At 40.7% G+C, this 128,823-nt stretch overlaps 3 protein-coding genes across 7 annotated transcripts; 1 reads left to right on the top strand and 2 right to left on the bottom strand.

Moving 5' to 3' along the window:
- Positions 1-10,538: 10,538 nt before the first annotated feature.
- Positions 10,539-71,373, bottom strand: LOC307043795 (polycomb group RING finger protein 6-like). 4 transcript variants are annotated; one of them, XM_079688623.1, is made up of 12 exons: positions 71,284-71,354; positions 66,639-66,681; positions 65,362-65,439; positions 65,151-65,250; positions 45,948-46,044; positions 45,697-45,752; positions 45,561-45,620; positions 45,193-45,310; positions 33,186-33,213; positions 32,970-33,068; positions 11,317-11,403; positions 10,539-11,210 (listed from the first exon to the last, which is right to left on the bottom strand). In XM_079688623.1, exons 3-12 carry the CDS (start codon positions 65,416-65,418, stop codon positions 11,160-11,162), a joined length of 753 nt encoding a protein of 250 aa, XP_079544749.1. In that variant the 5' UTR covers positions 65,419-65,439; positions 66,639-66,681; positions 71,284-71,354; the 3' UTR covers positions 10,539-11,159. The 4 variants fall into 4 exon arrangements, with proteins under 4 accessions (XP_079544749.1, XP_079544748.1, XP_079544750.1 ...); XM_079688622.1 differs by lacking the exon at positions 66,639-66,681 and having other exon boundaries at positions 71,284-71,373; XM_079688624.1 differs by lacking the exon at positions 66,639-66,681 and having other exon boundaries at positions 45,193-45,292; positions 71,284-71,373.
- Positions 46,053-58,184, bottom strand: LOC307043794 (general transcription factor II-I repeat domain-containing protein 2-like). Of its 2 annotated transcripts, XM_079688619.1 has the most exons (3): positions 54,851-58,184; positions 49,673-54,659; positions 46,053-49,471 (listed from the first exon to the last, which is right to left on the bottom strand). In XM_079688619.1, the coding sequence occupies exon 2, from the start codon at positions 51,111-51,113 to the stop codon at positions 49,677-49,679; it is 1,437 nt and encodes a 478-aa protein (XP_079544745.1). In that variant the 5' UTR covers positions 51,114-54,659; positions 54,851-58,184; the 3' UTR covers positions 46,053-49,471; positions 49,673-49,676. The 2 variants fall into 2 exon arrangements, with proteins under 2 accessions (XP_079544745.1, XP_079544746.1); XM_079688620.1 differs by lacking the exon at positions 54,851-58,184 and having other exon boundaries at positions 49,673-54,805.
- Positions 71,374-94,444: 23,071 nt separating the features above from the next.
- Positions 94,445-96,601, top strand: LOC307044633 (uncharacterized protein; the record flags this gene model as incomplete). The annotated part of the gene is made up of 8 exons (XM_079689944.1): positions 94,445-94,647; positions 94,806-94,899; positions 94,995-95,088; positions 95,437-95,486; positions 95,639-95,753; positions 95,867-95,929; positions 96,228-96,282; positions 96,507-96,601. Exons 3-8 carry the CDS (start codon positions 94,999-95,001, stop codon positions 96,599-96,601), a joined length of 468 nt encoding a protein of 155 aa, XP_079546070.1. The 5' UTR covers positions 94,445-94,647; positions 94,806-94,899; positions 94,995-94,998.
- Positions 96,602-128,823: the final 32,222 nt, after the last annotated feature.

Below are 128,823 nucleotides of genomic sequence, written 5' to 3'. Positions count from 1 at the left end.
TAAAACCAGCAGGCTTCTGCAGGGAGCCCTGCTGTCTACTTAATCAACAGATTAGTGGCAGCCGGCTTAATTACCGGCTCCGCTTCCTCGGAGGCTCTCGTGGAGCCGACCAGGAGCGGGGGAGTCTCACTCCCATTTGACTCGCCGCCGGGAGACCCTGTCTCTGGGGTGGCGGGGGAGCGGAGACGTGGGACGGAGCCCCTGCAGCCGCCGGGGCGGTTGCTGTGGGCGTCTCTCCGCTTGCGGCCTCCTGTGGCCGGCGTGGATGCCGCGGCTGCTGCGGGCGTTGGTGCCGCTGTGGCAGCTCAGCCGACTGGAGCCAGCTGTACATGCTGGCGAATGCCGTCCACCTGTTGCGCGGCCGTCTTCATGGACTCCACCATGGCGTGGAACTGGGGTCCGAACAGCCCGTCCGGGCTGATTGGAGCGTCCAGTAGCATTTTTCTGGCCGTCTCCGTAACAGACGCCGCCGCGCTGTGGTGACGGAGAGGGGGAAAGCATGCTCGGCCGCCAAGCTGGCACCCTGCTCCGACTCTGTCTCCCCCGTCCGGGGGAGAGGAGGGAGGGGAGCCGAACGGTGAACCGTGGAGGGAGGCGGGGCAGGAGTTGCTTCGGACTCCTGCCCGGCACTCTGCCCCAGGGACACGAGGCCCCGTCCGCGGGCTCGTAAGCCTGGACGGGCCAATCGTCCTCCTCGGCCACAGCAGCAAGAGCGTCCGCTCTCCGCTTCCTGTCGCCCGAGGGGAGACGAGCGCAGTGCATGCTACCTGCTGGTTTAGAGCCGCGTACGCGTGCTCTGACCCCCGGCAGGATTCGCATACTGCTTTTATCTCTGCAGGTCATAACTCATTATGAACCCAGAGCCACATGAGGGACAACCACGGACGCAGTTGTTGCTCATGATGATTCTCAATTGCTGTGCTTCAGTAACTGTGCTGGTTTGCTGAAAAAAAGAGGGAGCAGATTGCCGGGCCACCTTCCTATTTATACCGGAAGGAGGCCCGAGGGTGGGGCCCACCTTGCGGGTGGGCGTGGACTACAAGTGTTTCAGTGCTGCGCGGGGGCGCAGGGGGATTACCCAATAGCCATATACGAAATAGAACAGTCGTGAGTAAATCTGATTTGGTCAGAAATTGGGGGAAATGCGGGAGTGTCCCGCGAAAATCGGGAGTGTTGGCAAGTATCACACACACACACACACACACACACACACACACACACACACACACACACACACACACACACACACACACACACACACACACACACACACACACACACACACACACACACACACACACACACACACACACACACAGTGTTCGTATTTAGTCTCCTGATTTTAAATGTCGTAGTATGTTTTTGTCACCATTTCCATAGCCCCACCAAAAATATTTTCCACCAGCCGCCACTGATTACAATACAATATGTATGATTCATTATCGAATATTAGAGTTAATAATCATGTTATTTTGAATGCAGAGCCTGCAACACTCTGATGATACACAGAGACTTCATCAGAATAGTTTTGAAAACATTTCTCCCAGCAAAGTGATCAGAGGCTGAAAACACTCTCTGAATTATGGATTTAATTTACCGATCCTTATAACAGTCACTACACAGGGCACATGATTGAATTAATAGAAAGCTATTTTAAGCATTTTTTTTTTTAAGTATGACATTCAAAATCCAAATCTCTGATTTTAGCTTCTCATTTGTAAATATGTTAAGGTTTATTTTGGTCTTTTGTGACATTGAAAGTAAAATAATTGTGGGTGGAGGTGCCTTATAGTCAGAAAATAAGACATTTAAGTATAACTCACAACTTTTGGAAAAACAGTAACTAACATATTTCACCTCTTTTAAACATTGTGTGAAAACAGTACAGTACAATACTTGACTTCCTATGATGTGTACAATGATGATCCTTTTCTTTACATTTCTGTAATCTCTCACAGCCAAGAGTTAGTTTTTCAACACGTTTGTTTTTTAAGTACTCACTCACTTAGGGCACCGCTGTCTCAGGTGACTACCTTCCTCTCGCGGATGCAGCTCTCTCAGATGCAGCGCTCTCGGATGATGAGTCAGCTCTCTCAGATGCAGCTCTCTCGGATGATGACTCAGCTCTCTCGGATGCAGCTTTCTCGGATGCAGCTCTCTCAGATGCAGCGCTCTCAGATGCAGCGTTCTCGGATGCAGCTCTCAGATGCAGCGCTCTCGGATGATGACTCAGCTCTCTCGGATGCAGCTTTCTCAGATGCAGCTCTCTCAGATGCAGCGCTCTCGGATGCAGCTCTCAGATGCAGCGCTCTCGGATGCAGCTCTCAGATGCAGCTCTCAGATGCAGCGCTCTCGGATGATGACTCAGCTCTCTCGGATGCAGCTTTCTCGGATGCAGCTCTCTCAGATGCAGCTCTCTCAGATGCAGCGCTCTCGGATGCAGCTCTCAGATGCAGCGCTCTCAGATGATGACTCAGCTCTCTCAGATGCAGCGCTCTCGGATGATGAGTCAGCTCTCTCAGATGCAGCTCTCTCGGATGATGACTCAGCTCTCTCGGATGCAGCTTTCTCGGATGCAGCTCTCTCAGATGCAGCGCTCTCGGATGCAGCTCTCTCAGATGCAGCGCTCTCAGATGCAGCGCTCTCGGATGATGACTCAGCTCTCTCAGATGCAGCGCTCTCGGATGATGACTCAGCTCTCTCAGAGGAACAAGAATCTCTCTCAGATGACAGTGACTCAGACTCTAGAGTGGGTAATCCATTTGGGATGTTAAGAAAAGATTCTGATATGGACTCCAAGCTAACTGCAAAAGGTACTACAACCAGGGCTGAAGCACTAATCATGATTATGAGCCATGCTGCTTGACATAATATTACAGATTCTCAGCTCAGTGATTTGCTCAAACTCATTAATCAGCTGTTATGAAAAGATGTTGTCCCCAGATCTAAACATTCTTTTAACAAGATCTTTAAGAATAATTCAGAGATGGTAGCATTTCATTTTTATTGCGACAAATGTAAAGCAAACATTGGCACAAAGGAAGAAATACAAGATAACAATATAACAATGTGTGCAGAGTGCCTAGCCCCAGTTGTGGTCAGTACCCTTAACAGTGCAAGGTTTTTCATCAATGTACCAGTTGCTCCTCAAATACAGCACCTGCTTGAAAATCCAGAGGTAAACAATGAGTTGAGCTATAGGTTTGATCGCCCATGCAATGGAGACAGAGTCATTTCAGACATTTATGATGGTGAATCCTACAAAAAATTGTCAGCAGCTGGTGAGATTTTATCGGATGTTAATAATTTCTCGTATAATTTTAACTCTGATGGTTCACCTGTGTTCAAGTCTTCAAAGTTTTCGATTTGGCCCATTCAGCTTCACCTGAATGAACTTCCACCAAAAATGCGATTCAAACACATTATTCTGGCTGGTTTATGGTTTGGTTCAAGTGAGCCTTGCATGCATGTTTTTCTTAAACCTTTTGTTGATCAGTCAAAGTTACTTGTATCCAAAGGAGTGTCTTGGAAAAAAAATGGAATGCAGGTCAATAGCAAAGTTATAGGTGTCTGTTGTTGTGTTGACTCAAAGGCAAGGCCCACCATGCAGAACACAAAACAATTCAATGGTTACTTTGGCTGTGGCTTTTGCCTCCACCCTGGTAACCTTGTGGAACGTCAAGTAAAGTACACAATGTGTGAAAATCCAAACAGTGACAGAGATGCAGAAGGAATGTTGGCTGATATGGAGTTGGCATTAATTGAACAAAAAAGTGTCCGGGGTGTCAAAGGCCCATCTCCCTTGATCAACATGCCACAATTTGATATTGTGTGGGGGTTTGTGCCTGATTATATGCATGTTGTGTTGTTAGGTGTTGTCAGACAAGTGACAGAACTCATGCTAGAGGGCACCAGTCAGCCATATTACATTGGCAGACCTGCAACATTGAGGGTTATTGAAAACCGAATCAGATGCATTCAGCCACCACATCTGATCACTCGGTTACCTAGACCAGGGGTTTTCAAAGTGTGGGTAGGTGAGCCTCCCCTCAGAGAACATAAGAACAGCCGCGCCCCCTCTCCCAATTATTATTGCTGTTATTATTATTATTATTATTATTATTATTATTATTATTATTGTTGTTGTTGCTATAATGCAGGGTTATTCAATTGCATTTCAAAGAGGTCCAGTAAGAGAAAATGTAATTAAATGCTCTGTTTTCGCTGTCTACCTTCCGCCATTTGAAATTACTCCGACTGTTTCTCTCCTCTTGTCTCGTCTCTGTGTGTGTGTTTGAATCTATCGTGCTGACTACACCGATTTGATTGGCTGAGTAGCGTCACCTCCTTAAAACATTAAACAATAACTTTTTTAAACCTTTTTATTTTTATGTTTTAAACATATTGTATAAAACTCCCCCACTACTTGGACTATTCCTTGCACCCCTCTAGAATAAGCCCGAATGGTCTCAACCATATTGCATCAGTAACGTGCACTTGTTATTATAACAAGATCGCAAGGACGCTGGCAGTCATCGGAAAATTCAATGTTGTTCAGTTTGTGTGTGGAACATGCGTGTCCGTGCATGAAAATATACCACACACCCAATTACAATTGCATGTTCAATTCACTACCCTGGAAGTTAATACAGTTGTTAAAGTTGGAACAGCCTGTGGACAGCCGTTCTTCCTTGCATGTCAGTTGCCTACACCTTCTTACAGAGGACAGGCACATCTAGCTGCAGCACGACCCGTATATTTCCGCACGCCGTGTTCTCAAGACATTTTTTTTTTAACATTTTCAACATGGTGGATAAATCCTTATATGCTCACGGCAACACACTGAACGTCAACTTTGCCTCCTTATTACACTCACCCCTACTTTAGTGGGAACAATGAGTCTGCGTCTTTGATGCACACAGGAATAAACGCAGATCATCCTCTGGCTGCAGCCTTGAACGGTACTTGCTTTTGATCAAAGTCAATGCGGAATACCTGCACTCACACAGGTAGGTGGAGGGGAAGGGAATGAGCACTTTTACAGCCTTTTTGGCGAGGTGGGGCAACTCACTGTCCACAGACAGCCACAAGTGGGAAAGTGTCACTTTACTCGTCTTTTTCTCGTTCTTTTGTGTCTCACGCTGCGCCTCCCCTGAAGCTCTCTGGCGCTCCCCAGGGGAGGCGCGCCTCACACTTTGAAAACCGCTGACCTAGACCATTGAGTGAGCGGAAATTCTGGAAAGCCTCTGAATGGCGGGCGTGGCTATTGTTTTATTGCTTGCCCTGCCTTGAAGGTGTACTAGATGGTCGCTACACCAAACACCTTTGCCTGCTAGTTACTGCGGTTTTTCTCCTTTTGAAGTACAAGATTCACTTTGATGACGTGAACAAAGCAGATGTAATGCTCCTTGAGTTTGTTGTGAAGTGTCAGTCTTTGTATTGGGAGAGTGCAATGACATTCAATATGCATCTCCTGACTCATTTGGCTAAGTCTGTGAAACTGTGGGGTCCATTGTGGGCACACTCCGCTTTTGTGTTTGAGAATGGAAATGGAAATCTCCTTAAAATGGTGCATGGAACCAAATGTGTTGCTCTTCAAGTGGTCAACAAGTTCTTGCTGCACAGAGCTGTACCACATTTCTCAAAGCAGTATGCAGTCAGTGACCGTGTCCTTGCATTTTGTCAGGAGATCAATAGCTATTCAAAAGTACAGAAATGTATACGCTACCAGGACACAACAGTTTTGGATGATGGAAAGATCAAACATCTCACACAACACGAAAGGAATGCCTTCCTCACAGCATTGATAGAACCAATTGATTACAATTCTTCTTCACAACAGAATGACACACAAGGGTTTGGTCTACACAAGTAAAAACTATACCCGCGCCAAAAGACGCAATGATTATTATGTAAGTCTGACAGATGGACGCTCTGGGAAGATCGAGCAGATAATATCATTCAACTCAGAAGCAGGAGCAGAAATTACCATGTTCTTCAAACCTTTTGACACACAGGCTAGGTCCTTCCCCCTTCCACAGGGTTATGGTTTTGTGCCTCATAACTTTAGGGTAAATGAAGGTACATCCTTGATCCGCTTGGTTCGAGTTGATGATCTTGAACAAAAATGTCTCCTTGTGAAGTCCGCTGATGGAATATACATATGCAACTTCCCAAACCTGTATGAGAGGGATTAAAATCATATCATTGTGTATGTAATGTCTATGCCTCTGGAAATTTGAATTGGTATTTTCTTACTGTTGTGTACAAATAACAGTTAAGCTATTCAGCATCGTAAAAGCAATCAACAGATTAATTGATAACATATGAATGTATAACAATAATTTAGGTTATAAACTATACTTAGTTAATGAGCCAGGGGGTTGGTTGTGCCAATGTAGATGGACCATGTCTCATAGTGTCTTTTTATAGGTCTATAGTTTGGAAAAATGCATTATAGCATTGCAAGAATATAAGCTTTCTATATGCTATTACTCCTTATTTCAACCCTATATCATTGCAATTCTTTCAAAGAAATTCTACATTTATCAGAATTTTAACTCTTTAAATGTTTGTTTACGTAATGCCATTGCTTGTGGGGTATTTTTTCTTTATGGAATAGATCAATGATTCGCAAAAACAAAATGAATTTGTATTTGTAAAGACAAACATGAGAAATTGCTATATATGGTCGAAAATAGTAAAAAGCTACATTTTGAAGTCAATGTCATAATTATTTTATGCTGCAAGATAGATCTAATATTGTGTTTTTTAACAGGGTAATCTTTTGTGTTTGAGTGAATAAATGTATTTAATATAGAGATTCTATGAATTTGCAGTTATTTATGTTCTGTAAATGTATATAAACTGAAATATTGTTATGTTTTTGTATTTCATGCCATCTTAATAATAATAATAATAGATTTTTTTTTTTCATTCCATGCTGGTATAACGGTTTTTGCCGGCAGACCAGCATAATGACCAGCTTCACCAGCATAACGACCAGCATGGACCAGCTTGAAGTCCATGCTGGTCCATGCTGGTTTTTTCAGCAGGGGTATGAGCAACAGGAGACTATTGATGTGTGTAGTGAGTTTGGTAGCACTCCACTGTATAATAGTGAAGATATTGAAGATTATACCATATTTATTGAAGATTTTACTTTAGAAATATTCCCCAAAATTATTCAAAAGCACATTCTTCCGAACTCTCTGCTGTAGTATGACCAACAGGAGACTATTGATGTGTGTAGTGAGTTTGGTAGAAATATACTGTATAAATGTGAAGTGATTGAATATTATTGTATTCTCTTTTTTCGGAGTTGCACTTTGCAGACGGTCCCTGAACACTCGTTTCTTCTCCGGTTGCGGATAGAGACCAATGTAATGTGTCCAGTTTGGAGGACAGCACATGTTGGCTTTTTTTTTTAATCAAAATGTGACTGTAGTTCATTGTCAACCTTACCACGGTACTTAGGAGACGTACTTTGTGTCTGAACAACATTTTGTTCATGAGTTATTGATCCGCGAAATCTGAATCTGCCAATATTGTTCCAACTTTATTCAACTCGGTGAGGAGCTGTCAAACTCAACCCTAACGTCGCTTACAGCCGGCCAACTAAAAGTTGTTTTCCGTTCACGTTGTCATTTTTAGACTCCTTTGCTTCTTTGCTTGTGAATCCAAAAGCTGCGAGGCATGGCTGTTTTCGTTTTGCCATATTTTTTATCACAAAGCCAGAGTTAAAAAAATATCAATAGGAACATTTCAAATACCGCACAGGCATCGCCACCGTAACCATAGCAACGTAAGCAGCGTAAAGAATGCAGCGCCACCACGTACAGATGGCAACACCGAGAAATATTCACAAATATAAAACAAATATTCCGAAACTGTAATGAATAATAACTATTATTTATTTCAAGAACTTTTATTTACAGAAACTCAACATTTCTAATCTGTTTGACACAAATATGCACGATTGTTTTGGGCTCCCCCTTTTTATCTCAAAGTCGGCCTTCAGGGGAGCTCCCTCACTCTTCGGGGGAGCCAAGCTCCCCCTGGCTCCCCCCCATTTCGAACAGTGGCGAGGCCACTCCAGGACCTTGAAATGCTTCTTATACGAAGCCACTCCTTCGTTGCCCAGGCGGTGTGTTTGGGATCATTGTCATGCTGAAAGACCCAGCCACGTTTCATCTTCAATGCCCTTGCTGATGGAAGGAGGTTGTCACTCAAAATCTCACGATACATGGCCCCATTCATTCTTTCCTTTACACGGATCAGTCGTCCTGGTCCCTTTGCAGAAAAACAACCCCAAAGCATGATGTTTCCACCCCCATGTTTCACAGTAGGTATGGTGTTCTTTGGATGCAACTTAGCCTACTTTCTCCTCCAAACACGTCTTGTTGAGTTTTTACCAAAAAGTTATATTTTGGTTTCATCTGACCATATGACATTCTCCCAATCCTCTTCTGGATCATTTAAATCAGGCATGAGCAAACTAAGGCCCGCGGGCCCGTTGGGCTTTTGAATCCGGCCCGCCGAATATTGGTACAAAATTGTCCAAATTATAGTTAAGACCGCATTAATTTTGCCTTTTTCCTGCAATACCCGGCATTTCAGTTGATCCCACTAGATGGCGCACTCTAGACACAATTGACCTTTGCTGGACTCTGGTCTGTTCTCTCAGCTGGCCCTACTCGGCAGCCCGGCAAGGTCGGCGAATACAAGTTGTAACAAGCAGTGCTGAGCAAAGTGACTAGAACAGGATCACACACTAATAAAAAACACTTATTTAAAGTCAGGCAACACTATCCAGGCTTAGTGTGATTCTGTTTATTTTACCTTACTTTAATAACCATCCGTTCACTGTTATTGACCATTGGGAAGAGGCAGACATTTTCCTTTTGTTTTGTATTATTGCAACTATCGGATGGAATCAATAGCCTACATGGGCTACATGTGGTCATCACAAGTAAAATCATAACGAAAACTACGCCGGTAAAATATGCGTGTAGAAAACGGCTTATGCCACAATATGATAGCAACAAGTAGTCAAGATAGTCTGATTAGCTAACATCACCTGTAGAATGCCAGATAAACTTTCATAACAGAGTTGTGATGCCAAACAGCTTTCAGACTAAAACACATTCACTTATGAGGATGGGGGATATTTATCAGCTGCTTGTGTGACAGTCAGACAATGAAAACTTTACAGCGGCCGCTGCCGCGAGTTAACGGGAGAATAAACTCCGGTAGACGAGCAGCACTGCAGCTGGCAGTAATGCAGCTTAACCACATTAATAATCAATACACCACGGCACTCTGGAGAAAGGTACAAGGATGGAGAAGTAGTTCTTTAATTTAATCTGGCTTCGTATAGTTAAAAACTACCCAACGCAGTCCTCTATTGATGTTGTTGTGAGCGGTGTTGCGGAGAAAATCAGCGACGTAAAACGCTGTGTTGGTCATAAGAAGGCACGTAAACGGTTACATCATGACGCAAACGATGACGCAATAATTCACCGTTGAACCTAATTCACCTTTAAACCTGCATCTGTAACAATGAGTGGACCAAAAAAAAGAAAAGTCAACATTGAGTGCCGAGTGTATAATGAGGAGTGGACAGCTAAATATTTTTTACCGATCTGCTACTGGCCCGGCCCCTCAAATTTAAAACTCAAAGTGGCCCCCGAGCCAAAAAGTTTGCCCACCCCAGATCTAAATGCTCTCTAGCCAACTTCAGACGGGCCTGGACATACTGGCTTAAGCAGGGGGACACGTCTGGCACTGCAGGATTTGAGTCCCTGGCGGCGTAGTGTGTTACTGATGGTAGCCTTTGTTACTTTGGTCCCAGCTCTCTGCAGGTCATTGACTAGGTCCCCCCGTGTGGTTCTGGGATTTTTGCTCACCGTTCTTGATCATTTTGACCCCACGGGGTGAGATCTTGCGTGGAGCCCCAGATCGAGGGAGATTATCAGTGGTCTTGTATGTCTTCCATTTTCTAATAATTGCTCCCACAGTTGATTTCTTCACACCAAGCTGCTTACCTATTGCAGATTCAGTCTTCCCAGCCTGGTGCAGGTCTACAGTTTTGTTTCTGGTGTCCTTTGACAGCTCTTTGGTCTTGGCCATACTGGAGTGTGACTGTTTGAGGTTGTGGACAGGTGTCTTTTCTACTGATAACGAGTTCAAACAGGAGCCATTAATACAGTTAACAAGTGGAGGACAGAGGAAGCTCTTAAAGAAGTTACAGGTCTGTGAGAGCCAGAAATCTTGTTTGTTTGTAGGTGACCAAATACTTATTTTCCACCATAATTTGCAAATAAATTCTTTAAAAATCAGACAATGCGATTTTCTCTTCTCATTTTGTCTCTCATAGTTGAGGTATACCTAGGATGAAAATTACAGGCCTCTCTCATCTTTTTAAGTGGGAGAATTTGCACAATTGGTGGCTGACTAAATACTTTTTTGCCCCACTGTACACCTTAGGAGGAAATTAAGCTCAAACCAGGAAACGTGGATGAATCGAGAAACATACCTCAGTTGAGCAGTCATTTATTAATTCATTCTGAGAAAACAGAGTAGGAAAGGCTTTTTGAACAAACCCCATCAGTAGAATATACAAATGCCATTGAATTAAATATGTCAATCAACACAAAGCAAGCTGTAAATAAAATAAACAGTATATAAAGCTCCACACAAAAACTGTTGGTAGTTGAGGTCCTTTTGTTTCAAGCCCTTAAATCACAACAATCAATATGAAACTCCGCTCAGCCCTTGAGATGATAAATAAAGAAAATAAGATATAGTTCCTGGTTTCCAAAAAACATAAGTAATCAAAACGCACACACACACGTTTTAGCGACAGCAGCAGATACAACGTTGTGCTGTGGAAAGAAGCACCTGGAACGATGCCTTCAAAGACATCTTGGCAGTAAGCCAAGGACTCGGGTTTAATTCAATTTGCATTATGGCAGTTCTGTTAATCAAATGTCTGTGTGCAACAAACAGAAACCAGGGCTGTCCTGAATGCCCAGTGATAATATTATTAAAACAATTGAACGTTACCGTTTTAAATGTTTAGATCTTTTCATTTCAGATTGTTAATGAATAAAGGAAATCCAGGTGATGAGTTCATGGACTACATCCACCTCTCGTGCTCATGGCTGGGAGGGCAGGAGCAGGCCAAAATGCAGCACCAACAGACCGTCCTGTAGCAAAATGGAACCACAGAAAGAATCACTTAAAGGTATTTCTGGCCTTCTTCATAATGTAACGTCTTAAAATGTCTTCCTCTTGTGTGTTTGTAGGGCTCACCTGCAGTGCCCCTTCACCCACTGATCTCTGAATGTCCTTGAGGGACTGGAAGTGATCGAGGAGGTGATTTTCACAAACTACTTCCACCTGCAGGACACACAGACACATTTAGAGCACAGCTGTAGATATTGGATCAGACACTGTATGCCTCAAGACATTTCTGTGTGTGTATGTGTTCAAATAACTTTGCAGAAAGGTTTCAGGGTATTCAGTGCTATATTAAATTCTGACTTCAGAAATGTGTAGGTTTTGACCAAACTAAACCATCTACCGTAATTTTCGGACTATAAGCCGCGCCTTTTTCCCCATTTTTCGACGCTGCGGCTTATATAACGGTGCGGCTAATCTATGGATTTTTAAAGCTAACGGCCACTAGGGGACCTCCTAAATCTATGGATTTTACAGGTTACAGTCCACCACCTTTAACTCTATGGGCTCTATGGCCGTTCCGCGCCCCCCACCTTTAAGCGGCGGGCTCCAGCAGGAAAAGCTGGAGGCCGGAAAAGAGTGAGACAGGTAGCGCGCAAAATTAAAAGTGGAACCGAGAGTGGTACGAGAGACAGAACGAGAGCAAGACAGACAGACATTACGAGAGCGAGACAGTTTGTCCCCGTACCACTGGTTGAAAACCACTGCTGTAGATCACTGCCGTTACGTGCGCTGGGAGCGCACCGTTTAAGTTTGAAAGTTGAAAAGTTTGTGTGTCTGAAACGCTATGTGATACAGTACAGTTTACACAGCACAGTACATGTTTTGTAGCTACTATTGCACTAAATGGAAACACTTGAATACGTTATGCAAATATGCAACTTGTTTGTTGAAATGTTAATAAATGGGAGCTTCCTCAAACAGCCATCTCTTTCCCGACAATCCCCTCTGTGCACGAACCCTTACATATGGTAATTAAACATTAAAACACCTGCGGCTTATAGTCCAGTGCGGCTTATATATGTACACATCATTCAATTTAGCTGCTGCGGCTTATATTCAGGTGCACCTTATAGTCCGAAAATTACGGTAATTCTGGGCTTAAACACCAACTCTTAAAGTAAGTTCTCACAACTTTTAGGTTATGTCCAGCTAAAAGATGCTTAGTTACACTTTTTGTTTCTATGTTTGAAGATCATCTGATTCTTTGTCAGTTGAATTCATAGGAATTGAAGGTAAGCTGCTGTGCCCTTTGCTAAAATAGACAGCATACAATCACCGGCAAGTCTTTCTCTGTCCACTCTCGCTTTGTCCAGACATGCCAGGGTGCAGCATTGAGGACAGGAAATCAATGTAAACTGCTAATCCTCTTCCAAGTGTTACTAAATACTTGATTCACCTACACCTGAACCTGTCTAACCGAGTAAACTAACATTTCTGTTTCTTTGCATTTGGAGGAAAGGGGAAAATGTCTGATTTAATACCTGGACCTACTTTTACAGCATGTGATTATAATCAGATTGAGCTTGTTCTTCAGGAGTTATTGTTGCACTTTCGATGTAGGCACCCTGCTGGGTTTTGACCTGAGCAGTATACCAGTCGCTGTAGCTGTATCCCTGAAGGTTGTATTACAAATGCACAACCACATCCCTCCTCCTACTGTTTAACATGGTAACTATGCTGACAAGATGCATGTCTTTCAATAACTAAATGACAAGGTAGACCTCCCAGTGCATGACATTAAGGATTTTGGCAGATGGACCTGTAAGCCATCTAAGCTAATTTACAGATGGCCCTGAGCCCAATAGAGATTGCCCTGAAAAATGCGTGCGGACGAAATGACGCACGAATGGTTTGGGGGGCCTCCCCCTAGAAAATGTGGATCTTTGCAGGTCTTAGATGCTGTCTGGTGCATTCTCTAGACTGAATTGTAAGATGAACCACCACAATATTATATTGTACAATTTCAATTTTATTCTTCATTTCACTTGTTTGTTTGTTCTTGTTTGTGTTTGCTCGCTTGCATGCCCTGCATAGCTATATGAAATACTTAAGTTGTTGGTCAAGACGCTTTCCATCTGATGAAGGCAAATGCCTTCCCAGATGTAAAAAAGTAGAAAACATTACATTCAGTTATAACTGCCAAGACAAACATTATTTACACTATTATGGCCCCTGTTAAAAATGTTTTTAATGTTATCTACTGTAAGTTGGTCGAACGAATGCCTCCTCATCCGGAAGCTGACCGAGCAGACCCGAGCAGCAGTCGAGAGGAGCCGAGCGCATCCGCGAAGCACACAAAATGGCGACGTCAGAGTTCCCGTTAGCCGGCAAATCTAAATCTCTTCGGTCAAAATGTCTGGTCAAAATAATTTCCCTTTAGCACAATACCGCTTCAGTTGCGCCACTTATGTGACAGACAAGAAGAGTATGTGACAGACAAGAATAGTCAATTCTAATGTCTAATACTTAAAGTGGAGGAAGAGATGTCCTGTATGGGTTGATTGTGCGTTGATCTGTTGGTAATGCCTCTGGGTTCCGGTGGGAATGTAAACAAATGCATAATGCTGTGCTATACTTTGTGGCCTCACCCAGTTTCATAGCGACACTTATTGTTTAGGCGTCTTTTAATAAGCAGGTAGTCATATCATTAGCTAGAACTAGCTAGATCTGATCGATATGGACATAAACGCGAGTGAAGTCTAATCTGACGGGAGAGAGAGATCAGCTGCTGCTAACGAGTCGACACGCAGCTCTGCATGATCACATGCATCGGTGAGCGGACAAAACACACATTTCAGGTTAGAAAATCACACCTAGCTATTTTAATTACCTCTCAAACTACCGAAACTAGTTATAGATATGTTTAGATTTACTGTCGGGTCACTCATTACTGGATCCGCGAGCTGCATGATACTGGCATAATAGATTGCGTGATCGGGCAACCAGCAGGTGAGGCTTCATTGCCCGAGCTAAATACTAGAGGGCCCCGGGCCATCGGGCAGTCGTTAATGTCTAGCCCTGCCTCCACTATGTGCCATGCTGCTATTCCAGGGGAAAAATAGCCCCATTAAATATATCACAGAAATGATCTGGAGAGACCCTGTTCAGTTGTTTTGGCTAGCCTGAATTCATCAGTTTAGTATCTACAACATGTTGGATGTCAGTTAGACATGTGACCAACAAATAACTGTCTTCCATGGAATGATGTAAAATGGTTACAATCATCTTTTCAAATACCTTTTAGAATGTGTGCACATAACTTTTTTGCCCTGGTTCTCAAAGGAGCACCTTGGGATGTTGCTTGGTGCTCATCCTTAAAATGAAATCAACCGTAACTTTTGAGGGGGTCTTCATTTGCCAGACACACGGCACTGAACACACAGAGGTGAACACAGAACACACATGCAGAGGTGAACACAAGACAACATTAGCACGACCAGTAAGCTGTCATCACTACCCTCCTGACTAGAGATGGATATCGAGAACCGGTAATAAGTCAATACCGGTTCCTGATTGGACGGTATCGATATACCGTTAAGCCGCTGGACAAACGGTGCTGCTATCGGTATTATGTGTTACGTCTACTTCCTTAGTTTAACTTTAAACCATTCTTGTTGGTTGGGAACCCTCATCCTGTGTGATGTATCCGGTTTGAGACCCCTCTGATTGGCCACTGTAAATGCCACTCGTCATCTCTCTCAAGAGCGCTCTTATTATTGTTGTGAGACTCCCGCAGGCATGAGGGACAGAGCGAAGCGATCGAAGGTCTGGGTGCACTTTTAAAAATGTAGTGGCGATAGTGCAAGGTGCAATCGATGTACTCAATTAGTTGCTTGTAAAGGGGGTAACACAAGCAACTTAATGAAGCATTTGCCAACGAGACACTCATTGAATCTAAAACGGTGCAGCGTATTTGACAGCCTAAACCAGTGGTCACCAACCTTTTTAAGCCCAAGATCACCGACCTCGGCCTAGGTGAAAGGCGAGATCTACCTATTGCAGAATTGAGTGACAAAGACGGCCCAGACAATGCTTCCAATTTGAGGCCTTTTATATAGGCTAATTGCATCTGAATTACTGTTACAATGAAGGCTCCATAATCAGCTCACGGCATATAGGCAGGGGTAAAGTGCTATTGGGGGGCGGACCTCACCTCCTCTAGGGGGGTCCTCACCTCCTTCCCGGGGGAAGATTTTTTTTAAATATTGAAGTTGAAAGCATCAATCTGGTGCACTTTGAGAGCAACATGAAGAGATCTATTGATACCTAAAACAGATAAACAGATTTTCTTTTTCTTTATGGATATTTTACAAATCACTCCCCTTTTAAACTGTATTCTTGTTTTACTGCCATATACAGATGTAGCGATTCATTTCAGACAGTTTGAAACGCGAGGGCCGTGATTGGTACGTGATCTGCCCTCGCTCAAGGGAAAACCTCCAGTTTGACTTGAGACCGCCCCCATGATAGATAAATTATCGTGAATAATTGGACAGCCTTCTGGGGAAAACCTGGTCTGATTAAGAGAGACGGCATTCATCCTACTTTGGAAGGTGCAAATCTCATTTCGGCAAACATTTCAGGGCTCTGTGGACTTAATCCATGACAAACTGGAGTTGAGACCAGGAGGCAGAGTCGCAGTCTTACACGCTTCTCTGCGCTCTCTCCTAGGCAGTCATCCATAGGAATCCCGACCCCAATAAAATACCCAATATTAACGGTGTGTGTGTCTGCCCAAGGACAATTTAAGGTAAAACCTAATAGAGGTGTCATACATAATAACCTAATAAAAGTAAATGTAACAACTACTACAGTGCAACAAAACAGGAAGATTAAATGTGGTCTCTTAAACATAAGATCTCTAGCATCTAAAGCAATACTGGTAAATGATTTAATATCAGATTATAATATTGATATATGCTGTCTCACTGAAACTTGGTTGAGACATGAAGAATATGTCAGCATAAATGAGGCCACTCCACCCAGCCATATCAATACTCATATTGCCCGAGGCACGGGCCGAGGAGGTGGAGTTGCAGCAATCTTTGACTCAAGTTTACTTATCAATACTAAACAAAAATTAAATTATACCTCCTTTGAATGCCTCATTTTCAGTCTTACGCATCCGACCTGGTAAACTTTGCAGCCAATCTTATTTGTTACAGTGTACCGTGCACCAGGTCCTTATTCAGAATTCTTATCAGAATTCTCTGAGTTTTTATCAGCTTTGGTACTTAAAACAGATAAAGTAATTATCGTAGGTGACTTTAATATTCATGTTGACGATGATAAAAATAGCCTTACTGTTGCATTTAACTCTATATTAGATTCTGTTGGTTTCTGTCAGAGTGTAAATAAACCAACCCACTGCTATAATCACACTCTTGACCTTGTTCTGACTTATGGTATTGAAATTGAGCAACTATTAGTCGAACCGCATAATCCTGCTTTATCCGACCATTTCTTAGTAACTTTTGAAGTACTGTTACTAGAGTACAAAGCATTAGCCAAAAGCTCCTGCAGCAGAAACCTATCTGTTAGTGCTATAGCCAAATTTAAGGAAGAGATTCCACCAATACTTAACTCGATAGCATGTCTGCATGTAGGGGAGGAAACTTATACAAAATGTACACCACCCCAAATTGATCATGTTGTTGATAGTGCTACAGATGCGCTGCGAATAAAATTAGACTCTGTTGCTCCTTTGAAAAAGAAGAAAATAAAACAACATAGATTAGCTCCATGGCATAATGCCGAAACCCGCAAAATAAAGCAAAAGTCGAGACAACTTGAAAGGATATGGCGTTCCACTAAACTTGAAGAATCTCGTTTAATTTGGCATATTACTCTCAATGAATATAAGAAAGCACTGCGTAAAGCGAGAGCAGCATACTACTCTTCATTAATAGATGAGAATAAGAATAATGCAAGATTTCTTTTCAGCACTGTAGCCAGGCTGACAGAGAGCCACAGCTCGACTGAGCCTTCTATTCCCATAGCACTCAGTAATGATTTTATGTGCTTTTTTAACGATAAAATTGTTACTCTTAGAAACAAAATCAATGACCTCTTGCCTTTGACCAGTATAGTGTTATCAACAGCTCCCGGAAACGTAAATTCTAATAATATTACACTAGATAGTAAACTAGAATGCTTTTCAGCCATAAACCTTGAACAATTAAATTCAATGATTCTCTCTTCTAAACCATCAACGTGTATCTTAGACCCGATTCCAACTAAGCTGTTAAAAGAAGTTTTTCCATTAATTAGCACTTCTTTATTAAATATTATGAATATGTCTTTATTATCAGGCTATGTTCCAAAATCATTCAAAGTAGCAGTGATAAAACCGCTTCTTAAAAAGCACAACCTCGATCCAGAGGTTTTAGCCAACTATAGACCTATTTCTAATCTTCCGTTCCTCTCAAAAATTCTTGAGAAAGCAGTCGCAAAACAGCTGTGTGATTACTTAAGAAACTATGATTTATTTGAAGATTTTCAGTCTGGCTTTAGAACACAACATAGCACAGAGACAGCTCTGGTTAAAGTCACAAATGACATTCTAATAGCCTCTGACAAGGGACGTGTCTCTATTCTTGTCTTACTCGATCTTAGTGCTGCATTTGATACTATCGACCATGATATCCTATTGCAAAGACTAGAGCACTTAGTTGGCATACAGGGAACTGCTTTAGGCTGGTTTAGGTCTTATCTATCTGAACGCTCTCAGTTTGTTCGTGTCAACGATGAATCTTCCATGCAAACCAAAGTTAGCCATGGAGTGCCACAGGGCTCAGTGCTTGGACCTATTTTGTTCACCCTATATATGCTTCCGTTAGGCAATATTATAAGGAATCATTCTGTAAACTTTCATTGTTATGCGGATGATACTCAACTATATTTATCAATCAAGCCTGATGAAATTAATCATCTAAATAAAATTCAAGACTGCCTCAAGGATTTAAAAACGTGGATGACCTTAAATTTTTTGATGTTAAACACGACCAAAACTGAAGTTATTGTACTTGGCCCGAAGAATCTACGAAACAAATTATCTAAAGATATATTAACTATGGATGGCATTAATTTGGCCTCCAGTGAGACTGTAAGGAATCTTGGTGTTATATTTGATCAGGATTTATCCTTTAACGCCCACATAAAATCAATTTCAAGGACCGCCTACTTCCATCTACGTAACATTGCAAAAATCAGGCATATCTTGCCTCAAAACGATGCAGAGAAACTAGTCCATGTATTTGTTACTTCAAGGCTGGATTATTGTAACTCCTTATTATCAGGGTGTACCAAGAAGTCAGTCAAGTCGCTTCAGCTGATTCAAAATGCTGCAGCTCGTGTACTAACCAGAGTTAGGAAAAGGGACCACATTACTCCTGTTCTGGCTGCCTTACACTGGCTCCCTATAGAACACAGGATAGAATTTAAAATTCTTCTTCTCGCCTACAAAGCCCTTAATGGGCAGGCGCCATCTTACCTTAAAGAACTCATTGTACCCTATTGTCCTACTAGGGCATTGCGTTCCAAGAATGCAGGGTTGTTGGTTGTTCCTAGAGTCTCTAAAAGTACAATGGGAGCCAGAGCCTTTTCTTATCAAGCTCCACTTTTGTGGAATCAGCTTCCAGTTTGTGTTCGGACGGCAGACACCCTATCCGTTTTTAAGAGTGCGCTTAAGACCTTCCTTTTTGATAAAGCTTATAGTTAGGGCTGATTAGATTCAGCCCCTAGTTTTGCTGATATAGGCTTAGTTTGTCGGGGGACATCTTACTTCTTCCTTCTCTCTGTCTATACCTGTGTACTCTCATGTTCCGATTAACCCAGCTTCCCCAAATTTCTTTCTTTTTGGTGTCTATATACGCCGGGATCCGGAGTCATGGATGATCCTGCGGTCCTGTGTCATGGATTGCGAGTCCTGGATCTTGAGTCGTGGCTGCGGTCCTGGATCATAAGTCCTGGATGGATATCCTCGTGGATTCATCTTCTTATTATACACACATGCATTTCAAAACATTTGGACTACCTATGTTGCAAATGTATTATCTTTTCAATTTACACACGGCATCTATTGCACGTCTGTCCGTCCTGGGAGAGGGATCCCTCCTCTGTTGCTCTCCCTGAGGTTTCTCCCATTTTTCCCTTTAAACTGTGGGGTTTTCTCTGGAAGTTTTTCCTTGTACGATGTGAGGGTCTAAGGACAGAGGGTGTCGTATTGTCATACTGATATTCTGTACAAACTGTGAAGTCCACTGAGACAAATGTAACATTTGTGATATTGGGCTATATAAATAAACATTGATTGATTGATTGAAATGTAATTATAATGAAGCCAGCTGCAATGGATCATTGATCCACCAGGGGGTGCAGTGGGGTTCTACACTGGAGCTCATGTGAAATAAAGTCAGATACAGTACGCTGGATGTACAGCGGAACTTTGTGAAGATCCATATGTCACGGATATCATACTCTGTGCTAAATAAGAGACATGTGATCATTTACAAAACATCCCCATGTTGTTATTTAACAAAATAATGTTGTTTAGTCGAAAAAAATGAACAGGAGGAAATGCAGCCCGGCTCTCGATTTTTAATCCTAATTTAATCATCATCTTCACCACGATCATTTATGTTTATGTTCGCCGAATTGACATGAAATCACTGACACATATGAATATACTGTATTCAACTTCATTAAAACGTTATTAACGTGCCTAAACTCAGTAATTCACTAAAAATATTTATATTTTAATGGAGCCTCGTCGGCAGATCAGGATCCCAAAGCGTGGCGGAGGGATCCTGATCTGCATGACGGGTACTATTTTCCCCATAAGGAACAAGTCGCTGCAAATTATCCCGCTTATTACACGGCCACATTCTCAACAAAGTAACGACATGACTCCCGGTATTAATTTAAATGCTTTTATGGATTTAGAAAATGTTTTTATTGATTTAAAAAATAGTTGTATGTATTGATTTAAATTGACATGCATCCGCTAAGAAAAATAGTCCGTTGTTACCGTTTTTTAAACAGTCTGAATGAAACGGCAGCTCTCAGCTGTGTATTTACACAACTAATGGCCCATCAACCACAGCTCTCTCCCCCCCCCCTCCCCCCCTGATCTTTCTTCTCCAGCAGCTAAATTAACTGGTGTGAGTGACCATAGATTGTATGTGACAAGCTTACAGTTAGTGACGTAACAACACCATAAAAGCTGGTGGTTTGAAAGCAATACGGGAGGTAAAAATAACTAGAATAATTGTGATTCATTTATTGTGTCTTTTATGTTTTTAGGTATAAAATGTTATGTAATTCAGGCTTATAGTTCACCCTTCTCTAAAAGCCTTCAACAATGACAATATTCATAGTAATTTAATAAATCCTTCCAGCACACATTGTAAAAAATTGCCTACTGTAAGTTAAGAAATCATTCCAATATGTACATCTTCTGATGTAACAACAATAACATTATAAATAGTAACATAGCTGAACATGGTATTGCACATTTAGCTTTGAGTGTTACTGACCTGAGATGTTTTTATTACATGAATTAAGGTGACTGAGGCTTTTTAACATACAGGGATGCAAACTCATCAGGTATGAAAAAGGTGACAAGGATCCGAGCCCCCGGCTCCCCCACCCCACGGAATGACAGAGGATTTTAGCAGTCAGAACAACTAAAGCAGCAGTGTTAATAATAACAGAAACGCCAAAGAGTCACATCTAATAGAAATATATAAAAGCATTTATTTTAAATTGTGGAGCAGTCAGTTTATAATTTTGGCAGCACTGTTGAGCATTTTGAAAATGTATTTTCATGCCTCTGTGCAAGGCTTAAGTCTTTCTATCTTTATAGCCACATGGTGTAAAGTAACTAAGTTCATAAACTCAACAAGTACTATACTTGGGCACAATTTTGAGATACTTGTACTTTATTTAAGTATTTCAATGTTTTGCTACTTTGTACTTCTACTCCACTACAGTTCAGAGGTACATGCTGTACTTTTCCTCCACTCCATGTATGTAATACCTTTAGTTACTTTTCAGATGTGGATGAATGATGTGAAATATAATCAAGTGTTAATTCCGACTTTAGTTCCACCTGGAGTAAATCCACAAGCTACCCTGCAGTATACAAAGTCATTCAAACTAGCTGCACCTTTACCAGCTTTGAGAACACTTTCATGATCAATCATTATAAAACATATCATATCTATTATTCTGAAATGGACCAATCTGCACAATGACTACTTTTACTGTCGCTACTTTCACTATATTTTGATGATAATACTTTTCTACTTTTACTTGAGGAACATTTGGAATGCAGGACTTTTACTGTAACAGAGTATTCCTACACTCTGGGACTATTACTTTTACTCAAGTACAAGATCTGAGTACTTCTACTTTTAGTCAAGTACAAGACCTGAGTACTTCTACTTTTACTCTAGTACAAGATCTGTGTGCTTCTACTTTTACTCAAGTACAAGACCTGAGTGCTTCTACTTTTACTGAAGTACAAGATTTGAGTAGGCTACTTCTACTTTTACTCTAGTACAAGATCTGTGTGCTTCTACTTTTACTCAAGTACAAGATCTGAGTACTTCTACTTTTACTCAAGTACAAGACCTGAGTACTTCTACTTTTACTCAAGTACAATATCTGAGTACTTCTACTTTTACTCAAGTACAATATATATATACTTATACCACCTCTGTTTATAGCCTATGAAAAAAACTATTAGAAATAGAAGGCTAAAGCTAACGTTAGCAGATAGTGACAATGTATGCTAGCTAGCTAGCTCAACGATTCCTTAAATAATATTGCCACAGAAAAACTTTTCAGTTCACATCACGCTCTGCCGCTCCGACAGGGAGCTCTGCTCTGAACACCTGGACGGCCCGTTCTAACAGCTGTTCACCAGCGGTCCAGTCTGTGCCACAGTGACTCCGGACGCACAGTTATTATTAACGAACGCACCCGTAGGCAAGAAGACTCGAGCACACAGCTCGTACTTCATTATAATATATTAAAAAAGAACACCATGCGTGTCATGATGGCACATAACAGCTCACGGCCGCAGATTACTCCGGGTCCCAGACTCCCCCATACCCCAAAAATATTTTAATTGCAGATCTACATGAATCACACAAACGACTCATTTTGGATTCAAAACGGCGAATTTCGCCGAAAGGTGACAAGTTTGCATCACTGAACATAGACAGAGCACAACTGAAACATAACATCTGAGATGTAACAACATAATACACTTTTTGGGGATGCTTGGGATGTGAGTGAGGGACACGGCTTAGAACGGGCGTGTCGCCTGGCAGGACAGGAGAGTGTGTGCACCAGTCTGCCTTGATCTATGAATTCATGTCCGTGACACTCACTGCTGCCCACAGCTGTTTTATAGAAGGAAATTCCTTCACTTCATGAAAGTGTTTTAACCACACACACCTCTACACACACATGACGGGTGTTATTTTCCCCATAAGGAACAAGTCGCTGCAAATTATCCCGCTTATTACACGGCCACATTCTCAACAAAGTAACGAAATGACTCCCAATATTAATTGAAATGCTTTTATGGATTTAGAAAATGTTTTTATTGATTTAAAAAATAGTTGTATGTATTGAGTTAAAAAATTGTTGTATGTATTGATTTAAATTGACATGCATCCGCGAAGAAAAATAGTCCGTTGTTACAGTTTTTTAAACAGTCTGCAGTCGGCAGTTCTCAGCTGTGTATTTACACAACTAATGGCCCATCAACCACAGCTCTCTCCCCCCCTCCCCCCTTGATCTTTCTTCTCCAGCAGCTAAATTAATTGTAGGTTACTCTGAGTGACAAGCTTACACTTAGACACAACACTGTCATTGCAAGTGACCCTCAGTTAGTTGACTTTTATGTTCAACTGCTAAATTTGTTACTGATAAAAAAGGGCTTCTACTGTACCTAATTACCTTAACACTAGAACCGCCAGAGGTTTTTGTATAGGCCTACCTAAACCCGTCAAATCCCGCTATTAGAATGCAATTTTTAACAACATAGGGTGCTACATAACACACTTTCAGGAAAAGTCACGGACTAGGAGACTTTAATATTTTATTTAAAAAAAAGTTACATTGCACACACACAACACACATCACACAAATTGACCCGATTGGCGGTTCTAGTGTTAAATAAACTCACTAATTAATGAAACCAGTTCAATACGCATTATTATATTCTTATCATTCTTTATGAGCGCAGAAATAGTCTTAAAATCAGATCTGTTTTTTAAATGAAATCTGACGGCAGGCAGTTAGCTCTGATCACCTATGATAAATGCGCCGCACCTAACCGCTGGCCATTCAGCCACAGACACTGTTCGAAATGGGGGGGAGCTAGGAGGAGCTTGGCTCCCCCGAAGAGGGAGAAAGCTCCCCTGAAGGCTGACTTTTAGATAAATAGGGGGAGCCCTAAACAATCGTGCATATTTGTGTCACACAGATTAGAAATGTTGAGTTTCTGTAAATAACAGTTCTTGAAATAAATAATAGTTATTGTTCATTACAGTTTCTGAATATTTGTTTTATATTTGTGAATATGTCTGGGTGTTGCCATCTGTACGTGGCGGCGCTGCATTCTTACTTACGTTGCTATGGTTATGGCGGTGATGCCAGCGCGGTATTTGAAATGTTCATATTGATTTTTTTTTAACTCTGGCTTTGTAATAAAAAATATGGCAAAATGAAAAGAGCCAAGCGTCACAGCTTTTGGATTCACAAGCAAAGAAGCGAAGGAGTCTAAAAATGACAACGTGAACGGAAAATAACTTTTAGTTGGCTGGCTGTAAGCGGCGTTAGGGTCGAGCTTGACAGCTCCACACCGAGGGAGAGTCCTGCCGATGCGGAGCCTGAAGAGGCTTCAACAACGGCCACATCCGCCGGCATAGTGACACCGTCTGTATTAGTAGAAGAGTGTTTTTATAGCAATTGATCGCATCCGCGCTGCTGCGCCAGTCAACAGAGCGTGCGTGTGACATATTTAGTAGCAGGATGTGCTCTGAAAAATAGGGCTCCCCGAAAGCAAATGGGTAATTCGAAAACTGACAGAGCTCCCTCTATACAAATCAAACTTTAGGCGGTGTGAAAGCACCTATTGTTTTAAATAATGGTCGGAATGTGACCTGTGAGCCTTCTGAATTACCGTGGGACAGCACATTCTAAACTAAAATGTGCAATCAATAAAGTAACATCTTATCTTATCTTAATAATATCTTCATATTAATAATAATAATAAATCATACAGTATGTGTCCGAAAGGGAGCAGGAGGAAGCAAAAACAAAAATATACAAAAAATATACTGCATATTAAAGCAAACGATTGTAAAGGTAAAAGTATGAGCATAACAAATAAAGAAGTGTAATGTAAACATTTACATTATAATTATGATTATTTAATATATAAAGACTATATATTATTGAATTACAAGATTAGATATACTTTAGTTGATCTAAAATATTGATGTGTTCAAATGCTCTTCAAAACACAACTGAAAGTCCGTGAAACTTGTCTTTCTGTATTTGTGAATGAAGCGCCATCTCCTGGTTAAAACCTGAAATGGAAAATCTGGCAACGCCCTCTTGGAAAATAGTGGGAGGGCTTAACATTCCTCTATACTGGTCTTTGGCAGGTCGTAGGCAGGAAGCTGTAAGCTGGAGTCTGAAATTCAGTGCTCCATCTGTTGTAGGCTATTTCATACCTGTTTTTCATTTATTCTCTTATTGTTTGTATAACTATAATGATCATATGAAGGTGTGCCGCGGAAATAATCTTTTGAATAATTTGTGACAAAACCGTTCTAAACACTCAGAGTCCTTTAGCTCACCTGAGCCCCTCAGTCTGACAGAAGAGGACTCTCCTCCAGCTTGTTGTGGAATCAGCTCCTTATTTCCGTTAGTGCAGCTAGCTAACCAGATGCTAACATCACGGTACCTGCTAGCACCGGTCCCTCTCTCTCCCTCTCTCCCTCTCTCCATCACACTAAATGCGCTATTGCCACACACACACAGAGCCGAGCTTGAATGACACAAGCACACATGTATTTCCATGCAACTCTCTGATTGGTCTGGTGTCTTGCCTGTGTTGCGTTCACTGAACACGGGAAATTACAGTCCTGCCATCGTCTCTTGTGTCATGATGAGGTTCACGTAAAACACGGTTAATGTATTATATTATTGAAGTGTCTCAAATATACGTCAATCAAGTGGCAACTGCTAACGGGGTGGTGGATGATAGGTTTACATCTAAAAACGTATTTTTCAAACATTAGTATTTTAATTTTCTTTTTCTTTCTTTTGTTACTTTTTTTTTTTAACGGTCCGCGATCTACCCGCACCACACTCGCGATCGACCGGTCGATCACGATCGACTGGTTGGCGACCACTGGCCTAAACAATGTGGCTGCTAGCGATACTGCTAGTGCTAATAGTGCTAGCAGTAGCACGCTAACAACGTCCTCCTCAGTGCAACCTGATACGATTTGCGGGACAAATGTAACGGCATTTTAAAAATACTAAACTGTTGGCAACTATAGATGCCGTTTTCGTGGGCTTCAGCCGTGCAGTGTGTAAATGTGACCTGAGCGAAGGCTCGCAGGCAGGTTTGCTGCTGCACACGGGTAATGTTTTGTTTACCTGAGTTCAGTCTTGCAGGCACATCGCCTTGTCTTTTTTTTGTTTATTAACACTGACAGTATATTAATGTGAGCTCCTACACCTATAATAATTCGGCCTTTCATTGAATGCTTTATAAACCAGTTAAACTTACGGATGTCATTGTGAATTGGAAAACTGCATTTAAATGTTGTTAAAGGTCAAGGTTTCAATGGATGGTTCAGTTGGTCATTTACTCGGAATTGACATACAGTTGCAGGAAAAAGTATGTGAACCCTTTTGAACTACCTGGATTTCTGCATAAATTGGTCATAAAATGTGTTCTGATCTTCATCTAAGTCACAACAATAGACAAACACAGTCTGCTTAGGCTAAAACCACACAAACAATTATATGTTTTTATGTTTTTATTGAACACACCATGTAAACATTCACAGTGCAGGGTGGAAAAAGTATGTGAACCTTTGGATTTAATAACTGGTTGACCCTCCTTTGGCAGTAATAACCTCAACCAAATGTTTCCTATAGTTGCATATCAGACCTGCACAACGGTCAGGAGGAATTTTGGACCATTCCTCTTTACAAAACTGTTTCAGTTCAGCAATATTCTTGGGAGGTCTGGTGTGAATCGCTCTCTTGAGGTCATGCCACAGCATCTCAATTGGGTTGAGGTCAGGACTCTGACTGGGCCACTCCAGAAGGCCTATTTTCTTCTGTTGAAGCCATTCTGTTGTTGATTTACTTCTGTGCTTTGGGTCGTTGTCCTGTTGCATCACCCATCTTCTGTTGAGCTTCAATTGGTGGACAGATGGCCTTAAGTTCTCCAGCAAAATGTCTTGATAAACTTGAGAATTCATTTTTCCGTCGATGATGGCAATCTGTCCAGGCCCTGAGGCAGCAAAGCAGCCCCAAACCATGATGCTCCCTCCACCATACTTCACAGTTGGGATGAGGTTTTGATGTTGGTGTGCTGTGCCTTTTTTTCTCCACACATAGCGTTGTGTGTTCCTTCCAAACAACTCAACTTTGGTTTCATCTGTCCACAGAATATTTTGGAACATCCAGGTGCTCTTTTTGCAAACTTCAAACATGCAACAATGTTTTTTCTGGACAGCAGTGGCTTCCTCCATGTTATGACCAACTTATGCAGAAATCCAGGTAATTCCAAAGGGTTCACATACTTTTTCTTGCAACTGTATTTGAAGCTCAAATACTTTGTTCTATGTTTAAACCTTCAGACACATTTTGACGTGTTTCAGTTCAGCACATCATTTATTTTGTGATGATTTAAAAGTACAATCCAGAATAATATACGTACTCGCCTTTATCTTTTTGCCATCTTAGCCTTTTTACCAATTTCTTCATATCACAGTTTTGCATGATGTCACTGTAGGACAATGTTTTAAGGATCTCTTGTCGAGCTAGGTTGTCAGTTTGAAATGTCTGGATGAAGATGTAACTGATTTACAAATGTTTAAAATGTTTTTAAAATACGCCTCTTTTCATCCTCTGTCTGAGGGAAAACCCCAAAAAGCATGATAGGGCGAGCCAGGCCCATTTAAGTTATTTTATTTATTTTTGTCTGCTTCTGAGAAGCTAATGTAAATTATAAAGTTATTTCTGCAAGAAAATTACAATAAAATGACCGTTTAATCTTCACATCTTGTATTCATGTCTATAATTTTGGGCAACAAATTATTGAAAAGTATCGATAAGAGTATCGAAAAATACCGATACCGATAAGCTGTACCGATAAAAGTATATATAAAATCCTAACGATACCCATCCCTACTCCTGACTGTACTCCTCACTGTCTTCCTCTCTGTCAGACATGGTAGCTGAGGATGTAGGCCTACTACTTCCTCTCTGGTTGAGTCTGCGATTAGCTGCTTGCATCCACAAGTCAACAGCTGGTTTTGGGTCGAAAGTCTCTTGTTGTCATCTTAGACAAGTGGATGTAATTAAATAAGTACTGTATGTGAACATAACCAATAACCAGGGGTGCACATAAGTGGTACGCAGGTACGCATGCGCGGCAACAATCTGAAATGCATACCGTCACTTGTGTCACAAAGCGCATTTGCGTACCGGCGTACTTGTGAAGCTTTTCCAGAAGGCGGTTAGATTCACACGCTCTGTGGGAAGCTCTGAACTCCACTCCAACCCCCCCCCCCCCCCCCCCCCCCCCCCGCTGACATTCACGATACAGAGGGCTTCATGGGAACTTTGAGGGGAGCCAGAAGTTGGAGTACCAAACACTGACTCCAGGTACTCATCTGAGTACCTCAGTGAGAAAGTTGTGTGCACCCCTGCCAATAACCTACCATAGCCAATAACAAATGAGTGTAACTTATTTTATTTTTGTTGTTCATTCATATCTTATTATATAGTTAACATTTATTTATTCATGCATTTTTTTTTATCTCTACAGTTTTAAAGGATATTTTTGGTTACTGTCCTATAGTATACATTGAAATGATTTCAAACCTGTTTATCCCAATAATTATAATTGGCCTTGGAAATATGTTTTTACATAAATTGTGACCAAACCGTTTGAGACCCACTGAGATAACTTAGACTAAAGTTAACTATCTAAATACTCAAGAGTCCTTTACCTCACTGAGCTGTAGTTATCAGCCTCTCAGTCTGACTGGAGAGGACTCTCCCTCCAAATTATTGTAGAAACATCTTCTTCTAATGTCCGTTAGACCAGCTAGCACCAGATTCTAATAACAACAGCGCCGGAACTGGTGCACCCTCCCTCTCTCCCTCGCATTTTGGCTGTGAGCTGCGGTCGCCAGATAAGCCAACATCCCCCATTTTCATCACTTACAGCTCCCATCGTAAAAGGGCAAATGAAACGTGTAACCGGGGTGAAAAGGGTATTACATTTACTTAATTATGAATATTGTTACATCAAGGCCGAAAATTAGGATGAGCCCCAATGGTCAAAAATGTTTTTTTTCCCTCCCAGAACTGCCAGCGCAGCGCCTCCCCAGATCTGGCGCCCTAGGCGAACATCTATAACGCCAGTGCTACGGGCCGGCCCTCAGTTAATATGCATCTCGCAAATATCTTTCTCTCTCTCTCTCTCTCCTCTCTTCTCTCAATGTTGGTACGTAAATGCGCCTTTTTTCAAATGACCCGGTGCTCTTTTTTTGGCGGAGGTGCGCATTCGCACCAGTTATGTGCAGCCCTGGTTATAACTATTAGAAATTGTAACAGATCAGCTGTGTCACGCACTAGTAATCGTAAATAACACTGTTGTTGTGGGTTTACAAGTTATTGTTAATATGCATTATATGCCACAGGTGTGTTACTCTTAATCTGTGATCCCTCTCACTTGCATACACCACATAACCCTGTACACGCCCACGGCCGCCTTAATGCACGGGCTGACCTGGGCTGAAGCCCAGGGGCCTACGGAAATCGGGGGCCTATCATGAGCCAATAAAAAAATTCCCCAAAACATATTCAATTTTTTTTTTTTTTTATTTTGGGTGTTTTATTTTTATTTTAAATAAACAAAGTCTTGGCTTTCAGAACATGAAACTTTTTATTTCCAAAATCACACGATAAATACATTTTTGAAGCTTGTAAAGGGAAGAACACACCTCTCACTTGCCACTCTGCTATTCCACAGCGCCGCCCCCCCTCCCTCCGCTGAAATTATGAATGTAAGGCGTATAGCAGGGGTATTCAACTAAAATGCAACGAGGTTCAGTTAGAGAAAATCTCCCCATGCAAAGGTCCGGAACATCAAAATGTCTAACTTGCTTCATGAATTAGTGTGATATATATTGAAGTAGCTGTAGCTTTATCAACGTCTGCATGTAATCAACTGCCAATCAAATAAAGAAAGTACAATTCAAAAACAACAATACGTATTGTCTATTAACATTGAACTATACAGATATACAGTAAATACTGTGGATATGTGTAATGTTCCTCTTGGGCTGCATTTAAAAATAGAGACAATAAATAAAATAGCTTTTGAAAATATGTGCCTCTTAAAAGTGTTTAATTTTAGATAAATAAAATAAAGTGTAGCAGCAGCTTGAGTTTCCCTTTTTCTTTGTTAACCGTTTCACATCATGACTTAACAGTTTCAGACGATTATAGAACAATATCAGTCTTTACACATCATAACAATTGAACAGTTTTAAAGTTTCTCTTTCTTTCCCTCTTATATTGCAGTCCCTCACTCACTTTTTTTTAAATTCAGTGCGAGAATTGAGCTTGAGCTTGTCCTGCCAGGAGTTTGTAAATCTGGGCTGAAATGGTTTCAGGACCATTCTCATACACATTGGTGCTCATTGGTTACAGTGATGCAAACAGTAAACTGTTGATGGACAGTATGATGAAAAAATGAGAGAACTATTCGAAGCAGAGAAAAAAACAGCGTAATATACCATCTGACAAAGGCCTGTGCTATAATGCTTCAATGAACTGGCTATTCTTTGTAATATACTCAGATCAATAGGGGACAGAGATGTTAAGTTATAAATCAAGGGTTTTTATTATTATTTACAGCAGGGGTGGGGAACCTTTTTCCTTTAAATTTTTACAACATCCTCCGAGGGTCGTACAAATTATTGAACTCAACCTCAGCTTAAAAAAACTAAAATCACAGCCCATTCATTTCACCTTTCTTTCATGTTGTGCAAAGAAAAAGCAACCTCTTAATCCAGAGATCTCACCATGACTCACGTATGCATGCACGTGCACGGTTGTGGCATGACCACCAAAACAGAAAGATATGGACACAAGATGTATGCAAATGTATTTAGTATCCTATCAATGTGAACATGATTTAAGTGGGTGGGGGGTATCTAACCTCCTCTAGGAGGGTCCCGGCGCATGCTTCCCCGGGAAGATTTTTTTTAAATATTGAAGTTGAAAGCATCAATCTGGTGCACTTTGAGAGCAAAATTAAGAGATCTATGGATTAATCTTTCAACACCCATATTATTATTTATTTTTATTTTTATTTAACCTTTATTTAACCAGATAAAAAGCATTGAGATAAAATCTCATTTACAATAATGACCTGGCCAAGAAGGCAGCAACGTTACACATAACACATAACACAAACATATAAAATACAGAGAACATAACTAAGAAAACAAAAGACGAAAAAAGCAGTCACTACAGTGTGCACATTAGGACAGTAAGAAAGGCACTACTTATTACTGCAAGAGCAGCTGGTGGTAAGGACTTCTGACAACTTCAATTTAAAACATGCTATAGAGACAAGTGCCGTCAGTTTGAGGCGTGATTGAAGGTCATTCCAAGACCAAGGACCATAATAAAAGAGACTCCTTTTTCCAGCCTCAGTCCGCACAGCAGGAACCTGGAACCGTATCCAGGCACTGGATCTGAGGTTGTATGAAACAGAACTGGATCTGAGGTTGTATGAAACAGAACTGTAAGCAGATTTTTCTTTTGGGATATTTTACAAATCATTCCCCTTTTAAACTCTATTCTTGTTATTTTTAACAACTTTTTTGTTACTGTCATAAGTATTTTATACCTGTTTTTTTATTTAGTCTCATTAATAACTATAATGATCATATCAAGGTGTGCCTGAACCTCACTGACCTGAGGTTATTTGAGCCTCTCAGGAGAGAGCTCTCTTCCACCTGGTTGTAGAAAAGCTCTTTAAATTCGTTAGCATAGCTAGCTAACCAGATGCTAATAACAACAGATCGCCACTTTGCTGAGAACTAAAGACACAGCCATGCAAACACTGCAGCATGGCTCCTTATGGGTACTGCAATATTTGAAGAGGTGGAGCGGCATTGGTGATCTCCGTCAGCACTCATTTCAGATGAGACATACCACGTGAAGACACGTTACGCTCGTGTTGTGTTCAAGGAACCTGTCCTTGGCCAGGAAAAACAGGTACTCGCTTGTTTAATTATTTTTGCGGTCTAGATTTCTTTTTCTTTTTTTTGAGAAGTCGGACTGACGGAAGGACTTCCCCATCGCCCCCCACCCACAAAACGAAAACTCTTCGGTTCTCCACGAATTACACAAGTCACCCAAATCAGCGTTAAAAAAGCGGGAGGCGCCGAAAAATCCCCTATTAATGTATTGATTATATCTCCGGGTCCGTATAGGTCGGCGTCTGGGTCCGGATCCGGACCGCGGGCCGCCAGTTGCCGACCCCTGGCGTATAGTAATCATAGATAACACGACAGGGTCCGTTACAGTTTGTTTTCATCTGATTTCAAATAAACAAAGTCTTGGCTTTCAGAATATTAAACTTGTTGAGGGAAAAGGAGTTTCGAGACAAGTAGCTATTACAAAAAACACCGAAGCCTACAGGTTATTCCTCAGGATGAAGAGGAAGGACGGATTAGTTCTGTATAAATTAAAAATGTTATTACCCAGACACATTAGCAACCTATGGATTAACCGATTCAGCAGCGTTTTTTCTCGTTTTAATGCCATTGGACAAGTCTTTTGATCAGATTGACCGCTAGGGTGAGAGGATCTCCCGTAAAAGCTACGTAAAGGTACGTGTTGTGATGTCTTAGTTTGCTGCCCCTGTCGCGAGTTCGGATCACTTAGTGATGATATATATACCTAAATAATCTGTGGAACCTCAGCTTTAATCGGATATATTGTATGTGCAGCTACGATAAGTAATAAGGGTATCTTTTATCTTGAGTTCTGTGCCAAAGTGCGTTAGCATTTTTCGCTCAGGGGTCATTTAGATGCTTCTGGTTTTGGTAAAAACGGTTTGTATCGTCAGTTAGCTGAGGTTATTCCCCTTAATCTGGTATAACACATTAATAGGTTCTTAAATATTAAGATCCCCTGAGACACAGTGTCGTGCAAAAAAAAAGAAAAAGGACCTGCCGAGGGTTAGGGTTAGGGTCCTTGGGGCTTAACAGGTTAAGACGGGCTTGTACACGCCTACACTATGCTGTAATGCCAACTGCTTTACTATCCCGCTTCCAAGTCTGTCCCAAACTGTCAACTATCAGGATCAGTGTGGGTGTGTCACTTGGAGAACTCATTAGCTGTAAGCCTGGCACACTCACCTGGCATGCTGAGCTCAGCTCCATCATCCTCCTGATGAAGATCTTCACGTGGCGCACAGTGGGCTCCCCGGACACACAGACGTACCGCTTCTCTAACGGCTAAACAGGGACAGGGTGATCACGGTGGAATGTACAAATTATTTACATATCTTTCTGGTAAACATAAGCAATTATAATACAATAAGAAGTGCTACAAATAGTAAGGGGAGGTGTTACCTTGTAATTAGCGATGCCCTCTTCAGCCCTGAAAACAAAAGAGAAGTTAATATATAGCAGGGGTCGGCAACCTTTTTGATATGAAGTGCCATTTAAAAAAAAAAAATTTATCAGCGTGCCAACGATCGATAGTTATCAACAGGGGGGGGGGGGGTTGAGGAGCTTGACGCCCGTCAACTATCAGCAGGAGGGCGGGGGAGCCTCGCTGCGGGAAAGCAGTGTGTGGACCTGTCAGCGCAACTTACATGATGCCGAATTTAACAAACACATTTAAATAATTGGTTTAAACGGCATAATAATAAGGACGATCGTCCGTTCTGTGATTCTCCAGAACACAAGTTATGATGATTAGGGTCATGCAGAGTGAGATGAGATCGCTGTCCCTTTAAGAGAGAGAGAGAGGGGTGCGGCTTGTGCATGTGTGTTTGTGAATGGTAGAGCGACAGTGAGGGAACGTGTGTATGTTTCTGGAAGTGAAACGGGAAAGCAGAAAAACAGAGGTCTGTGATGTATTTTGTGAAACAGAAGAACAGCTAAATAAATGCAACGTCCTCCCAAGAAGAGCTCGCCTCTCTCCAGTCATTTAAGCTAAAGTGGGTTATTGAACCTGAAGCTTGTTGCTTCTGCCCTCCTCGACTACGGTCTGGGAGCCGACAGGAAAGTTCTACACACAGATGGCCAGTCCGCCCCTTTGAAGCATATTATTTCGATGACAGATGAGCAGATCGCCACTGGGCTTTCAACTAAATAAACACAGCCACGCAAAAACTGCGTCATTTGTACAGCTCCTTATGGGTACTGCAATTAGTGAAGTGCTTTCCTCCGTGGTGAAACGATCAGCACTGCACCACGGAGGAAAGCGGCAGAAAGTCAACTGGAGATAAAGAGAGCGGGGCTGCGTTTCGTGCATGGCTTCCTTCTGCAGGTAACGGGGAGACGAGCTCTGGCGGCGGTCTCGCGTTCAGGATCCGAAAATTAATTTAAATATTTTGCACACTTATTCCACTTATTCCTAGTGTGCCACTGGTTACGGTGCCGCGTGCCAATGCTGGCACGCGTGCCAGGGGTTGCCGACCCCTGCTATATAGTAACGACAACTTTATGGTAAAAACAAAAACAACAAGCAGTCTAGCAGTGCTAGTGGAGCACGCTCAGGTAAAGCTTAGCAGACTCTTCAAGCTAACGAAGGATCACTTCTAGGCAGGGTTGGGAGGTTTACTTTGTAAATGTAATCAGTTACTGATTACTGAATACATGCTCTAAAAGTAATCAGAATACAGTTACAGTTACGTGTCTTAAAAATGTAACGTCTTCAGATTACTTTTAGAATATTTTTGGAATACTTTCTTTTTCCATAACAGATGGGTATGTTTTGGTGAACAGGAGACACTTGTTTTACTGTTTTAATGGCTTATCAAGAACTCAAACACAACATCTTGTTTTCATTCTGGACAGCTCCCTCTCATCTGCACCCCACATAAAAAACATAACCCGGACTGAATTCTTTGTACTGTCTTAAAACCTTTCCTGAGAATATGTTATGAATTGTAAGGTGTCCTTGGGTGCTTTGAAAGGCGCCCCTAAATTGAATGAATTATCATTATTATTTATTATCTGAAACGATAACTTTTAAAACTTGTTCCAGTCACTTGCCCCATGCATTCAGCAGCAGCAGGCCATTCACTTTGATTTGATCCCGTTATGAAATGTCATCATTTCGACAATAAATAAATGCTACATAAACGTTATCTTACACATTTTACCTAACCATCTCCATTTCTAACTTTCAATATATTTTAAAAGAGATCTCTCTCTCTCATCTGCGTGCGGGGGCGGGGCCTCACAGACACGCTGCATCTCTCTCTCGCTCAGACATGCTGCAGCGCTGTGCAGTGTGCACACAGTTTCCCCGGTAATGAATATTACATTTTGTGAGGAAACTTTTCCACCAATAATCCCAATAAGTATTCCAAAATGTATTCACTTCAGGTTTACGAAAGTAACTGTAATCAGATTACTTGTTTTTCAAATGTAACGCTAGCTGAATACAGTTAGCCTACTTGATTTTTGTATTCTGATTACGTAACTCCGTTACATGTATTCCGTTACAACCCAACCCTGCTTCTAGGCTACTGTCCCGCAGCTCCTGCTTCTCTGTTGGACTCGGCCACAGCGGGGCTACTGCTGTTGTGCGGAGCGCATTAACCAAACTCTTCACAACGAAGGATCAATTCTTCTTCAAGGTAGGGCTGGGCGATATATCGAGTTTACACGATACATCGTGGATTGCACTACATGCAATGTCGTAAATGACCACATCTTGAACATCGAGTATTAAGTTGTCAAATCAACTTCCCGCCGCGGCCAAAATGAGCTTTCCTTTCTCCCTCATAGAAACAGTCACACACGCAGGCACACAAGCAGGCCCCGTCTAACTTGCACGCAAACATTACACACATGCACAGTGACAGAGCAGGGCTCGACATTATAAATGGCCCGCTGGCTCGGAAGCACTATTTAGACACCCCGGGCCAGCATAACTTACTTTCCACTTGCCCGCTCGGGCCACTAAAAATATTGCTTTAAAAAAATTAAATTGTCCTGTGGTATAGGTATTTTGACAAGCACTGTTGTTAAATTGTTTCGTTTATTAACGCTACAACATAGCGTTTCGTGAGGCGGTTGTCGTTGTTGGGTGAAAAGTAAACAGCTGTTTGCTGCGGAGCCAGCGCGAGCAGGCTCCCGTTTGCCCGTGAGCGCCGGGCAAAAAACTATCTTCAAATAAAAGAAAGTCACCGGAGGAGTTAAAGGAGAGTGACAGGTAGCATGAGAAGAAGAGGGAGAGAAAGTTTCAGCCAGCTAGATCGATGGAGTTGTTTTCTAGTGGTGCAGTGACGCGTCCTAAAACCCTTTTATAATCTATCGATTAGATTTATGATTCGAAAATTATAAAAGTAGGGTAGACATGTGGATATTATCCGGTTGAACAAAACGTGCATTTATCAAACAGGTTTGTTTTCCACAGACCTTATTTCCAGCTATTTTCCAAAACCCTGTGGAGAAATCCCATTGCTTTTTTGTCGAGAGAACCAGCAGCTTACTTCCTGGTTTTAGGACGCGTCACTGCACCTCTCAATATGATGCCAATATAAACAAGATCTTCTGTCGGCTGTGTACATCAATGCCGACCTATGCTGACAAGTAAGTGAAGAGTAGAAAATATAAAAGGTATTGGCTATAGGGAAATGTCCCAGCAGGTTAGGAGAATGAAGGTTCTAATCTAATCTAATACATAGCCATTACATGTCTAACTCCTGATAATGACAGGAAGACAGAAAGCGCATTATACTAATAATAATAATAATAATACTACTCATAATAATAGCAGACATTTTTTAACAATGACCACAATATCATTATTTTAATAAACCAAATATGAACAATTGAGGAAAATGAGGAAGAACTGATACTGATACAAGTAGTAATGTAGTTAGTGCATAAATTACTATTGCAACAAATGTGTTAATTTTCTTCATTATTAATCGATTTTTTTAATGCAGACATATTTTGCAGGGACTACTAGAATCATCATACTGGCGTGACTGTAAACATCAAGGGGTTAAATAAAAAAAATGTATGTGTTTTAGAGGAAATTTCAGAATATCGCGATATATATCGTATATCGCGATATAGTCAGTAAATATTGCGATATCATTGAGACCATATCGCCCAGCCCTACTTCAAGGCAGGGAAGGTTTCGCAGTACGCAGTCTACTGACCCGCAGCTGCTGCCCCGAAATGGTGTCAGGGCCATTCTCATACACATGTAGGTGCTCATTGGTTAGCCTGCCCTGGAACGATATTTAGTTATAATTTTGATGGTGGACTGATCATATTGGGCTCTGAGACAGCTTATTTTTTGTGACTTCAGTTCTGACTTGAGAGGGAATGTTTGATCAAACACTTTGTGTTTTGTCTCATAGTGGCGTTTCACATTGGCACTTTTAATGAGCACCACGGTCTCTGAACAAATGAGAGTGGCGAGACACACTGGTTCTGTGCTCCAAGTGGGCAGGATGAACATGAATGAGTCCGTCCACTATGGGGTTAAAAGCTCTGTTCTCACTATCCACTTTCCTCTTCTTGGAGAGAGAGCCAAGTGTAATTATTTGTCTCTCCCTGTCTGCCGCTAACACGCCTGTTCACTCTCCTCTCCGTCTTCTCTCCCTGTATTGCTAATTATTCTCTTCACTCACTTTCCTCTCCGCTTCTCTCTGCCGCGCTCTCATCTCTTCTTCTGTGTTTCTCTCCCTGTATCGCTCACTCGTCTCTTTCGCCCCCTGTCGGCAGCGGTTAAAATAGAATCGCCCCGTCAAAATTGAAATCCCCTATTAATGTATTGATTATAGGTCCGGGTCCGGACCGCGGTCCGCCTGTTGCCGACCCCTACCCTACCCTTTGGGACAAACTCCCCTCTCTCCGGCAGAAACAGGAAATGCCGTAACTGTATGTAACAACGGTTTCAAATCAGCATCTCTTAGACAAAAAATAAAAATTAATAACTAAAATAAAACATCTTTAATTGTGTTTCTAGACTAAACACAGGTATGATCCTAAGTTAAAAAAAATTATGAGGTTATCATGAGGTTATTAACATCGCAGTTTATCAGTGGATGTTTGCTGGAACTACTTGTAAACTGCGTGTTTCCTGACGGGGACATACAGCGTTGAGACCGGTCTCCAGTCAGCACCGATGCAGACTCGCTGTTTGAGGGCTTGATAGCCCACTCCCCCTCCACACCGCTTCACACTCGTTGGTTTGGAACAGCACTTAATGTGGCGGACCCTCCGCGCGAACGGAGGGGTAGTGTGTAGGGGTAGGGTGTAGGGGGCGGTTTGGGATTGGGCCTTCTACATACTGTGTTGTACCTTTTTCAAACAAGTATTTATTTGTGTCTACAGGCCAAAAGCATTACATGAATAAATTAAAATATGTTCTAAATAAATAAGAATGGTAACATTAAAAATAATTGACTATTTTTTTCAACTGAAATTACATGCTTGTTTTTAAATAGAGAAAGGAAGCAAATATTTTTTTAAAAACAGGACCAGTAGTGTATCAGTTCAAATGTGATTATATCAAAACCCAATAATGGCCGCATACCATTTAGACCTGAGAATTGCAGGATTCTTCGCTGGTATTGTGCATGCTGGCTTGTTGGCGCACGGCTTACAGAAAGCAGTGCCATTGTTGTATTATTAGTACCAACTGTGCTTTTTTATGATGTAAAACGTCTGCTGTGAAAATGCCTCTTGGTTACGCTTGTAAAAACACTGTTACTAGGAAACAGACAACAAAAATAGACCCTGTTTGCAGAACACATTGTTTTTGGCATGTCAACACAATGTTGCAAAGGACAAATGTTCTTCCACTTGACTCTGTATGAATTTCCCAGAGGCTAAGCCTTTTCCCATCAACCTCACACCAGGTGTGGCTAATTAACCAATAAAGACATCTCACTAACGACTGTAAAGGAAGGTTCCGGAGCACGGTGTAGAAACCCAATGAGAACACGGGAGAGCTCCACTTGATGGCAGCAATGAAGAATTTATTGGAAGGGAAGAGAGAAAGTGGCAACCAAAGTCGCATGCCCGAACGCTGACGACGGGAGACAGTAGCACCTTTAGGCCACGTTCCTGAATGCTGAATATAGGAGTAGAGTGATAAATTGGGTAAAAGGCAGAGGCCTAGGAAAATATTTTCCTCAACAACGACATGAAGAATGAAAATATGTTAAAGGTCCCATGTCATGCTTTTCCGGTTATTACCAGTCCCTTGAGTGTTATGTAACTTTTTCTGCATGTAAACGGTCTGCAGAGTCACAAACCCTCAAAGTACACCCTGTAGCGAGTCAAACTCTAACACAGAAAAGACCGGTTTCTTTTTCCACTTCTTTCTTCGCGAGTATAGTGACGTGACCATACGCAGGTCCAACCAGACCAGGGGTAGCCAACACGGTTAACGTGAATATGAACAATAACGTACAATGAATATCGACCAATCACGTTCTTGCTTGATTTGCGGGATCAGCGTTGCAGTCGGGAAGAAAAGCAATGTGGCACCTCCCCGCTGATTTTCCTTCTGGCAGAATCTACACAACACATCAGGCCCATTGAACATCCTATCATGTCAGCCCATACAACACATGAGGAGCAGAGTTTTACTCTGTGTGTGTTGTAACTTTATTATTTATTCCACTTGACGCACACACACGGCGTAATCTCCACTGGGGACAGGGGGGACATGTCCCCCGCACTTTTCGAAATCCCGTTTGTGTCCTCCCACTTTACAAATATGTTTATTATTATTTTTTTAACGCAACCCGTCATCACCAAGGAGGAGCACACAGCCTCTGTGAGCGAGCGAGAGAGCTAGGGAGAGAGAGAGAGAGAGAGAGCGAGCGAGAGAGCTAGGGAGAGCACACTTTTATCTATTTAATATAGATAAAGTAAGAAGTCATTCCAGTGTGTACTATAGGACAGTACAAAAAACTGTTTAAAAGGGGAGTGATTAGTAAAATATGCATAAATAAAAAAGAAAGAATGCTAATTAGGTAACATAAGATAAGAATAAACCAGTTTAAATAATTTTTTATTGGTTGTGATAATATTGTAAAGATGATTGAAGTATTGAAAGGTATACAGCTCCCTTTCATATGAGTGTTGAGAGCTGTATCTATAAATTCATTTTGTACTCAAAGTGCAGCAGATTGGTGCATTTCACTTCAACATTTAAAAAAAAATCTTTTAGGGGAGGTGAGGACCCCCCTAGAAGATTTGAAATCCCCCCTGGAGGATGTGAGGCCCCCCCTAGAGGATGTGAGGTCCACCCCCAAATAAAGCAGGTTAAAATTATTAAATTGCATACATTTTCTTTTAGTAAACACTGAAAACGGGTTCAACAGACCCAAACAGCACACAAAGGTTAAAGGTAAGCATATAATATATAAATATAAAATATATACACTGCAAAAAACAAAAAAAAGAGGCGTAAAAGTAGCCCCAGACTTGCTTTATTTTTTTAAAGTAGCCCTCATCCTAAAAAAGGTTGGTGACCCCTGAACTAGACCAATCCGTGGAACTCCTCACACACACACACACTCACTCAGCCTTGTGTTTTCGCAGCTGCGGCGCCGCGGATTTCTCAGCCTGAACTCAGCCTGAGACAGCGATCCAGCTCACACTGTCCGCAGCAGCGAGCCCAGCAACGTCCCACCAACACGGCACCCAGACCCCACGTAGCATTCTCATCTGCTTGTCATTACTGGTGTCATTTTCTGGTTGCTAACGCCATTGTAACACAGAATCACTGATGTTCCGCTGTAACGGTGGTGGACTCATCAGAACAGAGTGGGCGAGCTGAGCAATCAGACCACACTGGGCTCACAGGGAGGGGGGGTGTTAGGAGCTCCAACAAGCCGTTTAGGACAGAGTGAATACACATACTATACAGAGATGCTCTATGAGAAACCAATGTTATTTTGGAAAATTGAACAATGTAAATCTATTCTAGTAGACCTCAACAATGGAATTATGATCAGTAGAAATGGCCATGTCATGGGACCTTTAAACATACACTACCAGTCAAAGGTTTAGACACACCTTCTCATTCAAGTTTTTTATTTATTTTCAAATGTTTCTACATTGTAGAGTTATACTGAAGACATCAAAACTATAAAAGAACGCATATGGAATTATCTACTAAAGAAAAAAGGGTTTAAAAAAAATCCAGAATATTAATTATATTCAGGGGTGCACACAACTTTCTCAGTGAGGTACTCAGATGAGTACCTGGAGTCAGTGTTTGGTACTCCAACTTCTGGCTCCGCTCAAAGTTCCCATGAAGCCCTCTGTATCGCGAATGTCAGCGTTGTGATCAGCTGTTTTAGCGCAGTGCTGCTGTACAGACCGACGCTAACAGCAGCCCTGTCTGTGCACACGGAGACCGATTCTGTCGTCCGGTGATCTAACCGCCTTCCGGAAAAGCTTCACAAGTACGTCGGTACGCAAATGCGCTTTGTGACACAAGTGACGGTACGCATTTCAGATTGTTGCCGCGCATGCGTACCTGCGTACCACTTATGTGCATCCCTGATTACACTTAGCTGGCTACTGCAGAATGCTGTGATAGCCATGCTGGTTAAGTGTGCCTTGAATTCTGAATACATCAACAACAGTGTCACTAGCAAAGCCCCTCCACACTTCCTCCTCCAGGCTTCACGGTGGGAACCACATATGCAGAAACCTTCCGCTCACCTTCTCTGCATCTCACAAAGACACGGTGGTTGGAACTGAAAATCTTAAATTTGGACTCATCAGATCAAAGTACAGATTTCCACTGTCTAATGTCCAATCCTTGTGTTTCTTGGCCCAAACAATTATCCTCTTATTCTTCTTGTTCATCCTCAGTAGAGGAGAGTGTAGTACACTCTCCTCTGAACAGTGGATGTTGAGATTGTCTGCTACTTGAGCTCTGTGATCATTGATGTGGGCTCTAATCTGAGGTGCTTTAATTTGCGGTTTCTGAGGCTGGTAATTCTGATGTATTTATCCTCTGCAGCAGAGGTAACTCTTGCTCTTCCTTTCCCGGGGGGATCCTCATGAGAGCCAGTCTCATCATAGCGTTCGATGGTTTTTGCGACTGTACTTGAGGATACAGTCAAAGTTCTTGACATTTTCCGGAGCGACTGGCCTTCATTTCTTAAAGTGATGATGGACGGTCGTTTCTCTTTACTGAGTTCAGTGGTTCTTGCCATATTATGGATTATAGCAGTAGTCAAATAGAGCTTTCCTCTGTGCACTAACCCTACCTCTGCACAACACAACTGATGGTCTCAAACTCATTCAGAAGTAATTCCACAAATTGACTCTTGACAAGGCACACATGTTAATTGAAAACCATTCCAGGTCACGACCTCATGAAGCTGACAAAAGGTGGGCTACTTTGAAGAATCTAAAATATAAATCATATTCTGGATTTTGTAACACTTTTTTGTTAACTAGATCAGGGGTTTTCAAAGTGTGGGTGGGTGAGCCTCCCCTCAGAGAACATAAGACCAGCCGCGCCCCCCCTCCCAATTATTATTGCTGTTATTATTATTATTATTATTGTTGCTATAATGCAGGGGTATTCAATTACATTTCAAAGAGGTCCAGTAAGAGAAAATGTAATTAAATGCTCTGTTTCCGCTGTCTACCTTCCGCCATTTGAAATTACTCCGACTGTTTCTCTCCTCTTGTCTCGTCTCTGTGTGTGTGTTTGAATCTATCGTGCTGACTGCACCGATTTGATTGGCTGAGTAGCGTCACCTCCTTAAAACATTAAACAATAACTTTTTTAAACCTTTTTATTTTTATGTTTTAAACATATTGTATAAAACTCCCCCATTACTTGGACTATTCCTTGCACCCCTCTAGAATAAGCCCGAATTGTCTCAACCATATTGCATCAGTAACGTGCACTTGTTATTATAACAAGATCCAGTGTGAGAAAAAGTTTTTAGAGAGTACTTGTCCATGGACAAGTGAGTTTGGCAATTTACTTGTCCGAATACATTTTCACTTGTCCAGAATGGACACAAATTGGGGCCACTGGAATCTTCTTCTTCGCCATCGTATTTCACATTTTCCCACGGTTTTTACGACACCGCTCACGTGAGTGAGCGGTAAGATTTTACTGCATCACACATAGGGCTGGGTATCGTTTAGATTTTAACGATTCCGGTTCTGCTTTTCGATTCCAGTTATTTTCGGTTCTCGATTCCGGTTCTTTGAGAGGGTAAAAATAAGTCCCATGACAAACTGGGAGAAAAATATATTTATGAAAACATTAAGTCAAATCTGTATTCCTATTTACAAATCAGTTCATACTGTTAAATTTATTACGGTTATTGAATACAATTATATAAACATAATCTCTGCATTGTTTTGTTAGTTCTAAGTGGTGCAGTTTAAGAATGTACAATTGGCCCAGTCTCCTCTGATGTTACACTGCAACCTGCCTGTGAGACAGAGTCCAACCACACAATCTGTGTGTCCAACACATGTCCTGCAACACACATGCTGCAACCTGCCTGTGAGACAGAATCCAACCACACATGTCCAACACATAGGCCTAATAATAATAATAATAATACATTATATTTATAGCCTATAGGCCTAGCGCTTTTCTAAAACTCAAAGACGCTTACACATGTCCTGCAATACACATGCTGCAGCTGCCCAGCTGTTCACTGTTTGTAAAAGTAAATAGATAGTATTTTAATTTCAATAATTTCTATACCCTGCCTTATAAACAATACTGACATCCCTGTGCTCCTCCGAGTATGGGGGTCCGGGGATATGATTACAGCGCGAGGACACAGGGAGGCTGCTTCACTTCATAAAGGAAATGGCGGTCAATATTAACAACAAAGGAGCTAAAAGTCCTAATAACCTTCATTACGTGTTAGAGAAAGAACATAAGAAAGTTTGACAAAGATGAGGCTGTTAAACGGGCAGTGAATCCGCTGTGTGTAGAAAGAGAGAAAGAGAGAGAGAGAGAGAGAGAGAGAGAGACGCTGAGCTGCACCATGCAGCGATCAGCTGATCCGGAGCAGAGAGAGGGAGCTGCGGTCCGCGGGGCTCGGCTTCGCCTCCTGTCCTCACAACTCTTATCAATCCCGGGAACGGACAATTGTTATTTGTTCCTACTCGGAACCGAGTTTTGCTTCCCAACCCTGCCACTGTGCTACACTTCCCGCCCCGCCCCTGCACAGAAAGCGGCGAGATGCATTTCATTAGGAATCGACAAACAGAACCGAAACTAACATTTCTAAACGAACAATGGCGGACACGTCCAATTTGCGAATGAGTTCTGCCTTTTGTAAACTGAATCTATCAATAATATAACAATAAATCCGGGCGAAAAACGTCACTTGTCCGCCGGACAAGTCAATTGAAAGATCTACTTGTCCGATATTGTAAATAACACGTCCCGGACGGTGGGACGTGTACTTTTTCGCACACTGAGATCGCAAGGACACTGGGTGCGATCGGAAAATTGAGTGTTGTTCAGTTTGTGTGTTGTGGAACATGCGTGTGCGTGCATGAAAATATACCACACCCAATTACAATTGCATGTTCAATTCACTACCATGGAAGTTAATACAGTTGTTAAAGTTGGAACAGCCTGTGGACAGCCGTTCTTTCTTGCATGTCAGTCGCCGGCACCTTCTTACAGAGGACAGGCACATCTAGCTGCAGCACGACCCGTATATTTCCGCACGCCGTGTTCTCAAGACATGTTTTTTTTTACATTTTCAACATGGTGGATAAATCCTTATATGCTCCCGGCAACACACTGAACGTCAACTTTGCCTCCTTATTACACTCACCCCTACTTTAGTGGGAACAATGAGTCTGCGATGCACACAGGAATAAACGCAGATCATACTCTGGCTTCAGCCTTTACCGGTACTTGCTTTTGATCAAAGTCAATGCGGAAAACCTGCACTCACACAGGTAGGTGGAGGTGAAGGGAATGAGCACTTTTACAGCCTTTTTGGCAAGGTGGGGGAACTCGGTCTCCACAGACAGCCACAAGTGGGCAAGTGTCACTTTACTCGTCTTTTTCTCGTTCTTTTGTGTCTCACGCTGCGCCTCCCCTGAAGCTCTCTGGCGCCCACCAGGGGAGGTGCGCCTCACACTTTGAAAACCGCTGAACTAGATAATTTCATAGTTTTGATGTCTTCCGTATTAATCTACAAAGTAGAAAAAAAAAGAAAAAAAAATCACTGAATGAGAAGGTGTGTCCAAACTTTTGACTGGTACTGTAGTTTAGTAGATTTTCTTTGTTCTGGGGCATAAAATAATATCTAGCAGAATGTCTACTAGGTTGATTACTTTTTAATAGGTAATACAGCTGTTGTGACAAAATTCTGTCCAGCATAGCTGTATAGATCCTTACCCAGCAAACTCCAGCAGCAGAGATACATCCAGCTCAGGAGGGATGGTGAACACAGACGGGGGAATGTTCTCTTTCTTCTGCCTCGTTATGACAACAGGACCTGGAGGCGAGATTACAACTGAAAAGCAGGAGAGGCAAAACACAAGGTAATGGATTGTGTGACAATCTTTCATGTTTTCGATGCTGTTGACAAACCCATGTTTAAAACCCATGTCTGCTTAAATGAACAACGCAATAAGATAAACTTTATACTTTTTTCACAGAAGGAAAAGTAAAGTCCAGAACATTAGATTACAGAAAATCACAATTTTTGTATCTAACGTTGCACCAAGCCTTCTGATTTTAAACGTTAAAGTTTAAAGAATTACCTTTGTTTGGCACATCCAGCCCTCTCTCCTTGTAGAATTGACACATTTGTTTTCTTTCGGCTGTGGAATAAGAGTTGAAAGAGATAGAGTACATGAAGACCATCAAAATGATTGTAACTGTATGTACTGTACTTACACTCCTCCAGGAAGGGAACCATTTTGTAAACAATATCCTGCAGTTGTCTGTCAGGGCTGCAGGAAAACAGAGAAAAATTGTTCAATAAACAAACTGTTCTTACTTGGAAATAAATGCAATCACATTTCTGAAATTAAATCTGTACCATAATCCTATAAATCATTGAAACTCTAAAACATATGGTTGGCAGATATATCATTATTTTTGGTACAACACAATTGAACTAATGCATCACATATTGACAGACCTACCTGATGTTGTACGTCAGTTTTGTCTGGTGGACTACAATGCTGCATGTTGGACACCTTTTGCTGTAGAATAAGTGTTTCACAATGCAGCTTTTGCAAACTTGGAGAAGATAAACACATCAAAATAAAGTCAGGACAGTAGATGGCAACGAGAGATTAATATGGACTTTAAAGCTGATATACATATCATTCTTTGAGACCTCAGAATTATAATCTTTGATTTTGAAGATAGTCATCTTTTAAATTCAATGCGTTTGTTAAACAATTGAGACATTCAGTGAATTTAGTGGTTTAAAAATGATCTTTTCAAAGAATATTGATTCTAAAACTATAGAGAAGCGGTTTCCTCCAATATACCATGTGTTTTGCGTTTCTGTAAAAGGGTTCCTGCAGGTTTCGCCAACTCAAATTTAAGACTTTTTATGACCTTTTTAAGACCACTTTGAATACATTTAAAGAGCAACTTACAGGTTGGAGACACCAGTGAATAAATGTGTAGGAAAATGATGAATACACTAGATTTTCCCCAAAATATACAGAAATATACACTACAGTGACATCTGGCGTTGTTTTAGTAAGACATTTTCACTTCCGCATAAAAAAGCCTCCGCACGTGACCTCCCGCGTGTGACGTAACATGGGGGAAACAAGGGGGGGAGCGGCCGGTCTAACGTATGAATAAACATGGATCACAATGCTAGTTTTGACACAGAAGAGGTAGAAAATATATATTCGAATGCATATGATTATAATTATGAGCCTGCTAGGCGTCCAAGAGACCAGGAGCAGCCAAGGATTCGAAAAAATAACGGCTATCGGAGAGAAATGGAGCTTTGGTGTGTGGAGAACCAGTGGAGAACAGAGCAGCTGTCTTGGTGAGTGACCGGCGTTAGCATGTTAGCTAACGTCAGTCACATCACAACATTGTAAAGTTAGCAATCATATATCAGGCTATAACTAAAGTAGTATTGATAATATAGTAACGTTACTGGCAGGACTGTTGATTCTGATCCATAACAGAAACTAATGCGAAAGTATCAGCCGTATCTCGCGTTACCTAATGCAACTCCACACTACGGTGCTGACCGGAGGGGAGACGCGAGATACGGCTGATACTTGACGATCTGGCGGAGAAAGGTTGTGGAGCCTCCGTTGATATGCCGTTGTAAATGGCTTGATGGAAAGCAGGTGTGTAGTCGGGGAGGGTGCACAGCTGATTGCAGCAGGTGAGTGGAGGTTGAGCCGGGAGCCAGGAGTGACAGCCACCGCGCCCACACAAACAACACAGACAGGGGGAAACAAACAAACACAAAGGAGACGGCTGGAGCAGTACAGCCACCACAGAGTTACCTAACTCCACACTACGGGTGCCGTGTACCGGAGGGGAGAGAGAGAGCAGCGAAGGGGGGAGAGAGAGAGCAGCGAAGGGATGTAATACGGTTTCTTGATAAAGCTGTGGAGACGGAGTATGTGCTGCAGGGAGGTGGATGCACAATGCACCCAGGAACAAACGCTAGCTCCGGTCCTTTACCCGTGAGGGAAACTGTGGACTCGATGCCCTGACAGGCTGGAGTTTGTGCAACCTGCATAAACACAAGCTCACCATGATTACAAATGGTGAAATGCAATGTAAAATTACCGAAAAAATACCAGCTCACTAAATCACAACCGCTCAAACCAACTACAAACTACTACCGCGGATTGGGCAGAGAACGAGTCCGAGAAAGTTAACTCCCCCATGTGACGTAATATGACGCGTTTGACGTTAAAAAAAAGCAGTTTTTACTAGCAGAGCTCAAAACGGCTCCTTTTCCTCTGAATTCCTGCCCTTATGTCTTGTAAAACATATCAAATCCTGCATTAACATTTTTAATTGTAATTTTCAGGCAAGGTTAAGCATAAATGTAGTAAAAAAAAAAAAAACCTGCAAGTTGCTCTTTAAGACCTATTTCAAGGCAATGAAGTATGAAGGAAAATTGCTATGAAAGAAGAAATACGTCCCATAATTACTTACAAAGTAAATGTATTCATGTTCAACATAAGAACAATGACTGAACATAACAGCATAACAGTACAAAGAACTGTGTTAGCGTGTTAGACAAAAAGTGTGTATGTGTGTGTGTCGTCTGTGTGTGCTTGAGTGTGTGCAGTGCATGACATTAAGGATTTTGGGAGATGGCCCTGTGAGCCATCTAAGCTAATTTACAGATGGCCCTGAGCCCAATAGAGATTGCCCTGAAAAATGCGCGCGGACGAAATGACGCACAAAGGGTTTGGGGGGCCTCCCCCTAGAAAATTTCGATTTTTGCAGGTCTTATGGTGCATTCACACCTAATAGAGAATGACGCGTCGTAAAACCCGGAAGTAAACTTCTTCCGGTTCCTTCGCATTGAAAAACCAATGCAAATTCTCCATAGGATTTTGGAAAATAGCTCGAAATAAGGTCTTTGGCTGACACACATTTAAGAGAGGGATCACTTTTTGTTCAGCCGGATAATATCCACATGTCAACCCTACTTTTATAATTTTTGAATCATAAATCTAGTCGCCAAAAGCGAAATGCTAACGTTATGCTATAAACGAACCGCAAGCCAGTACAGCAGCAGGGGCGCACGACTTCAACGTCACGCCAACTTAAGATCGTTTCAACTGACTTGCACTGAAACTGCACTTTGAACACTTTAAATATATTAACATTTTAAACTGTATACCCCGGTTATCTAGGCCCTTTTTGTTTTGTTTAATGTATACCACGTTTATCTAGGCCAGGGGTCCCCAAACTTTTTTCTCTGGGGGCCACATTATCGTTCCTGACTGTGATGAGGGGCCGGGATCGATCATGTGGGCTGTATACTAGGCCACTGCCTGTTATAGCCATAATTTCTAGCACAAAATAGTTCATCATTACAAGTGATTTGCAAAAGAAGTGAGTACTTCACATGTTTTTCAATTTGAAATACCACAGGTATTCCTTTTATTTTCTAATAACAACCATGTAAAAATAGCAAGGAAAGGTTAGAAAAACATGGTGATTGACAGTTTATGAGTGATACAATAGAAATGGTAGGCCTATATTACAGTGAGATGAGAAATCATCAAGACAAGAAACTTGGTGAACAATATATCAACTAACCAACTCTTATTTGTATATTCAGGTGAGATTTTTTTTGTTCAAGGTGAAAATGCAATGAGCACCCAAACACTTTTACAGCACAATTATCATCCCTTTGAAATAGGAGATTGAGATGAGGGGCAGTGCATAAAGAGGAGAAAGAGGAGAGAGAGGAGAGAGAGGGAGAGAGAGAGACAACGATGGAGAGGCAGATGCTGAGAGAAGAGATTGGGAGGAGAGACTGAGCAGTAAACCCTCGGCAGGTTAAACTAGAAGAGAGTAACAGAATGGGAAGTCAGCAATATGTGCAGTAGGTGAACTGAATTGGTACTTGTAGCCAGGGTGGAAGGAAGGATGGATTGGCAGTGATCTTTGAGGTCAGCAGTTGCAGTCCCCTCTCTTGCTGCCTGGAAACCTGGCATAAAGGGATGACATTGGACACATTCAGTAAATTACATAAATATGCTGCCTGTTGTTCCTTGTGATGTGATTTTACAAATACAGTGTAGCATTATTCATTAAAATTCATTAAAAACATTAATCATATTTCATCAAAAAATCATAGTTCATGTTTACAGCCATATAAAATTGTAATAGTTAAAATCAGTATATTTACCATATCAGTGTGAACTGTGTGCTTGCTTCTGGCTGGTGAGAAGTCCGATGTCTGGGTGTAGCCTAGTGGTTGCCAGTCTCAAAGTTTGATGCAAATGTTCATCTGAGAGTCTGTTCCTCGTTGGATTTTTTATTTGCTTCATGCGGGAAAACGTCTGCTCGCAGGTGTAGGTGCTGCCAAAAACGGTACACATCTTCAGAGCATGTTGTTTAATGTTTGGGTAAGTGCCCTCTGGTAGCTCAGCATAGAACTCAAGGAGGTGGTCAGGCTTGAATGCGTCTTTAAGGACATCACAATTCTGCAGCTCGGCTAGTTCAAACTGAAGAGAGGGAAGTGCGTCGTCAATGTCAGCAGCAAAGGGGTTCTGGAACAGACTTATGTCTTTGTTGTTGACATGAAGCTCGCGGAAGCGCACACTGAACTCTCGCTGCAGCATCTCCAGGGCATCTTTGCACTTCGCGACTGGGAAAGGGGCGGCTGGTTTCTCGGCGCAGTAGCTTTGGGTGGCAGGGAGATGTGTGAAGTCCAGCTTTTGGACCTGTCGCACAAGGAGCTGCAGTTTGACCTCGAATGCTTTTATGTGGGAATACATGTCGCTGATGAGATTCCCTTTGCCTTGGAGCTGTAGGTTGAGGTGGTTCAACAGTTCAGTCACATCAGTTAAAAACGCGAGGTCCCATTTCCACTCCGGGTCGGTCAGCTCCCGTACCGTTTCACCTTTAGACTGGAGGAAGGTGTTGATTTCGGGCAGCAGGTCGTAGACACGGCGCAATACTTTGCCTCGACTTAACCACCGGATTTCGGTGTAGTACAGCACATCCTGGTGAGCAGACCCCAGCTCGGAGAGAAAGGCCTGGAACTGCCTGTGTTTCAGCCTATTTTTCCGGATGTAGTTGACACAGTGCACAACCACCTTCATCACAGACGCCCACTTCAAAACTTTGCAGCACAGCGCTTGCTGGTGAATCAGGCAGTGGACTTGAATCGGTGGGGCGAGACCTCGTTCCTCGAACTCGCCGTTCAAGCGCCCTACTAGACCCCTCGTAGATCCGACCATGCTAGGCGCACCATCTGTAGTGACACTGGCAAAATTAGCCCATTGCAGACCAAGTTCGCCCATTGTTTTGCACACTTCGACAAAAAGGTCTTCTCCAGTTGTTGTGCCTTTTAGGCTTCTCAGTAATGCCAGCTCCTCTGACACTTCAAAACGTGTGTTGACTCCACGAATAAAAATCAACAGTTGTGCCGTGTCCTGTACGTCATTACTTTCATCCATGGCTAAAGCAAAACACTTGAATTCTGCGGCTCTCTCTCTCAGTTGGTCAAACACGTTTCCCCCCATCTCCTCAATTCGTCTCGTCATCGTTTGTGCTGAGAGACTCACCCCACGGAAGGCATCTGTCTTCTCGGGACACACCTCCTCGGCCACAGCCAGCATCATGGCCTTCCCGAATTCTCCGTCTGTGAACGGCTTGCCGTGGGTAGCCAGTAGGTTAGCTACTTTGTAGCTAGCTCGGACAGCAGCCAGGTTGACCCGGGATTGACGAAGGAAGGCATCCTGTTGAACAGCTAGTCCGCCTTTCAGACGCCGAACCTTATCATCTCTCGCTAGCCCGCTCAAGCTAGCATACTCTCTGTGCCGGGTTTCGTGATGGCGGCGAAGGTTGAATTCTTTAAACACGGCCACATTTTCTTTACATATAATACAAATGGCACGGTCCTTCCATGGAACAAAAAAATAATCCTTGGTCCATTGTTCTTTCAAAACCCGACACTCTGTCAATTTTCCTCACTTTACTGCACGCCATTACACTGCTGTTCAACTGTAGCATAATATTTTCTGCGCATGACTTCGATCAGCTTGTAAGGTGGCGGAAATTCGGTCATAAACATACATCATATAAATAATACAGACACACATATTAAATTATATAAAATATAAATGGTTAATAAAAAAATATTTTAGTGTTAAAAAAACAAGATGCAAATGTAACAGATGTCAACCAGAACGTTACATAACGTTGCTTTTAAAGCGTGATAGAGGCGCTGGCGATCTGATTGACAGTTCCACTGTTTGGCTCATGGCCACTACTAGAGCCGCTCTGGCCACTACATACTGACGGCCTCGAGTTCTAATCTCAGGTGACGGAATGAACAGCGATTACCGCCCTCGTTTGGAGAGTCATGTTATTATTTCACAAAACAAGTTGGACAACTAAAATAAAATATTTTAAAAAATATTTTATAATTTTATTTTATTTTTTTCTTCTTCTTTGGGCCAGTTCAAATGGTGAGGTGCAGAGAGGTGGAGGGCCGGTCAAAGGGGCGTGGCGGGCCGTATGCGGCCCGCGGGCCGTAGTCTGGGGAACCCTGATCTAGGCCCTTTTTGTTTTGTTTTATGTATACATGTCACACTGTGGGAAACAATATTTGGATATTTCTGGATGTATAACACATGTAGAATTTTTGACAATAAAGCTGAATTTGACTTTTGCATGCTTGCATATTTTAACAAAGCTTTTCATTTTAGCCACACTGAATTTAACTAAAAGTCATGGCTGTGTCAATTACCAGTCTGATATGGTTTTACAAAGATGACAAGAAGAGTGTAGATAGAGGAGAGAACCACTACAAGTCAGGCGACGTAACAGTGCAGCCTAGATGAAGGTGTGCTTACCGGTGTTGTCAGGGCTAGCATGAGGGACAAGGTTTATAGTGTCGGTGAGTAGTGATAGCAGGAGTACCGTTAACTTAGAGTTAATTTATTCACATTAATTCCCATCAACAAATCAATTGTATGTGTCATATGAAATCTTTATTAGGCAAGGCAAGTTTTTTTATATAGCACTTTTCAACACAAGGCAATTCAAAGTGCTTTACAAAAAATGAAAGACATTAAGAAAATGGCATTTAAAATCAGTCATTAAAAAGAAAAGCTAATAAAATAAAGATGAAAAGAAAAAATACATGGATAAAAGTTACAGTGCAGTCTAAGATATGAATAGTTCAATTAAAAGCAGCGACAAAAAGAAAAGTCTTCAGCCTGGATTTAAAAGTAGTAACGGCCCGTCTACACTACAGGCATTAAAAAATCTTGAAGCTGGGCGTGTTTGAAGCTTGACGACCAACAACCAATCACATGAATCTCCCGCCCCCGGCATACAAAGCAAAAGGAATGTTAAAACGAAGTAAACTGGATATAAACTCTCCAAACAGGCGAAAAACCTACCAGTTTCACCCACTGTCTCTGCCACCTTCCTCGATGCCTGGTTCCTCCGGTTTGCATCCCGGTAAATAGTTCTGGTCGTAAAGAACCGGGTGATTTGCTACCGTAATATCTCGTTTGGAATATGAGGAAATTAACTGCGGTCTGGCTCTTCAAGCTTGCACGCGGTTTGATTGGCTGCGCTTGCACTGGCGGGATTTGCATAAACTGGATTTGATTGGCTGATGCCAAGCATCGAGCCTCAAAACTTGAACATTGTTCAACTTTTGATGCCGATAGATGCTCGTGATGCTTGCAAAGCCATGCCATGCTCCCCACAATGCAGTTCGGCGAAGATTAAAAATCTTCTACGTCACCCCATTCAAGTGAATGGGCGAAGCGTTGAAAGCATTTTTTGATGCCTGTAGTGTAGACGGGCCGTAAGAGTTGCAGAGGACCTGCAGGTTTCTGGGAGTTTGTTCCAGATATTTGGAGCATAATAACTGAACGCTGCTTTACCATGTTTAGTTCTGACTCTGGGGACAGAAAGCTGACCAGTCCCTGAAGACCTGAGAGATCTGGATGGTTCATAATTTAGCAGGAGGTCAGAAATGCATTTTGGTCCTAAACCATTCAGTGCTTTATAAACAGCAGCAGTATTTTGAAATCTATTCTTTGACACACATGAAGCCAGTTATTAACTTCAGAACTGGAGCGATGTGATCCACTTTCTTAGTGTTGGTAAGGACTCGAGCAGCGGTGTTCTGAATCAGCTGCAGCTTTCTAATAGATTTTTTAGTGAGACCTGTGAAGACACCATTGCAGTAGTCCAGTCTACTGAAGATAAAAGCATGGACACATTTTTCCAAATCCTGCTGTGACATTAGTCTTTTAATCCTAGATATGTTCTTTAGGTGATAGTAAGCTGATTTAGTAACTGTTTTAATGTGGCTGTTGAAACCAATAACTAATTTAACCTGCTGACAAGAGAGCCCACCTCTGAAGATCGTGACTGGCTGAGGGATAGACTCGGGGGCAGGTTTTCAGGAATTTCTTGGCTTCTCTCCCCCGAGCCAGAAGGGGAACACTACAGCTTGGAAACACTTACGGCCCGTCCACAATACAGCTTCAAAAACGGTTTCCAACGCGTCTGCCCATTCACTTTGAATGGGGTGACGTCACGTTGCCTTGTTTTTCGCCGAACTGAATTGTGGGTAGCATAGTGGAGCTTTCCTGGCGTTTCAAGCTGCAAAAGTTGAGCAATGTTCAACTTTGGAAGCTTCTGAAGCTTTCGGTGGAAGCGTCAGCCAATCAAATCATATGCCAGTACAAGCTCTAGCTGTAGTGTGGACGGGCCGTTACTGTTCCTGAAATTATCAAATCTGTTGGGCATCAGGGACCTGAGGTAATTGTGGCAAGCATGGCATTGTCTGAAGAGCAACAGAGGGCAATTCAGGTGGCTACCACTGGTCAGCGAACCAACACAAACTGGCATTTGTTCAGGAAAGGAAGGTTGACTGCCAGCAACTTTGGAGCTGTCCTGAGGTCAAAGCGTGTGACTGCTTCCTTTATTGCCAGGGTGCTAGGGCAACAACAGGCCCTTGATGGTGTTTTGTCTGTACAATGGGGGAGTATGAATGAATGTGAGGGCGTCGGGGCATTCACCACTGCAACCCAGATGCAGGTCCATGAGTCAGATTTGTGGCTCTCCCTATCAGGATTGTTGGGGGCATCTCCAGATTGTCTGGTAGGGTCTTCCGCTGTGCTGGAGGTAAAGTTTCCCTACAGAGCCAGGGAAATGACAATTAGTGAAGCATTGCAAATCAAGGGCTTCTGTGTCAGTAAGGAAGGAGAAACATTCAGCCTGCGTGAGGAACATCCTTACTGGCACCAAGTGCAAGTTCAGCTTCACCTCACTGCGAGGAAGAAGAAATAAAGAAATTGTGAATTGTTTTTAATTTACATTTACTCGCCTTTGCAATGTTGTGGTTGTTAGAGTGTTAGGTTTCCTGTCAGCTCGTCTGTTGGGAAGATATAAAATATTAGTTTCATGGAAGTCACACCGTCACATATACTGTAAGAGCATTAAGACATACAGTACATAGGCTAAAACAAAACATCTAAAGATATAACCTTACACTTTGATAAGTCTAGTGAACATTTTCACTATTTTGACATTTTTATAGATGAAAATTGAACTAAAGAAATAAATGGTAGATTAATCCATATTGAAAATAGGTGTCAGCTGCTACACTAATTATAATAGTTATATTTCTTAATTAATTAAGATAAGATATTTCTGTATTGATTCCAATATGGGAAATGTTTGTGTTGCAGCAGCATAACAAGAAAAACAAAATATAAGTTATTATATATACAAAAGTATGTGAGGGATGGAATATTAAATTGAATATAAATGTAAAATGCACATGTGATTTTACGTCCAAGAGAAGCTATGGAGCAGAGAGTTCTCTGCCAGCCAGAGGTGATTTGTTATTAGTTCAATATGTCAAACTGATTTCCCTGTCTACAATCTTTAGTTACATGGTGAAACGTTATGCTGCTTGTACTAATTCGACTTATCATCTAAGCCACACAGGTTTTAATAGGATGTATTCATTATCTTTACTTATGTTGCGGTCTTTTCAGCAGCGCGCTCTCTAAAACGGCGATACAGTCACTACCCATCATTTACATTTCACCGTGACGTGGACAAAACGTAACGTCAGCTTACCTCATGGCACGAATCCAGACTCTCCTTTGGAAAACATTGGCCGGGAAACGATAGAACAAGCACGTTTCATACGAAGACCTGTGGCTGCAACCCGGAGCAAAGCAACAAACCATTGCGTAGCTAACTAGTAGCGCTGGCTTTAGCTAACGTTAGCTAACGAAACGAACTGCCGAGTAAAATTGGAAAACACTGGTAATTAATTATTCTATAATTTGTAAAACTACGGTGTTAAAAACGACAATTTCAAAAATACAGTTTCTAATGGTCAGATATAGATATACAGATACTAAAGATAGGCAGGTACTTGCTTTCAAGCAGAACACAGGGGAAAACAAACTTAGTGGGAGTGTTTACGTGTTCGGCGTAATGACGTACAACGGCCTCGACAATTTCTGTAATCCTATTCAGCCACTCGGTAACAACCATCGTTTTTCAGACACGTAAACTCTTCAAAAATCCCCAGTGGGGTCATTGCTGATGTATTTAATGTCGTAGAACAAAACGTGATTTATCTCTTAAATTTGTGTCAACCACAGACCTTATTTCGAGCTATTTTCCAAAACCCTATGGGAAAAATGCATTACTTTTTGAGGAAGGAACTGGAAGTGCTAAAAATGCTAACTTACTTCCGGGTTTTACGACGCGCCACTGCGGTTCTCTATAGTCCGCTCTCTGGTGCGCACCAGACCACAGTTTGTTACATTGTTTCATTTTTCAGAAGGTTCGGTTTGCGTTCACACCAGGTTCACACGGGCAAAACTCAAACGGACTATAAACTTTAAACAAAAGCCATGTGCTCGGAAATGCTGTTCAATCAGACATTAAGGGGGTAAAAACGCAAATCCCGGCAATTTCTAGCGGAGCCTCCGCCATGGAGCATCGGCACTTTCGGCAGGTTATTCTCATGCTGCTGTTAATCTGGAGATCAACAGACACTAGCGGCCGGCGCATATGATTATATAATCAGACAACGTCCATTAAAAAAACAGCGGAGAAGTAACGGGCAGAAACCCTCTTTTTTACGCAGCGGTCCAGACATAGACATCAGACGGCGACACATATACAGTGGCCAGTTACTTTGGCATTAGGGCAGGGATATCTAGATACTTCCCAAGGTTTGACATAATGAATTGTGCTACTTTTAAAGCAAGCAACGATGTTTTCAAATCTGTAATCAAAAAAGCTCCTCAAAAACGCTATCGAAGCAGTTCCTGCCGTTGCTACGTTAGTTCAAACAGTAACAACGGACTACCGTATTTTTCTTAGCGGATGCATGTCAATTTAAATCAATACTTACAACTATTTTTCAAATCAATAAAATCATTTTTCTAAATCCACAAAAGCATTTCAATTAATATTGGGAGTCATGTCGTTACTTTGTTGAGAATGTGGCCATGTAATAAGCAGGATAATGTGCAGCGGCGCGGTCATTATGGGGAAAATAACACCGACAGGCTGATCAGGAGCCCAACGCGAAGCGGAGGGATCTAGATCGGCATGTTCTTGTTCATGAGAGACGTTCTGCAGTAAGGAGGGGCGTTTCACCGACGACAGGTGTTCTTACTTTTATGTAGCTGACGGAGAATTTTTACTTTACACGACACTGTTCAACACTTAATTCTGCTTTACTCTTTAACTAAACAACCGCGGATGTCTTGAAAGACTCTTTCGCTAAAGATCTTTGAAGATATCCGCGTTCTTGTGACACGTAAATACTGCGCTTCCTATGTTTTGGTGCGGACTGCGTTCACACCAGCAATGAACCGCTCCAGAGTTCGCAAGCAAGCGCTCCGAGACTACCTATTTTAGCGGACCAGAGTCCGTCTGTGTTCACACCGACCCAAATGAACACTATAATGGCCCCTGTTAAAAATGTTTGCAATGTTATCTACTGTAAATTGGTCGAACGAATGCCTCCTCATCCGGAAGCTGACCGAGCAGACCCGAGCAGCAGTTGAGAGGAGCCGAGCGCATCCACGAAGCACACAAAATGGCGATGTCAGAGTTCCCGTTAGTCGGCAAATCTAAATCTCCTCGGTCAAAATGTCCGGTCAAAATAATTTCCCTTTCTCGCAATACCGCTTCAGTTGCGCCACTTATGTGACAGACAAGAAGAGTATGTGACAGACAAGAATAGTCAATTCTAATGTCTAATACTTAATGTGGAGAAAGAGATGTCCTGTATGGGTTGATTGTGCGTTGATCTGTTGGTAATGCCTCTGGGTTCCGGTGGGCATGTAAACAAATGCATAATGCTGCGCTATACTTTGTGGCCTCACCCAGTTGCATAGCGACACTTATTGTTTAGGTCAAGGTGTCTTTTAATAAGCAGGTAGTCATATCATTAGCTAGAACTAGCTGGATCTGATCGATATGGACATAAACGCGAGTGAAGTCTAATCTGACGGGAGAGAGAGATCACCTGCTGGCTGCTGACGAGTCGACACGCAGCTCTGCATGATCACATGCAGCGGTGAGCGGACAAAACACACACTTCAGGTTAGAATAACACACGTAGCTATTTTAATTACCTCTCAAACTACCTAAACTAGTTATATATACAGGACCGTCTCAGAAAATTAGAATATTGTGATAAAGTTCTTTATTTTCTGTAATGCAATTAAAAAAACAAAAATGTCATACATTCTGGATTCATTACAAATCAACTGAAATATTGCAAGCCTTTTATTATTTTAATATTGCTGATTATGGCATACAGCTTAAGAAAACTCAAAAATCCTATCTCAAAAAATTAGAATAGTTCCTCAGACCAAGTAAAAAAAAAAGATTTATAACAGCAAAACACAATCAAACATTTGAAAATGTCCATTAATGCACTCAGTACTTGGTTGGGAATCCTTTTGCACGGATTACTGCATCAATGCGGCGTGGCATGGAGGCAATCAGCCTGTGGCATTGCTGAGGTGTTATGGATGCCCAGGATGCTTCAATAGCGGCCTTTAGCTCATTAGCATTGTTGGGTCTGGTGTCTTTCAGCTTCTTCTTCACAATACCCCACATATTCTCTATGGGGTTCAGGTCAGGGGAATTTGCAGGCCAATCGAGGACAGTAATGCCATGGTCAGTACACCAGTTACTGGTGGTTTTGGCACTGTGGGCAGGTGCCAGATCATGCTGGAAAATGAATTCCTCATCTCCATAGAGCTTTTCAGCAGACGGAAGCATGTAGTGCTCTAAAATCTCTTGGTACACAGCTGCATTTACTCTGGGCTTGATGAAACACAGTGGACCAACACCAGCAGCTGACATGGCTCCCCAAACCATCGCTGACTGTGGGAACTTCACACTGGATTTCAAGCAACTTGGATTTTGCTCCTCTCCAGCCTTTCTCCAGACTCTGGCGCCTTGACTTCCAAATGAAATACAAAACTTGCTTTCGTCTGAAAAGAGGACTTTGGACCACTGTGCAACTGTCCAGTGCTTCTTTTCCTTAGCCCAAGTCAGACGCCTCTTCCGTTGTCTTGAGTTCAGAAGTGGCTTGACCATGGGAATACGGCTATTGTAGCCCATTTCCCGGACACGTCTGTGAACAGTGACTTTTGATACCTGGACTCCAGCTTCAGTCCACTGTCTTTGAAGCTCCCCCAAATTCTGGAAGCGACTCTTCTTCACAATGCTGTTAAGGCTGCGGTCATCTCTCTTGGTTGTGCAGCGTTTCCTGCCACATTTCCCCCTTCCAACAGACTTTTTGTGGATGTGCTTTGAAACTGCACTCTGTGAACAGCTTGCTCTTTGAGAAATTTCTTTTTGTGTCTTACCCTCCTGATGGAGGGTGTCAATGACGGTCCTCTGGACAGCAGTCAGATCAGCAGTCTTCCCCATACTTGTGATTTAGTTTACTGAACCAAGCTGAGTGTTTTTCAAGGCTCAGGAAACCCTTGCAGGTGTTTCGAGTTAATTAGACGATTCAAGTGATTCGTTGAACACCCTACTAGTATACTTTTTCATGATATTCTAATATTTAGAGATAGGATATTTGAGTTTTCTTAAGCTGTATGCCATAATCAGCAATATTAAAATAATAAAAGGCTTGCAATATTTCAGTTGATTTGTAATGAATCCAGAATGTATGACATTTTTGTTTTTTTAATTGCATTACAGAAAATAAAGAACTTTATCACAATATTCTAATTTTCTGAGACAGTCCTGTATATGTTTAGTTTTACTGTCGAGTCACTCATTACTGGATCCGCGAGCTGCATGATACTGGCATAATAGATTGCGTGATCAGGCAACCAGCAGGTGAGGCTTCATTGCCCGAGCTAAATACTAGATGGCCCCGGGCCATCGGGCAGTCGTTAATGTCGAGCCCTGGTGTGTGTTTTAGGGCTGTGCCATTAATAGTATTTTAAATCGCAATTATGATTTTGGTCTGCCACAATTACGAAAAACAACATAATCGGAAAAAAACTATTATTTTGCTTTGCTAGGTTGTGACAGTGCACTACAACATATTTGATCCAATTAATTTTAGTCTAATTTATTCATCCTATTTATATATGTTTAATAGCTTGTGGAAGTGCGCTCCAAAATATTTGTTGATCTTGTTTATTGGTATTTATCATTTTGATATTATTTATTTAAATGTATCATTTATTTAATAAATGTTTGTATTGGTTTTTCAGTTGAATTATACGTTCAGGGTAATCAACAGTTAAAAATATACTTTTCAAATTATTATTATTTTTAAAGTTCAATAAATGGATGTTTTCAAAGTCAATGAATTTAATAATCATCGTATTTAATAATCACCATATTAATTATTGACCAACATAATCGTGAATATTCGGCCGCCGAAAATTATCGGCCGAAAATGGTTAAAAAGGCCCTTTCGGCTGAAAGGGTTTTAGCACCGAAAAAATATCACCGAATGTCAGCGAACAGGGTTACGTTGGTAAGCTAACGTGTTGTTGTGATGACGTAATCAAAACGCGGCAACAAGCACGGCGCGCGACCATGCTCGCGGCTGGCTCACAGCCAACATGTCTGGCGCTTGGAGATATTTAAAAATATCAGTGAAAAGAGGCGCGGATTGCGATTTGTAAAACGTGTTCAGCTGACATTTCTCGAGGGGGTGTAACTGCAAAGACTTTCACCACTTCGGGATTACTCCACCACTTGAAATCAAAACACTCGGACAAATATGCGGAGTAAGATCAAATCACAAGCACTGACAGCGAGAGACTCTTCAGCGCTGCCTCTCATGTGCTTGATGAGAAGAGGAGCAGACTTATGGCTGATAAAGCAGAGAAGCTAATGTTCATTAAAAAGAACCTCCCACTTTTCCTTAATAAGTAGACAAGGCTGGCTTATCATAAGCTTATCTAGTTCTACATGTCTACTCTATACCCACTTTCCTGAACAATTTTCATTGTGAGTTATAATTCACCATCTCAGGTTATCATTAGGGGGAAATGACAGCAGCACAGTGTTCAATATATTGTACTTTCGGTATCTAAATGATACAATGTTGTTTACATTGCTCATGAGGACAGACCACCTTATTTGCAGATTCTTGAAATTGTAATTTAATTTGTAATTGATTGTGGATTTTGTATCCAGTTTTCACTTTATGTATCTTTATACAATGTTTACTACTTTGCTTATGAGGACAGACAGCCTTATTTACAGATTCTTGAAATTCAATTGTAATTTCATTTGTAAATAGTTACATTCATGTGGATTTATCCAGTTTGCACATTTGTATGCATGCACTTATAGGTTGCCATAATCATGTATTTTTCCATAATCAGGTAGCTGAACAATATTTGTTAAAAAAAATGTATACATTATATATATTTCAGGGCCGGGACTCGATTAAAAAAATTAATCTAATTAATTACAGGCTTTGTAATTCATTAATCGCAATTAATCGCATTTTTAATCACATATAAATATTTGACCTGAGAACAGTGAGAAGCAATTTTTTTCACATGGATTTTAGTATACCATTGAATAATGACTGAATACATAAGCTTAAGCAACAAAACATTGTTTATTTTTTTCAAGGTAGTACTTAACCAAGACCAACAGAAAAGTGCAATTTTTGCCATAAAGTGTAGCAATAGCATATTTAGGAATATAGTACATTTCAGAGATTCAGGTAGCCTATAGGTAAGTAGACCTTCTGTAAACTATAACACTTTGTTTTTTAAGTAAAACACAATACTTTCAAGTACATTCAGAACATTGGAAACCCTGACTATTAGAAAACATCTCTCTGTTGCTTCAGAGGCCATAACAGACTTTGTTGATTTACCAACAGTTGATTTAAAAAATCTAATACATTTCAGTCCAACTCTCTCAATAACCTTGGCCAAAACAATAAACAGTTCAACATAAAGTGCCGGTTGCACCAACAAGATAATAAATAGTTCAACATAAAGTGTACTGTACCATTTAAAATAAAATTAAAAAAAGCGCCAGTGATTGACCTCAATCCCTCTTATTCTTCCAATATCCTGATGAAAAATAAAATCTCTCTGTTGCATAGGCCACTGTTTGATCAACGCGAATTGGGTGTGGGTCCTTGTACTCCGAGTCGGGCTAACGTCCACGCTAGCTTCAACGCTAGCTGCTATAGGTTTTGCATTGAGGTGATACTTGAGGCTTGATGTGCTGCGGTGATATGCAAATTCCTTTTTGCATAATTTGCAAACAACCGTGCTCTTATTGACGCTTCCATCCGTCCGTTTTTTAAAACAAAATGTCCCATCCACGAGGCCAACCAAAGCGGTCTCATCAGCTTCTTCGTTCACGTTTGACTATTGTTCACTGTGGTTTGTTGTTGTCTGAAGTCATGAACGTTAGTTGGTGCTCCAGTATAATCGGTACCCCTGAAACTCATCCAGTGAGAAACGTTCCGCGGTGCAAAAATAAGTGCGATTAAAATGCGTTAATTTTTTTAACGCGTTAATTTTTGTGTAATTAATTAATCTTAATTAACGCGTTAAAGTCCCGGCCCTAATATATTTATATATATATATATATATATATATATATATTTCTATTAATCATTTTCGGCCTTTCGGCATTCGGTTTTCGGCCAACTGTTTCCTATTTTCTGTATCGGTTTCGGCCAAGGATTTCCCATTCGGTGCACCCCTAGTGATTATTGCCATAATCGAGCAGCCCTAGTGTGTGTGTGAGAGAGAGAGAGAGAGAGAGAGAGAGAGAGAGAGAGAGAGAGAGAGAGAGAGAGAGAGAGAGAGAGAGAGAGAGAGAGAGAGACACACACACACACAAGAGCTATATTCAGAGCTCTGCTGCCTTGGCTACACTATTTCATCGTTGCTGTTGTATGATTGGTGTTTAGCTACGGTATTTAGCGTCAAAAGCACCTCCACTTTTAGGGTTGACGTCGCCCGGAGGTCCCCCGGTGTTGCTGCTGCACTAGCCAACGCTCCACTAGCTAACGCTATATTAGCTAAACAAACACTAATTTATTATGCAAAAAGTGCGGCGGGATTCAAACACGTTCCCCTCCACTGGTTTCAACAAAGCACTAAATTAGATGTTTTCCAACCAAATACGGTTGAACTTACACTTCCCCATATTCATTTGTAAGAAGATTAGAAGATACATGAGTTTTTGACTGCCGCTAGTTGAAGCTTGGTTGCTAGGTTACTAGCTGGGTGTTCTCCAATAAGGGGCAGGGGGAAACAAAGTTAGTGATTACTGGCTCCATGTTGATTTAATTCAATAAAAATTGTTGGGGCGAACTGAAAGGCTCTTACCGTCCTGGTTACTTTGCAGCCCGGACATTTCCCCCAAAACACATTTAGACGCTATCGCAACACAGAAGTACCTTTCAAATCCGATAATTTTTAAGACCTTCTAAATCATATTTAAGACCTTTCTTATTTTTTTTGTCATATTTAAGACCTTTTTAAGGCCTTAAATTCAGATTATCAAATTTAAGAATTTTTAAGACTTTTTAAGACCCCGCGGGAACCCTGTGTAATGACATTTCTGATAAATGTTGTCTATATTAAGATCAGCTATAACCTGTATCCGCTAAACACAGAATTGTTAAACTGCTCTCTTCTTGTGTATTGTGTTGTTAAATCTGATATGCATGGTATAGGACCATCAATCTAGGAAGGACATCTTGGTATAAGCAGGGCTCGACAGTAACGGTTGCCAGGTTGCCATTGGCAACCATTCAGAAAAAATGTCAACCACTTCTTGGCCTTTGGTTGCCATCAGTGGTAACCAGTTTTTAACATAAAGAAATAAGGACAGCAAACAGCTAAATGTGCACCCTAAAATAGATAAATGTTAAATATTTGTTGTATTAAGAGTGATATTTAATTATTGTTGTGACCAGTCGGAACTTGATACTTAAGTTGCACGTGCATTGGTGTGATTACAGAGCCAGAAAGCATGCGCTGTGTGTTTGTTTTACAAAAAATTGCGAAGCAAATTAAGCTGTTTGACCGTGGGGTAAAAAGTTCAGCCAACACCTCAACTTCTCAAACGAATGTTCAAAGTGATTCAACTGATAAAGTGCAAGGTGAACCCGAACGAAAGCAGGAAAGAGGAAATGTGTAAAGTCTTGGGAGGGGAAATATATATGTACATTCTGCTACGTTGTGCATTCACTTCCCGTAAAAGTTCCTTCAAAATAAGAGTCCCCGATCTTATTACTACCAAAATAAAAGTGCTAAACGAAACTTTACCATAGGAAAATATTGGCATACAAATATAATCACTTCTATAAAAAGGTAACACATTTTAAATATAGTTAGACATATTAAAGGTAATTTACAGCATTAATAACTAATATCTAATTCTTAACTGTGAATGGTTTTCATTTATTTAACATTAGAAATGTAATAGTCTGGTCAATGACAGAACCACAATCAAGACTTCAATGCTGAAGGGCCAGTGGATCTATGGTGGGGGTCAGCACAAAGGTCAAGAAAACCCACATTTGAAAGGGAGACAACGGATGACCAAGAAACTAGTGACTTGCTCAATTCATTTTTGAGGGATCTGTGAAGAACATGACAACAGCTGCACTACTGGTGTTTAGTATACCAGCAATTGAGGGTGGACAAGTTTACTACCACTTAGGTTTCAAATAATTGTGTTAATTACTTATTGTAAAGCATTTGAACATTCTTTTGTGTCACATGTTCATTATTAAGTTGATGTATAACTGTATAGTATCTTAATTATTTAAAATATAAGGCGACTAAAAATGGCAACAGTATTTTCAGTTTTGGCAACCAAAAGCTGATGCCTGGTTTCCAGCCTGCCAACCACTTTTAAAAGTTAGCGTTGAGCCCTGGTATAAGCATCCTGAAAGTGTACTTGCATCGCTAATGAACATAGTTCCATTGTGTCTATCTGCATCCCAAATAGAGAAACCCTAATTATTGCGATACAGTAAGTGAGGGACATAATGTATTACATTAACATCCCAGTTCATGTGGATCTCCTGCATCCTCTCAAAGTATTTTGAGGACTCCAGAAACTAAAGAAGACCTCTGGTATAACTTGTTGTCACTCACATGTGTGCAGGCACTCTATGATGGTGGTGGCATCGATGAGGAAGCAGCTGCACAGGGCACAGCGGATATATGGGTAGAATTCACTGAGAGGACGCTTGGGCTGTGAGAGTAAGCACAGTGTCAATGTTGCAGTTTAAACATACATACAGCGCTACATTTGTTGTCTGCCCCGAAAAACAATAATGAAAAGCAATAGTAAATGTGAACGCACCTCTTCTTTGTCCTCTGAACCGTTTGTTGTCCCTTCATGACTCAAGCGAGGCAACATTCCCAACAGCTGTTTACGACACTAAGTTAGAACGAAAAAGAATACATCTCAAAGATACGAGAGAAGAACTTTCAAATGAAGTGTTTACTTTAAAGTACAAATTACCTCAAAACGTCGACGTTGCCAACAAATTAAGCTATGCATGGCTAGCTGGCTAACGTTAAATACATTTAAATGAATGTGATTGTTAAGACACACAGCTTGCTAATGTAACCTCAGTTACCTAGGTTAAACGCCCAGAAGCTTGCTAATAATACAAAAGACAACTTAAATACGAAATAAAGCTACTTCTTAACTTTATATGCTTTGCTTCGTTATTTACACTCGCGCTACTCTATTTCCCTCGCGCATCATCAAAAATACCTTCCGGTCTTGATCATTCAAAATAAATGAGTTGACAAGAAAATCAATATTCCATACAAAAACTTAAAACAAAGCATGTTTGAAAAAACAAGAACAAGCCCATTTGAATTTTTTTCTAATAATCCAGAACATGTTGAAAAAATCTTTATTTTGAAGACAAAATTATGTATTTCCGGAGATAGACACACGAAAGTAGGGATGGGTACCAAGCCCAGGTATTAAACGGGCCCCGGGGCTGAATTATTAAAGAACGTGGTACCGTTAAGCTCCGACGTTATCGGTCTTTTTATCATTACTGGAGACATGTAAAAAATATATGTCGTGTGTATTATTTATTGCTACACAAACCAGGGCTGCACGGTTTTGAAAAAAACTGACATTGCAGTTTTTTCCACCCTGCGGTATATATTGCGGTTTTTTGTTTTTTTTGTGATCAACTTTTTATTGTTGTTTTTTTTTTTTTGCCCTCACAAAAGGGATTTATACAGATACAAATGATATAGAAAATACAAAAAGAAAAAGAAAAGAAAAAAATATAGGGAATCCCTTTCCCATGCCACCCCGTCCGTCCCTCCCTCTTCCCACCCATCTTGCCATTTCACAGAAAATCCTACCTGATGTTTTTTAGCAATCGTCTGAGTTCATCTATATATTATTTATATTATAGCATAACAATTTATAGCATAACAATTTATCCACATAAGATACATTCATACCTTTTCTTTTGATATTGCGTTTTTTTTAAACTATATTTAACCGGATGAAGGATTTTAGTCACGGACGTCTGGATCTTAACTGGTTGACTCATCAAACCTTAAGTCATGATCTAACATGTCAATATAATGCAGGTTGCTTACCCTCAAATAAGGGGGTTCATCTGTGAATGAAGAAGAGTGGTGTCTAGAAGGGATCCAAGAGATTAAACGTATTGCATTAAACTATAGGAAGCTTCATTATCACATTAGGGAATTAACATACGTGACAAAATAGGTCATTTAACTTTTTATTCCACAATGAAAACCTTTTTTGTGCAAATAGCAACAAAGTAGTGGACATCTTTTAAACAACATTATACAAATAATATTAAGAACAGCTATACACCAGCTCCCTGAGTGGTTTACAAAATTACAACTTAAAATAAATACAATTTGTCATAAAACAAATAACTTTAACTACTACATAACAATATCAACTTGTGAACCATTTTGTTATAAAAACCTTTTTTTAAATCAAAATGTCTTAGCAACAGTCAGTGCAAAATAAAACAAAGTGTTCTTGGTCATCATGGCTAGCCTAAACAAATAAAGATCTGCTTTCTTTCTGAACAGAGCACCTAGCAGTTAAATCAATCTGAACATTTCTTTTTCACAATTTCAACTGTTGCATAATGTAGTAAAATATAATAATTTGACTTTTTAAGCATCTGTATGCATTGCTCAATCAGGCTTAGAGGTTTTTGGCCAAGAATACTAGTCTATCCACTAATGCAGGTTTGAGACAAGAACGTTGGCAAGTGACAATGTTGCCACTTGTACTGAAAAGCCTCTCTGAGGGGACACTTGTAGCAGGTATGCATAGGTACTTGCGGGCAAGCTTGGCGAGTTGTGGAAAGACTGCTTTGTGCGTTTTCCACCATGCAAGTGGATCTTCCTCTTTGTCTATTGAAGGTGTTAGCAGGTAGCTGTTTAACTCTGCTTCCACAGCATCCTTTAGGTACTGAGACGAATCAGCCTTTGCTGCAGCTTCGCTCTGTTTAAAGAAACTTCCCAAAGACCTCTTGCCTTTCTTTGCCTGGGACGTGCCAGCCACTTCGCACTCCACTTCAGTGCTGCAGCTTGCAGCTGCAGTCTCCTGGCATGTCATGATTGTCGTCATCATCTCCGATGTCAATCTGGCCTTGACTTGGGGCTTGCTGTCTGCAGTGATGAAGTCCATCTTGAACCGGGGGTCCAAACAAGATGCCATATCTAGCAGCTTCTGAGTATCTTCATCTTCATATTTCTCGTTCAGGTAGTCCCTCATCTCTTTCTTCAACTTCTTGCTCAGGTCTGTGTCTTCTTCTCGCATTAGCAGCATTGACGAGTTGAAGAGGTGAAGAACTGGCTTCACATAGGAGACACTAACGTAGTCTTCCCCTGAAAGTGCATCTGTGAACTCCAGCAATGGGCCCAGGGACTTGCTGACAGATTCCAGGACATCTATATCTTGCCAGTTTGGAATTAGATGCCGCAGCTTCTTGTCCACAGAGAGGACCTGACTTAAAGCTTTCTGCTGTTCCAGTATCCTGCTGATCATCATCTGCCTGGAACCCCATCTTGTTTGGCATTCTGATATGAGGGAATGTGATGGCAGATTGAGTTCCTTCTGGGCTTTTTCAAGAGCACTTCTGGCCTTCCAGCTGTGAGAGAAGTGACCCACCAGCTTCTTGCACACACCTGCAGTACGGTTGATGCGGCCATCCTTTTTGACTGCATTTTCTAAGGGGGAATAAATAAATAAAAAGTAAAGATTAATCAATCAATGTTTATTTCAATAGCCCAATATCACAAATGTTACATTTGTCTCAGTGGTCTTCACAGTTTGTACAGAATATCAGTATGACAATTAAATTATTATATTATAGATATTAGATTAAATATTATACACATTTATATTAACTATAAGTGTGTGTGTGTGTGTGTGTGTGTGTGTGTGTGTGTGTGTGTGTGTGTGTGTGTGTGTGTGTGTGTGTGTGTGTGTGTGTGTGTGTGTGTGTGTGTGTGTGTGTGTGTGTGTGTGTGTGTGTGTGTGTGTGTGTGTGGTTTGAAATTAGCTGCCTTCAACAATGAATTGCTTATAAAATGTAACATTTATGAAACTGATTAAAATTAAGAAAACTGTTGCATTTCAGGACAGGATGTTAAGCACTCCTGAAAAAGATAGCATTACTCGGTTACACTTCCCTGAATAAAGGTTATTTTAGGAAAAAAAAACACTCGATACAGACACAGCTTAGTAAATAAAGCGTGGGCGGGGGTAGCTTACCGACTGCAAGATGAAGTCTGTGGCCAAAGCACTGCAGCCTGGTCCACTCGTTCAGGGAGGCAGCCTTCACCATATTTGCAGCATTGTCTGTTGTTATACAGACTTGACGTGTCTCATCCAGGCCCCAAGCAGCCACCGCTTCTCTCAGCCTGGCTGCGATGTTCTCACTTGTGTGATTTTCTGGGGAAAATGCCGTTTGCAAACAGCGACTTTTCAGTTCGAAGTCCTCATCAATAAAGTGCACCGTCAGGCTTATGTACGGCTCCGTTGTCCGGCTGGACCACAAGTCCGTTGTAACAGCATAGTATTCCACTTTCGACAGCTCCGTTTCAACTTTTGCCCTGCATTTCTCGTACAGGTCGGGAATGGCGACTTGAGAAAAATAGGTGCGTGACGGTATAACGTACAGCTTATCAAGTGAGCGGATCATTTTCTTAAAACCCTCTTTGGTAACGGTGTAAATTGGTACCATGTCTTTTGCCAGGTGAAATGTTATGGCATCTGTGATGTCTTTATGCCGTTTTGAATCTCTCTCGTATGGTGTAACACCGGCAAAGGCATCTGAAATAGTTTTTTGCTTTCGCTGTGGGAGGCATTCAGATCTGACTCTGCACTCGTCATAGAGAGATTTGTGGTGTCTATTCAAATGGGCAAGTAAATTCGACGTGTTGCCTCGGGCTGCCGAAACAACTGCATGGCACTGTCTACAAAGTACCTTTGTTTGGTCAACATCAAGCTTTTTGTAACCAAAATAATCCCAGATGGCAGATGTTGCTTTTCTTTTTCGAATTAAATCTTCATTCTCGTCCTCCTGTGCCGCGCTCATTTTTTACCGTGTTTTCGATCGTCTGCAAACTAGCGGGGCGGGGCCTGCTGTGATGCAGAGCCTGCATGTCACTCACTCAAGGACCCCTGACATGAGAGCCGCGCAAGTTTTCCTTTTCTAGCAAGCAGCAAAAATAATTGTAACATGACGTGTTTGAGTTAATGTACCTACTTAATATCGCAGTTCCAAATTTTAATTTTAATAATATATTTTTTTACATTATAAAAAATTAATAAAACCGCAAATCCCTGCAGTGTGAAAACCGCGCATGGGCATACTGCGGTTATCGCCATGACACGGTATATCGTTCAGCCCTAACACAAACATTATATTGCAGTTTTAGTGTCGCCAACTCCGTTTCTAATACGCAAAAAGACTGCAAAATGCATCTATGATTATTTTTAGTATTTTTGATCTTTCCAATCCAGTCGAGAGATCTCTCTCTCCCCCAAGTCATTTCATTGGACGAGAGGCATACTATGAGAGCTGGTCACAGGGATGCGTTCAAATTTAGTCAGTAATTTGAGGAACTGGCGAAATGGCGAAAGCAGATAAAGTTGAGCTTGAAAATCCTCCAGCATCATTGAAGTCTCCGGTTAGGGAACATTTTGGTTTCGCAGTTACGTACAAGGATGACGGACAAAGACAGGTGGACCGAACCAAAACTGTTTGTCAGCATTGTTCAACTAAAATTGGTTACGCGGCTGGCAATACATCAAACTTGCACTCATTTGAAAAGGCATCACCCGAACGTGAATATCACGGTACCAAAAGAAAAAAAACTGAAGTGCAAACCCAACTCCCACTAGCATTTAAGCCTCCACCACTCGCAAAACGTTATTAAAGCTATTTAAAGCTATTATTAATTATTATTATTATTACTATTATTAAAGCTATCAAAGCTATTGCAAACGCCAAATATCCTTATGTTGCCATGTTAGCAAAGCGCTACCTGGCTGTATCTGCTACCTCTGTCCCTAGCGAGAGGGTGTTCTCCACAGCAGGAGACATTGTTAGTGCCAGCAGATCTGCCCTTTCAGCAAGCAATGTGGACAAGTTAATTTTTCTTTAAAAAAACATGAAAATACAATGACAAGCAAGTCATAATGTCAAACTGGCTGCTTAGGTACTAGTACAGTACAGTTCAAATACAGATTATTTCAGTTCATCGAAATGCTGCACCTTAATGATTATTTTATTATATTTTGTATTTATTTGAGTGAATATTCAGTTTAATAATAATTAAAAACCCAAAACGAAGTTTGTTTTGTGAGTACTAGTACAGTAAAGTTCAAATATAGATTATTTCAGTTCATCGAAATGCTGCACCTTAATGTTTATTTTATTATATTTTGTATTTATTTGAGTGAATACATTAGGTACCGAGGTACGTACCAAACCGAAATGTTTGTGAACAGTTACACCCTTAGTGCCTAGCTTAGCTGCTAACAACATGAGAAACGGGAGCACCGCGAGGTATGCAGCAGCTAGCTTCAATGAGCACAAAATTAGCCAGAATTAGCAAGAACCTTCAAACAATACAACAAAGTGCAAAATACACACTTTCCTCTCACAACGAACCACGGTGATGTAATACTGATTATATATAACATGGGTCGATAGATTTATAGTGTTTTGTATACTGTAATTACCTTAAAAAGGGAAATAGTGAGAGAAGTGAAGCAGCCCCCCGCCTTCACACGTGTGAATCATAGGTCTGAACGAGGAAGAGCGCAGTGATCCCTTCCACTGGGTTATGGCTAGAAAGGATCCGTCTTGTGTAAAACTCTCGCGAGAGTTTGGCTGAATGTCACGTGGCTGAATGTTTACGTTTGGCAGGCAGCCTTTCAGTTATGATCGTTAACATCAGTGGGCCACAGCAAATGATGGTGAGAAGCTAAACTATCTATTAATTATGTCAATGACAGGGAGTGTGATTATTGAAATAGGGTGTTAGCGGTCGTGTTGGTGTTCAAAGAAGAATGACAACACTGTAGATCACCAACACTATGGTTTATTTTTTATTCACAGGCAAGTCAACGTTGTCGCAGTAAAAGTCCCAAGATAGCTCCTGGTGCAATAAAATGTTCCCTTGCAGTGTTTTACTATTAAGTCTGATGTTTCTCTATTGCTGCTGCATTAATGTGTATGTTGCATCATGTTACTGCTGAAGATGTGTTTCCGAGCCGCTCCGATTACAGCGAGAGTTACAACGAGAACGTGACGTCATATTTACACTAGACGGATCCTTTCTAGCCATAACCCTCCCACTGGAACCCCAAGGCATTACCAACAGATTAACGCACAATCAACCCTTGCAGCAGGATCAGCAGCATACATCTATCTCTCAGAATTGACTATTGTTGTCTGTCACATAAATACAATCAATAAAATATTTTTAAAAAATAAACGTTTCTAGAAAAACAGACGTTTATTGTTCAGTTCCTGTATTGTGTATGTATTTATTATTTTTCAGTTTTGCTCTTTAAGGCAAGACACGGCAGGCAAAAACATCGTTTTTCATTCACTCGAAGCAGGATTTTCGCTTTGCCGGCTAACTTCAGGGAAAAGTCGGGGTTTCCGGACCTACGAAGCTGGTTCTCTTTTTAGCAGGCTAGATCTCCATGGTAACTTATGCTGACAATAACAATAAAAAGTCAGTAATAAAACAAAACCGTACAAGACATCAGATCCCATATGACGTAATTGTCTTGCCATTTAAGGCTTCATTACCTTCACCCAGCTTGGCAACTGAGGTTACAGCCAAAATATACATAACCCTCCTACTTTACAATGTTCTTAAAAGTCCTCTTTTTTTCTTTCATTACAAAATCTGCATGCACGATCAAGTTTGTAGCAACAAAAAGCCAAAGGAGGTTCAGATATCTTCACAGCTGGTGTCCGTCATTTGAATCTTCCTCTACCCAAGCTCCATTTCTTGTGGCTCTGCATGCGGGTCATTTTTTGGCTAATGTCAAAGTGGGCAGACTTGTGTTTGTCAAACAAACATTTCACAGAGGTAGAGCTGCTCTGATGGCAGAAATAATATATTAACTTGAGTTGCAACAGTAACACCATCTTCACACTCTGATGATGATGCCAACGATTTTTGGAGATGACATGATATTAATGGTAAATCCTGATGCTGTTGTCTTGGTGTCACATATGCTGTTACATCATTTTATTTATCTCTCCAAAAGTTTCTTTGCATCAGATTATTACATCAATCTTAAATGATTGATTTAACAATAATAAAGGCTATCAGTAGACTAAAAAAAAATGTTGAAGAGCATTTTGTGATTTCCTATGAATCGAGCAGGGGCTTTATGATGCCTGTAGTGTACGTTAGGGTGTAAGAGTCATGCTTGGCAGTTAAAGATCATTTTTTTAACATTTCCACATTAAAATGTCTAAAAAAAAATGAGACCTATCTCACATTTTGTCGGGTTTTTTACTTATATTATCCAAAATCTTTTAAACACTTTAAAAACCTAAAAAAACCACATACATTGTAACTCCTTTGTGCAAATGTCAGCGTTGGGGTTGTCTCCTAAAAGCTTTTTTCTATTTTTAAGCCACATTATTGTTCACCTGGTCCATTTCTTTAAAGTCCATGAAATGTCCAAAATAAACGTTATTCTGTGTTAATAAATCGCTTCATCACTTTCCACTGTTTCATTTGACATATCAACATCAATGATTCTTTCCATAAATACCCCCCAAATAACATGAAATGTGTGCCACTTTCCCGTGTTATTCCTCTCCGGTAGAAAAAGCTTGCCAGCCATTAACCCAGCTGTGTGACGTCACACGTGGCAAACACCAGCGTCGTCTGGATTATTTGTTTTGTATCCTTCCATTATTTTCGCCCAACATGTGTAACCGGACCTCGCTAAACTTTTTTTATCTAACAATTCATGATGGTGAAGCGATGTGTAGTTGTGTAGATGTGTAGTTACTCATATCACTGATATGAATACATTACATTCTGCTGTTTATGTCTGTGCTTGTTGGTGGGGTGTCGTGACCTACATTTCTTGCAATGCACTTCTAATGAACCAGTAGGCACAGTATTCCAACATCCAGGTTCTACTTTCTTCTGGTTGATCAGATTAGCATTAAAGATATTACTATCATTAGTAGAGAAGCTGAATTAAAGCCTTAAGAATTTCAAAATACTTTTGAGCTGTGAATGTTTCCTGATTGCTATAAACATTGATCATGGCTGCTGGAAGATTGTGCACAAAACTCGGGTCAGAATTAAGTTACTACAGGTGTTATGCCAGCTTGAGCTAAATGTCACCAGAGTACAGTGAACTTGCCTAGTGACTGAAATATATACAAGTTGAAGTGAAATAAGTAAGGCCAAAAATGAATTACGTCTGAATATCTTTATTATTTTTACCACTTTTAATTACTTGTGGACTCACACATATACCAAAATAGACTAATGTACACTGCAATAAAGATCAAATGTTACAAGTGAAAAATTAACAAAAGAACCCTTTTTTATTTATCAAACATTAAATTAATACAATCTTACAAACTTGTGATTTGGAAAATGTTGTTATATTTACATGTTTCTTTGGAAATATAATATTGTAAATGACGTACTTTGTAAATTATTTACATCATGCGAAAAACCATTTTAACCAGTTCAGCTGCATGATTTATGTCAAATTACAGATTTGGCCATTGAAATCCCTGATAGCGGCCTCCCGGTTCAGGGTAAGTCTTCCGTATCTCGGTTACAGCACATGCAGGCAGCGGGACTCTGATTTTTGGGCCGAGTACACCCCAGCACCAACGTACAAACTGTCGATAAGCTGTATATCGATACTTCCTAATGAAAATAAAGTATACAGATTATAAATATATTTGGAGAAAAATAAAATGTTATGTAGTACTATTATGTAGCAATGGTTACAAATTGGCTTATAACATGATATTTTTATTTTACTTGTACAAAATAAATATGAGGTTGTACATGACTGCTTGACAGAATCATAGACCTCTTATATATTTCCTCACATGTGTAGTTGTTTCTTTTCCCAAGCATACATTGAACTTGCATACACAGAAAACATAAAAGCCAAGCTGTTTTTGACTGCTTGAAAGAGTTTAATGGTATCTTTAAAAGTGTACCATATCTGTAGCGACTAAAAGTATTATATGAAAGCAAAGCTGCAATAGGCAGTTGGGTCAATCAATATTTACTTACTGGTGTAGTGGGCCATCAACTGCTCTGTGTTGTTGTTTGTATTGAAGATCCGCTATTTTCAGTGTCCAAACACTGAGACAGCCTTCTCTAAAGCCTGGGTGGCTAATAATGCACCTTGGTTTCTCGTCGGTGTCTTCTGTCTGGTCAGTAGGTTGCAAACTGTCTATTTGTTCCATCACCTGCCAGATCTCTCTGCAGCATACACATTCATCTGCAGTGGGCATGCTTTCACAGCATGGACATGTACACCTGAATATTGTTCATAACATTAAAAAAAAACAATATCTGCCGGGCGTGTGAGGAACAGATGACAAATTAAGATCGACATTTAGTGCAGGTCAAATTAAATAAAACATAATTTACCATTCAGTATTGCCGACTCGAGTCTCGCCGGCTGCGGAATCCGCTTCTCTTTCACAAGTTTCTGCCTCGTTGTTCGATTGCCGGGCAGGAAGCTCGTACTGATAAGGCAAGATGCCTTGAAGTGAAAGGCTAGCTGGTTCACTCTCTACTTCTGTAACTGAATCCAGATAACCCACCGAATCTGAGCTTGAATGATCGCTGTCGCTGTCTGAAGTTGTCGCGTTGCTTGCCTATTGGACTGATTTTATCAAATGGCAATATTTGCCACGTGTGACGTCACCGCTCATTCGGGAGTGATCGTGGGCGTACTCGGCAAACTTCGGAACCAACATCGGTTTTTAACGTATATGTCATTTAATTATGACCAAACTTTAAACATTTTTTTTTTTTTATTCTGGTGATATCTAAACTACATGTTAAAAAACACCTGTGTTAGATGCATTACATAGCCTTTAAGGGAAGGAGACCTCTCAAAGTAATTAGGCTCCCTGGAGAAGCTGACTGAAATGAAGACAATGGTGGCGAAGACTACAACTCCCATGATTCTACACCACTTCCCTAGACCACTTGTTTTGTTTGGATTGAAAGACCACTAGTGGCAAAATATATATATATATATATTGTGCGTTTAAAGCAGAGCCAAACAACTCAGGGCTCTTCATCTAAATTTTGTCCATTTCCCAAAGAGCATGTCTATAATAGAGAGTAAACTGGGATTTCATACACACATGCTCAGTGTGACGAGTGTTTCTCTAATTTAGAGGATCTGCAGCTTTAAGGCACTTAGCTTACTGGTTTTGTATGATTAACGGTAGAATTTAGGCTTGATAGTTAGCCTTAATCTGCTGTTTATATGCCATATCAAGTATACGGATAATTATTACCTTTTCCACCCCTGTGTTAGAGTTATAATCTCCCTCCACATATTTTAGGCTCTTTGGCTCTGCACTTATCATTTCTACTTCCAGAGAAGCTCTATCTTAAAACGTTTGCATTATACCTAAACCACCATCTGTAGGATTGGGAAACAGCGCCCATAGTGACAGTTGTCAAGTGACTGGAGTCTAAGGTGCTGCTGGACATCCATCCCCCTGTCAGACCTCCAAGAGACACTGGGGCTGCTCTTGAGCTTGTTGGGGTGGGGGCAGGAGGCGACAAATGGGCTTGTTGCACATGGGGCAGACACTGCAGATCTCTAACCATTTCATCAGACACATGAAGAAAGCAGATAGATGAGACATGTTACCATATTTAATCATTTCAAAAGCAAGACAAAGTAAGTTACTGAGGTAGGTCTCTAATCTTCAAAAAGCTCTTTATTTTTCTCATACTTCCTTTGCTGTAGCTAAACTCTTCAACCTCTGTCTTAAACCAGAGCCCACTAAGCAGTGGCGGTTCTACAAGGTGGCACGGGGTGGCAGCTGCCACCTCAGAAAAATGCCTTGCCACCCCAGCTGCCACCCCAGTTGGCAGCTTTGTTTTGAAAGAAAAGTTGTGGCTCATCGGACATTTATGAGAGAAAATCTCTAATGTCCGAGTGCAAGTGAATGCAGCACAAGAGCCTTGTAACCCCTCCCCCGGCCCTGGCGCGAGCCTGGAAATATGATTGGCGGCGATTTCATTTGAACGAGGGACAGCGCAAAACGAGAAGCATTTCGGATTCAAGTAGACGGAAGGAATGAGGTGTTTGCGGTCTACAATGACAGAGAAGAGCCTGTCAAGTTTGGCTGTAAGGCAAGGCAAGGCAAGTTTATTTATAGCACTTTTCTGTACGCGACAATTCAAAGTGCTTTACAAAACAAATTAAAATACTTTTTAGAAATACATACAGTAAAAATACATATAATGGCATTTTACAACAGGTATTACAAAGCAAAGATAATAAAATAATAAAAATAAACACCACAGGTATACAATACATGTTTAAAAGGCATACTGTAGTGCGAATATGAGCAGCTCAATTAAAAGCAGCCAAAGAGATATGTTTTTAGTCTCGATTTAAAAATAGTAAGCGTTTCTGCGGACGTGCATGATTCAGGCAGTTTGTTCCAGATTGTCGGGGCATAATAGCTAAATGCTGCCTCTCCATGTTTTGTTTTTACTCGGAACCGATAGCAGACCCGGTGTTACAGTATAAGTTGAGTTATGACAACTGGCGACATTCTATTATTTTCGTCATAGGAATCCGGGGCGTGTACATTGAGGACCCATTGTTGACTTACCAGGAAAGAAACATCGTTTGTCGTTTACGTTCATCTTTTGCTATATCTGCCTTCCTAAGATCACTTTGCTGCACATTCAGTACTCGTATGTGAGGTTGTGGGTGAGAGGCCGATATCGTGACGTGTTGGAGATTTGGAGGATGTTTAGAACCAACCTCGTCTCCGCGTGTCGTTTGATAAGCTGGGTAAATTCGTAAAAAGGAAGGGATTAAGAAACACCAGAATGCAAGTGAAACAATAATCCCGCTTTAATGATAAAAAGTAACAATACAAATACAAAGGAATCACGAAGCACTCTGCAGAGTACTCCGGGCTCAGGTTCTACCACGTGTGAGACAGGTCTCAGGAACGGCCGGTCAAAAACAAGAGCCCGAACCAAAGGAAAACACAGGCTTTCATACTAAAACACAGGAGGAGGTGTGTACGTGCTTTCCCCCAGAGGTCATCTTATTGGCAGAGACCAACACATGGCCTGTCGCACCCAATCAGTGCGACACAGCAGAAGAAACCCGGAAACAAAAAGTGTCTTTCAGTTTGACGAAGACCAGACACCTTTTGGTGTCTGGTACGAACTTGCTCTCAACAACAAGTTTCCTTATCTTATTTCACATCTTGTAGCCAGCACACACACATCCCCTTTATGGCCCTTTGTCCCTGAGTCCATCTTCCCCCCTTCAGGTTACCACACACAAGTTAAAAGTATGTTTTAAGATATAGTTGTTATAGTTGGCTAAATATACGTAATACATGTAAATCACTTTCATATCAATAATAACGAGGAACACATTACCTATGCTCTTAAGCAGTATTAGAGATGCTTTTCAAATAGTCAAACTTCACACAGGCCCAATATAGAGAACACACTCATTTGTCCTACAGCCTTTCCATTTGTTTGAGCTATCGTTCACATCTTTACTTCAAATGAAAGGTTTCACATTGCATATTTCCAGCTTCCTTTACACATACTGTTATTATTAATACAAAGTAACCAACCACACATATCTATTGAAAACAAGTCGATTTCCCTGATAATTGACATGCTGAAACTCTTCGGAATGTGTCCCCTCCCCCAGCTCTCTCGTCCCTGTCATAAAAGCTGCTTCCATTTCATATAGAATAAGAAAACATGTTTAAGCTAATTTCTCCACAATGTTTGTAGCCATTTAGTACCCGCACATGAAAGAATAAGAACAGAGGTATAGTTGACCAGTAATCATGTAGCACATATATTTACTGCAATGAAAACACACACACATTTGCTCCAAGCATGTGTAACGCACACCCTTCTTTTACGAGGGAAACATTCCAGCGTCTTGGCACTATCCCCAAATAAGGGTGTCCCCTGCTCACATCTCTCTCTAAACACAAGGACTTCACCTCAATATATTGGGGGAGGGAAAAGATACTTTGTCCCTTCTAATTTAACACACATGAATATATATAAGGTGACATTAAAAGGAATATACCAGATTGAACTTTCCTGCCATACCACGTTACTTTAATACTTCAAATAATTCAAATAATCCTTCATTTCCCCTTTTTGGTCTCGCATTAACGAGACCAACACACATAAGACATTTGAAACAAAACTACTGTCCTTCTTTAATACTGTGTCTGTCCCCCTTCATTAAACCTTTGGGAACAGAAAACAACCTCCAATGACAGTGAAGAAACTATCAGAGTGAGAGCCTGAGTGCCAGAAAGCAGCATCCTTGCGTGTTGTTGAATCATCAGGGCCCCCCCCCCCCCCCTCAGCGGAATACGCCAACAAGGGCAGCTGATAGGGAGGGGGAGATGCGGCCTTTCCTTCAAAGGTGGAACTGATTAATCTGATCAGAGAGAAGTAGACTCCTCTGCTGCCTCGAGAAGTCCCCCAGCCCGCTGACGCCTCCTTCCAAGTCGTCTGCTGTAGGGATGTCCGCGAGGTCCTTCTCCTCCAGTCCGCTGATGCCTGCTTCCAAGTCGTCTGCTGTAGGGATGTCCGCGTTGACGATAGCCAGGTCCATCCTGATGTCCTCCAAGGTCCTAGCCGGAGTGTTCCTCGCCGCACACTGGCTCCAGTAGTACCCGATGTCCCCCTTTGCTCCTCGGCGGACGGCATGAGATGTCCTCTGGGTCACTCTGTAGAGGCCGGAGAACCTGGGGTTGAGTCACGTAGGCCTGACGACCTTCAGCCAGACGAACTCCGCTGTGTCGGCCTCCTGCTCCTCGGGTCCCCCTTTTGGCGTCAGCAACCTGTGTGGAGAAATCTGATACCCACCCCTCAAGTCTACGCTCAGTGCTTCTGGGCCCTCAGGTGTTTGACCCACCACTGGTAGGCCACTTCAGAATTCTAATACTTGGCCTGTGTCAACAAAATAAACCCCAACATCTTCAGGTGAACTAAATAACATATCTCAATAGCTCTGAATTCCTGACAAGCATCTGTGTTATTATAAATGAAATCCTTGAGATCCCATTTAAAATATAAATATAATATGAACTGCTAATGTCTCTGGTAATGGAACACACTAATGTTATGGATTAAAAACAACTAAAATCATGATACTGACAAAGTGAATAATTTCCAGGCGAGACTGCTTCTACCTGTCACTGCTTGGATATTATCAAGCTGAAAAATGAATACAGAAATCCAACATACTGTCATCAAATGTCTTTCTATTATGACTTTAAATTAAATGTACATCCCCATAATGATCTAAACAGTCTATGGCTTTTACTTCTTTACCAGGCTAGTTACAAGATGTTGTCTAAATTAAATTCTATTTCATTACATTACTATGTTTTAACTTAGCTGTAATATGTTCTTTCTACATTTCAAACCTCAGTTACTTTAATACCTGTTGAAATATTACAAAATTGTTTTCATTATCACAGTTCACCTTCTCATTCTCATTCTGGAATTACCTCTCTCAGTAGCCCCTTGGCCACTGATTCTGCATCTGTGTTACCTGTTATAACTCAATCAATATTAGAAACATGTCAACATTAATCAAACAGTATCTTATCCCCAGATATGGAGCAGGTTAAATCTAAAACTGTCAATCAATGGTCAGATTGAACATCTGAGTTGGGGCGGCAGGTTTCTTCCAATCCCTAAATGAAAATATCCCACACTCCCCCTTTTTACACATGTAAACATGTGTAACAAACTTCTGTATGGGAAGAAAACCTTCAGGTAACCAGTGGTTATAAGAAAATACCAAACATCATTCACAAAAGTATATCCATCATCTTTCACAGTAACACTCCAGGGAAAATAAGTGTTCATTTCCAGCTGGCAGTCCTAAAAGAAACAGAATCTTTAGATTTTAGTTTGAGTTTTACATTTGCAAACCGCCAACTCCTGTGGGAATTAGAAACGGGTCACATGTGCGTTTTTCCAAATGTGTGGAATTGTAGGAAACCTGTGTTTCCCATGGAGCTCCAAAATAATGTATTAGTCCAAAGACATGCTCGGTTAGTTATTGTTTTAGAATCATGCAGTTACACTGATCACATGCAGAAATTCCTTCACACTCACACTGTCAGGTTGTAAAGTCAAGTTTGGTCAGCCCCAGAGTCAGTCATTGATAGTGCTTTTCTCAAGTCACACTGTCAGTCAGGGTCAAAGGTCATTTGTTCTCAGTTTTATTGGCCATGTGTCGTGCTCTGCAGAGACTTTGATATTTCAGCATAGGCCAGTATCCTTTGTCTACAAAAATCAGTCATATATGGAGCGCCATCATTTATCAATTCACGATTACCACCTTTAGGCAGATATCTCTAACTTGTCATCGGGACGGCTGCTTCCCACATTTCCTGCAACTTGGTACAAAACTCACTTCATAATAGTACTACTACTACTGCAATTTATTTACACCTAAGTAATACTAAAATGTCTAATAAATCTAATTCAGAAACTTGTGTACATAACTATTATCTTAAGTCAACACATTACTAGGATCTGTGTAGCTCTGCATTTCATAGCTCATTATACTCATTTATCTTCAATTCTGGTCTACTTAAAAACAATGTTAAACTCTTTAGCAGTGTGTGGAACCTTGGGTGTCCGAACATGCAACCATCACCCTTTACTCTATCAAGGATTAAAAACAGTTTCCATCCTAAAGCCCTCCTATGGTAATAACTATGCCACAATGGTGAAATCAATATTGTAACAAATGAGATCACTACTTTATTCACACATGAATAAAAATCTCTTGAAGAATAATTTATTAATATGATGGAAAGATTGAAGAATATGGTTCTACACTGTGCTAGTCCAAAACACCCCCTGCTTAAAGTGTAGTGCATATTTCCCTCATGTCTCCCCCTTTAACCCTCAGTGTGTTTTTAGGATGATTTTCTCATTTTACATTAATAGTTTCCTCTTTACTGCTATTTTGAATTTACCAATCGATTAATTCATGGTTAATACCTCTTTGTATCTTTACTTATTTATCAAGTCAATTCAAGTTCTTTAAATGTGGTGTCTTCTATGTGCGTTTTGTGAATAAGTGTGTTTATGTGTAAACTCACTCATTCCCGTTTTCCTTTTCTCCTCCCCTGGTTGTCTTAAGCCGTGACCCCGACCTCCTCACTTCAAATCGACTATGCCAACTCCTCTGATTCTGTCTTCTCTTCAGTCCATCAGCTCTTGAATCCATCCGCTGTAACTGTTTTAGGCAGCCGTTGGCCCAGTCACATCTGCAGCCCACATCATGCCACTGTTCTTGCACTGCTTTGCATTTCATCTCCTCCTTTACAGTCTCTCTGCTGCTTTATGGAGGGCGGATTCTGCTCTCATGTCCCCCACTCTGCTCCTGTGCCAAATCTCGTGGCTCAGCTTCATGCCCTGTCTGAGGGACTGATGAGAGTATTTCTGTATGTCAGCAAGCGGTTTGGTTCTGGATGCCTCAGGTGGAGACGGTTCAGCTCCGGTTCTCTGTCTGTTTGATGGAGAAGGAGGAGCCGCCTTTTGGGTTAGGTCTTTTGTCTGCTTGGAGGGACGGGGTCGTAGCCTTTCTAACTCAGAGGGGGAGTCCAGGTCCCGGGACGCATTATCCATAAGAAATCTAGCACACTGAGATTGAATCAATCCAACCCTTTCCACTCTGTCTCTTTCTAATCATACTATCTGTCTTAGTTGCTAAATGCCATCTAAACAACACCATTAATGTCTACTAATGATATTACAAAAACTCCCTCTATAAATTGTTCCATCCATTGTTACATATCTACCCAACCTGACTCTTTCAGGAAACCATTTTCTTCCATAAATTGAAATACCTGTTTCAAGCATCACATATTTCACACACTACGAAAGAACATCTCCATACTTTCTCCAATATTTTAAATCCCACTGTTACTTAGAACAATAGTAAACCTGCAGAGCACACTGATCAGATCACAGTAATATACTTTGACTCAAGTGTAGGCCTATGTCTACTTTCCATTTTACTTATTACTTTTGGTGAATATTTATTTATATTGTCTAAATTCCTTGTCTATGATGTGCAAAAAGTTAGAGTATAAAAGTGTGTTTTTCTCAATGTATTTACACTCCACGGATTCTTGAGTTTACTCATCTCCTGGTGTTGTCGTTCCTAAAAATGTTAGCAAACACAAAACTCCCACTACAACATTTATAGATAAATTGATCAAGCAAAATGAACTCTTTTCTAATTCAAAATGTGACAAAAGAACAATGATTTGTCTTTCAGAAGATGGTGGTCTAACAGAATGACTCTTGACCTCATGGGGTCAAATAGATTTAGCCATGAGGCGGCTGACTTTAAAATGAACTGGGACAAAGAAACCACATGCATGTGGGTACTTTATAGTTAAGACAAATACCATGAAATTCACAACGCAATGCAACGGTATCAATCAGTTCTCAAAGACTATATTTAAATAACAGCAAATCATTGTTTATTTATTTCAATATATCTATCACTTCAAATCACACCTTGATCTGTTAATTTTCAATGTATTTCAGTCCAACTTCAGATCACTAGAGACAAAAGCAAGCAGACACCCTCCGGGCCGCTGCTGCTCTCGAGAGGAAAAAGGGTGGGGGGAACTCTCACAGACAAATACTGACACCCCCTTCTCTCTCCCCTGCTGTAGCTCTCAGCCTCTCCTTTGGAAAAGGGGGGCTTCTTTCAACAATTAACACTTCTGCTATCCTTTTATTCAATTTTTTTTTGCTTGAACCCACTGTCCTCGTAAGCTCTTAACTCACGCTCCTCTCGTTGAAATTCTCCTTTCATTATGACTTCGTATCTATTCATCTGACTTAGGCTGTTTCTGTTACCAGTAAATATTCACAGAAATTTATTTCCCCGTACAGTCTATTCAGCTTTTATTGTCCGATGTTTATTCCAACAAGTTTAGCAAGCCTCTCAGCGCGCTTCAACACCGTCTTTCAACGATGTGACGCTGACGTAACCCAGGCTTACAGAATTCTTTATCGTGACATTTGGCTTTATAGATTCAACCCCCACAGAACAAAGGATTAATGAGGTCCGGTCACTTCAAAATTGCTTTTTGAAGGTTGCGTTACTCTCCTTTGGATTTTACTTATAACTCAACTTCGATTCCTATGAACCTAAGAATTGTTATTCAGATTCGTCTCCTGGATGCCGTCTGAAAACGGTCACTGGACGTCCCCCAACGAGTCTTCAGCCGTCTCCTTTCTGAAAAAAGTACGGGGCCTTTCACCTTCGTCTTACATACCTCGTTGATTCACTTTTATGTTATATAACTTTCCTACCTATCTAAAATATGTATTTGTATATTCCACCGCAACAACTATGACACCGGAATATGTCTCTGACAACTCTAAAATTTAGTTTAGCCAATTACAGACCTTCGATAGAAACAGGCTTGTCTGCTCACCTTTCAATTGAAGGATCCTCGTTTTAATTGTCAGAGATTATTCTAGGCCTCTTCTCCGGACCATTCGTCCGCTTGCCGCTGGTGGTCTCTTCCCCGAAAACACCCCACTCAGACACGTCGGGTCACCACTTGTTGGAGATTTGGAGGATGTTTAGAACCAACCTCGTCTCCGCGTGTCGTTTGATAAGCTGGGTAAATTCGTAAAAAGGAAGGGATTAAGAAACACCAGAATGCAAGTGAAACAATAATCCCGCTTTAATGATAAAAAGTAACAATACAAATACAAAGGAATCACGAAGCACTCTGCAGAGTACTCCGGGCTCAGGTTCTACCACGTGTGAGACAGGTCTCAGGAACGGCCGGTCAAAAACAAGAGCCCGAACCAAAGGAAAACACAGGCTTTCATACTAAAACACAGGAGGAGGTGTGTACGTGCTTTCCCCCAGAGGTCATCTTATTGGCAGAGACCAACACATGGCCTGTCGCACCCAATCAGTGCGACACAGCAGAAGAAACCCGGAAACAAAAAGTGTCTTTCAGTTTGACGAAGACCAGACACCTTTTGGTGTCTGGTACGAACTTGCTCTCAACAACAAGTTTCCTTATCTTATTTCACATCTTGTAGCCAGCACACACACATCCCCTTTATGGCCCTTTGTCCCTGAGTCCATCTTCCCCCCTTCAGGTTACCACACACAAGTTAAAAGTATGTTTTAAGATATAGTTGTTATAGTTGGCTAAATATACGTAATACATGTAAATCACTTTCATATCAATAATAACGAGGAACACATTACCTATGCTCTTAAGCAGTATTAGAGATGCTTTTCAAATAGTCAAACTTCACACAGGCCCAATATAGAGAACACACTCATTTGTCCTACAGCCTTTCCATTTGTTTGAGCTATCGTTCACATCTTTACTTCAAATGAAAGGTTTCACATTGCATATTTCCAGCTTCCTTTACACATACTGTTATTATTAATACAAAGTAACCAACCACACATATCTATTGAAAACAAGTCGATTTCCCTGATAATTGACATGCTGAAACTCTTCGGAATGTGTCCCCTCCCCCAGCTCTCTCGTCCCTGTCATAAAAGCTGCTTCCATTTCATATAGAATAAGAAAACATGTTTAAGCTAATTTCTCCACAATGTTTGTAGCCATTTAGTACCCGCACATGAAAGAATAAGAACAGAGGTATAGTTGACCAGTAATCATGTAGCACATATATTTACTGCAATGAAAACACACACACATTTGCTCCAAGCATGTGTAACGCACACCCTTCTTTTACGAGGGAAACATTCCAGCGTCTTGGCACTATCCCCAAATAAGGGTGTCCCCTGCTCACATCTCTCTCTAAACACAAGGACTTCACCTCAATATATTGGGGGAGGGAAAAGATACTTTGTCCCTTCTAATTTAACACACATGAATATATATAAGGTGACATTAAAAGGAATATACCAGATTGAACTTTCCTGCCATACCACGTTAATACTTCAAATAATTCAAATAATCCTTCAGACGTTAGTTTGTGTGTTTAATTCCCATGCATCAAGGTTATTTTCATGTATGTAATTGTTTTTCCTGCACAGTGTAGAGTCTTGTTGTGATGAGAGGGATACAGGTATTTCATAAAATAAACGTGCTCCCTGGAGGTTAGCTACAGAATTGATATCACAATTTAATCGGAGCTGATCACAAGTTGTCATGACTGATCCAGTCATCTCGATGAGCGTTCGGGCTGTTAATAAACAACTTGTGTTTTACTTTTAGGCTGTCTGAAGGTATGGAAAGCTATCAAAGCTACTATACATCACATTAAGAACGATGAACAAATGAAAGTTGGACACAAATATATAGTTTAAATGATTTATTGAAGTTTGCAATGTTTTGAACAGGCATCCACACAGTCACCTACTTTGTAATGTTCGATACCTCCCTGTAAGCGTCACGATATCGGCCTCTCACCCACAACCTCACATACGAGTACTGAATGTGCAGCAAAGTGATCTTAGGAAGGCAGATATAGCAAAAGATGAACGTAAACGACAAACAATGTTTCTTTCCTTGTAAGTCAACAATGGTTCCTCAATGTACACGCCCCGGATTCCTATGACGAAAATAATAGAATGTCGCCAGTTGTCATGACTCAACTTATACTGCAACACCGTCCCAGAAGACCTGAGGCACCTTGATGGCTCGTAATTATGTAGGAGTTCAACAATATACTTTCGTTCTAAACCATGTAATGATTTAAAAACTAACACTAGTAGGCTACTTTAAAATCAATTATTTGGCCGACTGGAGGCCAATGTAAAGATTTCAGAACCGGACTGATGTGATCCACTCTTTTAATGTTAGTGAGGACACGTGCAGTGGCGTTCTGAATCAGCTGCAGTTTTCTGATGGATTTTTTTGTCAGCCCTGTGAATACACTATTGCAGTAGTCGAGTCTACTAAAGATAAAAGCATGGAGAAGCTTTTCTAAGTCCTGTTGTGACATTCGTTTTTTAATCCTCGATATGTTCTTCAGGCTGTACTCAGCATTGAATCAAAATGCACAATAGCTTTAAATCTTAATAAGTTTGTGAGGCGTTTTGCTGAGCAAGATGGTAATCGCCGCATTCAGCTGTATAGGCATGCCAACTTGATGCTCTGCTCACGGATGACTCGATGAGCATAAAGAACTCTTAAGATGATGACCTTATGTGTATATATATTCTTTTTCTTTGTGGGGGTCTGCCCCAAAAAAACAGTTTTAAGTCCTGAGAAAGTCAAATAAGGCTGTGTGTAAAACTACACTGCCCAGCCAACAGAAAGTAACCACTTTGATTTAACTAGGCCAGTAGGTAAGGACTTTCGACTGGATAATAACTGCAGTGATGTATATGTTTTAGCTGAATACACGTTTTTTATCCCTAACTGATGCAGTTAGTCATTTCTTTAATGTTTGTTCTTTCTGATGCAACGTCAAGGTTGTAAATGTTTGCAATGAAGTTGTGGGGCGCTGAACTGTTCTTTTGATTATTTTGATATATGATAATAATTACTTGTCTTTCAAATTTGAAGGAGTGTGAGCAAGCATATTGTGGAACATTCATCATTAACTCCTCCAAAAAATATAGTTTTTTTAATAATAACACTGAATATGTGAATCATAACAGTGATTGACAGCTAATATCATGTTAATTTAGACAAACATCGACGAGACAGTTAATTAATATACTTATTGCAGCAGTCTGCATAGATTTGGTACCCCTTCTGGTCTAAGAGTGAGATAAACTCATTCAGTTTAAATTCATTAAATTCATTCTGCCACCTTATATATTTATATTTAAGGCTTTACTGATGTGCCACAATAATGTCACCAAATGTTATTGAGTTAAAATATCAATATTGTGGCTTTCCAAGTTAACATTAATTGATATGACTGCGATTAAATCAGCATATACTTCTGCCAGGGGATGCCACCCCTGAAATTCTCCTGCCACCCTCTTGCCACCCCATGAATATTTGTCTAGATCCGCCCCTGCCACTAAGAGATGTCCTGCCCCTTAGCCTATCACGTACAATGTGTTGCAGCGCTAGCCAATAGAAGCGCGAATGTCACGTAGTTATGTCCCATGTTACGGAAGTCAAAAGGCGTTTAAGGCATGGAGGAGTGTGTGGGAGGGAAACTTCCTCTGGGGGGAACTTTGGGATTTTAGCCTTTGCAGACCATTTACATGCACTAAAACCTATATAGTAAACTCAACCCGGTATCACGGCAAGACGTGAACATGTGACGATTTACCATGCTGGGAGACGTGAAGATGTCTCGATGTCGTCCCTTCAAACGTGACGGTTACACGGTATTGTTAACATGGCCCAACCATGGATGTATAATAGGAACTGGATACAGCATGGGAGGCGGGGCCTCATTCATTCCTATGAGAGTTGCTCAATGGCGCATGATGATAAAATCATAGATAAAATGGCCCAACTTTTGAGAGAGCGAAACGTCACAGATTACCCAGCATGCCTGAGAAGTACCCGTATGTGCGCTCATAGCGCATGCGCAACTTTAACCAAAATGCCTGTTCACATCAAGCACGTCAATTTGCGTACACGTAACAGCACCGCGCGTTCATGACAGCATGGTAATGATTTGTTATTATGATGGATTTGATATTAACGAGGCGGCAGTTAGCAGCTAGCGGGTAGCTATAGTAATTATGCTAATGGGAACATCAATCGTTATGTACTTATATTACGCTGTAACAGGATCTAGTGATATGATATCCAAGCAATAGAGCTTCATTTAGCATGAAAGATTTATTGCACTGTATATATATATATATATAATACAGTACAGTGCAATAAGCTTCTTAGTGCAATAAGAAGCTACATGGACGTTAATCTAACGTCGGTAATATTAACTTTATTTAATACAACATTTACGGTACAATATTTAATCATACAGCCCATGTAGTATAATAATGAATTACAGCAAACGTGTGCAATATATCCATTATTACTGCTCTGTGGGATGGCAGTAAGACGATATGGGTCCGTTCTTATTGTGCATCCATGGGTAAAGATCAACCTGATCTCACCAGAATGCGTCGACTCCGCCAAAAGAGCATCTTGCAGGTTTTTATTTATTCTACATTTATGCTTAAACTTGCTTGAAAATTACAATTAAAAAAGTGAATGCAGGATTTGATTTGTTTTACGAGACATAAGGGCAGGAATTCAGAGGGAAAGGAGCAATTTTGAGCTCTGCTCTTAAAAACGGCTTTTTTTTAAGGTCATACGTCCAACGCGTCATTTTACATCACGCAGGGGACACATCTCCGCTCTCTGACCGCGGGTATAGTAGAGTTGCGTTGAGTAGAGCGGTTGTGTTTTAAGGGGCTGGTATTTTTCGGTAGTTTTACATTGTATTTCACCATTTGTAATCATGGTGCAGTATTGTGTTTGTGCAGGTTGCACAAATACCAGCCTGTCAGGACATCGAGTCCACAGTAAAAAGGACCGGAGCTAGCGTTCGTTCCTGGGTGCGTTGTGCATCCACTTCCCTGCAGCACATACTCTCCACAGCTTTATCAGGAAACCGTATTACTTCTCTCTCCCCCCCCCCCCCCCCCCTCGCTGCTCTCTCTCCCCTCCGGTACACGGCACCGTAAGACATTGCATTAGGTAACGCTGTGGTGGCTGTACTACTCCAGCCGTCTCCTTTGTGTTTGTTTTGTTTCCCCCTGTCTGTGTTGTTTGTGTGTGAGTGGTGGCTGTCACTCCTGGCTCCCGGCTCAACCTCCACTCACCTGCTCCAATCAGCTGTGCACCCTCCCCGACTACACACCTGCTTTCCATCAAGCCATTTACAACGGCATATCAACGGAGGCTCCATTTCTCCGCCAGATCGTCAAGTATCAGCCGTATCTCGCGTCTCTCCTCCGGTACACAGCACCGTAGTGTGGAGTTGCATTAGGTAACGCGAGATACGGCTGATACTTGCGCATTAGTTTCTGTTATGGATCAGTATCAACAGTCCTGCCAGTAACGTTACTATATTATCAATGCTACTTTAGTTATAGCCTGATATATGATAGCTAACTTTACAATGTTGTGATGTGACGTTAGCTAAAATTCTGTAGCTAACGCCGGTCACTCACCAAGATAGCTGCCCAGTTCTCCACTGGTTCTCCTCACACCACAGCTCAATTTCTTTCCGATGGCCGTTATTTCTTCTAACCCTTGGCTGCTCCTGGTCTCTTGGACGCCTAGCAGGCTCATAATTATAAGGTTGTGGTCCGTCATATGCATTCGAATATTCATGTTCAACTTCTTCTGTGTCGAAACTAGCATTGGGATCCATGTTTATTAATACGTTACACCGGCCGCTCTCCCCCTTGTGTCCCCCGTGTTACGTCACACGCGGGAGGTCTCGTGCCGAGGCTTTTTTATGCGGAAGTGAACATTTCTTACAAAAACGACGCCAGATGTCACTGTAGTGTATATTTCTGTATATTTTTGGGAAAATCTAGTGTATTCATCATTTTCCTACACATTTATTCACAGTTGTCTTTAACCTGGAAGTTGCTCTTTAACACCAAGTGAATGAGGCTCCTTTTTCGTGGTGCACAAACGCATTTCTACAACGTCCAGCAGTGAGCTTTTATTCAATAAAACGTTTTTAAAATCTATTTTATAGCTTGTAGTAACTCACGGGAGGCTTTTTTTATAATAATAAATAAATAAATAATAATAATAAATAATAATAATAATTTTTATTTTTCGTCAGAATGTATTATGGTGCATTATTTACCAATTTTTGTTCTCAAAAAAATTGGATTGTGTGTAATACAACTGTGATTTTTATTAAATTAGTTATTTTTTTAAGGAAGGCCAGAGCTTCAGCTGTGTCAAATTGATTGTTCCCTTTAGTTTACGTTTTTTCAAAGACAATTATGTTCCTATTTGATCATTAAAGGGATATTGTAGCCCAATATTAGCCATTTAAAAAATATACAATGATGATAATGATGGTGAAAACCACTCCCCCCACATCGGAATGACGATGGCTACTGACTGTATTTGTTTAATAGTAATAATAATAATTTTTATTATAACAACAATAAACCAGAAGAAGATTCCGTCGTTACTACGGCAACGTTACGTCGCGCTTGACGGCCACAATCACGTCACTTTCATTAATTAATCACTACAGTAAGTATCTCAAATCAAGGGGAGTTTATTTCTTTAAAACACGAAATAATATTGCTTTTCTTTATTCCACTGTAGCACAGTCTCTATAGCATTTCATTCCTGGATATTAGGTTGAGTTTTGTAATGTGTTTAGCTTTTACAATAGGCAAAATAGCGGCCACGTCCAACTAGCCTCCGGCCTTCCGGTCAACGTTTTTAGCTGGGTAGCATTTATAGTTTATACAGCTAAATTACATTAGCTGTCCCCGGCGGTGGAGGTGCGTGCTAGAAAAATATGTTCAAATGCATGTATTTGAACATGTGTTATAAAGACAGTGTTCCAACACAGAGTTTTAATAGTGGCTAATGCATCTGCGATGTAGTGGAACAAAAATGTGGAACTGGAGTTTTTCCAGAGGATTTGACTGGCCAGTGGGGAGCACCACCCAATGTCCCACTCTGAATCAGAAATACTTCATTGATCTCCGGGGGAAATTGGGATTGTTACATTGTAGAATTAAAATATATAGTAGAAGATATAAGAAAAACAAGTATGTAAAAATATGTGCATAACATAACAATATGCACAGAATAAATGCTTAATGTATTCCAGAGTATTGCTCAGATTAATTATTATTACATAGAGTATTGCACAGATGAATTGTTATTACATAGAGTATTGCACAGATGAATTATTATTACATAGAGTATTGCACAGATGTTACTGTTATTCTAAATAATCCTAATCATGTTTTTATTTTTCCTGTTTTACAGCTTCACTACAACGCTTAATATCACCAACACACACATATCCACACACACACATATAAAACCAACGGCACTTTTAAGAGCCACTCTCTCTCTCACTGTCTCTCTTTCTATCACTCTCTCACTTACTCTTTTAATCACTCTCTCACTTTCTCTCACTCTCTTCATTTTGTGTATTGTTTGTATATTGTGTCTGTATTGTTTGTATTATTTGTATGCCATGTCCCTCAACCCTGAAGTGAGGGTCTTTGAGGATCCCAAGGAGGCCACGGTGCACATGGCATCGTTGATTAGCGAGGCTCATCTCCATGAGGCCAGGGTGAGGCTTTTCATGATAAGCAAATACCCAAGTCTGTAATATAATCATTGCTATTGCTTTTTATTGATGTAATGTAAAGGTAAAGTTAGATCTTTTTATGCAACCGTTAAATAATTGCTCAAATATAAATGCTGCTGTCTTGTGTTGTATTACAACTTTGTTGTTGATCTCAACCTCTGAAAAAATATAGGCCGCCATGGCCACTGAAACCCCTGCCATCCCTCCGAAAAAAAAAAGAAAAAGCAGGAAGAGACCTCTTTCTGATCCAGTGGTCACACGCAGACGTGAGAGACAACGGGAAACACAACGCTCCGCTTCAGGTTTGTTCTTTACTATATCATGATTTCTAAGTCTAAGAATAAAGTTAATTCATAACAAAGTTATTTTGGTGTATGAAATTATGTAATTTAAAGATACCTCTTGACAAATCTGTTGCAATGTTTAAAACATTTTCAAATTAAATCAAGATATTTTAAGAGCCTGTGACTGATAATCCTTGCTTGTGTTGTATTTTTTTAAATGTGTACCTCGATTTGGATAAAAGTATGCTAAATGTAAATTGTCATTGTGATGCTGTGTTAATATGTTCTTAGTTTCATTACCTGCAGTCCTTACAGAGCATTTTCATATTACAATTAATTAGTGTAATTTTAGATTGATTGAAGGGTTAAGCAAAAATGACTGTCTCTGCAGCTTCACAAGCCAGAAGAGACGATCCTGTGCATGAGGAAAGCCTTCAGCTAGAACATCAAGAGTTTGGTAGTCTTGGTGAGTATATTGATTATAACAGCAGTTGACTGGCACTACAGTTTTTCCCAATTTTTCAATTGTTATACTCATCTAGTTAATCATAATAAAGTATTGAGTATTGACTGTTTCATGACAAGTGAATGCATATTTGGTATAAGTATCACTTGCTAATATTGCTTTGGATGCATATAATGATTCATAGCATGTTGCTATTATTAGTCTGCATATATTTTTCCAACTCAAAAGTGGTTACTACCTTAATATCCATCATACCAGTTTTAGGGTCTCTTAACAGCTGTTTTATTTCTTAGAAACTCATCTCTAAGAGTTAAGGGACACCCTAACTGCAGTCCAGGTTCTGGAGGCAACAGACGGAACGGTTTCTGCCTGGGCACAAAGGCAGCTTCTCACAGATGTGAGAATGAAAACGGCTAGGCCAATGCTTTTTAATGCAAATCTCTCAGCTGAGAGAATAGCCATTCAGAAGTGCTACAGATGCTGTGCAGAAGAATTAGGTGCCTGGACTGTGTTCCACTGGACATGGAGTTCCTCTGTGCAACCTGTGACATGGAGGCCCACAAGAGGAATATCTTCCATGACAGAGAGGCTGTGTTCAATGGATTTCTGGAGCCCATTCCCCCTACAACTGCTGTGGTGTTGGATGAAAATGGCCAGCCTCAGTTTTGTGAACAAAGTATGTAAAGATTAACATTATATTACAATGTCCCATTATAGTGTAGTTCCCAAAATTAAGTGTGAATGGGAAGTGTACATAGCTAATTGAAAAAAGTATGATTGGTTTTGACTAGGGCTGCAAGATATGTGGAAATGATGCAACATTTTATTGAATATCTTGATAATCTGGAGAATTAAGGAAAAACTGTAAATACACCCTTCCTAACTTATTTTCTATATTGTAGTATGTCAACTGCCTGTTCCTACTCCAAGGTCAATCTGTGAATGCTCTGATGACGTCACAGTTACTTCTTGGAAGCATATTTCTGTGGTCACCATCAACGGTATGTTGTTCTGAAAGCCCTTCTTTTTGTACAAGTAGTATTGTAGGGCACAGTTTTACCACTTTGTGCAACGCAAAGATTTTTATCACCTGGTCCTTTTCAGACAACACCCAAATGCCATGTTAAATAGCTAATATATCATATATGCACATCTATGTATTAAATACAATGTGTTAAGGCAAACTCACAGTTTAATTACCGAAATACCCTTACTTTGTCCATTTGTTCACAGGACGATACAATGTCTGCTTGCCTCGGAAATCCTGTCCATCCTGCTCTGCAGAATGGAATCCTGAGGTTAAAGACCTGCTTTTGTATCGGTACTGGCCAGCTAGCACCAGCTGCCAGACGCTTTACAAATATGATGTGTTCACCTCATTCGAGCATGTGAAGGTGACAGCACCAGCCATGGCCAGGCAGGCATTTCTGAAAATGTTGGAGCACAGATCTGTTCAAGCTGGATGGGTAAATCTGCCTGAATCACACGGAAACATACAAAAAACAATATCATATTACTGTATACCATATCATTAATTGTTGGCATTGCTTTCAAAACAATTACTAATCCACTTTTTTAAAATCAATATACAGAGAGGTAGTATCTGTGCTGATACATTTCAGCGAAGCTTCTTCGAATTTTGCTTCTGTCAGTACAAACAAGAGGTTATGTGCCAGGTCCATCACTTTGTTTGTCCAGCATGTTCTCCAGACATGTTGGCTGTCTGCTGTGATGGAAACCGCAAGCATTACCGGTTTTCCAAGTCAAACGGGTATGTATAGGTATTAATGAAAATGATAAAGAACACACCGCTAATACAAATAGTAGCCCTTGTCTTTGAGTAGCCATAACAGACATTAAAACAAATCATAGTAATGTAGTGCTTTGTGATTTTTATTATTGACTTGTATGTTAACTTCTCATGGACAGGACTGAGGAGTCGCCAATCTATGAGGGCTTGTTCCTGGCCAAGGACGAGGAAGTCGCAACATTTGTTGACCTTGTCAGAGGCAACATGAAAAGTGTACGTTTTTTTTCTTATTATGATAGTTGCAGTTACAGCTGTGGCGTTCTTTTTTATATATGTCAAAACTTGTGTGTAATAAACTGACTTTATAGGGAAATGACAGTGCTATCTGTGGTACTGCCAAATTCACCGCTGGCAGAGAGATGTCAAAAAAGACGAGGAGGGCATTCAAGTGGCAGTTTGCAGGTATGTATTTGTAAGTGTGTCTGTGTGTGTATATGTGTTTGGTTCTTGAGTCTGGTCTCATTATTTCAGTTTTAATAGCAATCCAAGTCTAAGTCTTTGTAAGAATTGGAAGCATTAAACACTTTTGATTGTGGAGCGGAATTTATCCATCATTTGTAGCATCCAAGTGATATTTTTTGTTATAGCCACCTAGATGACAGAGATGAGTGCTTAAGCCAGGCCTTGCTGTGTCAGTTTATTATTCACAACTAGATTTTCTTCTGATTAATCAGACATGGGTTTCTCTTACGAGGACTGACCCACTTCCTTGGAGAAATATACGCTTACCCAATGTTTCTCCAAAAATAGATGTCCAAGAAGGCAAATGTTGACTTCTTCTGTATGGATGTAACATGCAGGTAATCCTCACTGTCATATTGCACATCCACAACAATGTTTAAAATGGCCTATGCCTCTCCAGTCATTTTAGATGATATTGATATTGTTGTCATGTCAATTAAAAGTTTATCTTTGTAACACTCAATCACAAAATGCTGCTCCTGCTTCTTAGGTACTGGCCATACCTTAAAAAAATAGCCGAGGGATTACCAGAGCTTCTGCCGTTGACAGAAATGAGGCCATTTCTTAGCGTGATGCATGCTAAAGCCCATACAGCAAAATGCGAGGTACATAACATCTTTAATGCAAAGGATTTTTAAATGTTGTGCATGGCATGCCTTATCGGATATCAAAAACTTCTAAAGAAATGCTACATAACACTACTTGCGCTGTGTTGCAGGTGAGAAGGGGTGGCAGAAGTCAGGACGGAGCAGGAAACACAGTGGGAGAGGAAGTAGAGCAGGTATGTTATTAATGGCATTATTGTAACTGTATGGATACAAGAAGTCTTAATAGAAAGCAGTACAAATATGTATGTGTCATCTCAGTGACAAGCCTGTTGATTAGTTTAAAGCATATCCTTTATGTCTGAGTTCAAATGAAAGATAGACAGCTCATATGTTCAGCAACACTAAATGCATGCATATTGTAGGAAGTCAGTACACAAGTTTTCTCTTAAACCATCCAGTTCAAGATCTATGATGTGTGGGTGATATTGTTATGTGATGGTGACCGAACATTAATTGTAACATTCATTATAGGTGAACTGCTTTCTCTCTAGGGCAGCTCTGGTAACAAAATACATGACAAAAGCAGGTTGGTATTAACACTACACACTGTGATAAGGCAGCCCGGATAAGTATTTTACAGAGAGTTCCCTCCTTAAAAACATTATTGGTGTATTACTTTACTGTAATTACCAGTTAAACAACCTTTCAACGATTGGGTTTAGTCATGTCTATCAGGTTTCTCACTCAGTATTGCCTTTTTGATGTGAATACTTACTTTTTTGTTTGTGGATATATTTGTGTCTTTTTTAGGAAGAGTGAACATGCTCACTCAACAGGCCATGGGTTGGAACAGAAGGAAGAGGGACAACCTTCATCAAGTTTTAGCCACAGATATGTCAAAGTAAGGGCAAATTACAATTTTCTTCACATCTGACATTACATATTTATGAAGGATGTCTGCAATGTAATCTCATGGCTACAGTATATACATTATGTTCTCCCTTATCCACACTTCCTCTTGCAAGTCAGATGGTGTCATGGAATGTTTCAACTGTTCTTCTGAAGGTCTTGTACTGAAAACTGGTGTTCTTTGCATTATGGTGTTGCATGGCGCTTTTGCTCTGACATTTTCTTTTTTTTGTAAAGATCACAGAGAGGGCAAAGGTGGAAGCTGCCAGCTTCAGCAACTTCAAAAAGGAGCACAACCTTGATCAGGAGACCATACAGCAGTGGGTGTATGGTTTCAGGCAATGGGCGGTCACAGGTAAGACATACCACAGGTTTTCCATATATACATCTGTTAATTACTGTAAGTTTAGACACACAATATAAGTTGGCTACAGTATATGACAGTTTATCGTGGGGCAGAAAAAGCAATGGTGATACCTGCAAATATATAATATTTGTTATTAGTTTACATTATAGAGAACCAATGCTATCGCTACAAAGATTTGTGTCTCAGAAATGAAAATCATTCTGTAATAATATAATTTATGAATAAATATTCCTTGTCCACTACTCCATTCCTTTCCTCAACCTAAAGGCAACACCTTCAGGTTGAAGAGGTCTGTCTTTGACCAGGTAATGCTGGTCAGACGTTCGGAGGAGCAGCAGAGCATCCTGGGGAAAGAGATGTCGCAGCACATCATGTTCCTTCTGAAGGAAGTGCAAGAGGTGGAAGCACTCAGAGGACAGACTTTGGAGGGCATCAAAACCAGCAGTATGTCTGAGATCTTAAAATTTGAATATTTTCATCCACTCTTCAACACATTGCATGTCTTACATAAGTAGAACACATCTGTCACTGTGTCAGGACGAAGTGAAATAGTAAATTACTGAAACTATCATTATCAAGATCATAATTGATTATTTTCTGTCTATTGACTAATTGTTAAGCACTATATCAAACATTAATCAACATGTCCCATTTGGCACCCAATATATAGTAACATCCTTCAGTTTAAGATGAATTTACCTATTTTGTAGTGTTTTTACATATGCAGCATTGTACAATGCAAAGAGATTTGCAATTGTCATGGTTTGTTTACATTGAGCCCTTTTTCTGTGTGATTATTCCTCTACAGATTTCGGTGACCTGACAGAGGATGCTGCACATGGGCTCAAGAGTGTCCTCAGGCAGAGGTGGCACTTCCTCAAAAGCCAACACAAACAGGCTGTACATGCGTACAGCGGTGTAGCCGTTTTGGAATGCCATGATCTTCAATTACAGCAGGACATTGAGGAGTCGGATGACAATGACTACACTAGCCCTGAGTCTGAGGAAGAAGACCTGTAAAGGTTTCTGCCAAGCAACACAGAGGCACTGGAGAGCTCTTTCACAAGCAACGTGTCAGGTCCACACGCTGGCGCACGCCATAATAATGACAAAACACATTAAAAACACACTTAAAGCCATACAAAATAAAGATATTATAAAACACTATATATGAGAACATTATGAAACTATGCACTTGTTTCACCCGACTGAGTTCATAGTAATGTGAAAATGTGTTTATATTTTGTACTTCCGTTTATTTAAAGCGCTTTGACTTGCTGATGTGTATGCCTTGCCTTTATATTAAACTGCCTCTTATTACTCAAACAAGTGCTATACAATGGTTGTTTTCTTGTCACTGCATTTTGTCATTCGTTGATTATGAACTATTAATGTGAATACATTCATAGTTGGACGTTAAGAATAGGCGTTTGGTTGATGCCTTAACGTTTTCTTCCCTTGTGTGCTCACTTGGCAGCGCAGCATACGACGGGCTGTCAGGCTCGCTGTCGGGGGAAGACACGTTTCTCAGACTGTTGGCCGAGTTTCCGGACCTGTCGCTGCCCACCTTCTCTGCGCTTACCACTAAGCATGGCGTGGAACACCACGTCACTACGAGGGGCCTCCTGTCTACGCCAGGGCCCGGCGGTTGAACCCTTCTAAGCTGGCTGTAGCGAGGGCGGAGTTTGCAACCATGGAGGGCCTGGGCATTGTCCGCCGCTCCGACAGTCCTTGGGCTTCCCCCCTGCACGTCCTCCCCAAGCCGAACGGCGGGTTCCGCCCATGTGGGGATTACCGCCGACTCAACGACGCCACTACGCCTGACCGCTATCCGGTGCCGCACATTCAGGACTTTTCGGTGCATCTCGCCGGTACGGGGGTGTTTTTCAAGGTGGACCTGGTGCGTGGATACCACCAGGTGCCTATGCACCCCCCGGACATTCCCAAGACTGCAGTGATAACGTCTTTTGGACTTTTTGAGTTCCTGCGGATGCCTTTTGGACTCAAGAATGCCGCTCAGACGTTCCAGCGCCTGATGGATTCGGTGCTGCGGGACCTGCCGTTTGTGTTTGTCTACCTCGACGACATACTCGTCGCCAGCGCTTCAGTACAGGAGCACCTGTCCAACCTCCGAGCCCTTTTCACACGGCTCAACGAACATGGATTGATCATCAATCCTGCAAAGTGCCAGTTCGGGGTGTCTGACATCGATTTCCTGGGGCACCGTGTCACCAAGGGCGGTGCGACACCTCTGCCAGCGAAGGTGGAGGCTGTTGCGGCTTTTCCTCGCTCGCTCACAGCACGGTCGCTCCGTGAGTTTCCGGGGATGGTGACCTTCTACCACCGTTTCATCGCCCGGGCCGCACACATCATGCGGCCGCTGTATGAAGCGTTGAAAGGCAAGACCCCCGTCCAGGCAATCGACTGGACAGCAGAGGCGGACGTCGCTTTTGCTGAGGTCAAGACTGCGTTGGCTCAGGCGGCTTTGCTGGCACACCCATCATCTAGGGCTCCCATCTCCATCACCACGGACGCGTCGGACTACGCGGTCCGCGCAGTGCACGAGCAGTGGGTGGAGGGCGCTGGCAGCCGCTCGCCTTTTTCAGCCGCCAGCTGACGCCTAGGGAACGCAAGTACAGCGCCTTTGACCGGGAGCTCCTCGGGCTTTATCTGGCCGTGCGGCACTTCCGTTTCATGCTGGAAGGCCGTGAATTTACGGCGTTTGTCGACCACAAGCCGCTCACCTTCGCCATGTCAAAAGTGGCGGAGCCTTGGTCGGCACGCCAGCAGCGGCAGCTCTCCTACATATCGGTGTTCACTACGGACGTTAAGCACGTGGCTGGCAAGTCGAACCTGGTTGCTGATTGCCTCTCCAGGGTCGTAATCGGGGCCGTCCAGGTGCTTGGACTATGCTCGCATGGCGGCGGACCAGGTCACGGATCCCGGCGTCCAGGCTCTGTAGGTGGAGGGCGCGGGGTTGCGCTTGGAGGACGTGGTGTTCGGCGACGCGGGCATTACTCTCCTTTGTGACGTCTCTACGGGTCCCTGCCAGCTGGAGGCGTCCTGTGTTCGAGGCTGTGCACAGCCTGTCACACCCCGGCGTTAAACCTTTGGTACGTTTGGTAGCGGCGAAGTTCGTTTGGAAAGGGCTGAAAAGGGATGTGAGGACTTGGGCCAGGGAGTGCGTGGCTTGTCAACGCGCTAAGGTGCATCGCCACACGAAAGCCCCGTTGGAGCGTTTCCTGTTGCCTGAGGGGAGGTTTGATCACGTCAACATTGACCTAGTTGGTCCATTGCCTTCCTCTCAGGGGTTTTCCTACCTCCTCACCATGGTGGACAGAACAACCCGTTGGCCGGAGGCGGTTCCGCTCGTTTCAACATCGGCCGCAGACGTTGCCCGGACCTTCATTGGAACGTGGGTGTGTCGTTTTGGCACCCCGTCGGATATTTCCTCAGACAGGGGCTCTCAGTTCACGTCCGAGCTCTGGAACGCTGTTGCAAGTGGTTTGGGGGTTAAGCTGCACAGGAGTACCGCTTACCACCCTCAGGCTAACGGCCTCTGCGAGCGCTTCCATCGCTCTATGAAGGCGTCCCTCAAGGCCGGCCTTACGGACGGCAACTGGGTCGACAAGCTAACCTGGGTGATGCTGGGCCTGAGGACAGCACCTAAGGAGGATCTGCAGTGTTCTACAGCGGAGATGGTCTACGGTCAGCCGCTGAGAGTTCCGGGGGATTTCCTCCCAAATGCATCAGCTCCCTGGTCTGCCACGGCCCAGCGAGTTTTTCTGTGAGACGCAGCGGAGGCTTTCGCTCCAGTCCCGACTGCTCAGCAAAGTGCGCCGGGGCCTTAAGTTCCCGCGGAGCTACGCTCGGCTGGGCACGTTTTCATACGGCACGACGCACACAGAGGCCCCCTGCAGCCCCCTTACGACGGACCTTTCCGGGTTTTGGAACACGGTGACAAACACCTGGTGGTCGACATGGGTGGTAGGGCTGAGCACGTCTCGGTTGACCGGGTGAAGGCTGCTCACTTGGACGTGGACCGGCCGGTGGTGCTGGCTCGGCCGCCGAGACGGGACCGACCCCCGGCTTCGATTCCTGTCAGGGAGTGTGGGCCTATTGTTCCGGTCCCTCCTCTGTCGGGGGCCGCACAGGCGGAGGTCGCTGCACCGACTCCGGTGCGCAGGTCTCGTGGGAGCAGGCGGGTTGTTCCTCCCCGCCATACGGATTTGGTTTACACTTGAATTCTGGGGGGGCTTGTGTGGTGACACGTTATTGGACATAATTCACCTCTCGTATTGTGTTGCCACATGGACCCTTTAGGAGGGAACACCGGTAGCTTCAGCTGCCATTCCTGCTAGCGCATCAAGCAGAGCAGTCACGTGTTAACCTCTCTGTTATTAATGGCTAATAAAGATTGGAACTCCATTCTGAATACACCGCCTCCGACTCCCTTTTCACGGCACTACAATTGTCAAGTTCCAAAACAAACTATGCAATATATTAAATGTTAAGTACTTTGTAAGACTTAATATTTGTCTGTAGATACCCCCAAAGCTTTTTTCTTATTTAAAAGAAGACCTTAATTTAAAGTATTCTTTAATGTTTAAATGAAGCCTATTTAGTTTGTTAAATGCACACCGTTTTGCACATCCTCCTATTAATATCTTTGGACGTCCTGCACTAAACTGTTTTATTGTAGAGATCACAACAGTATCTTCTTGATATTTTCATCTATATTTCTATGATTGACCTTCTACTTTCCCCCTATGTATGTACTCTTAATATTTTTATGTTTCATCAAATATAACATAATTCTACAAAGAAATTCAATAACATGCTTTAACCACTAGGCGGTACGGGTTAAAAAAAACTGTCAACTTTAAAGTGTTAACAAGAAAAATTATACTGCTGTTTCCAGTTTAGTTTATGATGGATGTATTTTGTTATCGACACATATATTGTTTTGATATTTGTGACACCAATCTTCGGAAAAAGTGTGTTTGGTATCTGAAATAAATTAGGGTTATGCAGGTAGCGGAGAGTGGACCGGCTCCGTTTCCACGGCAACGGTGGCTGAGGATCATGGGAAATCTAGCCTTCCGCTGTCCAAAAAGACCACAAAAAACCAAGTAAAAAACCTTTGAAGCCCCTGTACTGGTATTTAGAAGTTATCTACTGGCACTTCAGCATAGCTTAGTTAACTGGGGAAAGAATAATAACACTAAATTCATCCCATCAAGAGCTCCCCATCAAACACCGCATTGACTTTAAAATATTACTTTTCACTTTCAAAGCCCTCAACAACCTTGCCCCCACCCGTCGCCTCAGATGTTAGTTGAAGCTAACCTACTGCAGCCCATCAGGACAAAGCTCCGGACCTGGGGTGACAGGGCCTTCGCAGCAGCCTCCCCCACTCCCTCTCCAGCCACGTCAGATCCGCCAACACTCTCACATCATTCAAACAATCTCTCAAAACTCACCTTTTCACTCTTGCCTTCAACTCCTAATCAACTAACCCCTTTCCCTTATTCCACCTAGCTTAGCACTTTCTACTTTTGTTATTTTTGTTTTACTTGCTTGTAAGCGCTTTGAGGACCAGGAGAAGCGCTTTATAAATGTAATGTATTATTAAATTAAAATAGCCAAACAGTGTATTCTCAAAGGATTTAAGCATTGGCTACTTATTTCTTGATGTTTTGTGCATTAAGCATTCTGTTATTAATGTTTTCAATAATGTACTATCATCTCAAGGACCCCTTGTGGGCTGCTTCTGTGTATTTCAATCAGGAGAGACTTCATTTTGTTTAAAGAACATTTATTGAAACATGCCATACGTTAAATGTTAAGTCTTTGGCGATTAGACCCCGATCCTGAAATGGTATATCTAAAGGGGGAAATGCAGCCGTGAGCATATAGGGAACCCCTCCGGGGTCTAGCCACTGGTGATGATGCTGAAGATCTCGATTTGATGAGGAGATGGGATGAAGAAGAGGTGTGATGAGGTCTTTGGATTAGCTCTCCTGGCACTGGATGTGATGAAAGGAGGTGGATGGGGAGGAGGCGGGCGGCAGCATGAACACCTGAAATCACAGCTAACTGCCATTTTAAAGTTTGGCTGCAGCACGGTGATTGGCTGCTGGAGAATGAGGTGAAATGTAACATGTTAAAGAGAACGCCTGTGATGAGCTGATTATATGCAGCTGCGGAGTGAATGTATTTATATATATATATATATATATATATATATATATATATATATATATATATACCCCGTCTTCCTGAAAGAATTTGCGCTGAGCTTCATTTTACATCAATATGCAATTCACCTGTGAAATTAATTGCCAGTGGCCATAAAACAATGCCTACAGGGATCCTTCAAGTCAAAGCATGTTTAAGTCTGTTGCAGTTGTTAAACTGTTGCACTTTATTAATTCCATACAAACACCAAAACATTTATTGTTTTGTTTGGCAATGGGATTTGCATGGGGTGGGAATCAGGCTGCTTGCCAGGATGGAGGCCAGGACATACCGCTGAGAAAGAAATTAAATAAAGGGAGGGTGAAGAAGAATTAGTGAGTAGTAATACACATTCAATTGATTTTCATTAGGCTACTGTACATTTTTTATACTGTTTTTTATAAACGTTTGAAGACAAGTGCAGTGTTGTATGAAGTATTTGGTATTCCACTGTATGGATGCAGCGATTAACCAATGTCACTTTTAACAGTTCAGCTACACTGAGTGTTTTTGTTCTCACTCTCTAAACAACTACATTATGCTACGTTAAGGTTCATTACAGCAACTGTTGCTCATTGAAAAATATGGAAAACGGGTTAATCGCGTTAACAAAGGTAAATAGGCACAGCAGCTGAAAATGCCAAAACGTTATGGAAAAATCCTATAAAACCTCTAATTATAAGTACACATTCATCCATCGTTAGTGTAATAATTGTAAAACCCAAAGGTGATGTTTCCTCAGACTATTATCATAGCATCAAAATGTAAAATCATTGCATCCCTAGAGAACTTACAGCACAACATTTCAAGTGAATAATAACTCCTCCAACAGGCACATTGTATTCTAAGATAAGGGATAAAATAGCATTTGATAGATAACAAACAGTCTATAGATCCCCTTGGGTAAATGATATCATGATGTGTTTGTTACGTTACAATTTTATCTGCCCAATAATAGGGTACCGATATATTTCCCTTTGTTGTAGTTTACGGTTTCACCACTTGAATGTCATCACTGTTGTTAATTTGCACTATCTGTAGATGAATGTCTAATTATAATTCTTTGTCCTACTTCCTTTACATTTCTTTTGTTTTTTGGTGATTATTTACTAATAATTTAGTAAGTGTGGACTTAACGCCAGAGTAGCTAATGTGAACCTGGTGTCTCTGTGGTGTAATCAAATATTGACACAGCTTTAATTAAATAAACTACCTAGTTTCAATGTATCGTTTAGTGTGGACTTTGCACATTTAAAATAACTTGTGTATAGCTGGTGCTACAGACAGCAGAACTTTTTGCATTTTTCTTTAACAAATGCCACCTAAGATAATGGCGTGCCAACAATTATCACAAATGTTAACAGCACACATAGATGTAATTGTACAAAAGCCAATTAACATACCAAATGGTGCAGGGCTCCCAGTCATAAAGGTGCCCCGTCGCCCCCTGTGGCAGGCAGACAAAGACATTGTACATCTGTATGTTATTTGAACTTTGTACTTTCACAAGTACTTATGATATATGTGTTGTTCAAATAGTTTGCATATATTTAAAAAAATAGTCATGAAAAAATACATCTGACCGACTAGAGGGATTTACAGGATGTTTACACAAATAGCTTAATATTGTGAATTGGACAACAGCATTCCTTCAAGGTAAGATAAAGTAATTGCTATACAAATTCAGAAAAGTTATCCAACAGCAAACACTGTCATCCTGGTAATCATTATCCTACCTTTCGGTTCCTTGTCTTTATTATTTTGCGGACAGGGAACACCTCAAGATGGTTGTGAGAGCAATCTGTAATTGTATGGAATACATTATTTGCACAAATGTGCAGAACAGGTAAAGTACGTTTTGTATAGGGCTCAACTCAGAATGCACAAACATTTCCACTGTGTGACATAAGCACATTTAGTGTTTCCTACTGAGAAATCACAGAAGTTTAAGAGTCTACATATGCTTCTATTCAAAATCTTAGCTTCTCTGCCATTCCTTCGGGATGTTGCTGTGTCTGCTAATGGACTGATTACATCTTACATTGCTTTCTACTGAGTGGATATGTTTTAGTCTTATATTTATTACACTAGTACTTGGGCTCTGTAGCACTATATTACATTAAGCAAGCTTTCTATTAAATTATAAAGTATAGAAAGCTTTTAATGAATGTGACTTCAGCTTATCAGACAACATACATACAGGTTACTCTGTTGTGTCCAAAATGTGCATGTGTGCGAAACATAAATATAGCATCCATGCATAACATTTGAAGGCAAATATGAGTCTGGCCTTTAATAAATCAATGTTTTGAACGTCTACAAAAATCGCAACATTAACTTACTGATGCTTATGTGGCATCTAAATGTGAGTATAATACAAGCTAAACATACCTTTCATTGGTTTGGTTTGGTGGTGGGTGGGTGCTGGGAGCCTGGTTTGGTGGTGGGTGGGTGCTGGGAGCCTGGTGTGGTGGTGGGTGGGTGCTTGGAGTCTGATGTGGTGGTGGATCTGCTGTTTCCTGTGGTTGCTGTCTATGGGTGATGGGTGATGGATCACATGGCACCAAATTTAAGATGTAGCTTTCATCAGGCAGTTGGTTGGGTGGGTCTTGGGGTGGTGTTGGTATGTCAGGGTTCTCCTCTTGGTCTGGGTTGAGTCTTGTCCAACCTACAAAGGGTTTGTAGTACAAATCTGTTTAAAAGCCCACATATTTATTTATTTATTATGTATAATACTATAAATGTTGCATTGGTTAGTTATCTGTTCATATATAATATATTTATACATATCCACATCTGTTTATACAACCTTTTCATTCATGCCTCCCCATATTAGTATTTCATTTTACTTTCTGTTTTATCTTATTCTATTTTATATGTATATATTTGACTTATTCCTGCATGTAAGTTTTGCACCTACGTTGTTGGACTAGTTTCTTCTTGCACTATTTTATTTCTTGTACTATTTGTATGCTGCATTGTTGGAGGAGCCTGGGAGTTAAGATTGTCATTGTCAACAACTACGCTGTAGCGGTGCATATGACAATAACACCTTTGAACATTGAATGTTCGAAAACAGGAACATGGAATACACACACATACATTATAAAATAAAATTAGGCCAATTTGAAAAACATGCAAACAAAGGCAACCCTAATCAACCTAAACTATAAAAAAAAGATTGATTCAGTATGATTTCACCCACAGGTATCTGCTTGGCATCAGGGCAGAGGAACCAGAGAAGCTGAGGGTTGTCCACAGAGCCACTGCTCAGCGCAATTTATTTGAAGAAGATACTATTTTTTCTGACTGTGTGACTGTGACTCTGATTGTGGTGGAGGATGTCCCAGAACACTTGTCCCCTCTTAATTCTTACTTTTAGGGGGTCCTAGAAGTGCCAGTGGTCCACCATGCAGCATTACGAGTATCACACAGTAATTAAATGTTTACAGCAATCACTGATCGCTTCAATATTTGCAAAAGTCAATGGTATCCCCCACACTGGGTTATCATTGGAAAATGGAAGTTTGATAAGTGAACAAAATGTATTTATTTAATTTTTGGCCAGCAATATAATTAGGACTCATATGTGAGATTGTGCGAGAGCTGTCACTGGCTTTACTTCTAGACTTTGCTATCCAAATGTGTAGGTGGGAAAGATGTGCTGGGTGAGGTCACTTGAGAAGACGTGTGTGGGGGCCGCAGTGTCTTCAGTGCGCTCTTTGTGCACCACAGAACACATTGGAGACACAGTCTGGTACTTGCATCTGTTCTGCTATTGTTTACTGATATTTTATGTTATCTTGGATTTTTGTCATCAGCTGTGGTACGCTTCACAACTGACCACGAGTGTCAGTACTATACTGTTTCGACCATCTCCTCTGCGCTCCGATGGTTGGGAATGTGATGGCGAGACAGTGCTGATGAAATATAAAGTGGAATTTGATTTGAGATTTGAGTTGGCTTACTTATTTTACAATTGAAAGATGCTTATGGAATTAGTTATGGCTCACAAGCATATGCACAAATAACACTGATGGTTTGAATGTAGGATCTTTAAGAAACGTGTGATATTAACTGAAATTAAATATGTGAGAGGCTTTATTATATGTATAATGATTCTTATAACATGTATTTCTACAATCTGGATTCAATTCACCACCTCACCATCTGCATATACAGTTTCCCCTGTCACCATAATCTTCTGTACATTTCTTTCAAAATATAGATTACAACTTTTGCATGGGAAGTGGCATACACCTCTTTCAAGCCCTGTTTTGTGCATACATAACAATTATAAATGAGACCCCAGCTCTTTAAAATGACTCTCTTTGTTACTTTGAAATAAACAGGACAAATCAACACCACACATTGTATAACAGATAGTCAATATATGCATGAGTGACTCGTGCAGATGGTTATTAAAAAAAATGCAATCTCACCTGCAACCATCAGCTTGTAGATGGCCTCCACATTGTCGAGGCATGTCTTGGCTGATGGGCTAAGCTGGGCATGCATGGGCATCAAAACCTTTGTTTTAGATGTCCGTGGCACCCTCTTGGTAGGGGGATACACCAGCAGCAGGGGCTTCAAGCCCTTCAAGGGGCTTCAAGCAACTTCTCCAGCTGGGAAAATAATTGTTGAGAGGTAGAGAGATCAATTAGATAAATACACAAACTGTTGTTTACATTTGAATGTATCTGCAAGCTTGCCCTGAAGTAGCATCAAAATAAATCATCTACACTAATATCCTGGCATCATAATAAAAACAATGATTTGTTCATAATCTTTTGTTGGATACATTTGGGATTTTTAACTTATGAGACACTTCCTAAACTTCCTACTCATAATAGTTATTTCTGTGGATGTGAAACAATACCAGTTAATTTATAATCCTCTGTCAAAGTAATAAAACTACTTTTCACACTTTTGGTGAATGAGATAATTCTGTAAACTACATACCAGAAGGGCTGCGTCATCAAGAACGTGGGACTTGATTCTTTGATTTTTTAGTCATGGATGACAACCACTGCTTCTGCTGGCTTTGGAATTTGTCCATTTTCTTTTTGAGTCTCACATTTTTTGGCTGTGGATGTTCACATAGTGGGCAGATTTTATTTCCACAGTAAATCTTTTCACTACAGTTTGGGCAGGTCTTTTTTATTTTTAATTTTTTACGACCCTCCAGCCATTTGTAGGAGTGAGAGAGTGATTAAAAGAGAAAGTGAGAGAGTGATTAAAAGAGAAAGTGAGAGAGTGATTAAAAGAGAAAGTGAGAGAGTGATTGAAAGAGAAAGTGAGAGAGTGATAGAAAGAGAGACAGTGAGAGAGAGAGTGGCTCTTAAAAGTGCCGTTGGTTTTATTTTATATGTGTGTGTGTGTGTGTGTGTGTGTGTGTGTGTGTGTGCGCGTGTGTGTGTGTGTGTGTGTGTGTGTGGATATGTGTGTGTTGGTGATATTAAGTGTTGTAATGAAGCTGTAAAACAGGAAAAATAAAAACATGATTAGGATTATTTAGAATAACAGTAACATCTGTGCAATACTCTATGCAATAATAATTCATCTGTGCAACACTCTATGCAATAATAATTCATCTGTGCATTACTCTATATGCAATAATAATTAATCTGAGCAATACTCTGGCATACATTATGCATTCATACTGTGCATATCGTTATATTATGCACATATTTTGACATACTTGTTATTCTTATATCTTCTACTATATATTTAAATTCTACAATGTAACAATCCCAATTTCCCCCGGAGATCAATTAAGTATTTCTGATTCAGAGTGGGACATTGGGTGTCCAGTCAAATCCTCTGGAAAAACTCCAGTTCCACATTTTTGTTCCACTCCATCGCCGATGCATTAGCCATTATTAAAACTCTGTGTTGAACACTGTCTTTACAACCCTTCTGCAAATACATGCATTTATACATATTTTTCTAGCACGCACCTCCACTATCCAACTGTGCTGGTGACAGCTAATGTAATTTAGCTGTATAAACTATAAATGCTATCCAGCTAAAAACGTTGACCGGTGTCGGTACCAGATGTGTTCGGGGTACCATTGCCGTTTCTCAATCGCGAGGATACTGGCTTGGTAGTCGCATACTTCCAAGTCACTTCCTTCAGAAACGAAGCAAGTATACTTCCAAGCCACGGCTTCGGAAAACAAAGAAGAATGGAACAGGCTAACAAGTGTGCCACTCTCTCTTACGGTTTCAAAATAAACTGTACCGAAAATAAATACCTCACGATGTCTATCTAATTATGAACTTGCTTTACTTTCACGGAACACATTTTTGGTGATAACAAAGTAACATATTTACCAACACATGTTCTACGCCACTACATACTTACATTTAAATGTGTGCTGTGCTGCGTCGGTTCAGCCATTCTCCGCAAGGGTTTTTGAAATTGGTCCGTGCGCAAAGCATTGTGGGGATTTGAAGGACGCGAAGTCTACCCATGTACAGCCTCGAAATTACCCCAAAACCAAGGACGTGGCCTCGGTGGAATTCCAAGTATGCTGGAGATTGGAACAGTCCTTCGGCGGCACACGATGACGTAGTATCCTTGAAATATTGGCTTGGAAGCCAGTTTCCTCGCGATTGAGAAATGGCCCATATGTGTTCGGGGTCCGTCTCTTACCAGTGACGTCACGATGTACGACGTCACGACGTAATGACGTCACGCATTGTGATTGGCTGTACGATAATTTACCCACGCTGTCTGGAGTACAGTGGGGCTTTTTTGATCATAGGGGTGGGCGATACCACAAAATCTGGATTCGATCCGATACCAATTATTTCAGGGCCAATATGGCCGATACCGATATCGATCCCGTCTTATCTACTTTCATATAGGGGAGAGCTGTATGACATGATTTTTGAGCTGAAATCATCATAAATAGACAATCTGAATTCATTTTCATGAACAAAGACAGGACAGTTTTTATAGACAAATAAACGTTTTACTTTTGCAAATTTAAAGTGCAAACTTGAAGAATAACAGTACTAAGTGGCCAGAGTAGCGAACTGTCTTCTTGCACACATCACAGTTCGCTACATTTTAATTGCCAGTAGTGAAATTGCTCCACACAATGCTCCTCTTTCTCTCAGCCATCATGCGCGTGTGTGTGTTGCACTCGCGAGTCGCTGGCTGCTGCTGTCCTGCTGCCCATAGACTGTATATATAAAGGTCCTGCCCTGTCCAATCTGTTTACAGTTGTTTCATATGGATGTTGAGAGGTATCCATATATCTCTTCATTTTGCTCTCAAAGTGCACCAGATTGATGCATTTAACTTCAATATTTAAAAAAAATCACTCCAAAAGGGAGTGCTTGTTCTTCCTTCTGTCTGTCTGTATCTGTGTATTCTCATGTTCCGATTAACCCAGCCAAATTTTTCTTCTTTTGTGTCTATATCGACGCCGGGATCTTGAGTCGAGGCTGATCCTCTTGCTGTGGTCCTGCATCCTGGATCCTCTATCCTGAGTTCTGGATTAAGTCGTGGACTTCGGGTCGTAGCTGAACCTGTCCCGCGGTCCTGCCTGGGTCTAGTCGTGCGGCCTCCCTGAAGGCTCCCACAGGATTGTTGACATCTTCGTGGATTCATCCTCTTATTATAGACACATGCATTTCCTAACATTTGGTCTACCTATGTTGTAAAATGTATTATCTCTTCGATTTACACACGGCATTTATTGCACGTCTGTCCGTCCTGGGAGAGGGATCCCTCCTCTGTGTTACGATTGGGGCACACAAAACTGGACCCAAATGAACGACTCCAGACAAAAGATGATTCAATAAAAAGGTTTTTACTGAGGTGTTAAACAAGGTAAGCCATTCACAAGGTAAGGCATTCACAGGGTTAAAAAAGATCTGGCACTGAGCACAGGGAACACACAGAAAGCAAGGGACTCCACAGGTGCAAACAATAAGGGCGGGGCAGATAATCAGGTCAGTGGGCAAACAGGCAAGGTAGGAGTCGAACTACCTGAAATGAGAAGGGAAATGACAAAGTAAAACAGGAAATGGCAGACACGGAATCTGACAATAAAGACTCACAGAGAAATAATACTAACAGATCTGCCGAGACACAACACTCTGTTGCTCTCCCCGAGGTTTCTCCCATTTTTCCCTTTAAACTGTGGGTTTTCTCTGGAAGTTTTTCCTTGTACGATGTGAGGGTCTAAGGACAGAGGGTGTCGTATTCTTCTCATACTGATATTCTGAACAAACTGCTGTTGTATTAGCTGTAAAATGTCTTTACTGTAGGTTATTTTTATTATTTGTACAGCACTTTGGCTCGACCAAAAATCGTTTATAAATGTGCTATATAAATAAAACTTGATTTGATTGATTTGATTTGAAAGGGTGTGCGCCAAGGTTCCATATTAGGACCAATAATTTCACCATATATGTAAATAATCTCTAATAATTTTTCAAATGCTGCTTTCCATTTTTATGCAGATGATACTGTTATGTATTGTTCATCCTCTTCTATAGAGCAAATTCTTGATTTCCTCCAGTCTGCCTTTGATGTTATTCCATCCCATTTATCTCAACTCAAGTTAGTATTAAATGCAGACAACTCCAAACTCATGATATTCTCAAATGGCAAAAAGTTAACTTATTTTCTCCCCAACATTTGTACTGTTCAAGGGACTGACATTGACATTGAAAGGGTCACCACATACACATATCTAGGTTTTATTATTGATCAGAACTTATCTTTCAAGTCACACACTGAAAATGTTGTTTTAAAATTAGGTTTCTCCTTTCAGACAAGGAAACATATGATCTCTGCAACGTTTTTACCAGTATTGGATTCTGGTGATCTGCTTTACATGAATGCCTCTGACCAGTGCCTAAAGAGTTTGGATACTGTGTACCATTGTGCATTATGTTTTATTACATATATATATATATATATTTGACATGTAGTGGTACCAGCTTGGTAATTTTCCATTCTTTTTGCAGACTGTTCCAAGTTAGTGGAGCTGCACATCTAAAAGCTTTCTTCCCTAAGACAGTCCTAGCACTTGGCACATTTAATAAAACCACAGCATGAGATCTCAGGCAATAAGTACTTTCAATTTGCCGAGAGATCAGGGAGCAGATATAAGATGGTACTTTATCCAACATGGCTTTGTAAATGAAAATGTACCAGTGACTGAGCCTCCGTACAGTAAGTGATGGCAAAACCGCCTTGGTTTACAGTGTACAGTGATGCGTAAGTGCTTTACAGTTTGTCACAAATCTCAGTGCACTGTGATAGTAAAACCTTATTGTGGTGTAATTATATATCCAAAGCAGTCAGAAGTCAGAAAATCATTAGTGATGTTTAACCACTCAGAAGACAGCCCATCAAAATGAACACATTGGGACCTTTCAGAGAGGTAGTTCATCTTCTACATATAATAACGGACAAAGTAAAGAATGAAGTGTAGGCTATGTTTAAATGTTCTGAATTTGACCGTGTATGATGGTCCTCTTGAGTTGCTGTACAGCCAATGGCGTACAGCCATTGCTCCGTTTTCATGTTTTTTTAACATGTTTTTCACAAACATTTTCACACGCTAGGAGTATAGGAATACTTCAATTCGGTTCGTCATGATCTGTAGATGTGATTTGCCTCCGAGCACCCCTGGGTAAATCACCGTACAGCCAATCACAATGCGTACAATGCGTGACGTCATTGGTAAGAGACGGCCCACGAACACATATATATATATATATATATCTTTTTATATAAATGTTTTATTGAACATTTTTAAAACATACAAAAGCTCGGTGAGGATATCATCAACTTATCAACATAAGTGCAAGACATTCATTCACAATAAGACAAAAAAACATATATAATACATCCAATAAGAGCCAGGGGGAGAGAAAAAAGCATAAAGGCACAAAAACATTTAAGGCACAAAAACATTTAAGAGGCATTAAGCTTACTTAAAATAATAACCATTTGGAAATGTCATTGCAAATCTTTATAGACATGTTACAAGATTGTATTTTCCTAAGGGACAGAAAAAAGGACTTGAACTAATTTATGAAACAGGGAAAGGAGGGCTTAAAAAATGTGATATATTTTGAAGGCCGGAATATTTGTTAATTTAAGTAACAACCAATCTCTCACATTAGACCAAAACAATTCAGAAAAAAGGCATGAGAAAAATAAATGTTCCAACGATTCATCAGATAAATTACAAAAGGAACATGGTTCCACTTCAAAATTAAATCTTGAATTTAAAAAAGTAGAAACCGGGTAGATTTTATGAACAATTTTTAAATGAGTTTCTTTTGCTTTAGGAGAAATAGGCCATTTTATAAAATAAGATAGAGCTTTTTCCATTACAGATAAAGTGTCTAAATCGGTCCCTTGTGGAAATAAGCCTCTGTTGAAATTGTGAAAAATTTGGGATTTCAGAGAAGCATTAATAGATTTGTTATTCTTAAGAGTATCGCCAATAAATTCAAAATGAGGTAAAACTGATACAACATTTGAGTACAGTAAAGCATTATTAATCATTTCAATAAGTGGTACAGGAATTGCTTTACAGATTTTGTTATAATCTTTAGCAGTACACTTTATATTGTATTTCGTTGAAAAAGCCAAAACATCTAGCAGTTTACCATTGAAATCTAGTAAATCATTAACAAACAAAATACCCCTCTCATGCCAATCAGTCCTAAACAAGGATTTTCTGTTTATAATAATGACTCTATTGTTCCATAAAGTAGATCCATGAGGAGAAAAATTGTGGGTAAATATCATTTTCCAGTAATGAAGTATCTGCTTATGAAAATTTGACAATTTGGTCGGAATCTTATTAACCTCAAAATCACATTTTAAAAGAAAATCAAACCCTCCTAGACGTTTAAATATGGCCTTTGGAATATGGAACCACATGGATTCTGGCTGGGACAAAAAAGCTTTCAACCATTTTATTTTAATTGTTCCAATCATCGATTCAAAGTCTAAAGCTTTAATTCCGTCTTTATCATATTCTTTAACAAGCTGTGACTTTTTAATGTAGTGAGTTTTATTTCTCCACAAGAATTGGAAAATAATTGAGTTGGAGATCTTCTCTCCTGATATAATTTTTAGATAATGTTATTCCTAAATATTTAACTTCAGGTACCACTCTAATAGAGTCAATAATGGAATCATCACATGAATGGATAGGGAGTAATTCACATTTTGAAAGATTAAGAGATAACCCTGATGCTTTTGAAAAAATTGAAATTGTGTTAAGAGTTTCCTTTACCATGGATTTATTCTTGGATGGATGTGTCATCCGCAAATTGACTAATTTTAAATTTTTTGTCAAAGAGGGTAATGCCTAATATTTTGTGATTCTTTATAATAAGCGTTGTTAATACTTGGGTGGTCAGAATAAATAATTTTGGGGAAATAGGGCAACCCTGTCGAATACCACGTAAAACCTTAAACCTAGGGCTCATTCCAGGGTTCAAAAATACAGAACTATAGATGTCCGAATAGAGCATCCTAATTATGTTGCAGAAATGTTCACCAAAACCCAGAAATGTCAGAGTTTCCATTAAAAAGGAATGTTCAACAGTATCAAAAGCCTTATAAAAATCCAGAAATAGTACGAGACCTTCAGTATCAATAAACTCCTGGTAATCGAGCATATCCAATATCAGTCTGGTATGGTTATGAATACTTCTGCCCTTTATAAAGACTGATTGACATTCATCTACTAGTTGATTCAGACCTGAGTTTAACCTGTTAGCATAAACATGTTCTAACAGTTTGTAATCATTACATAGTAGGGTAATAGGTCTCCAATTATCCAACAAAAGATTATTTTTATTTGGTTTTGGAATTAAAGTAATAAGGCTATGTTTCATGGTTGGCGAAAGGTTACCTGCTGAAATGCAATCTGTGAAAGCCTTATAAAGCATTTCTCGCACATCTGACCAAAAACATTTGTAAAACTCTATGGTTATACCGTCCAGCCCCTGCCACCAGACATTCTATTTCTTCAATTTTTAGTCGATCGTCCATATACTGTTTAAAAGGATCATCTATTGTCTTTTTGAATTCTGTAATTTTACTAAAAAAGTTATCACAATTTTCTTTAGAAAACTTTGAGTTATATAAATTGCTATAAAAAAGTATAATTTCTTCATTTATCTGGCCTTGATTTTCAATGGTGACATCATTAAAACTCAGTTTTTGGATTTTCTTTTTCACTTGTCTTTGCTTTTCTAGATTGAAAAATAAGAAGCATTTTGTGTCCTGTGGCTCTCTGTTTCATTCTGTTTCTAATTCTGCTTCTGTGAACACCACAGTCGGTGACTCAGAACAATGTGGTCAGGAAAACCCTTTCAGTTTTACTCCTTTTACTGTTGATGTTGTTCGTGAAGTCTTAACCAAGCTAGATCCTAAAAAGCCGGCTGGTCCGGACAATGTAGAACCTTTCTTTTTAAAGATAGCGGGATATTTTATTGCTCCACCTCTTACTACTGTTTTTAACCTCTCTCTCAGCACAAACAAAATCCCAAAAGTATAGAAGTCAGCTTATGTCCTGCCACTATTAAAAGGAGGGGAGGCCACCTTATTAAACAATTATAGACCCATCTCTAAATTGTCAGTTCTAGCCAAGGTTCTTGAACGCCTAGTGAGTGAACAAGTAAAGGTGTTTTTATGTAACAATGACATCCTGTCTAAACATCAGTCAGGCTTCAGAAAACAACATAGCACCATCACTGCCACAATGAAAGTGGTGAATGACATTACGAGTATTTTAGATAATAAGCAGAGTTGTGCAGCTCTATTTGTTGACCTATCCAAAGCTTTTGATACCGTCGATCATCGCATTTTGAAGCAGAGGCTACTCAGTATTGGCATATCCAGCCATGCAGTGGGGTGGTTTGTGAACTACCTCTCTGAAAGGTCCCAATGTGTTCAGTTTGATGGTCTGTCTTCTGAGTGGTTAAACATCACTAATGGTGTACCACAAGGTTCAGTTTTAGGTCCGCTATTATTCTCTATCTATATTAATAGTTTAGGTGAAAATGTCGAAGGAGCAACCTTACATTTTTATGCGGATGATACCGTTATGTACTGTGCAGGTCCCTCGATTAACGAGGCTGTTGTTAAATTACAGGCTGTTTTTAACATTATTCAGGCTCAGCTCTCTGAGCTTAAGCTTCTTTTAAATTTAGATAAAACCAAGGTAATGCTCTTTTCTAAAGCTAACGCTAAAAATACACCAGAGACTGCTTTCAATATTGTAACTACGCAAGGAATACAAGTGGTTACCTGTTACAAATACTTGGGTATCTGGCTTGATGACTGTCTCACTTTTACATTTCATGTAAATAACCTGCTTAAAAAGCTGAGGGTTAGGCTAGGTTTCTTTTACAGAAATAAGTCCTGTTTCTCGCTTGAGGCCAGGAAAAGGCTACTCACTGTGACCTTTTTACCTGTGCTGGACTATGGTGATTTGTTATATATGAATGCACCTGCCAATTACCTGAGCAAGTTATATGCTGCGTATCACAGTACACTGAGATTTTTGACAAATTGTAAAGCACTTACGCATCACTGTACACTGTATATCAAGGCGGTTTTGCCATCACTTACTGTACGGAGGCTCAGTCACTGGTACTTTTTCATTTACAAAGCCATGTTGGATAAATTACCATCTTATATCTGCTCCTTGATCTCTCGGCAAATTGAAAGTACTTATTGCCTGAGATCTCATGCTGTTGTTTTATTAAATGTGCCAAGTGCTAGGACTGTCTTAGGGAAGAAAGCTTTTAGATGTGCAGCTCCACTAACTTGGAACAGTCTGCAAAAAGAATGGAAAATTACCAAGCTAGTACCACTACATGTTTTTAAAGCTCGGTTGGATGCTACAAAATCAGATGCTGTTGGTACCTGTACATGTGCATAGATATGTAAATTGTAATCCCTGTACATTTTGCTGTATGATGTCCTTTTGTTGTTGTGTTGTTTATGTTTTTATGTTTTCATGTGGAACCTACTGCTGCAGGTCTCCTTTGAAAAAGAGATCATTGATCTCAATGGGATTTTACCTGGATAAATAAAGGTTTTGAATTGAATTGAAGAAGTGTTTTTCTCTCCTGGCTCAATCCATCGGGCTCTCGAACGAATAAAAGCTCCCTTAGCTTTTTCCAAATACATATTGTCTAATTAAGTTTGTAAATTGTTCAGTTTAATTTGGTCATCCAATGATAACTCAGCTTTAAGGCATAAATGATTAATTTCACTTGTCATCTTTTGTTGTTTTTGTTTCTTTAGTCTAGAGGAGTATTTACTGGAATTTATCGCAATCTGTCTCACACTAAATTTAAACCATTCCCATTTACTGAGAGATGACATATCCAGACAAAGCCAGAGTTTCTTTTATCAGTTGTTTGATCTTTTTACAAAAATCTGCATTCTCCAAAAGACTATTATTGAATTTCCATATAGGTTTAAGATTGGGACTGAAGTTGCATAGTAAAAAGGACAAAGAGATGACACAGTGATCAGTCAGAGGTGATGCTGAAATGTCACTCTTTGAGACATTATTAGTTAAACTAATACAGATTAACCAATAATCGAGCCTAGAACACTGACCATTGTTAGAAGAGTTAAACCAGGTATATTGTGACTTTAAGGGATTATTTATTCTCCAAACATCAGTTAAATTAAGTTTAGAGGCCAAGTGAATAATAGAATAATTAAAATTATGACAATGTCCCCTTAAAGGAAGATGATCTAACCACTCATCAGGAACTACATTAAAATCCCCTCCGATTATAATTTTATCAGTCATATAAAGTACTTTCCATTCCTCTAATTTTTGGCACAAGATTGAAAGAAAATGATTGTTTTTAATCTTTTCTGTTATATCCATAAACACACACCAGTATGTAATTAGTCCCATTAACATCAGTCACAACCATTAGCCAATGACCGTTTGTATCACTCCTGTGGTCAATTATATTTCCAGGTAACCTGTTAAATAAAATCATCATTCCAGCCGAATGTGATGGTCCATGGCTGAATTTTTTTTTGTCTCCCCATTGTACTTTCCAGAACTTAGTGTCTGCCTCTGCAGAATGAGTTTTTTGCAGTAAAACACAATTTGCCTTTTGTTCCTTACAAAAAAGAAAAATTGCCTTACGTTTCACATTGTTTTTTAGCCCCCTAGCATTTAAGGATATGAACGATAACATTGAAAGAGCAAAGATAGAATCCTTAAGAAAATGCGCAAAGGAATGCTATATCGATGCGAAGGAGTGAGTAACGTAGCCCTTAACAAACATATTTACGGCCCGTCCACATACAGGCATGAAAAAAATCTTGAAAAATCTTGATGTTGGGCGTGTCTGAAGCTTGGCGATTTCACGCGCCCAAGGCGACCAACAACCAATCAGGAATCTCCCAGGAATCTCCCGCCCGCCCCCGGCATACAAAGCCTGTCCATTCAATGTTAAAACGAAGTAAACTGGATATAAACTCCCCAAACAGGTGAAAACCTACAGTACCAGTTTCACCAACTGTCTCTGCCACCTCCCTCCATGCCTGATTCCTCCGGTTTAGGTCCCGGTAGGTGAACAGAGAGCAGTCGTAAAGGACCGGGACATTTCCTACAGCGATGATTAATTTATCCTCCATTTTATGACATATGGAAAAGACCGCAGCGGTATCTGCATACAGTACAAGCGGTTTGATTGGCTAGCGCTTGCACTGGCGGGATTTGCATAAACGGGATTTGATTGGCTGATGCCAGCTTCGCAAGCATTGGGAGCATCAAAAGTTGAACATTGCTCAACTTTTGATGCTCACGATGCTTGCAAAGCCATGCTCCGCTCCCCACAATGCAGTTCGGCGAAGATTAAAAATCTTCTACGTCACCCCATTCAAGTGAATGGGCGAAGATTTGAAAGATTTTCATGCCTGTGTGTGGATGGGGCATTAGTGAAATAGCTCACAACATTTTGAATATAACCTGAGATAAGTCCAATCCTAAAAACACTCAAACTGAGAACTTCAGCATACCTACTGAGGACCGAAAACCTGCTCCCTGTCCCTCCAGTTAATTACTGCGTTGTTTTTTCACGTTATTCCGGGTTAAAGATTAAAGTTAACAGATATTGTTCTAAACTGTATTAAAGTAAACATGTATTATTTTAAACTGTATTGAAGTAAACATGTATTATTGGGGACTGTTTTCAAGTAATCATATATATATATATAACTTTCTCACTCACACTCACTGACCTAGATACCAGCACACACACATATTCTTTTCATCACACACACATATTCTTTTCAAGGTCCTTTTTGGGCACCAATATATCTGTGTACAATGTTTGATTGTCTGGGAAAGAATAGTTTGTGTGAAATATTCCTTGGGAAAGTAAAGGAGTGAATTCAGGTGCAAGATAAAAGATGGACTCTGTCCTTGGGTAGTTCCGAAGCTCTCACGCTCTGTTCAGAAGTAAAATACATTTTTCCCAGAACTCTGATTCGCTTAGGAGTGAAATCGACTGCCTCCAAATCTGTCTATGTATACTGATGTTTATTCATGCATGGGGCTTCCTGTTTCTGACTGGCTGGTCCCGATACCTGTATTGCACGGCAGTAGAACTGGAAGTCCAGAGTACTCTGTATTTTGTATTGTGTGTTTTTTTTACCATTAAAATCAGATTATTGTTATAACTTTTATGCCGGTGTTTTGAACTCCTTCTCTTATTAATGTGACCAGGCTCATCTAACGGACGGCGCGGAGCAGAGGTGGGCTTTAAGCCTCCACCACTGTGGTGTTTGCTCCAATAGGGTCCACTCTTTTGTTGTCAATCAGCGCGAAGCCTTCCTTCAGAAAAGCTCTCTTCCCCATTCTCCTGGCTTCTTTAACCAGTGGCCACAGCTTGGAGCGAGCCTCCCGGTCCTCCTTGGAGAAATCCTCTTTGAAACGAATGTGCGTCTCGCTGCAGACTCTCGCATCTTTGGACTTTTTCCAGATCTCGTCACGAACAGTCCTCATCCCGAACTGAATGATTATTGACCGCGGTGTGTTGTTGGAAGTAGCTGCATTATCCTTCGTACCCAGCCGATGGACAGTGTCTACTGAGTCACGCAGCTTTTCCACAGACAGCGGAACAACTTTTGTGAGTATCCCGATCACAGCTTCTCATGTGTTTTCTCCTTCTTTTTCAGGCAGACCATTCATCTTCAGATTCCATCTCCGTTTGTAGCGGGCTTGCTCCTCGCCAGACTTATGTAGTAAAGTGTTATCTTTCAGAAGATCATCAAACTTTTTCTGAAGAGCAGAAATGTCTTTCTTATTTTCTTTAGCTGCTTCAGTGTTTGCTTCAATGCGTTTTTCAAACTTTTTTAACAGCTCTGTCTGTTCATCCATTTTTCCGGATAAGACTTGTATTGCCTGGAGAATGGTGCTGCTGCTATCCTCTGCCATTTGTGTTTCGCCATGAACCTTTGATTTCGGTCCTTTAGTTGGTGTGTGGTCCCAATTTATTTTGTGTCCATTAGAGTTGTCCGCTTCCATGTCCTCAATATCCGAGTCGTCACACGCCTCACGGAGAACTTTTAAGTTGTAATCGTGGTCGGTCATGCTAGCAGGCACTTTATGTAAAAAGTGTTGGTAACTGGAGAATTAAAGTAAAATGTGACTATTTAAGCTACTATAATAACTTAAAGTGTATCATGAATAAGCTATTGCCTGTCGGTTTTGCAGTCAAGGACTCAAATCTAAACTTTTTCTACGAGCCTGCAACGTTGCTGCTTCTCACTCCGCCATCTTGCAGAACACATATGGTATCATAGATATATATATAAACACCAAATGTTTATATACAGGACTGTCTCAGAAAATTAGAATATTGTGATAAAGTTCTTTATTTTCTGTAATGCAATTAAAAAAACAAAAATGTCATACATTCTGGATTCATTACAAATCAACTGAAATATTGCAAGCCTTTTATTATTTTAATATTGCTGATTATGGCATACAGCTTAAGAAAACTCAAATATCCTATCTCTAAATATTAGAATATCATGAAAAAGTATACTAGTAGGGTGTTCAACGAATCACTTGAATCGTCTAATTAACTCGAAACACCTGCAAGGGTTTCCTGAGCCTTGAAAAACACTCAGCTTGGTTCAGAAAACTAAATCACAAGTATGGGGAAGACTGCTGATCTGACTGCTGTCCAGAGGACCGTCATTGACACCCTCCATCAGGAGGGTAAGACACAAAAAGAAATTTCTCAAAGAGCAAGCTGTTCACAGAGTGCAGTTTCAAAGCACATCCACAAAAAGTCTGTTGGAAGGGGGAAATGTGGCAGGAAACGCTGCACAACCAAGAGAGATGACCGCAGCCTTAACAGCATTGTGAAGAAGAGTCGCTTCCAGAATTTGGGGGAGCTTCAAAGACAGTGGACTGAAGCTGGAGTCCAGGTATCAAAAGTCACTGTTCACAGACGTGTCCGGGAAATGGGCTACAATAGCCGTATTCCCATGGTCAAGCCACTTCTGAACTCAAGACAACGGAAGAGGCGTCTGACTTGGGCTAAGGAAAAGAAGCACTGGACAGTTGCACAGTGGTCCAAAGTCCTCTTTTCAGACGAAAGCAAGTTTTGTATTTCATTTGGAAGTCAAGGCGCCAGAGTCCGGAGAAAGGCTGGAGAGGAGCAAAATCCAAGTTGCTTGAAATCCAGTGTGAAGTTCCCACAGTCAGCGATGGTTTGGGGAGCCATGTCAGCTGCTGGTGTTGGTCCACTGTGTTTCATCAAGCCCAGAGTAAATGCAGCTGTGTACCAAGAGATTTTAGAGCACTACATGCTTCCGTCTGCTGAAAAGCTCTATGGAGATGAGGAATTCATTTTCCAGCATGATCTGGCACCTGCCCACAGTGCCAAAACCACCAGTAACTGGTGTACTGACCATGGCATTACTGTCCTCGATTGGCCTGCAAATTCCCCTGACCTGAACCCCATAGAGAATATGTGGGGTATTGTGAAGAAGAAGCTGAAAGACACCAGACCCAACAATGCTAATGAGCTAAAGGCCGCTATTGAAGCATCCTGGGCATCCATAACACCTCAGCAATGCCACAGGCTGATTGCCTCCATGCCACGCCGCATTGATGCAGTAATCCGTGCAAAAGGATTCCCAACCAAGTACTGAGTGCATTAATGGACATTTTCAAATGTTTGATTGTGTTTTGCTGTTATAAATCTTTTTTTTTTACTTGGTCTGAGGAACTATTCTAATTTTTTGAGATAGGATTTTTGAGTTTTCTTAAGCTGTATGCCATAATCAGCAATATTAAAATAATAAAAGGCTTGCAATATTTCAGTTGATTTGTAATGAATCCAGAATGTATGACATTTTTGTTTTTTTAATTGCATTACAGAAAATAAAGAACTTTATCACAATATTCTAATTTTCTGAGACAGTCCTGTATATCTAGGTATGGTACCCCGAACACATCTGGTACCGCTAGCTGAACGTGGCCGCTAGCTTGCCTATTGTAAAGCTAAACACACTACAAAACTCAACCTAATATCCAGGAATGAAACGCTATATACTGTGCTACAGTGGAATAAATAAAAGCAATTTTTTTTCATGTTTTAAAGAAATAAACTCCCCTTGATTTGAGATACTTACTGTAGTCCGTTGTCAGATGAAATTAATGAAAGTGAGGTGATGGTGGGTAACGTGGCTACGTCATGTTGCCGTCAAGCGCAACGTAACGTTGCCATGGCAACAACGGAATCTTCTTCTGGTTTATTGTTGTTATAATACAAATTATTATTATTACTATTAAACAAAAAGCATTTCAAATACAGTCAGTAGCCAGTGGGGGGAGTGGTTTTCACCATCATTATCATCATTGTATATGTTTTAAATGACTAATATTGGCCTACAATACCCCTTTATTGATCAAATAGGAATATAATTGTCTTTTAAAAAACGTTAACTAAAGGGAACAATCTATTTCACACAGCTGAAGCTCTGGCCTTCCTTAAAAACTAACTAATTTAATAAAAATCACAGTTGTATTAGACTACACACAATGCACTTTTTTTTGAGAACACAAATTGGTAAATAATGCACCATAATACATTCTGACGAAAAATACAAATTATTATGAATACAAATCAAATAAAAGAAGCCTCCCGTGAGTTACTACAACCTATAAAGTAGATTTAAAAAACGTTTTAGCTCACTGCAGGACGTTGTAGAAATGCATGTGTGCACCACGAAAAAGGAGCCTCATTCACTTTACATTGGGGTTGTTTGCGTGGTGCAGACACGTAAATGTAACAAAGTTCGTGACTCCAGCACGCAATGCGGTGTTAAAGGAGTCGTGGTGGAGTCACGCATGCTGGTGAGATCAGGTTGGTAAAGATAAACGCAACTCACATTGGTTTCACATACAGCATCTCTGTAAACTACATACTGTATTCACTGAATTTCACTCTCTGCCTTTAACGGCTCGTTGTCATGGATGTATAATAGGTATGGAGCTATTTCAGGGTCATAAGTTTTGATCATTCAAAAAAATACAATTTATTTGAAAGTTCAAGTTTTTATCCTGAACTTTGAAAAATACAATGATGTATTCAAAATAAAAAAAAGTATTTGAAATAATTGTTCAGGTTGAATATTATTTGATTCACTTCAGCAATTTTTTTTGAATAATATATTTATTTTCAGATTTCACTTTTATACATATTTTGATATTTGAATCCTTATTTTTTCAGCACAAATGTTTCATTTTCAGATTCAAAACAATAATTTTTTCAGTTTCAAATCTTTTTTTTCAGGTTTCACATTGCTTTTTCTATGGAAGCCCATTTCCGCCACTTGAAAAAAACAAAATCCCCATGAAAAGTCATAATTATGAGATAAAAAAGTCGAAATTATGATATAAAAGGTCATAATAATGAGATAAAAAGTCATACTTATGAGATAAAAAGTCATAATAATGAGATAAAAAGTCATAATTATGAGATAAGAAAGTCGAAATAAGGAGATAAAAAGTCATAATTATGAGATAAGAAGTGTGCATGACTTTTTATCTCATTATTTCAACTTTCTTATCTCATAATTATGACTTTTTATCTCATTATTATGACTTTTTATCTCATAATTATGACTTTTTATCTCATTATTATTACTTTTTATCTCATAATTTCGATTTTTTTATCTCATAATTATGACTTTTCATGGGGATTTTATTTTTTTCAAGTGGCGGAAATGGGCTTCCATACTTTTCACCTTCAGATCGTTTTTCACTTTCAGATCTTTTTTTTTCTGATATTGCTTGGGGGGGCGGGGCTTACCAAAGAGTAGTTTGGCATCCTGAGTGACAGGCCTCCCTCTGTCATGTTGCCTTCATGGATGTTAGAAAACTAAGACCAGCGTCAAAGTTCCGTTAAGCGAGCTGTTGAGCATCGTAGTTGGCAACAATCAAGTACAAATAAACTGTGTTAGAATGTGAAATTACGTATCCGCAACGAGCCAGCAGGTTGTCCTGGTGGACCTGACGCCATCCCCCGCTGACGCCATCCCCCTTCCTGCAGCGGTCAGACTATACAACCAGCACAGCCCCTAGTAGACCCCGCACAAAACAACACAGACTATAACACCTCTTGTTGATAAATACCAACTATGTGCAATATTTGCAGTATGTGGAATATATGACCGTTAAAAACTGTGCAATGTATACCTGGCTGCTAGATCCGCAGAACTGTCACAGGGTGTGTATTATGTAAAATGTGTAACTTGAAAAATATATATAATTTCTTTTTTTAATCTTTAATACTTTTTGTATGCATGCTTTAGGTAACATTAAGCTGTCCTTGGCTCTTGTCTGCTGTAACATTGTAAATGTATCCCCTGTGGGACTAATAAAGGTATTCTGATTCTGATCGCAAAAACCAAGCCAATACCATGCTGCGTTCATGGAGCTATGTGGAAGTGGGGAAGGACAACGCTTGATTGCGGATACGTGATTTCAGATTCTAGCACAGTTTATTGCTCTTATACCTTGATTGTTGCCAACTACGATGCTCAACAGCTCGCTTAACGGAACTTTGATGCTGGTATCAGTTTTGTTTACCACCAATCACGGGAGTATTGTGAATAGAAAGTGTGTAGTTTTATTTCTCGCGCTACCTAAAATCCATGAAGGCATCATGACAGAGGGAGGGCTGTCACTCAGGGTGCCAAACTACTCTTTGGTAAGCCCCGCCACCCGAAACAATATCAGGGTCAAAAGTCTGAAAGCGAAAAAAAAAAGATCTGGAAACGAATCTAACAATCTGAAGGCGAAAAAAAGATTGAATCTGAAAACGTAAAATCTGAAACTGTAAAAAACAAGTATTCAAATATCAAAATATGTTTAAAAGTGAAATATGAAAATAAATATTTTATGAAAAAGAATTGCTGAACTGAATCAAAATAATATTCAACCTGAAAAATTATTTCAAATACTCTTTTTTGTTTTGAATACAACATTGTATTTTTCAAAGTTATAGATGAAAACATGGACTTTCAAATAAATTGTATTTTTTTGAATAATCAAAATTTATGACCCTGAAATAGCTCCATACTTGGGCCCAACCAGTGGAGATATACCCGGAAATGCCAAGCAAGTGCTACCCGACGGTCGGTTGTTATTGTCAATATTAATATAATAATGATTTATTTTTTAATAGTCACACTCGATTACGCCGATTTTCTTGTTGCCCCAGCTGGTCGACACCTCTCTTAGCAGAAACAAAGGCTACATTAATGTATTAAATCGATGTTAATCCATGTGTGTGGATGTGGAATTAACGGACGTGACGTTGTGCGATTGCGTTGCCAGGCAACAGCTTCGGTTCATGTTAATTTACAAACTCTTCAACTGGAACCGTAGTTATATTTAAAAACATGTTAGAAGGCCTCACGAAATACTTTAATGTAAATTAAAATGTAAATGTGAAGGAATGTGTGTATAACAAAATACATCCGTCATTAACAATACTGGAAACAGACGTAGGCAAGATCCTCAGCTCGTTGATTCGATGGTTTAGCCGAAATGCACGTTGGAAAATGGTGTTTATGCGATGTGAAATCCAAAAACATTTTTAAAAAGTAAAAAAATACTTTATTCCGAGTCTGCTTGCTTTTCTCTTTGAAAGTCATCACATAACGGCATTGTAATACACGGTTCGGTTGCATTAAATATTACATATCTGCCGTAGTTCTCTATTTATAGAGCCCTGATGAGAAGACTTCTATCTAGACAAACAGGAAGAACTGCCGCCAAAACTTAAAACGTGACGTGCATCATAAATATAATGCAATTAAACAACATCTTACATTTTTTTTCACACAATACGTCTCCTTGCAGTATCAACACTAATTCGGCTGACTTTGATCCAATTAGTAGATAGGCTGTATTTACACCATAGCTGTGTCCCAATTCAGCGGCCGCATTCTCCTGAGGATGCATTCGGAGACCGCATACGTCACTTCCGCCAAACGAAGGCTGTCCCAATTTTAAAAAAAGACAAGACTCCTCTGAATGCGACCCGCAAATGCAGCCTTCTTTCCCCAGATTTAGAGGATACATCTGATGTACCATATCCCAGGATGCAACGGGTGACTGTGACGAATGAGTTTTTAAAAAAAAATATGGCTTGTAACGTCCCATCAACGGCTACAACGGTTTCAGCTGGATTCGTTTTTAAATGTACTCACCCAAATAGTAAACGACATGAAAGAAAAGTAAACCTATTTAATTTGTGTATTTAAATATATACGGGCAATTGGAGATGTCTTCTTTATATTACATACATAAAATAATATGAAGTGAAAATATTTCTAAACCCTGTTTGGTTTTCAGATTGTTGGGATTCATTATAAAGCTAATTTATTTATTTAACTGCTTTTGTTATACAAATCTTACTGCAACAATTTTGTTTTGATAGGGAGCAAGGAGCAGACTGCGCAATTTATCCAGATGCGCGGGGAGAATGAAGCCCTCTTCACGGGGACCTTTTGCGACCTCGGGAAAATAATTTAAACATATTATATAACACCAAAATAAGTACAGCTAGATCTGACTCCATATTGAACAGTTTTGAAAACAGTTTTGAAAACAGTTTGAAAACAGTTTGGAAATATTTTGCCTAGTGTCAGAAATCATTACCGGCACTTGTGACTGCAGCTGGTTGCTAGGTGACGGGGGCGGCAAAATGTAGGGGTAACTGCCGGTGACGTACAAGGACATGCTCCGTAGACCGTCTCATTTCGCAGTCCGCGGAGGACCGCGAGGCTGGGTCCTCAGGATTGGGACATAGCTCATAAAGGTGCAGAGCTGATAGAAAGGGACACCTAGTGGTTAAAGCACGTTATTGAATTTAACTTCTGTTAGACAGCTATCATACAGAATAAATATTTACTGTGAATGTATGCAAAAATGTATGGTATATAGCTGTCTAACAGAAGTTAAATCAATTTCTCACTTATTCTGACAATTTATTCAACCCCAAATAAAAGAACACAACAAAAAGAGTTGTTAAATAATAGTGAAGTCACGTTGTAATAACAATAACTCATCTCTCTCGAGTTTTCTTTTTGTGCTTTGCCAAAAGCCACTGTGTCAAGTGTCCTACTTGGGTTACCGTACAGAGTTGTCCAATATGGCGGACCATCTCGCACATGCGCACTGCAGATAGGGCAGGGCGGCAGATCGGGTAGTGACAGTGACAAAACACACATCATGAGCATAATCATACACTCTTTGGCAGTAAGGTGGTGGGGGAACAAGAAATAAATTAACTATGACCTGCAGTCATATTGATAATCACAATTCATCTCGACCACAAACCTAAATAAATGAATTAGATTTTCAGAAAAGCATCAATTGACCCTTTATCTTCCTACATCATGGCTGCATTAGTTGCATTCTAAACTCCCCACATACACTATTTGTTTACCTCTGTGAGATTTATGTGAATTTAAAAGGTGGGTAGACTGACTTTAGCTGGTTTTACTCTCCCCTACATTTGAGACACAAGGTAACGTAATGTGAAATCATGTGGACTGCAGAATAAGATTGCATCAAGGCCGGTGGCTGAGTCAAGGGCATTTTGTTAAATGCATGGTGGAAATATTTCCTCATGAAATGCAAGCCTTGGATGAAGACCATTACATTCCATTGTTTTTTTTTAAAATAACTGCACATTTTCAGCGTAGTTTCAGAAATACTTGACTAAAATGTTTTCAATTTGAATTCATTCTGAACGTTTTAACAACATGTTATTATCACAACAGTGCCCCAGAGTGGCAGACCTGCAGCTTTTTAGCATTTTTTTTGCCACTCTACATCAAGTAACAAATGACTTAATGTTTCAAATAATCAACTTGTAGTTTATTGCCACACAAAATGTATTTCAGGATGGATATTAGTCTGATTGAAACCGATGCTGACCATGGATATGATATACAAAGATATTATTTCCCCAGTATCCTTTTGGTGTCGAAGGGCAATAGCGACCGGGTGTACCTCTGCAAGAAGGTAA

The sequence above is a fragment of the Notothenia rossii genome, assembly GCF_949606895.1.
Source record: "Notothenia rossii genome assembly, chromosome: 6".
NCBI classification, from domain to species: domain Eukaryota; kingdom Metazoa; phylum Chordata; class Actinopteri; order Perciformes; family Nototheniidae; genus Notothenia; species Notothenia rossii.
This window is presented reverse-complemented; position numbering and strand designations above follow the sequence as displayed.

Coding starts and splice junctions, on each gene's coding strand:
- LOC307043795 (XM_079688621.1), bottom strand. CDS start 68,878: ATGGTGAAGGCTGCCTCCCTGAACGAGTGGACCAGGCTGCAGTGCTTT. Junction 68,259..68,805: donor CAGACTTCATCTTGCAGTCG/GTAAGCTACCCC, acceptor ATTCCCCCTTAG/AAAATGCAGTCAAAAAGGAT.
- LOC307043794 (XM_079688619.1), bottom strand. CDS start 51,113: ATGATGCTGGCTGTGGCCGAGGAGGTGTGTCCCGAGAAGACAGATGCC.